We start from the raw sequence: 144,179 nt of genomic DNA, 5'->3' as shown, positions 1-144,179 counted from the left end.
CAATGATATGATATCATTAAATTATTGATTAGTCTACCATGTATGAATTTGATTATTCGGAACGCAGAATCAAGGTAGTAGAGCGTATTCCAACGCAGGATACATCGGATACAATTTATACAGATAATTAAATATGCAAATCCATCGACCACTTCAAACCCTTTAAACAAATGAAATGGGTTGGAGGAGTCAATGCTTCGCTTGTTGCTTCGTTACGGAAAAAAAACAAAAAAGTCAATAAAGTAGTCGAGCTCATGGTGGATTTCCGCATACCAAGTTTTACGTTTTTTCCAGTAAACACGTCCCGAGGCTGCATGAACTCTACAGCCAGAAATACAGCCGGGATTGGGAATATGATGGAGAGAAGGATAAAACATAAGGATATTTGAAGAGAAAAAATACCTAAAATATCATCGAAATCATTTCGCTCGAAAGCCATATCACTTTCTTTTGTTTTTCCAGGAAGAGAAGTTGATGAGAGAGCGAGGAGGAACGCGGAGTGGCATAGGGAAGGAGTGACGGGAGGAGAGGAGGAGAAAAAGATCGAGAGAAAGAGAGAGAGGTCGAGGGAGGATTGGATGGTTGTCCATGGAGAAGGTCGTTTGAGATTTTAATGGACAGCAAAGACGATGTCAACAGCAACTGTAAAAATATGAGAAGCTTTAAAAAGAGAGGAAAGCATTGAAGAAGAGATCGAGGGAGAGGGTGCAGGGTGGGAAGAGAGTCACATCCTTATATGGTTCTCACCGAAATTGAAGTTCGGACCAAATATTCATGTGTTATTTTATACTTGGAGGTATACATGCACAAATATACGTAGGCATCGGAATTACAGATATTCTCTCTATACAGTTACATGAATGGAATGCAAAACAAACCGATGCCGCTGATAAAATAAGATCTTTCTCCTTTTAACATGAAATAAATAATAATTTAGTAGTTGTCAGCAAACTGGATAAAAAGATTTTTTTGCAAAGAAAGGTCATCAAAGAATTAAAATTATAAGGTGTATTAAATTATAATATGTATTTAAGAGGTTCTTGAGTAAATAATTTAGAGGTTTGGTCGGCATGCATGGTTAAAACAGCGCAATTAACAATCAAGAGTCCTTTTCACAAAACTGCTCGTATTTATTTCCATTGAATGATTGGGCTGAAAACTTATAATGCTCACTTTCACTCATACATGTGGTCAAAATATTCCATGCCACAACTTTGATAGTTTACAGACAACCTGTCGCTTGTAAAAATAGTTCCAGATAGTACCGACTTATGATAGAGTACTATTAAACATACTGTAGAATAAGCTTTCAGTGAAGTTAATTTCAGTAAAAACAGAGAATAAGTGAAGACATGGAGATGGACGACGGAATGTAGAGAGAGTAAAGAAAGATGCAAAGAAAGTAATAAAATCGCAGAGCCTTAAAACACATGCGCTCATATTTACTCAAACTACGAAATCGTGCCTAACACCACCGCCTCGATCACTTTATATTCATTGCCATAAAAATGGGAGTTATATCGCAGCTGAAGAAAATTTGTGGCCTCCCCAAAAAGGAAGTGAAAATGTATTTTCTCGAAATTAGCCAAGAGAATATCGTCGGTTCAAAGTATTTAATTATAACAAGTAAAGGTCATCATAGATGTTGGATAATTAAACTATATTTAACACGCATTAACTGAACATTGTTTCAGTAACTCATGTCATTGTTCATTTTAATGTGGTATATATGGCATAACGAAGAGAGCTACTAAAAAGTAATGCGGATCACACTGACTGATGATATATTAGGAGAAGATAAAACGGAAAAGAAAGACTGACCGAGAAATATTATGCATAGCATTAATAACTAACTTGTAATTACCAACCATTGATGTATAAAGATCGAAAAAAGGATGCGGATACTACAGGTTATTTTAATTCTGCGAATATTATACTGGACTAGGTCAATTTTAATAAAACAAAATGAAAACGCCTGGCGTAATAGAACTGATTCAATGGCATTTGAATAACTCTCTATTTACATTAAAATTATCAAAAAATATTATAAATAGCAAGAAAACCACATTCAGCCAATGAGGTATTATTACACTATAAATGGTGGCTATGTTTAAATGCATGCTTGAAATTAATAACCTGATAAGTTTTCCTTGCTAAGCAAAATAATGCTTACAATATCCGCAAATATACTTGCAAAAAACCATTCAGCGTAAACTCAATTTTTCTGCTTTTGCCACGGAAGGATTTCAGGCCCCAAAGGCCTCCAGTATTGCGCCGAAGACTATTTCGAGAGGAAAGGGCTGGAGATGAGAGGGAAGAGGAAGAGAGGGACGGGACTGCGACAGTAAGGGTGCCAGAGAGGGAAGGAAAGGAGGAAGGGAGAGCGAAACACGAACAGTAGGCCGAGGAGGGATTTGGGGGCGGCAAAGGTGGTGCTCATGGGCGAGAGGGCCCCGCGCCCATCAACCGATGGCAGCGGGGATAATGGGCATTGAAATGATCACCACGGGAAAATCGCAGGCTTGAGCCGAGCGACGCATTTCATTGGAAAGATGGAAAACTTGATGGATAAGCGATGAAAATGCTTGAAGGAGGAAAGACGACCCATTTCTCACTCCCTTCCATTCTCTCTCTCCCACCCTGCTTTTGTCTCCAACTTCCTCCACACCTTTCGCACTGATTTATTTCTTTCACTCTGCGAAATGAAGAGATTCAACGGGGAGGGAGGATGGGGTGTGAGTATCGAGAGAAGGTAGTGAGAGAGATGAAGATGTTCCAAGAATGCGTGGGAAGGAAAAGAGGGGGTGGTGAGGCCGTGTAGGCGTTGGCGGCACTGCCTCGGTAAGAGATTCATCAGGTTGGAAGACACGGCCACCGCAGCCGCCCGCGGAAATGAGATTATTTTGGAATATTGGGGACGTCGGTGAGGGGTCTAACCGCCAAGCATTCGTCTCTCTTCCGATAATGACCCCATGGCAATCCCGAAATGGGCACTTTTCTTCGGCTGCTGTGTGGGCGGAGAGAGGGAAAAAGGTACGAACCAATGTGTTCCTTCGGCGAGTTAAACTTATATGAGATGTATTCTCCGATTAGATTTGAGTTGAGTCAGATTCAAGCGATTTGACGACGCAATAGAGCGTCCTTTTGGCATGGAATTGATGAAGAGCGGTGAACATCGTTTTGTGTGGGAGGATTAAGTCTCACACCTCTTATATTATAAGTATCTATTTTGGGGATTAATGGAGAAATTTCATAACTCCCAACAGTCGTTGCTGGGATATTTCCAAGTATAAAAAACCGCGTGCGAGGCTTGCTATTTGGACAGAGGAAATTTAAGTTACACGAGATTTACGTTAAAAAATCGAAATAATAGAACTCATTATGAATATTTTTTTCTTTTAATTATTGGATTTAAAACGCTCTGAGTTTCACGAAAATCATTCAAAAGCTCTTAAAGCAAAGACGCGTTTTGCTGACATTTCCGCTTGAAACAGACATTTTTTTTTCTAGCCATAAAAGAAAAATCAGAATAGTTCTCACCCTAAGAAAAATTGGCGTTATTTTTTAAGCAAAAATTTTCATTTACATTTGACAGTCATCAGTTTTCTATGCATGCGGAATGAACAAATACATTTTGACAAACTGAAGTAAAAATGACAAAGTATCTTTCCACTCAACTTTATTCGGTACAAGTAATTTCGACGCATCGGCGTCATCCTCGGTTATTGAGGTACTTAAGTACCTGAGGATGAAGCCGATGCGTTGAAACTACTTGTACCGAATAAAATTGAGTGGAAAGATACATCGTTATTTTTACCTCAATGATAATGCATTTCCACAAATTTAAGACTGAAAACATCGAATACATTTTGACAATTCAATTTTCAGTGCTACAAATTTTACGCAGCCTCTTGTGGGCTTCTCTCAGCATAATACCCTCCATTCGGCCTGGGTCACGCACTTGGATCCCGTGGGAACATTAGCCCTATCTTCATGACCTCGCCAAGACCTGTGCCGGAGATGGGTGGGCGTAATAAGTAGTAATAAGTTCATACGGAGTTTCGAGCGTTAGGCGTGATCTGGGAAGGGTGGAAGGGAGATGAGATAGAGCAGGAAAGGAAGCAATGACGGTGGAGGAGGTAAATTGGTCGGGGGGATTGTGATGAGTCCACGAGAGGAGAGGTCGGGGGGAAGAGGGTCGCCGCGGAAGACAAATGACGACAGGTGAGCGGTATAGGGTGCTAAGAGTCTCAGCGTGGGCATTAAGAGGGTTCGAAACCTTGAAGGGTTCTCCCTCGTCCCCGGATGACGATGGCACAGAGTGACAAGGAATGGCGGGGCCGAGAAATACAAGGATGGAGTTGGAAAAAAATTTAATTCGGTGGAGAAAGGATAGGGTCGACACTGGAAGGAGTGATCGAAGAAAAAGGGAATGCCTTGGGTCAGACGGGTCAGACGTGGAGGAAAGGGTCGAATCGCGAAGGGAGGTTGACCCAAAAGAAACTCCCATGCGGAAAGATGGATCCTGAATGCACAAGACCTTTGACCAAGATAGAGAGATCGCTAAACTCAGAAAAAATGAAGATGCTCCATGATGACTTGAGCATAAACATTCTTATTTAAAATACACTGTTGCAATTGCATGCGTTGGGATTCCATCTTAGTATTAACACTTATTAGAACTATCCGTAAGAAGAAAAACATAGGACAGCATCATGAAAGTTTTGGCGTGCTTAGCATACTATTGCGATAAGTGGCGAAGGTTTGAGAGCATGAATTTCTGTTCAAGTAATTATCGTAGAAATTATCTTCCACGTGAATATATATATATCAGGAATTGGCACGATTACAACTTATCTTAGGAGGATAAAAGGGCTACGGAAGCATAGTGGAAGGAGCAATGAAAGGAAATGGATTAAAACAAATAATAGCATATAAAGAAAAAAGTAGACACGCTATATTAAAAAATTGCTTACTATACTGTTATGCGAAGTTCTGAGACGGAGGAAAAATTGGATAGAGCAGGTATTGAAAGTTAGGGTGATGTTTAAGATAATAGGAAGATAGAAGGGGGAATGAAAGACTCTCCATTCTCGGAATGTCACCGCGTAGGTTGTTTTTCTGACAACAGTTTCGCCCGTGTTTCAACGAGCGTCTTCAGGTCGAAAGCTGAAGACGCTCGTTGAAACACGGGCGAAACTGTTGTCAGAAAAACAACCTACGCCGTGACATCCCGAGAATGGAGAGTCTTTCATCTGAACGCCGCGAAAATCTACGATCCCATATAGAAGGGGGAATATTAGGCAAGCGTGGGAGAGGAAGGAAGAGAATATACTTACGGACGCCATAGATGTAGGTAGAAGGTAGGAGAAACTTTAAAATGAACAATGAATATATATGAAGTTCCGACGATTTATAGCGAGTATTAGTAATCAGGGAACGTTCAAAGTCTACCTGAAATAGGTATACTACGAGGGTCATCCGGAAAGTAGTACCCGTTAGTGCCGCATGAAGTGCTGACGACGCGAGTAGCCGCTGGACGAGGTCAGATAGCTTCAGTGGCTTGTCTGCCTTCTCTGAGCCAAGTTGCGTGACGCTAGCATTGCCTGTGTTGTTTCTGTGATTGTTTACAATGTTTAAAAAAATTGAGAACGCCGCCAGTTGTGAAGTGAGGGCAGTGATTAAATTCCTCAATGCAAGAAACGTTCGCCCATGTGATATTCATCGCCAATTAAAGGAGGTGTATGGAGACAATGTAATGGACGAGTCGTCTGTTCGGCGGTGGTGTCGCAACTTCAACACGGGGAGGGGGAACACACACGACGATGAGCGTTCGGAGAGACCGTCTGTCATTACAGACCAACTGGTGAGCTCAGTTGACGAATTCGTGAGGAACGATCGGCGCGTCACAATTGATGACATCTGTGAGCATTTTCCCAATGTTTCTCGAACAATTGTTCATGAAATTGTTAAACACCATCTGCATTATGCAAAAATTTGTGCAAGATGGGTCCCTCGCGTATCTCAATGAGCTGGCGGCGAAGGACTATGCAGCAGGAATACAGAAACTTGTCACACGTTATGACAAATGCCTTAATTTGCTTGGAGATTATGTTGAGAAGTCGTTTAAAGTATCCTCTTTCAAATAAAATTTTTTATGTTTGTTAATATTTACTTTTGTGTCTTTATTTCACGAACGGGTACTACTTTCCGGATGACCCTCGTATATCAAATTTCATTTGAAATAATTAAAACATCTACTGTTGCATTTTAATACGCATTAGCGAATGACTCGAAAGTTACTGAAGCGGCATTTCATACAGCTTCTTTAACATCTATAGCTATAAAGTGAAATTCATCGAATATTTCAATAACATATGCCTTGGTAAAACCCTATAAACATTTATGGATAAAAAAATATCAGACAATTGTAAGATAAAATTATAATTATTTGCTTTGTATTCACTGATTAAAATCAATATAGACAAATTACTTAAAGTTTGTAATTGAATAACTCTCAAAATTTGAACGGAATTTGAAGTATTTTGTCCTTGCTCATAATTTTTTTAAGAAGCAAAATATTTCTGAGAATTTAATTGTCGATATTTTAAATGATTACTAAATTGTAAATATTATTAATAATCAGTTACATTTTTCATTCAATTTATTTGGGTTTCCGATAAATACATTCATTTTTGATGCAGTATTCATAATAAGGTGGCCAACGCTATTTTAGCGTAAATTCCATTTTCCCACTGATATATTAGAATTAAAAAATTAATTATCCACTCTTTTCAAGAGATAGCCAATGAATAGGCTGCGGTAATTTAAAGGGCCAGGAAAATTATCGTTTCTAAAAAAATACATATAAATATGCTCGGTATATTTTAAATCGGCTGAAGAAACATTGATAGAAAAATTGATTTCATAATAAAAAAAATTAAAAAAACTAATTAAATATTATTTAAAAATAATTATATACTTTCCTTAGTTTGTTCATTCCCTAGTAAAATTGGGAAGGACATAAAAATACTGGCTACATTATTTTTATTTGATGAATGCCAACTATAGATCAAATACGATAAAGTTCAACAACTACACGCACATTGTCATTTGATGAATTATAAATTATCATCTTCTAGTACTCTATAAGCATTACACGGTTTTAAAGCACCAATTTGTACACCTTTAACTAAGATTAATGTGAGTATTGAAATTGCAAAGGGTTAAAAAGGGATCAATAAATATTAAGGAGAACTAGAAATGACTAATTATGACAACATTTGCCATTTGGAATTATTAAAGATACAATACGTCAAAGTGGCAGGCGCTCGGTTTACAGACCGACGCAAACTAATCTCTGATAAACCCCAGTATGTATGATATTTCGCAGAAGCGATCTTCACTATTACTAAATTATAAAGCAATGAAGTGCTGAAGGGGGGGTATCAACTTATATAGGTAGCTGGCAAATTATTAAAATAGTAAATAATTTCACGAGTACATTAGGAACAGAATTTACAGGCAATTTAGCCTGAACAAGAGACGTGTCACAATTTAGCTCCCGGTAAAAGTGCATTTTAATTTAATTGGCTCTCTTATAATGTTAATGCTTGAAAATTAAAATTGGAATTATTTTTTAGATTAATATCATTAATTGGAGAAAATACTCGGGAACTCGTAAATAGCGACGAAAAGCCATTCGAAAATTTGAAACTGAAACTTAAGGTGGGAAAATATTATTTTGAAGTACATGGTGCTGTTTGAAGGAGCCATCAGAGTCATGCAGCGTTTATGCATAAATGAGTATCCATGATTTTGAACCTTCTATTCGCGTATTTTTCGCTCGATTTACTCGTAATATCTAAGCTAGATTTTTGTTAGAAGAGATATAATTATTTCTGCAAATGAAGAACGAAGGTCTGACGTTGCCAAAGGTACAATTATGGATCTTGTATTAGGGACCCAAATATGAGTGACTATCGTGTTCCTGAGATCTACATTATCCGCACCCATAAGTAATCCGAGACGTTTTTCTCATTTAAAACTTACCTTCAATTTTATTATAAATGAATAAAATACATCATTTGTCACGGATTGTAATCACTAAACACTTTCCCTGTCGAATTGTAACCATCCTGAATAAAAATCGGCATTAACATATTTATCGTGACCTTACAAAAAATATTCTAAATCTCTTAGCAATTGAAAGATTTGGGCAATAATTGAGGTTTGACGACTTAGGTATCCTCAATTTGTTGCAGACTAGTGAATAAAAACAGAAATGAAAATATACTTGCCATTGTAAAAAGAAGGGAGATCATCTTAAGCGAATTTGCGTTTTCGGTACATTTGCGAATTTGGCGAATTTGCGAATTTCGGTACAATTCTTAGTATATATTTATTACTTTATAAATTATGTGAAAGTATTGAGTGGAGTGATTAATATTTGACTGTGTTTATTAGATTATACTTCTTTACCTTGAATTTACACGCAATCATTTATGGGTATTTCCGCAGAGAAAACTTATTGATTAAGGCAGTTCTCAGGGACACAAGAGACCGTGGGCAAACAGAGTTCGCCTACGCAAATGCCGCGCACATGCACGACACGCCTCGTGTCCTCGGCTCTCCGCGACGATTTAATGAAAGGGCAAAGTATTTTGAATTTCACGATGCGGTCGAAGAGCACTCCTCCTCTTCCTCGGAAATTTACTCCGAACGGAATCTAGAGCGCTTCCATCCCCTTGCCGAATGTAGAGATTTCAGGATATTATACTCGTAACATGCATGCGAAGTCAGCGCCCGATTACATTGAAACATTGATGTGATGTTGAGAAATGAGGTCTATTGTGGCGTAGACCGAGCGAGTAATTTTTAAGTTTCTCCGTTAATAATCGACGGTCGCCATTAAAGGATCCCAGCTTCTGTCTTCGCCTCGCGAGGGAGGAAGTCTTTAATATTAAGCAAATACAGCGGGACATCCCACCTCCTCCCTCGAATTCAATTGACTCCCTTCTCGGCCAACAGTTGGGCGGGTAGGGGTGAATGACGGGCGTGTTGAGCTTTCGCCCTTGTCGAGGAATGTCGAGGCTTTTCTTCGCCCTCGTACTCAGTTATTAATCCACCTCACCGTCGCTTTCTCCAGTCACCGCAAAGGATGCTTAGACCGTTGTGAATTACAGCACGAAGGATGGAAGGGGATAAATTAATTGGAATACATAAGAATAGACTGAAAGAACGAAAATTTTATAATTAATATTTCCACCCCCAAAATATTTACGAAGCCATTTAGGGACATTTTCTCAACGGAAGGACTTCAAATACTTATTTTACCTACAACCGCACTCTTGTAATTTCCTCTTTCATTCATCTAAACAATAAACAATTGCATACCGTTTCCTCAGATGTAGTTTTAATGACTGATCTATATTTGGACTATCATTTGAAATTATCTTGGTGTGATTAATAAATGGAGATTAGTCTATTGAATAAGCCCTTATTTATTTACTTTGACTTGCTTATTAATTCATCAATCCTGTGAGATCACTCACAATTGATGTACTTTGGAAATGCTTAAACGTGGCAAAACGAAGCGAATCGTATGGAAAATAAATGCAAATAAAATAAGAGATGGACAACAGAAACAGGAACCGCATGTGTTGAAAGTACATTCGTACCTTACACGCTATGTGATAAATCATCGTTTGTCAGTTCACACCAGTCACGCGTCGCGTCGCTGCTGGAATTAAAACCTTAACCAAATGCCTATCTTTGTAGTCTTTAATGAATTACCCATCACATAAAGTCGTCTGAAGAAAAAGGTGGATTCTGGGTTTCAAGAAAACAGTGATTATTAAAGCTAAGAACCGAAACAACTCGGCCACTAATTAATATCTGTTAGCGTTTGCTGAAGTGGTTTTGGTTTCTGAAATGAAATATCAAACTTCTTTCGGTATAGATTCAAAAGCATTCTAGGAACACTGAGTTTTCGAACGTTTCCAAGCAACGTATTGATACCAATGTAATCACCAAAATATTTTTCAACTCTATGCTTATATTACATAACAAATGTGAAGCAATTTGCGAAAGTCATTAATAAAGGAATATACTCTTTTAAAAGTAGAACTCTTTAGATATTTATCAAAATTACTGGTTCAGCACATTAAAGCACCGCAATTTCATTAGTATTTAACGCTCTCACTGAATCAAATGTTAAAAGCTGCCAAGTTTCTATCAAGAATGACACATCACACTCAAGATTTCGAAATGTGGAGAAATTAATGTAGCGACGATAAAAAAACCTCTTTGATACGCCGAATCAAAATGTACGAGAAGTTTTTTGAACTTTGTGTTAACTAAGCAAGCAAAGTAATTTTATTGTCAATTTTTTTGCTATATAAGGTGGGTAGTCTGGAAAGTTTCAGTCCTAAAAAATTAATGAGACATTTTTGTTGAAATTCATTTTTATTTTTCAACATAGTCTCCTTTCGAGTCGCTAAATTTTTTCCAGCGATGCACTAACTTTTTTAACCCTTCCGAATAGTAGTTGACGTCTTTCACCGTAAAATAGGTTTAAAAGTATGCGATAAACTCCTAGAAAGATGAAAATCTCTGTCCTCCAAGCAAAATGTTTAGGTTAGGAAACAGGAAAAAGTCGCTGTGGGTGAAAGGTTAATAAGGTCAGCCAATTCGAAGTGCAATTCATGAATTTTAGCCGTGGCGACTGCCGAAGTATGAGCAGGTTCGTTGTCCTGATGGAAAAAATATTTTCTTCCTTTTCAAATGCGGTCGCTTATTTGAAAATGTGGCCTTCAGCAAGTAACCATAAACACAGTAATCAACCCGAAGGTCGGTCGGCCTTCAGCAAGTAATGATGCAAAATACTCTACCGTAATTTTTGAAACTTTTTGAAGATAATCGATTAACACAATTCCGTAACAATCCAAAACAACAGCCGCCATCACTAGGAAAGGCCGAGGGAACCGTCTTCGCCTTTCACTATTTTGAATGTTCATTCGTCTTAGTAGTATAGTGTGGATTCAAGTTCAATCATCAGTTCATCTACAGTCATTAAACGACGCAAAAAATCCGACTCGTTTGGTTTACACCGCTGTAACGCGCGGGATGTTTATGCATGTCCGATACTTCAGTCAATATGTGAATAACGCGTTCTTTCGATATGACAATAACATCATCCATCTATACTACCTTGATCAAAAATTTCCCGGAATTTATTCAGAAAATTAAAAATACAAGTTTATTCATCTAAATCTATATTGTCCCCTTCAAAGTAATCCCCATCGACTGCAACACACTTATGCCAGCGCTTGATCCAATCCTCGAAACATTTTTTATATTCGGTTTTCGGTATGTCCATCAGTGCTTCCTGCGATTTTTCCATTACTTCCTCTCGGCTGCTAAAACGCGTTCCCCGTAATGGTTTTTTAACTCGATTGAACAGAAAGAAGTCACAGGGAGCCAAATCAGGTGAATTCGGTGGCTGTTGGATGGTATTTGTTGCATTTTTCGTCAGAAAATTACGAATAATGATAGCACTGTGCGACGGTGCGTTATCATGGTGCAAAATCCACGAGTTTTCTGCCCACATTTCTGGTCTCTTTCGGCGAATTGCTTCACGCAAACGTCTCATAACGCCCAAATAATATTACTCTTTGTTTACTGTCTGGCCTTCTGGCAAAAATTCATGATGCACTACACCGTTGTAATCCATGAAAACCGTCAGCATTGCCTTCTTTTTTGACTGAAAACGACGTGGTTTTTTTGGTCTCGGCTCATTTGGTGAACGCCATTCACTTGCCTGATGTCTGGATTGCGTGTCGTACTCATAAACCCACGTCTCGTCTCCAGTAATGATCCTTTTGATGAATGTGGGATCGGATTCAGCCTCGCAAATCATGTCTTTTGCGACGTCAACACGGTCTCTTTTTTGCATGAAATTGAGGTCTTGAGTTGGCACCAACTTTGCTGCTACACGACGGAAACCCAAATCATTAACCACAATGTCTTGGGCGGATCCATAGGCAATGTTCAAGTCCTCCGCTATTTCTCTGATGGTTAATTTGCGGTTATTGACCAACATTTCTTTTACTTTATCAATTTTTTCACCGACTTTCGATGTCGATGGTCTGCCACTGCGTTCATCATCTTCGATTGACTCACGACCACTTCTGAACCGCTCGTGCCACTGGTAAACGACCGTTTTTTTTAGAGAATCGTTGCCGAAACACTTTTCCAACATTTCCAACGTCCGTGCGCCACTAAATCCGTTTTTTACGCAAAATTTAATACAAGTTCGTTGTTGCAAATTTAAATCCATTTCTGCAATTGTAAAAAATCGCCAACACACACAGAGATAGATGTACTCTTGGCTACGTAACTTTTGCAAATGTCAAGTTATGACACTAAGATTTAAAGGGAATATCAACAACAGATGTACCAATTTAACAAAAAAAAACAGAACTCAAATCGGAACGATGGGAGCGCCACACGGTGGTTATTCCGGGAACTTTTTGATCAAGGTAGTATAATTTCAATTCGAAGGTCGTCCAATACAATTTGGCGAAATTTTTCGATTATTCAATTGTTTCCGGCTCGACTTTGAGGAAGTTCATGTTCATTAAATGAAGAACACAATGTTTATTTCCCCTGTTCTTTATTTTCGCACTACTATGTAGTTTCAACGCTTAGGCGTCATCACCAGGTACTGATGATGACGCCTAAGCGTTGAAATCAGTTGTACGTAAATAAAGAACAATGGAAATATACATTGTGTTCTTCATTTAATGAACTTTTTCGATATTATCGGTGGTTGTCGCCGTTCGGCCGTTCCGAACGCTCATCATCAGCCATGCTAGTACGGCCGCATTTAAATTGAGCTGCCCAAAACCTCGGTTGAGTCCCTGTCCCGTCCAACTCGTCTTTGATTTGCGTAGGCATATTTGTCTTTCAAATATAAATAGTTGATGACAGCTGGCTACTTAATATTTTCCATTTTATAAAAAACCCCACAAAGACTCAATCAAACGATCGTCAAACAACAACTGAAGGTTCAAAATGGCTAAATATTTTATGAATATTTTCCAACGCATGCGCAAAAACATTCCCCAACTTTTGTCGATGAGTGCTGACATCTTCATGTTTAAGTCGGAAAGTTTCCAGATCACCAAAGTAAGTATCGTTGTGCCAAGCTTCTATAAATGTAAGGAAAATATTGCTGGCGAGATATTTAATCAGGAATGAGTCTTATTTGAAAAATGTCTCTCTCCATGCAACTATAATTAAAAGTGATATTTTTTAATTGATAGGTTTTGTTGTGAAAACTTTATAAAAATCTAGAACACGATTTGTCTAGCTCAAGAACTCTTCTCGCTACGAAGAAATTATCCACACAGCGACGTCACACGAAGATGAAAAGTGAAAAAAATATCACTTGGGATTCAAGTATACATATGACAAAATATAACCCAAGTTTTCCAGAGCAGAATTCCAAATGAAACTCATACGGGTTCTTGGGGAATTAATCTCCGAGAAGAACTTGCAAATATGAAGACAATTTAATCAAAATTCAAGAGAAAAACAAAGAAATTCATCTCCTCTCACACGCATGTATGCTAACTTCCACAGGGAAGTTATACCTCGCGATTTATGGCTTTAACATCTCCGGCGTTAAAAACACTCCCTTCGGGCGACATAGTTAAGTTGAAAAAGTAAAGAGCTTGAAAAGACAGAAATAATTCGCCGAATTCGAAAAATGGAATCTTGGTTCCAATAATCTAAGCACGTGCTCTGAAAATCGACGCGAAGAATCCACGCTGTCGCAGAGACGTCTTCACTCCCTCCTCCAGGAGGCGCTTTCTCTGACAGCACCTAAAATCAAATTTTGTAGCCTTTCCTCTTTGCCTCTGCTTTAACCGCCCTTTTCTTTCTCCCTTCCCTCACTCCAGTTGATTATATCTGCTTCAGCTAGTTCATCTCTCCCTCACACATTTATAGCAACTTGTTAGACTTTGGTTGCCCTGCTATCCGTTTCACTAAATAAATCTTTAATGTATTGAATGGTATTTATCTTAAATGTTACCTCATTATCCTCACCAGAGTATCTTTATATCCTTCTTTTTCATCCTATCAGTATATCCTTCATTTTTTATTTCATTAAAATTTGGAACCCACCACGTGTAGCAACAACCCCATTTTTAAATCTCGTATCAGCACCATTCATGGGAAATTCTAAAGATGGAGGAAGCAACGAACTTTCTGAATTACATTAGTACCGTGATCATTTATTTTTAATGATTGGTAAGAAAAAAACCTGGCAGTATTGCAAATGACGTAAATGAGTTTGTAAAAGGTTCTTTACCCCACTACAGAAGGAATTCGCTCCAGGCCACTGAATGTGATATTTTTATTCTACATCCAAAGTCATGCTTAAGCGTACATTTACTTCCGCAGTGAGGGATAATGAAAGTATAATAAGAACAAGATTAATGGGTTCCACGAAAATAAACTCAAATCAACTTTAAAAAGTAATCTGAAAAATGAAAAAAGGTAATATCATCAAATCAACTATAAGCTTAAAAAAGAAAAAAAATGAAAGGATTTTTCAGGGTAATTTCTTAGCTTCAGTGGCTTTACGATCACGTGCGACCATTTTCTGGTATAATGTTCGAATTCCTTGAGGCATTTTTTAGCTGTCTGATTGAGGTATGAATTAAAGGTCAGTTTGGGTGGTCCGCGAATATATAAAATATCGTCAGTAACTTAAAAAGAACATATGTATATTATTAAAGAGGACCTATTACCCTAAAATATTCCCTTATTTAGTTTCCCAAAGTAAAATACTTACCCAACTTCATACCATTAATGTCCTCATCTTCGAATCTCTAGCATTCTCTTTTATCCCCTACTTTCAGCTTTCCAATACCCTCTGTGTCCTTTTTCTTTCCTTCCAGGAATTTCTCCCAACTTCCTCTTGTTCCTTACAGTATCTAAAGCAACTTAGTTTGTCTTCCCTCTCTATCCAGATTATTTATCTTAACTTTTGCCTTGCCATACTTCTGCCAATGAAGATCTAAAGTCTCTCTCCCCGGTTGTCTTCTTTCCCTGAACCATTGAACGCTGCGCTCCGCATGTCTCGTTTCATAAAGAATTTATTAAGATTCTTCATGTACAAAGTTCCAATCATTTGTTTCGTCACCCCATTGCAAATTCTGATATTGCTAATGCACTTATCCCTCTATCAACCTAAATACCACACCAAATTTCTATCAAAATGCTAATCAAATATATAAACTTTTTCACCTTCAGTAATTTACGCCCTCCAACTTTAACTCAGTCGTCTACCTTCTTGTGGATTGAATTCATTTTATTTTGTTTGGATTAACATTAGCTCATACCGCTAAAAACTATTCGGAAATTCACTCAATACTGACAGAAACATAATTGCTCACCAATATGACTTAATCACCTCCCCGAAGTGATTTTATTTTAGAGATTTTTTAAGTATACACATTTATAGAATGAATAACTGATCGTAGCACTTTTCCACTTGATAAAAATAAAACTTACTTTGGTCAGGCTAAATGCAGATAATTGAAAAGAGTTGCAGAATTTTTTAAAAGTAGAAAATATAAACGTTTAGGATTAGAAAAACGGACTTCTCGTTCCTCGATTTCATAAGACAATCTTCATTACCCACTGAAGTAGTTTTTGAATCCTCTTCAAACTCCCTTATTAATTCATTGCACGTCCATTAATTATGAATTTCGCCGACTGAAAATTATAAAAAATATTTCAACACAAATACATGTAAGTATGATAATAGTTATAAGCACAACTTCTATAATTTTTCTATTTAATTATTTTTTAGAGATAATTGAAGATATTTTTCTGATACAACAAGTAGAGGACCAACAAAAACCGTAACAATCGAACTGGCAATTTCTTTGTTCTATTCTAAAGTGGTTCCTCGAGCATCTTCAATTTTTACTCATTCAAGGGCGGTATACATTTATTTTTCATCCTAGAAAATATAAAATATTCATAAAATACCCGTGAATATTTTGTAACAAATATAGTCAAGTCATTATTTGCGCGGTACTCTCGTTCCTTGCCTACTTGTGGTAGGCAGGTTAAGCAGGGGTAGGCACCATGGACCAAGAGGTTTAAGTGCTCGGTGGCCCGTCCAAATAAGTTCCGCGGCCGAACAAATAGCTACAGTTGGGTATTTGATCATTATTTGACAGTTCATCTCCGAGCAAATTTAAATATTTAAAAACTTTTTCAGTTGTGAGTACAGTGATTCGTATGGCTTTCGAGACTAAAGCACCTACATTTTAATACTACCGTGAATGTTGATAATGTTCTTCTGAAAGTAACTGACACTCTGTCAGCTACATCCGTGGGCAGTTGTGTTCTGACGACAGAGAATTCACATCTGGCGTTTGCAGCCCACGTGCCGTAACCCGATTCATTGAGTAAAAGGAGTGGAGCTGTTTTAATATGTACACTATTACACTCTTTTGCGAGTAAATATAACTGTCCGATGTTTCGAACGATAAAGAGAGGTGCGTTGTTTGGGAAAAATTCTGAGCTTACAACGATCGTGACTTTGCATTTCCATCCCTGAAAAAAGAGCTGCCATTTGAATATTCTAAGCTGTGAGGACACATTTCGCCGAGTTGCGAAACATTTTCCGCACCAATAGCCCTCAAACGACCACTGTTCATGATGCTCCCACTTTAAAATAAAAATATACAGTAAGTACAATATGTACGATCTTCCCACGCAAAAATTGCTAAAAAAATTGTCAATAGAATACGAATCGCCCTTCCAATTAAGCAAGATTAAATTACGCCTGACATAAAATCGTCCGTGACACCTGTGGTGTCCTAGGTGAGATGGAGGACTAATAACATCTATGGCAAGATGTTGCGCGTCTCTCGCCGCTGAATGGAGTTTAAGAAATGGTCAAAACACTTTCAAGTTAGATTTTTTTAATGAATTCCATTTACAAAGAGTACTCAAGCTTTTAATCAATTGGAGGCTGTCGAATGCTTGAATTCCGTAAAGATTTGCCATGACACCAAACATTTATGTTTATAAATTTTTATAAAATGGGTATAAAAAACATTTTTTTATACCCATTTCTTGGCTCGGTAAACATTTTTAGGAGAATATTGAACGAGTAAGTAGAAAGCAGAGAGAAAGTACGTAGATTGAAATCTATCGCAGATATTCTGCGGCCATACACTTTTTAGAGCAAACCCGTATGCAGCACAAGTCTACTATTTAGACACAGTATTAATAAAAGGTAAGAAATGAAGAAAAATTATAAAAAAATATTGCTGTCTTGAAATCTCTGTTTAGTTATCAAGGTACCCTTTAAAAATGACCACAAATTATCTCATTCAATTAAAAGGTTCCGTAACCCACCACTTTGAAACGGCCGATTACGTTCGCAACGACAATGGATCTCCACGACACCCATCCAAGCGAAAAACATGACTTATGTGGAACATATTTTCTGCAAAATATCGAGTGATACGTTAAAAAACACTGAAGAAGCTATAATTTTCCAATTGTGAGCTGTATTTTAGTCCTACTGCAAAATCGGCGAAGCCAGGCTCTCATATTTTAACGAGAGAAGTAATTTTTTACGTTTCCAGTGGAATAAATAGGAGATGTCACATACGTCATACCTTGACCGTATGTGTCAACTCCCAATTTTTTTAGACAAAAAATTCTCATGTACCATCTCTGAAAATTTTGAATATATATCCTAAGTCGTTTGCTCCACAGGATTAACGAAATCGTGCATATTGCTAATCAATTGGCTAAGGCGTTTTTGGAATTCCAAGCATCAATTTCAAGGATTCAGGTGTGGCGTTGTGGAAGGCGGACATGATCGATTCGTGGCAAATACAAATACACTTTTCCACTGTTCGAAAATATTTGCGACCTAGGTTTCGACGTTACTTTTTCATCTTCCGGTCAAACTATATGTCATTAATAGTAGAAAAGTGCATTATAATTTAATGCGAATCGTTCCAAGCATCAAACCTGGCAAGAAGCTTTGGAAATCTGGTGAGAAGTTTTTATTACTTCTGATACTTTATCCGAGACACGCATTCTGGAATATTCAATCTCGTAGTCCTTTTGTCAGTACGTTAGATTATGTGCCATTCAGTCGGTCAGTGAGGCACGTATTGCTTATGTTGTAACGGATTAGGTTGTGTGACTAAATGTGCATGGAAAGGTGAGGCATTTGTAGCTCTAATGCAATTAGAGTTATCTTTTTTCTTTTGTTAGCTCTCATGCTGTTATTGTGAGGGGGCCATTGAAGTTAACTTACATTCATCAAATCAGCAACAAATGATCTTGAGATGTCGTCTAAATCATCTATTCCCCATTTATTTCTCAAACCGATCAAATATTTCGCCAATTAAGCAAATGTTAAGCTATTGGTAAATGCTGCATTGAAAGAAGAATTATGATTCAAGTCCGCATCGAATCTTACGTGACGTAGAAATTGATGATCATTAAATCAGTATCCGAATCAGCTGGTGTTCACTCATGAAGATTGGTTCGAAAACGATTAATTCTTGTCTCGTGATCATCAGGAGGAATCATTCCATGCGATACTAATACATCACTGCGCTTGACTGCATGGAGGACTTGTTCCGCAAAACGTTGACCATGTGTGAATGGAGAATACATTTTTTTCTTGGAATTCACGGTGCCTTTGGGTTATCCCCCCCTCTTTCCTGTCATTACTAATGGTGGACAACATTTATTTAAAAAAATAAATAGACATCACGGGAAACACTCAACACAGCTTTAAATCAATTCCATCCCATTCATTTCCTTCCTCAGTTTCTAAATATTTGTCAACATAACGACAGCGCTATTAATTTTTTCTACGATAACCGTTATGAATTATGGGACAGTAGGGTGGATGCACCTGGTCAGCAGGAATTTGGTGTCATTTATTATCCCAATTCGATAAAAACGGTAGCCACTCTTCTTAATATTTAGCCTTTAGCTCACGCGTCTTACTGACATAAGTCATAAGTTACTCGTATTTAGGAATAATTAAAGTGAACTACATATTTTACTGCGTTTGGCCTTAATCTACAGGATAATATGCAAAACAAACTCTTCTGTGCACTTCATCTAACGTTGACTTTGTAGGTCTATAACCTCATAAAGCTTGAATTTCAAGTAATCTATAAATAAATGTGCGGAAAGATTTGAGAAAAATTAGCACTTATTATGCGTTCAATCTACATAGCGATGAAAAAGTGTATTCATACACTACCGGATTTGTAGGTAATAGATATAACGTGCCACTGCGGGTGTCATTGAGACTGAAATTCTCATAATATTAATTAACACATTCAATAATAATTTCTTTCAAAAGTGACTTTTAGCAATGCAAATAATGCAATATCAATTTCCTTAATACGACACTACGAGAATAGCCGAAGCAGAGGAAGTCAGAAGGGAGTCTTTTTCGAAAAAAATAGCCCACCCGGGCATGGGAAATTTAAATTCATTGCTGAATTTAACTGTTGATGATTAAGTGTCGTAAATAAAAATGGGATACGCAGATAATCGTGGACAAAATTTAAGAGTGGAAACTGCTGGAATAATAACGATCACAAGAACTTACCACTAATTCAGACAGCCATATTCAGAATCATTGTCATTCTAAGCTGTCCCAGGTTATACCGAGGAGGGTAGTTATTTTTTCAAATGCATTGACATATACTAGGGTGACAAAATATATCAAAACTGATGGTGACAATATCGCATTAATAAGACGTTTTTATTGCAATGATTTTATAAATCATAATCATTATTGAAAAACGCCAACTTGGAAAATTATTAAAGGGAATATTAAAAATACATACCTAATTATTCCCAGATACTAGAACTTTTCCTCTGGTAACTAATTAATTAATACCCACTCCCTTTCCTTCCTGAAAAAATTGAGATATGGGACAGAAATTGCATTAATTAGGCAACTGAAGATGATGTGGCAGCTACTAATAATGGGTAATGTTTCGTTACAACTATAGTACGTGTTATTAATGAGTGGTATGGTAGATTTGACGACTAACCGTAGGTGCCGGGTTCAATTCTTTGCCATGCGTCTGTACATACCCAGTTAAACCACCAATTTAATTATTGAAAATACCTTTATCGAAAGTCATAGGTGAAATGGAGGAAGCGGACACCCTTCAGCCAGAGTTTGAATTTTACACGCTGAATGTTATAATATCTTGTAATAAGTGGGCTCCAAACTTACTGTCAAGCAGACCCTTAAATCCAGCGATTTATACAGTTTAAATAGTTTCCTTACAAACAGAAGTTGTTACAGAGCGCTATACCATTGTTTTTATGTTCATTAACCAATATCATAACATTACACATACATTTGTATAATATACACACATTATATACAGAAAAAATACATGTATATACACACATTGTTTATACATATTTATCAACCCAACCCAAGTGAAGAGATATCCTGTTTCCCTTAAATCCGTTCTCTCTCAAAAGCATAAATTAATTTGTGACTCCTTTGCTCATAAAAACCGATGTGTGACAGTTCTTATTCATACCTTTCACAGCATATGAGATTTGAACTGTTCAATGACACATTTACAATTTCTTAGAGCGCTTTTAAATTGAAAAATAGCTTTATGAAACTGTTTTCTAATAAGTTGAAAGTGAAACTACTATTCATTATTCTTTTCCCACGGAAATTGTTCGTGGAAATCATCCTTCGTGGATATTCTATGTGGGCATGTTTTGTCACTTTAGTCATTTAAAATATCAGAATTTATCAATAATATCTAATTAATTTGTACTTCTGATTTTATTGTAAACTCTTTGCAATTGGTCATTTAGTTTTCTGCAAGGAACCACATAGTTTAAACAGCCTTTCTTTTAAAACTAACAATTGGCGACCATTCTAAAGACGTCTGACAATTTTTTCCACGAATTAACAACTGAATTAACCAAATTAGGATTTTTAACTATGACCCTTATGTTGTTTTTACCAAAATTAGACTGTTTCCTACCATCATGTCATCGGTTTCCCGAGAAAATATCTGGATCACCAGAGTACGTTCTAGGAATACCAAATCCCGCCGGAAAAGACGATGAGGAGCGCCGTTAATTTTTTCGAGCCAGGCAAAGCATTCAATAGGATAACAATACGTACTCACGCAACCATGACTCTTCCTCCACCTCACCATGCATTTTTATTCAAATCAGCTAATGAACTAAGTCCACCCGTTTACCCTTTAAAAATGTCTCCATTCCTGTATCCGTTACGTATGCACCCCTCTCTCCCACCACGTCCTTCCCACGCCCCCTTATCTCCCACCATCTCTCCGTCCACCCGGGAAGAGGGCACGAGTTCCGTCCGCCTCACGCACGCCAGCACGCCACAACACCGAACGCTCTCCATCAAACAACCCGATTGTGTGCAGGCGATAGGCCGGAAGGATAGACCGGAGTGGACACTGGGCACAAACACAGCACAACCTCACATCTCCCTCCACATCCATATCCTCCAGGGACGTTGTATCCGCGACAATCTTCCAGATACCGTAAAATTTCCCGTCGTCCCACAATGTAGTACTGATACGACTCTGTCCATCGCGCTTAATGACTCGGCAGAAACAGGAAGCAGAAAGTTGATGTGGGCTTCACCGTTTACCGGAGTGAGGATGCGATTTTATGTTGACCGGACATGTGAAAAAAATCTATATCAGTGAACTTACGATGAACACCTACTATTGAAAGTGGCGAGAGTAATTAAGCGGGATTGAGAAATATGACGGCAGAGTTGGATAAAAAGACAGAAATATTACGATTAGAATGACTTAACAGGAAGCCTGAGGTAAGGTATGAAGGCGAAATAGGACAAAAGAAAGCTATATGGGGCTGGGGGAAGAATCGTGAAATGGCAGTAAAGGGCAATCTTCAGATGGCAATTTTAAATAAGGAGCGAAATTCGCCACTCAAATTAATCCAGTTAGTTTAGCAACTGATGGTAATAGAAACAGAATTACCTTTGCGGTAGCTGATTATATTAAACAAAATTTATTAATTTAGCAAATGAATTACTAAATGATGAATAACTAATTAAGACCTGTCGTGATACTGACCCAATAGGACGGAAAAAATTTATTTTCTATCCTCCAATTACCGATTCTCGTTGAAGTACCGAATATAAACATTTCTGTGCCTGGGCGGAGTCTGGATGGGTGTACATCAACCGTGGTGCTCTATTCCTCTGTTTACATGCGACAGGAAGGCAAAACCTGTGTTGGCACAATGAACCTTGACGTGTTACTCCCTGGGGCTACCGTTCCATACTCCTCTGCTCACAAAAAATAAATCAAGCATCATTTAAACTCACACCTAAGTGATATTTTATTTGAAAATACTGATCCATCAAATTATATTATAAAGGGACATAAAAAAATATAGATACACAGATGATCCTTACAGGGGTGAATTCTTTGACTTCTCCGAATTCAAAGGCAAAATTCAAAAAATGAATCCTAATTTTATTTGCTTGATCGCTTCTTTGAATCCAATTACTTCAAAAGTCGTATTAAAAGAAGAACCATCCTTTTATTTTCTCTAGCTATTATCATTTGCAAATAAAATAGCCAAGTGAAGAGAAAAAGAGCGCTCTTCGGCCCGTTCGAGGAAATCAAGTATGAAAATAATTAATGGCTCTTGAACTTTTTATTCTAATATATTTTGCCATGATATACACATATGCATCGAACTACCAACTTCACGGTGAGAAAACGAAAGCAACCACGAACAACCTTAGCTTTGTATGCAGAGGGTAAAAAAACAGTTTACACTTCCAAAATAAAGCTTTATTGAGGAAGTGTAAAGTTTCTTTTTACCCTCACAATGAACGAATTCCACAAAGTTAAACCTGAAACTGTTATGTATGTAGAAGCTCAATTGGGGTTTAATTATGCATACTTAAGGCTTATGACTCGAATTGGCTCTCTCTCTCAACTTCATTATACCTAATATTAAACTACACATGAAGTGAACATTTATAATTTATAAATATATTGAGATGCCCCCAAAAACTGTTGAATATCGTTGTACCATGGGTAACGTAATTAATGATTTTTATTTAGGAATGAATTTGTAAAATGTAAGTTTCATAAGCTTACTATACACCGCATTAATATCCTACGTAATGCTACTCGACGCAATTAATACCTGTACAAACCAAAAAAACGCCCTCGAAAGAGTTTTAGTACGTTTTTCGCGCTTTATATCAGCTTTCTAAGAAATCCTCTTGATCAATTATAATCGTGAACTGAAGTGATTGCTCTCACAGAAATACGTGTGATATCTAAACGTTTCTCTTGAAATTTGAAATGCCATCCTGGGAGGGGTGAAATGAATATGTAGGAGAGAGAACTCCCGGTTTATGGCTACTTGTATACAACCGTAACAATGTACGCATTCATAAAATCGGGGGAGAAGTAAAAGAGTGTTGTGCTTCATTCTACCCGAAGGCTAGCTGTAACCTTTACTGCAAACATTTTCATCTTATATAAACAATTTAAGTGCCCACATGTTATAAAGAGCAAAGGCTCTGGTGATAGCAAGAGTCCAATACTGATATAAGTCCTGAGCCACGTTCGAGGGGAATTAGACTCAAGGAAAAAATAGGTAGGCAATCATTTTATTATATTACCACAATTTATCTGCTTGGAGTTTTACTGTCACCTTTCACAGGTTAAATGCATAAATCTATTGAAGAGGCCGTTCATATTAAATGACATTATTTTTTTAACCCTGTGTTTAAAAAGTACATTAACTTCAATTTGCAATATGAGAAACATTAAAGAATAACATATGCATTCAATGCGTTTTCACTGACCAGAATTCGTTCGAAATTAACCATAAACTGCATACTAATTTATAGCCATACACATATAAAGATAAAGTTTTTAGTTACACCATGCAATCTACAAAAGAGTTGTAGTGGTCATTCATTACCTAAGACTTAGACATTCAGTCAACGTTTAGTTTTATTTACGTTGAAAGCTCATAGCTCATATATCGATTGCGGCAGTCTTGCTTCATAGGCGAGACGAAAACTTTCAGCTTAATGAGGATTTTAAATAATTTCCTCGGAGCAAGATAAACTCACAAGAGTTGTGCCGTTCTGAACTTTTTAACTTTAGCATTGGTATTACGAGGACTTACCAATTTATATTTTGAACAAGAAAAGTTTACCCCTTTTTCCAATTAGGATTGCAAAAATCTTATTTCACCTCTCTATGTTTACCCAATTCTTCAAAGTCCTCCTTTGGTAGAGACCAAATTCTAGTATTATATCCCGTGAAAGTTTTTCTGGTGGTGCATTTTTTTCAAAGCCATTTTCTTTCAATGATAAATTATTATTTCTTTAGTAAGCGACCTGAAATAGGCTACAACGAGGAAATCTATTTGTCTACCCTATGGCAGTCATTATTCCAATCAACCTGCATCTCCATCGTTCACCTTAGGGACGCAAGAATATCTCATCAACCGATGCTAAACCTTCCTTACGTCTATTCACACCAGTGAACCCGGTAACATCGCGCCATTTTTTTAACTGAATTATTCGTCTTGAATTTCTTTTAATACGAACCAAAATTTTCCCACTATTACTAGAACTAGACATTTAAACTTTATACTTTACCGAAATTCACTAAACTGGAAAATGTCATCTCTGTACAATAAAACAGGAGTCCATGCAGGCCATTTGAATAATTACCGATTTTAATGACAGTGGCTGATCGTTGGAGCGGTAAATATCCGGTTATCCCTTCGGCGAACCTATAAGTTTGGGCTGTGTTTCTGAGACAACGGTGGAAAATTTGAGAGTTTCATTCAAACCACCATACATTTCGGCCAGACAAGAGAAGTTAATCCCGTTTATAACCTAAAGAAACGACATAGGCAAGTGCACGCACAGGAGTGACCACGCGCATCGTCTTCGAAACATTAAAATATTAACTCTCAAATCGTTACCTCTAGAATTATCGTATATGATGAGAAAGAAGCGGCTTTTATGCTCGATCTCTCATTCGTGAGGCCATGCTTTTTAATTCAGAAAGAATGCGAAAAAAACCTTCATGCGATGAAAGGGGTGAGGTAGTCCAGGGGGTAGAGCGCTGAACTAATGAACGGAGGGCCCCAACCCACAAGTGTGCATTACACACGCCGTTGATTTTAGCACCAGGTGATTTCTATCCTCACCTATCGAGCCAACCACTGGGTTATAACTCTGGTGGTCTACGCCTTGAAGGTGCAAGAATGAAAGCGAAGAGGACCGGACAAGTCTTCTTTATAGGCAGCCTTTAACTGAGCGAAATCAAACGAAAGCGTGGCCGTCCTAAAGCTCATTCTTCTAAAACGGCCTGGGAAATTGCTCGGCCTTCGGCATTCGTCCTTTTGACGCGGCCGACCATATTACGTGCACCTTAGATTTTAAACGGCCTTTAATGTCGGTGTTCACGGAAACATCTATTCTAGATGCGAATATTAGAGTGGCCCACGCTCTACCCTCCTGTATCCACACCTCTCCTTAAATAACAACTTATCTTCTATCACAGTATTTGCATGCCTCTGACGATAGCTAATGCTCCTATCCATGGCACATACTGTAATTATTTATTCATTTAACACGTATTCAACTACCAAACATGTTTTCATCACCTTCTACGGGAAATACTGACGGGGATTTAGAAGTACAGTAAACATATTTTGTCCACTTTTCTCGAGTAATATTTTTCATGAAGGTTTCGTTTAAAGACACGCATTATTGCTTAATTTCTTCTATTGTCGAGAAATAGTGGAATTCTGGGTAAATGCTACAAAATAACACATGTATTACTAGCCCCATCGCACTTCGATAGGAGAGATCATAAAAATAAGATTGATAAACATAACTGTAGCAAACACAGATATTAATTTTCAATTCTCCCACAAAAATAAGGGGTAAGAATAACTGAAAACAATTAAATAAAACAGTTTCTGGCGTCACCTGGTGGAAATTCTTCATATTGAACTTAAAATTACACCATTTGGATTTTCCACATAGAAAAGCCAAGTGGTTTAATTTTAAGTTCATAATGCAAACAATTAAATGGCGACAGGAAAAATTGTTCTGAGACGCCAAGAACTTTTGTTGTTATTGTATCTGCCACTTTTTTTATTGTTAACTGAGCGTGCGTGGGGAAATATTTTAAACTTAAAAACCGCAAAGCATGAAGCTGTTTTAAAAATTATTTCCATAAATGAAATCACTGATCATATTTATTGGAATAACATAAAAAAATTCAGACGTGCAAAAAATAAAGCAAAAGAAGTATGGTGGAATACTCAGTGTAAGGATGTGGAAAGTTTGCAGAGGAAGGGTGAAATTAGTGCGCTATACAGCAAGGGAAATCACAATCGAGAAGTAAGAAGGGAAGATCTGTGCTAACAGTAAGAGATAAGTCGGGAAAGATATACGTTGACATAGAAAAGCTCCAAGAGAGATGGAAGGAATATATAAAAGAACTGTACGGTAAAGAACTTAGGCCAACAAGGTTAGACGTTGAAAAGGAACATGACGTAGAGGAAGATAGCTTAGGTCCAGGCATACTCAGCGATGAGATAGAAAGGGCATTAAGGGAGATGAACCTAAATAAGGCCGTGGGGGTAGACAACATTCCTGCGGAACTACTAAAACGTTTAGGAAAATGTGGGAGGAAGAGGCTACATGGACTGATTCGTAGAATCAGTCCATATATCCTCTTCCTCCCATATGGCCTCCGGAATCTGGCCGGTAGACTTTGTGAGGTCAGTGTTGGTTCCTATTCCGAAAAAGGTAAAGACTACATCGTATGAGGACTACAGGACAATAAGTTTGATATCCCACGCAGCTAAAGTTGTTCTCAGGATCATAAACTAAAGGATTGAGAACGAGGCAAATGATTACTTAAGGGATGATCAGTTTAGGTTTAAGAAAGAGAGAGGTACGCGTGATGCCATTGCAGTAATGAGATCACTCACTAATAGAGAGGAATATAGAATGCAATTAGGACGTATTTGCCTGTTTCGTAGATTTCGAAAAGGCTTTTGATTGAGAGAGTTGGGAAAAACCAATGAGTATATTGCAGAAAATAGGAATAGAATGGAGAAACAGGAGGATAATCCGCAACCTGTACATGTCTCAAACTGCTCAGGTGCGAGTGGGGAACGGGGAGTCCGGATGGGGAGTCCGGATGGGGAGTGTTAGGAAGAGGTGTAAGGCAGTGTTGCCCATTGTCACCGTTGCTGTTCAACCTGTATGTAGAGGAAATGATTAAGGAGGCATGGGAAGACCCAAAGGTAGGAATGAAAGTGGGCGAGGAATTCGCAAAATCAGTTAGGTTTGCTGATGACCAAGCTTTAGTTTGTCAGTCAGCCAAGGGGTTGCAAGCATTGCTGAGAGAATTGCAAATTCAGTGTGACAGCTATGAGATGAGAATCGATATTAATAAAACTAATGTTATGCGGTTTTCTAGAAAGATAAAGGCTAAGCTAAACATTAAAATAGGAGGGCAAAAACTAGAGCAGGTAGAACAGTTTACGTATCTTGGAAGTGTTTTGGACCAACATGGTCAAAGTAGTAGGGACGTAAGGAGAAGAATCGCGCTAGGCAAAGAGGCTTTCACAAGGAGGAAGTTGCTGACAGGGACATTGAGTAATGATGTTAAGAAAAGACGCGTAAAAACTTTGATATGGAGCGTAGCTATGTACGGCGCGGAAACGTGGTCACTGAAGCGGGAGGATAGACGTAGATTGGAGGCATTTGAAATCTGAGGGTTGAGAATGACGGAGAAGGTGAAATGGATCGAAAGGAAAACAAATGAGGAAATACTTGGTATGGTGGGCGAAGAGAGGGGTTTGTTGGGAGAAATCCTATGGAGGCAGGAAAAATGGATGAAGGGCGTATTGATCAGCAGTGGGATGCTGAAGACTGTAATTGAGGGGAGAATGTCAGGCAAACGAGGAAAGGGCAGGAACAGGGTAGGGATGTTGGACGGGATGAAGGGAGGACAGAAGTACTCAGAGATGAAGGGGGATTTGATGTACAGTAGGTTGCTGGATTGTGTTTAGTTAGGACTAACAAAATATTTATTTGGTAGTTGTATCCGCCAAAAACCTAACTTATTAGGTAGATTACTCAATAATAATTTATTGGAAGCAATTTTTTGAACGACTTTTAATTTCGCATTTTGATATTGCATACCTGCTGTGGAATCACCTCTTGTCGCACACCCCAGCGGTGGCTTGAAGGGTAACATGTAGATGAAATAATTATTTTAAATTGTGAAAAAATAGCTATTCAGAAAATGAGAGCGGATGAGTATTATAATTTCAAATTAACGATATTTATTCTCACCTTCTAATTTCTAAAATCATGAGCTTAGAACAACCGCTTTTATGATCCAATTTTGAGCCATTAAGACATGAATATCAAGAATATAACAGATAGAATGTCTACCAAGCTTCTAGTTTAAATGCTTCTGGGAAAGAAAAAGATAAATAAATACGTAGATATGATAAGGTTAAATTTCAATTTAATATACTTAAGCTAAAGTAAGTCTAATTTTATATTTCCAGTCCGGCAGATTATGCATTTTTACTGATATTGTTACCCGAAGAAAAATAATGCAATAACCAGAATCATTGTCAGCGGAAATATTCCTTACGGTGAATATCAATAATTGTTTTCCTCGAATGTTTGGGTTTTACTACTCTTTAGCTGGGCCGTTGATTTTCAGTGGACGACAATACTAATTGCACAATTCAACACATCCGATTGAACTTTTAATTGCTCACATTTTGGCACTTTACACTGGTGAATTGGATGATGCAGTCGATTGGTTTGTGAAAAAAATGATCCCATTCTCTATTTGTCGCATTTAATAAATATAGGAATCAATGTCCATACTGTCAGACCTAAATCCCCACCTATCTTAAATGCTTCCATACAGATCAGTGGGCGTATTCTTCTCACAAGTGCTGGTAACGCAACGGAAAATACAGAAATGTCACCCTCAACCTTTATCGCTTTCGACTCTGGCCGATATCCTAAATCCACCTTACCAGGCTTCACCCGACAGACATTCGTATCTCCCAGAGACTATCCCAACCCCTCAGCATCCCAACTGCTAATTTTCCCAACCCCCACCCCCATCATCGCTCTGGCGCCGTACTCCCTTCACCCCCTCGCCAATCCCACTCACCCCCTCCCCCTCCTCACACTCGCGCACTCTCCCCCAGCAACTCCTCCCCTCCCGCACCCCCACTCCTCTCCCCATCCCTCCCCATTCCGACCTGCATCCGATCCCTCCAAACCCTCCGCATAACACGCCGCGCTCCCACCTTATAAAGGAGAGCACGGGGCCGCGGCGAGTCCAGAAGACACTGCGCAGACCACACGACGGAAATTCCGACCAACCAACCCCCCCGAAACTAAAAGAGAGATTGAGAGAGGACTAGGACGCAGGGAGAGAAGGAGAGAGAGAGAGTGATTGAGAGGGTGTCTCTCTTCAATCAAAACTCCTTGGGCAACCCGGGCAGGAAGTCAACAGGAGCGACTTTGAATTGCGACGAGGCGAGATCCATTGCGAACTTGGTCCATTTCCGGAACGGTGAGGGAAGTTCGCGAAAAGTTGACATCGCTTGGATTCGGAAGGGGGAAAGGTGAGCGCGCGCGCCGTCGACAAAGAGAGGGAGAGAGGAGGCCTTTCGCACGCCGATCCCCGCCGCCGCCGCCGCGTGAGACTGCCGGGAGAAGATCCGGAGGCGAGAGAGAGAGAGGTGGAGACAGATTCGGCCGGCGGGAGAGGGCACCGCTGGGATTTTCATCGCCTCGATTAGGGGTCCGCGTGCAGCACTTTTGCAGCTAAGAATGAGGCCAAGAGCAGGCAGCAGCTCGCCGTCCACCGTCTTGACCATCGCAGTCTTGACGGTGTTCATCTGCGGGACGAATCAACTGGCGGAGGCTAAAAGTGAGTTGTCAGAAGTCATTGTCATCGGTTTCGTCGAAAACGAAACCCTCGAGTGATCCCACGGCACTTTCCGTGGCTGGTAGTTCCATCTGTGGTGGAGAAGGCGATTCGCAGTTAACGAGGAAAAGAGAGATGTTCGGGGTGTGGAATCATTTAGGGAGTCTGCGGGTGTCATGGAAAACGGTAAATAGTTTGCGGCTTTCGTAAATCTTCCGGTTGAAAAAAATGTTCATGTCTAATTCGATGGAGTTTTAAGGCGCCATTGCAATAGGCTATAATTACTAGGATATTTGAGGCATCCCTTTAGATTATCGTCCGTCATTTCAAGGTTACTTCTTTATATTTCCTCGCGTTGACGTCTCCCGTTACATCATGCAATTCCGCGGACTTCCGCATTCCGCGGTTGTTTTCCCTTCCCTAGTAAATTGTTGTGTTTTAAGATGCGGCAAATCTGATACCATCTTTTTTTCGGATATCCTTTAGAACGTATGGCAAGGTGCGTCAGGGAACTGACCTTAAATTGGCAACTGTGAACATCTCTTTTTACTCCTTGTCCTAGGGATATCCAGAGATTTTAATCATTTATTTTCAATTGTTTTTCAAGTCATTTTAATTTTTTCACAAATTATCTCCCTGGACTTGAAGATAATCCTTCGTTCATATCAATTAATTTTGATACTTTTTATGTCAGACACCATATAGCATAGTATTCTTGGAATATGATGAAAGCGTCGATTGTACTTCTTGACTTACGACCTTAACCCCTTTCATGACTGTGATATTCATATGCATAAACTGCTATTCAAACCATAAAAATGTTTCCATTTACAGATAATACTTATGTACAGTTTATAATTTTATTATTATTGTTTAGAAGATGTCTTAAAGGAAATACGAAAGGATATTGCTTTTCAACACTCTCTCATACCCCAAAACTTTTGAAAGGAAATCACTTTAAATGTGTGCCCTGTAACGATGTCATTCCAGCAAGATAACTCTTTTTACGTCGTCGGAAAAATAATTTTTTTTCAAAATAAAAATCATGGACCTCCCGTCGGTTACTCTCTTAACGATCAATTCAATTCGCCTTGCGCGAGGACATGAAACTCGATTCGGGGGCTAAGCCATGACTGACGCGACGCGCTGATTTAGAAATCATTTCCTTTGGGTGCGGACACTCAAGGTAAAAAATACCGGTGTGAGAAAATGCTGTTACGTTTTACACCCTTCATGTCAAATTCATGATTCACCTCACGGCATGGGTCAAGGTGAAAAATAGCGAAATATGGACAGCGGCAATTACCGTTTATGAACGCCCTGCCAAAACCCATGATACTGTACAAGGCTTTTGCTTTATTTCTAGATGTGGTAAGATGATATTTGACAGGGCAGGATTCCATGCATGGATGCTGCGATGAGAGATTTAAACAACCTCATATTTCACTCGAGTAGTTATTCCCATGTTCACTGAAAATTCAGCCTTTTTTTGCAGTAACTTTACATAAATCGAGTCGTCGAGTACTTTCTCCAAAAATGTATCAATATTTATAAAACATTTTAGTATAACCTTAAGTTGGTAGATCACCTTTCATAATTGTCCACCTCTTCAATATTTTGTCCGTGAAAACCGGATGAATTGATCAAACTGATGAAGATAATATAATATCGATGTAGCCATTGTTTAACAATATTGCGGAAAATATCTTACGCTTTGCCACGGGAATTGGATTCTAATTACTCAATTTTCTTTACATAGTTACACGATTTCCGAATTGAACACTTCATTCTGCGCAAAATGGATTGAAAAATAAATATTTAACTTGTTGACCATCAATTCTGAAATGTATGTACTTCTTTCTAAGTCTATCCAGCACCAAATAACCCTCAGGTAATATAAAAATACCGTGTTAACTAAATACTGAAAATAAAATCAACATTCTCGGCACTTAAAACGGCCATCAATTCACGAAAGTCCTTTCAGAAAAAACATTAATGTATAGAGCTTTAGTGAAAAGTAATAGATTAAGAGTGAAATTTCCACCTGTTCTAAAACCTTTATGGGCTGAGGCATTACGAACCTAGGAAGAGGATGATGCTTGGGTTAGACTGCATGCCGGATAATTTTAAGCTGATAACATTAGTAAACCTACGGTAGCATTTTTAGTAAAATATTTTCCCATTTGAATGTCAAAATTACGAGGCAATAAACAGGTGTGTAACTCAATGACGTAGACGAAGAAAACTATGAAGGAAGATCCTGTGACACTTCTTGATATTTCAAATAATTTATAGCATTGTTCTAATGATGCAAATTGAAACTTTTAATTTATTATTATCAAGTTGAATTCAGACATGCTACCAGAAAATAAGTACATATAAACTCGGATGAAATAAAATATCAGTATACCAAGAACATATATCATCATTAGTGCTCCAGAAGTGCCTTACGGCTTTACCAATTTAGTAGCTTAGTAGTTGCGCACAAAAATAAAAATAGTGACTTGTTTCTAAATGCAAATTTCTGAATGATATAATTCTTGCAAGAAAAGAGAGGCCTCATGGATTATACCTAATTCAGCAATCAAAGAGTCCCGCTAAAACTTGGAACTTTTACTTGGATGAAAATGAAAATTAATTATCTACACAAGGACTGTACCGTGAAACTTAGCCTTACAACGCTAAACGTTAGCAATTCTTTATATGATTTCGTGCATTTCCAATCCTTTGCTGAAGAGAAAGAAAATGATAGTGCCACATTCAAATATAATAACACGAAAACATAAACGGATCTGGATCGTAATCGTATATAATACGTATAATAAATATAACCGTATGTAGATTATTTTACAAGAAAGTTACATGCTTGAACTGCAGGTATAAAATTATTGATAACTGTTTTACAATAAGGTTCAATATCTCGAAACAATAATATTAGCCTACCATTATAAATAACACTAAAAAATAAAGGGCGCACCACTACCAACAACGTTAAAACTTTTGACGGCACACTGAAATTTGAATATACAGGTAAAATAATACATGTGTAATTCATGGAAATTGAACCATTAATATACATATATATTGTTTGTATCCTGACGCAGGGAATAACCAGATGTAAATTTCACCCCCGAAAAAAATGTTTCCATCTCATGTCTCAATGCGAGTTTGATTGAAAAAGAATTTTTTCTAGCAAAATTAGTAATACATGACATTTTCTTCCATCCATTGGAAAAACAGTCTGCGATTTATATTTTCATTTCCTATTATGCAACTAGAAATCAGTTTGGAAAATTATGTCCACCGTAGCAAAACATACAAAAAATATGAGGAGACCACGCTTGGGAATGTTCAAGTTCTAAATTTTCAGAAAAACGCTTAACCAAAAATACCTGGGTTTTATTTTAAATTTGAATTTTTTGCTAATATTAATGACCAAATTTATTACTTTATGCTCTTTTGAACAAATAAAGCATCATAAATGATCGGTGTGCTCGATGAATGATGTTTAAAATAGTGTACCAATCACACAGGTATTAACGTTTAAGCTGCATCGTAAAAAAGGGAACATTTAACGGATGGCCAAATTATGATGAAAGGAAATTTATCGGTTTTTGATAACCATTACTAAACTAAGTTCCGAATCGAACGAAACACCACCGCTAAAATGGTTTTTTACTGTCATGTACCAATCACAATGCTCTACAATGCATCGTTAGTGGGACAATCAATACGTGCTGCTATCGATAATATCATTTTAATCAGATATTAATATGATTTTTCTTCCTATTGGTTTGATAACAGTAGCTTCGGAATGAAAAACCCCTTTAATCAACGTTAGTCAAGGGGGCTAGTCCTCACCAACTTCCAAAGTCCAAACCCATGTTTATCGCCCAGAGCAAGTCTTTCGACATTAATTCAGAGGGAAGGGTGTAATGTCTTGGCGTAGTCAGGATTACAAGGATTTACATATTGACTTCAACTTTTCTGATTTATACAGAAGACCAAGACAAAAATGAAGGTATGATTTTGCTATGTAAATTCACAATTTAACAAATACTACCCCTAACCTCCAACTTCACCGCAGGGTTTGGCGTGAACCTCATAAATCCACTGGAAATAATACTGTACAATTGAGTTAGTATTAAAAAGAGAATACAATATTTACAAGTGAAGACTGAGTTCGTATAAAATAGAATTTATTTTCCTTTTACTCGGAGATGGGCTTGCTCGAGCAGGAGTACACAGTAGTTCGAGACACACAGGCCAAATATAAATTTCATGTTAGTAGAACCTTTAGAAATGTTGCGTTCAACAGCCTTTAAGGTTAAGTAAATTCGATAAGCAGGGAAGCAGAGGTAATCGGATATTAAAGAACAATAAATGAAAAAGTCTCGTAAAAATGTTTTGATGAATATAATATGGAAAATCTTTTTCTCCAATGTATTCAGAAAAAACTGTGAAAGAATATCATCTTAATAGAGAAAATGAAAGCATGGTTAATATCTTGAATTTCATTGATTTTAAGCGGCATTTGATTTCATATAGTATTTCATTCTGCAACGCATTACGACAGTATAATTTTTAAATAATTACGATACCCATCTAAAACTAAGGTCTTTCTAGTATTTCAATTCTATACAATCACTAATGGAGAGGTTTATTCAATAAATAAATATCGTTAACATATGAGAAAGGAATTTTTACAGGTCATAATATCAGCACACGGTTAATGACTGTATTCATCTTTTTCTTGGTTGCATAACATCAGTTTAACTTTTTCCCTCTCATCCACACCCTACCACGCCAAGGTTTGATAAGCAACGTCCCGGCGTCCTTAACTGAAAATAACGGTTTTCGGCCGGGCCATCGATCATGCACATGCTGCGTCACTGAGGTGGTGGGTAGATAATCTATATATATATATATATATATATTACCAAAAATCTTCATACATGTCGTCATCCCAGTACGTTTCTAAAAGCGAAAACCATGTGTCTTGTAGTCAGCTCAGCTTTCCAAAGAATTATTTAACATCCATTTCGAGACTACAAAAGTTCCACAAAAATAAAACCAATAATCCTGATGCTTTACGTTAAATTAAGATTGTCTTTCGGGCCTACACTACACCACGATGGTAACTTCAAGACTGTGAAGCTTTTATAAAAAAAAATCATTTAATCCAAAATATTGCGGGATAACCTTGCAAAGCCATTTGATCTTAACTCTTCCTACATTTCAGTAAATATGTTAACTTGATTATTTCTATTTCGTGCTTTTTTAGGTTGATAACTCCTAGCTCGGCCTGTTTGGTGAATTATTAGCATTAGGTAATCTACCATTTAAGGTAGGTTTTTGGATGGGCACAGCATCGAATAAATATTTTGTGACTCCTAACAAAACACAAAATCCAGCATCCTACTCTATATCAGGTCCTTCTTCATCTCTGAGTAATTTCTTCCCCCCTTCATCCCATCAACATCCCTGTCCTATTCCTTCCCTTTCCACATTTGCCTAACATTCTCCCCTCTATTATAGTCTTCAACATCCTACTGCCAGTCAATACCCCCTTCATCCACTTTTCCTGCCTCCATCGGATTTCTCCCAACAAACCCCTCTCTTCGCCCACGATACCAAGTACTTCCTCATTTGTTTTCTTCTCTGTCCATTTCACCTTCTCCATTCTTCTCCACACCCACATTTCAAAAGCCTCCAGCCTATGTCTATCCTCCTGCTTCAATGACCACGTTTCCGCGCCGTACATAGCTACGCTCCATATCAAAGTTTTTACGAGTCTTTTCTTAACATCCTTACTCAACGTCCCCGTCATCAACTCCCTCCTCCTTGTGAAGCCTCTTTGCCTAGCGCGATTCTTCTCCTCACGTCCCTACTACTTTGACCGTGTTGGTCCAAAACACTTCCAAGATACGTAAACTGTTCTACCTGCTCTAGTTTTTACCTTCCTACTTTAAGGTTTATCTTAGCCTTTTTCTTTCTAGAAAATCGCATAACCTTTGTTTTATCAATATTGATTTTCATCCCATACCTGTCGCACTGAATTTCCAATTCACTCAGCAATGCTTGCAACCCCTTGGCTGACTGACAAACCAAAGCTTGGTCATCAGCGAACCTAACTAATTTTACGAATTCTCCGCTCACTTTCATTCCTACCTCCAGTTCTTCCCATCCCTCTTCAATCATTTCCTCTACATACAGGTTGGAAAGCAACGGTGATAATGGGCAACCCTGCCTTACACCTCTTTCTAACACTGCCCATCCGGGCTCCCCGTTCCCAACTTGCACCTGAGCAGTTTGAGACATGTACAGGTTGCGGATTAGCCTCCTATCCCTCCAATCTATTGCCATTTTCTTCAATATACTCATTAGTTTTTCCCAATTCACTCTATCAAACGCTTTTTCGAAATCTACGAAACAGGCAATTACCTCTTGGTTGTGTTCTATATTCCTCTCGATTAATAATCTCATTACTGCAATTGTTGGTGAATTGTGGAAGAATATTATCACATTTTCCAAAATAAAATTTTAAGTAAACGTTTCCTTCTAATACGTTGATTTGATTTTTTGCGGAGGGTTTATCGGAAATTTTTTATTATTTTAGAAAATAATTTCATATTTTTTTATATATTTTATTACGAACTTAAGGTTTTCATGATATTTTAAAAGAGAAAATGATTAAATTGCCTAAAAACAATATTAACAGATTTTTCCCCGCGAAAGTTTATATTCTGTCTTTTGAAGAAAGTGGTCAATCAATATAAATTTTAAAATTAATTCCACATTTCATTAAAATACTTCTGCTGTTTATAGTTTTCGCCAAAACTGTGGTCAAATCACATTGCACCTCGTATATTCGTGCCGGTTTGGCTTCCAGCACTGGAATATTAATCTTTCAGCCCATTTCAGGAAAAAACGATACATTTGGCTTCTACAAATAAATACAACAGGAGGAATTTAGAAATAAAGAAGTTCTTAATTCATGAAAGGACACTGAAAATGATGTGGAAAGAATTTAACAGTTAAACATTGACATTAATTCTCGTCACATAATTAATTATTAGTGTAACTATATATTCAAGAAATGGCGTGAATGGAATTAAAACATTTGTATTGCGTGTCATTGGAATGAGAAAGACCGTGATAGTGGGAAGAATTTTTAATAAAAGTGGTAGGGGCGGGAATTATGTTGAATTGAGGAATGGTATATTGTAATGCGGAATACCTTCCTTTGTATAATAATTTATACAGAAGCTCTGGAGGGTTTATTACGCAATTTAGGGTGAGGGCGCAGATCAATTGTAGCAGTGGCTACGTGTCCATCAAAAACCTAACTTGACTGGTCGATTACTCTTAGCAATAAAAATGGGCAATGTGTACTTGCAAGCAAAATAAAACAACTTTGACAGAATCCTGTTGTGGAAAAAAATTAATTACGACTCATTTCCACAATCCTTGAAGGAACGGTGATGAGCTCATTCCATATGAAACAGCTATCGACATCGACAGGATTGGTGGCATGACTTTTAAAAATAATTTACCGGTTATTACACACAACTAAAAGGTTTTAATTTTTACGCTCAAAGAAGTGAGCCCCAATAAGCCGTATGCAAAAGGTTTACCCTAAATTGTTACCGTTGCATCAAATAAGGGTGTCCGCAAAATTTGCTCCAAACATAGAGAGAGGGCCTGAACCTAGAAACTTGGTCACCTCGGTGAAAGTAATTTCGACGCAGTGATGTATGTTCCCTTTTAACGGCATCGGTCATATGATTTTATGAACAGCGGACATTAACAGGAGTGATAATATCTTGAATTGCGGCAGATATTACCAAGTGTACAAGAACCACCGAAATATTGTCTATCATAATGAGTCTTCCGTGGCCCCAGTCCTAACAGAAAATGGCGTCATATGTGGCTAATGATGCTATTACAGCGTTGCATCTGATTGCCGATTAGTTAGGGACCACCACTGTCTGGCTATAGAATAAACATTAATTTACCAACGGGATCAATATAACCGGGCGGATAGCCGCCCGTGAAGTTCTCAGCTACCCACGAACAGAGCGATAATTTAATAATTTGTACCATGAATCCTAAGACTATATGTTATTCAATATAAAATTAATATGAGAGACTAACCCTCCGCATTCTAAATTAAGAAGGATCATTAAAACATCAATCAAAGCTAAAATCTCGAAATAATTCACAATTAATCCATTACTAACAATTATTTCTTTATATCAACACCTCCTATTAACAGTATCATTTTTATAAAATAATCCGAGGAGAAATACGGTAAGGAGCATATCGGAAACGAAAAACCTTATTATTTTGAAAAAATAAAGAAAATTTTATTATTCTCATAATATGCACGCATTTACGAATAGGTACAATAGTCTGACTGAAAAGAGGTGAAAAGTATTCATAGGATCTCCAAGCGTGCATGATTTTCACTATGTTATCTTGAAGATAAGGTCTAATATGATTAAGGCGTAAAACATTCCATCTTGAATCAACATTTTTATTTTATGAATTTTTTCGATGCACGCAATCAATTATTTTTAATTGAAAAATAATATAAAAAATCATTATGGCCAATATCTGCTCACCTAAGCAAGTAACTCTTGCTCTAGCACTTATTTTTTAATCGATTTTTTCAGTCACAATGCTGAAACTTTTAACAGTATTAACTTAAAAACTTATTAAATAAGTTTGTTTACATTTGTATTTTAAAATTCATCACTAAAAATAACTGTCCACGAAATATTCAAATGGTTATGACGACCTTTTAACTGAATTTAATCAATAATTTATGAATAGGAATCTTGTATTAACAATTTCATCTAATTTTTTTCCAAAAATATTCACTACATTTTTCAATGTGCATTTTAATGAAAAATAAATTATATGCTCTTGCAACTTCGAAGGAAAATGGTTTTTGCATTTAGCAAGCAGAGAGTTTAAAAGTGAGTCAAAGGAAACAGATATTATCTAATTGTACGAGGCGTGCAATCAGGGATGTTCTATCATTTTCCTGCGTATCACTCTAAAAAGAGAATGGAAGAATAACTTAAGCAATTAACCAGCGGAATGATATCAATGACTTTCCGGTCACTCATAAATACCTGATAACTGCGGTTAACAGATTGGTCGGTTCATTACTCTTGTAAAAATTAGGATGATTGAATTAATTTGATTTAGTCAAGGTACACGAGTATATTGATTAGTTAAATAGATTTTGATTCTGAAGTAAGTGGAATACGAATAATAGATAACCTTTATTCTTCCAGAATTTCCCGTAGATAATATTAAAAATTACTTTAGGTTAAATATAATGGAACGCTGATTCTTTCTTCCTTCTGACTCTGACCTTTTTCCAGACATCAAATTTTGAGTTATAGCAGTCTTGCGCAAGAGAAGTGATTGATATAAAATAGTTTTATGCCTAAACACAAGTTATTGGTAGTTGTTGTTAAATGGGAATTTTTAAAACACAATTAGAAAAAATAAATAATTACACGTCTATTGTCCGTAAAACATTTTTTGTCGCTTGTCCCATCATAAAGATATCATAAACCTTCCATTGATAACAGATCAGAATTGATTAGATTTGAGATCGCATTTCACACACACCCTTTCAGAACTTATTTAAGATCTCATACATGAAGATTTAAGATCCCATCCCTCATAGAACATGAAAAGAAACAAAAAATATACTAGCAACCTTTTCTTTTTCCTATTTTTGTTACATGTAAAACAAACACAAATCATATAGCGCGAGAGCTTTTGATGTTTACCGCAATGTTATTCAAGGAAGCTAGTGATATACAATGAATTGAATCAATGATACATATCAATTTACAGTTTATAATTCAGAATTGTTTTATTAAAGTCCGGCACAAACGATTTTTCTAAAACCGATGACAACGAATCCATGTACGAGTATATCCACATCCATAGGAATCTAATTCGATTAGATTTGAGATTTCTATCATCAAAGTTACCCGTTCCAATACACATGTCACTCTACCGCTCTCTTACCCGCAAAAACGATAAATTAACATATGAAACTGCATCTAATTCTCCGCCGTAGCTCGTGCACGATCACATCCGTGCCCTCCGACCCTCCTCCCCGAGCGCGACCTGCATGGCCCTCTCTCCCACCCTACCTCCTCCACTCGCACTGCGCGTGGGCTTTCATCTCTTTTGACGGGGCGAACCCTACCCGCTTAAAATCTCTGACGCCACCGCCGCGGTGGACCACCGCCGACTCCTCCCCTGCACCCCTCCATTCGCTCTCTGCATTTGTCTGCACCCTCTCCCTCGCAAACCTCTCGCCCTCCTTTCTGACGCCCTGCTTGTGATTACCTCCGATACGAAATCTGTGTCCGGTGAGGAAGGATGATTTGTCGGCTGGACGATAGAGTATTGAATATCCATTGCTGTTCCCACTGACCAAAGAATGATCGAGAATTTTTATTCGTGATCTCCGCTCGCGAGAGTTCAAAGGGCTTTTGTTATGAGGCTGGGACATGAATGCTTTCGAGATGCTTATCCCTTAGGGGTATCATAGCTCCACCTCCTCAAAGTTCGGAAAAATAACTACAGTTGATTGCGAGAGGGTAAATTCAGTTCCAAAGTGTCTCGAATCTTCTTTCAAACATTTTGAACTCCAACTTTTAACTTTTCCTCTCTCTCTAGAGTGATTGGCAAATTACGGAAAACGGTCGCAAGGTGGTCAATATTCTGATTTCCGAAGTTGGTGGACGTTTTTTATAAATTATTGCATATGGTATTTGCCGTATCGTGTATATCATGGTGCCCGCTTTCCTTGCCTTAAGAAATGCCTCGAGTTCGCTAGGTTATCCAGGTAATATTTTCAGTTTTTCATGGCGTACCTCATCCCAAAAGAAGCTAAATTTGAGCAAATATTAATAATATGCCAATAATAATGGAGTAATAATTTATGAAATCACAAGGAAATGTTGTTACTACCACTGCCATATGGTAATGTAATTTAAATGTAATATAATGTATACGTTGCATCAAATCCTACTCTATGCCCAATGAATACGTTAATAAGCAAAGAATATCGACTGAGCACATCATCCGTCGAGTGTCGAGGACTAGTAGAAAAAAGTCAATCATTTCATGAAATCAAAAGGAAGCCAGATAATCACTCACCACCACAATAAAATATTCCTCGATAACAAGACAGTTAACAATAAACATTGAAATATTTTCTCTAAGTAACAAAAATAACAAATATACAGTAGAAATTAACATTAAAAACTCTTAGATATTAATATATTCAGGTGATAAATTTTTGAGCCTGTTAGTTTCACGTATGGCATGAAACACTGCCTCAACTTGTGCAATCTCAACCAGGGCCTCTCAATGGGCGTGAAATGGCATTTTTTATCGAGCGAATGTCAGCACGAGCATAAATTACGCCGATGTCACCACCACGTGTCTGAAGATCAAATATTTCAAATGAGAAAGCACAGTGGTATTTTCAAGTTTTAAAGATTTGATGAACGAGTGTATTTTAATGTTTTCGTTTCGCACTAGTATGATCAGAATTTGCAACTGCTCTCCGTCAATAATTAGATGAACACCGCGATGAATAATTCCAATGAAGGCCTCTTCATAAGGCAAACCAAGCTTTTGTCCTCCATACTGGTTTTCAATTTTCGTCCCCATTCCTGACGGTGTCCACTTAAAGGTTGAATGTTGGGTACACAGCACACACAAATTAAGTGCATAACTTCTTCACAGTTTTGGCAAATTTTTATTTTCATTTGCTGAGCAAAGAAGTCCAAAGGTAACACTTTTTGGTGCCGGTGAAGCCGAAAACGGTCGCGGGTAAGGAATATGTGACGAAAGAGGTCATTATTCCGAAAGGCTGTGTCTTTTTGAAGATCTGATTAAGTAGCCGAAATGTGTTACTTTACCTATGCATGATAAGTTTTCCAAAGAATGAATTCTAAGAGATTAGGTCGCACAATCTAATGAAAACATTACAATTCCAAACAACCAAGAAAGGTGAAATGTTCCCATATTGTGCACTAGGAAAAATTAACGATAAAATTAAGTGATTAAATTAGAGATTAGTTCCTTGATAAAAATAATTCTTTCCTGTTTTAAGATACTAAAACGTGTTGCACGATAATATTTCCAGCAAAAATATATAGATGTCATTTGGAAACGCGCGAAACAAATGTCTAAGGTAATTTTATTGACTGACTAACATGATATTTAATTGTTTGTATAACTTATTTCACTGAAATATCTACAAATTTTTGATTAAATCATCGGAACAAGAACACTAATTGTATAAGTACCCTTGAACACGAATGCGGTGGATCACCACGATATTTGGAAGCGATAATATTTGGTGTTAAAAATTTGAGTGGGTAGCTAATTTACGTTAATACTAGTATGCTCATTATAAAACTACCCTCACAACGCCCTAATTCCTTCTGCCATTTTCTGAGCTTGGGAAAAGGTTCATGACTCTAAAATACTAGCCTTTTAATCATTCTGTGAGACTTCGTGACAATAGTTCTCACGAAATAGTTCGCGACATTGGCCGTGCGGAGAGAAAACCGAGAGGGTCCCTCTGTGAAAGTACCCGCAGCATGTCAGACAAAGATTGCCAACGACCGTCCAACGAGAGACCAGAGTCGAACGGACGTCCAGGCTCCAGCGGATGACTATTTTGCTGCAAACCCTCACATATTTGCTCTGTATTTTATTACCTCACGGTCGCGTGGGCCTAAAAAGGTCAACCACCAATGCCCGTTGTGTTTATTTTCCCAGATTCTCCCGTCGACCGCAGCCGCCATTCTCCGCCTCCTCACTCCTATCTTGAAAGGGAATCCTGCTGCTTCTCCCTTGCCTCCTCCACCAACTCCCACGCCTTCCTCTATAGTCGAGGACTCCTCTAAGCGGCTTCCTCCCCTCTCCATATGCGTCCCCTTTCTCCGAACCCTCTCCTATTCCCCTAAATCCTGGAGTAATAGGACGTCCGATGCGTCTACCCTCATCTCAGTTCTTCCCTCCAAAACTCGACCGTCCTGTCTCCTCCTCCCCATCGCGCCCTCCCTCCCAATCGCCTATCGCGAATCTCGGCGATAACAAACCATCCGAGCCATTCATTCCATTTCGGCGTTAGTTTGAATAATCGAAGCAGATGCGGGAGCTATCTCCTTCACGCTTGTATCTTATATTAGCGGGACGTGGGGTGTGACACCCACCACTCTTCGAGTCGGACAACCGAAATTCGGAGAGGCATTGGGACGGATGGAATGACTGGGGGTAGGCGGAAGGAGTTGGACGTAAACTGGAAAAGAGAGCGCTGATATGGGTGGGGGGGAGGTCGTTATGGGAGAGCGTTATTTGGTGAGGGATGGGAGAGTGAGAGAGGATTGATATGGAGGAGGGTGAATTCCCTTAATGGAGGCTCACACGTATCTGTAGCTTCAGGGGAAATTTCAAAGGGCATTGTACGCTAGGATCTTTCAGCTTTGAGATGCGGGTTTTAGTGGCTCTGTAGACGACTCGTTGAGCTATTCTTGAGCCGCATATTATGTATGATAATTATAAAATAAATTAGATTCACACTGTGGTTCGAGTGATCACACCGTCTTGGTCGAAAGAGCACCCGAGAGCACTCTTTTAAACCGATCGCATCAGTTAAATTTTTACTTGAGGCGATATATTTGCTGTCTATGTATTTTCTCCTGCTCACCAAAAGATCAATTAAACCTTTTAATCAAATTAGATTCAATGTATTTGTAGCATACATGAATTAACAAATTGGCAGAACTACATCGTGCATGTTACTCTACACTATAATGAGTAAAGTACTATAAAAAAATTCTGTAACATCATAGCATATTTTTCCCATGTGTTGATTGCAGGAAATACGATCGCCTTAAAAGAAAAAACCGCTCTCTGCGTAGGCTATAAGCCATACGTGGCAAAGAGAAATTAGCTTTTAAATTGCATACCCATTCCCCACGTCAATGCAAATATCTTCCCACAACTTGGCTAACACATGCGACCTTTAAAAAATAATAATAGAATAAAAAATGTTAATTTGTGAAACCATCAGGTCGCCATGTCTAATTTCTGTCTTGGAAGAAATGTCCAGGTTTTATTCAGATCTTATGTGTCTTGTAGTAATTCCAATTTCCTCGAAGTTTTGCACACAGCCTCAAACTAAAATGTTTTCTAATCCCCTAAAAATATGCTCAGGATATTTTTCGTGGAAAACAATTCAGTTACACACAATTTAGTCTTGTTATGCAAGTATATTTACAAATTTATATCGGAATGAAAGGACAGATTATATATTTCTTTTTAGTAAAAGCATGAGGCAGAACTTTTCTTAATTTAGCGTTTAAAATTGGGTTAATCATCTAATTTTCATATGCAGATTGGGTAATTACAAGATTGAATAAATACATGTACACCAACGCTATGGACTTAAACCAAAAAGCAGGGGTAAACAGTCCGTCTGCACATGACAGGAATTCGCGAAGCCTCACTTTTAAAAATTGACTTCCCACTCTAGATTCTTTAAATGTTGTCTTCATATTTTTACTACTACTATGCAAAGCTTATTGCAAGAAATACCCACCAATATGCCAATGTCCACAAATTTGCATTTACCACAAAGACAAAGCGTTACACGCTGATTGGCCAAATGCATTATTCTTCATTTCGCCAGAATTATATCAATATTTTAGATTGAAAAACCGACTTGAAACAATTAATTACTTTTAGGCACTCAGTGCTAAAAGTGCATCCGATGATACTCATGAATTTCTTCGGTGTCCCATACTTTATGATCGGAGGAAAGCACTTACTCTGATTTTCAACTATAGCCACGCAGTTATGATTTGCTCTTCCACTCGAATGAATTACGCAGAATCCCGCAGAGTACGCAGATACGAGTATAATGATATTTCCGTATCTTAGGAACAAAATATTCTATCGCAGTTGAGCAGTTGTAATGTCATTCACATCCGCGATCCATGCCCGGAGAAACTCATGGAATTTTTTTATGAGCTAATGATTATTTTTATTTGACTCACGGATAAAATATTTTTAAATGGTACATTTTTAAATCAATGGCTCGTTTGTAAATTTACTCGCAATGACAATTACAAAAATCTCGTATCACTAGCATCGAATCTTTTCATTCATAAGTTTTATCTGTATTTTAAAACAATTAATTTTCACACATTTTATTGCAAATGCATTATGGCGTATTAGCTAGTACTAGAATAAAAGAGTCTCGAACTTCAAAAGAAATCACAAGTGAACTTATAAAATTTAGAATTTTTCAGCCATTCCTGTAGCTGAGATATTCATCTGTAACATTTAAGGTGCATTTAGAAGTAAAATTAAAAATAACCATAATTTTATAACATTTTACTATAGGTCCAAATACACACGCATATTTATGTACACAAAATTGTGAATTCTTATGCCCCACTAGAATTTCTCGGAAGAAAATGTCCTTCAAATGTATCTTTAAAATAACAGCAATGTAGAAGGAAGAGGACACAAATGGCCATACATATGTATACCATATTTGCGCATACTAGCAAAGGAGAATCGAATGCTCAGCGTTCCCGAATATTAAGAGAACGGAAAGAAAAAAAGGAGAGAATAATGTTGCCTCGCCAAAAGTTAGTTTGAAAGGTGGGAATAGCTTTGGTGAAAAAAAGATCAGAGAAAAATTCCAAGCAACCAATTAATCTATTACAGCACTCATTACTGAGCAGGGATCACTAATGTAAGGATAACGTAATTAAAAATGCGGTTGAATGCGATTAAAAATGAAACACCACTTTTTATATGTCATTTATTAAAGTAAGCATGGAAGAACAAAGCATAAACATTATTCATTTCTCCCAAAAGTGATTGATATTAATATACCTCAACCCAATTATTTAATGATATTATATTAAGTTATTAAAGGAATTTTTAGTTCAGTAATTCGATAATACAAAGATTATTACTTAATAAGTATACATTGATTGGATTGAATGGATTGAATCCAAGCAATCATATAATTAGTACCAAAAGTAAACAATACCAAGAGATTGAATGTCCGTTCATGTTTTATCAATTTAACTTTTAATTTAATTAAAAAAATAAGAGTAACGACAAGGTGCAAGCTACACGGATAAATCCTAAAATCAAGTACAAGACCGTAGAGAATGCTTGTCAAATAAATATTGAAACACGACTGGCGATATTAAGTAACACGCGATGTTCAAGTGGTGATTATAAAGTTGCAAATTTATTTTTTTCTACAAATATAACAATGGAGAGAGGCCCATCATTAAAACTGTCTTCAAAATTATCGCGGGCAATAAACGAGGAATAACAAAACCTACATGATTATCCGCATTTTTTATTGATTAAGTCTTGTTGCGAACGCGTTGTTAATTGGCACACCCTCAACAAAAAATAACAAGAGCGATGATTCAACGATGTACGGGCAACTGTTTCATGACACAGAATCGAGTCGGAGGCGAACTTTATATTTCGCCGTAGAAAGGCACAAGACATCACGAGATCGGGGAGAAGGCGAAACGAGCAAGAAAAGGGGCTTAAATCGGAGGGAACGGAGGGGAGAGAAAGGGATGACGATGTGTTTGGGAGAAAGAGATCGGGCGAGTTATGCCCCGAGTCGACCGTTATTCAGGCGCGAGGGGGAACGAGAATTACTCTGGTGTTTCGCCTGGGAAGTGGAGACGGCTCGACAGACGCGCAGTTGGGAGGGGCGAGTGCTGAGTGAAGCATGCCTCCGACCCGGGGGCGTGCTTCGGGGGAGCGGGGCGGGCGGTCCGGTGAGCCCCAGGGCGGAGTAAGGAGAGGGGGTACAGCGGGTGAGGAAGGGTCGTAGAGGGTTGGGGGGATACGGGGAAGATTAAAATAAAAAAGAGGAGAAGACCAAAGGAGAGAAGAGGCACGGGCGTTTTCGGGAGAAATGGAAATCAGGGACAGTCCGGAGCGCAAAAAAAATCGTCAGCGGCCTCGGGATTGGAATCGGGTGGCGTTCCTAGTGGAGTGGGGGGCGGGCTGAGGAGGAAAGGGGGGATGGGGGTGTGTGGAGGGAGACGAGGATGGGTGTGGAGAGGTGTACGGGAAATGGCGGAATTCGGTCGCAATATTTTTTATTCCGCCTGGTGAAACAAAAATGAGGAAGCGGTTTCCTCCGAGAGGCGGGAACGAAACAGGACGACTGTCCCAGACTTTCTGAACGGATAACGCGCCGGTACACGGAATGCTGCACACTCGCACATGGAGATACATATTAGGTATATTGCCCGAGTTTTTTTTGTCGCTGTCACGAGGGAGCGTCCATGTAAAGTGACAAAATGCTTCTCCATTCCAAGTTAGCGCTGATTTACTACTAAAATGCATAAAAGCCGCCAAAAAAGAGGGAATAATATTTTTTTGTAAAGAGATATCAATTGCATGTAGCATGCATGATCATTAATGGTAATAGATAGATATGCAGGTAATTCGGAAAAAAATTATCTTCCTTAACAAATTGACCAAGGTCTTAAGCTACATTACATGTGTACAATTTTTTAAGGCATCTTGAAAGTAGAATGGATTGCCACCGGAAAGGAAATCGGTTGAAGTTAGCATGTAAAATTTGCCCGAAGTATTTATTTCGATTTTCTTGAAATACATATGTAGAAGAATAAGGGCACCTACTGTTTCTCCCCGAATGTAAAAAATGCTTGCACAAGTCGAGATCAATTCGCTTGAAGATTATCCTACAGATGAGCGGACATTGGCATTCGTCCAGAGAGTTTTTTCGAGCGTCAGGGTATACGAGTTTTCTACATAATGAAGGAAGAAAATGTTGGTTTTATTTCTTAGATTGCCATCACAAATAAGGATGGTCTGCAAAAATTCAATGGAGAGGTATATAGGTTTTGAAATTGTACTGACAGCCGAGAAACAAACAAACCATTGAATGACGAAAAGGACAATCTAATGGATGCCAATATCAATAACCGACAAAGGTTTCCAAAAATCGTCACCGGGTATTCAGTTGTCAGATCATATGTAATTTGGAGTATTATACCTTTACATAGGATAGGTTTTTACCTTTACATAGGACATGTTGAGATAAGTTTTGAAATTGTGAATTTAGAAATTAAAAAATTTCTGAAGCTTATAAAATTTGAAAATTTTATAAAATATTTTAGGTTCAAACTGGGATAACTAATCCTGCTGAATGTTGTTACATGAAAAGCTGCTTGTTTGCAATTGGCCGAAGTTTAATGCGTGATTTCTTGGAGTTGGAGCAAAATAATGGCCAAATAATAGCACATGCTCACTTATTAATAAACTAATAACGCACGTTATATATATTTATTACTAATTAAAAAATGTTAAGTAAATAATTCCATCAAAAAGTCCCACAGGCACACAAATTTAATATAACTTAAGTTGCAAGCTTAAATTCAACGAGGTGGAATTGACTTCGTGGAATTCCACTCAAAAAGTCCCAAGTACTTCTTTCTAGAAGAAACTTTTTTAAGTAAAATTTTTTCACAGAACTCTATCGGATCATACAAATATCGTCATAATTTTGAGAATTGAAATGAAAAACAATTTTAGAAGAATATTCCTCGAAACTGGTCATTTTTGTGAAAACATATTAATAGAGACAATACGGTCATTTTACGGAAAAAGGTAATAACCTCTGGAGGAAATGCGGTGTGGCATAAAAAAACCTCACTTAATTACGGGAGTTGTGAAGGTGACTTCAACTGTTTAAACAGAAGTGTGAGAAAATTTTTCCGCGATGGGAAGACAGTACACAATACCACCATTGTTATACTGGAAAGCCCTAGGTAGCTCACTAACCCCTATTTCTTTTCTTACTTAATCTCGGCGATCCTAAATGAATCTTTTCAAGTAATTTCCCACAGAATAAACTGTGTACCGCTGGATCGTATTTTGTACTTGAAAGGCTAATCAAGTACATATGGTAAGCAATTTAAGATGTTACCCGGGATCATACTTAGGCACCGCGGTTGTGCGAGGAAATCAGAAAAATGTATTTTGATATTAAATACCGAAAATAGGAATGGAGTAAAAATTAAACTGATGATTTGTTGAACAGGATACCGCAAACTAAATATATAATACTGAAGGATGGGAATTAAGTGAATAGCCAGATTAGGTTTGGGCGCCAGCGATGGGTTAAGTAAGGAAACAGTCAGTACGAAAGATGAAGCAAACAAATCTTTCAACAAGAAGTATTACCTACAAGCAAATAAGAATACGGCTCAAAATCAGAAAATACATTAAGGTATATGAGTTCATCTTAATACTAACTTGTGCTAGACCTTTTTTTATGGAAGAGAGAAATGAACAGTGGCAGTATTAGAGAGAGAAAATTGCGAAAAATGGGAGATACGGCACTCTAGAATTCTCAAAAACTCTCAGAAACTCTCAAAAGATTATAACTTACGCTTGTTGCTTACTTGTTACGCCCCCTACGATTACTTCGAATAGTAGGCGACGAAAAAAGCCTCTGAGTGGGATAGGAAAAAGATAGTACTAAAAAGTAAAAGATAGTTCCATAAGCATGATCCAGGACGAAGTATTAGAACAAAAGGCCAAAATCAATAAGTACGTACAACGTCCGGATGAAATGCATAACAGGTAAATGTGAAGATGAAGAAAGACATATGCACAGATTACTAGCAAGAAAGAGGTTGGAAAGAAATAATTAACCTATACTATAATGGTGATTTTCCAACATTAAAGTCCAACCATTTTAATTAATTAAAAATTGCTATTTTTAATTAATCATGATATTCCACCATATCACGCCTGAAACGTCTCTTTTTATTTCAACCATTTTAAATTGACGGACGGTTGCTCATATATTCCATTACATTTTCTTGAAAGGCATTTCCATACATTTAATTTAGGACGAGGATCATACTACTTAGCGAGGCTTGATCTATAGTTCCACAACTGATGGTACACGCATGGCTTCAAAAGATAATTAAATGGCACAACTACTCATACAACCCGAAGAGAATTGAAATGAGCAATCGTGCTTAATATAAAATAAAATGGAAGTACTTTCTTATCGTTTTTCTAAATAAAGTCTTCTAGAAATGCGAAAAAAAACAATTTAACTATATACAGTCTCTCCTTGAATGTCATCCGTACACAAGATATGAAAATTCAACAGTATGGAGAAGTGACTTACGGCAAACTAAATGTATCCAATATATTTTGAAGCTTGAAAAAAGTTGGGAAAATAAAATACTATTTATTTTCTTGAAATAAAGGCCGAATTTCATGAGACGAAAAATATAATGTTTTGTTTAAATGGAAATCTGATTAATTCTCAAGAAAAAATACCCTCCATTTCAATATATATCATTTCAAAAATATCAGCTGTGGGCGTCATTCCATCGTCGCTGCTGTTTTTGGCGTCATTCCATTGAGGGAACCACGATTTTATTCAGGAGAATCATAACAATTATTGCAAACTTAGCATATTTGTTTTAATTTATTTTGGAGAATAAAAGAATGAAAAAATAAGTTTAACAACATGCGTTGTTGGATTATTTAAAATGTCTGGTCTTGACGCCCTTAATTTCAATGAAAATACGAATGCTGTTAACAATTTTTCCCTTGCCTTGGAAGCCCTCTTTATACAATGATAGGAGGATTATTAGCTTAACAGGCGAAATGGTTATTGAAACAAATTATCAAATACATTCATGAGAAGTGGGAAAAGTTCAATTGAATCGATCTTCATTACAAATGGAAAAGTGAAATTATGGAATCGACGTATGTATCTGCCTTCATTGCGAGCCCCCAGCAGCTATCTTACTTCATTGCCATAAAAAAACTAATTCTCAACCCGAAGTTCGTTTTGATTGGCGGCGGTAGAGCTCACCTAGTATTTAGCCCAAGGACGTATGATATACACACATCAGGCATAGGGCGGCTAGTTCCTTTATCTGTGCTGCCTACGGTTTCACAGGAAGATGGTGGAAGCTGAGGGTACGCAGAGGCGTCCTTGGGAATCAAACCCTGGTCCGCTGGTCAGAAGTCCTACGCTCCACGCACAGAACTACCAGGTCTCAATCAATTGCTATTCTATTCCATTATTTATATTATTACCTAAATCCGCATTTTTTTGGGGCGTAAATGAATTAATGCAAAAGAGAGAGCAAGTCATCATGTGCACTAAAAATACCTCCAATTCAATGTGGTTCTATATTCAGTTTCACCCCTTTCGACCCTTGAAATTTCATCACCTATCACACCACACTGAATACCCACCCGCTTGTAACGCTGGATCATCTCTTGGGATGGACACCATTTCGGAGGAACGCGGGGGAACCGAATGGCGCGTCGGAGAACGCGGTGGCGTTGGCCGATGTGGACGAGGGGAGAAAAGATATTTGTGGGTAAGGGAACGTCTTAACTCGATTTGTAGGAAAGCGGGAACGGGGTCGCTCGCCGCTGGGGATCGTTAGGAGAGGGGTTGGAAGAGGGGTCTGAATTTCTCTAGGGACGTTGAGGCAGTGCCATCGAGAAAGTGACTGTTGATTTCTTCCCCCATCCCCGTTCCTCCCCGAGGAAGACTGAACGGGGAGAGGTTTGAGGAAGGGTGCGGATGTTAAGTGCCTTTCCGCGGCGAGGGGTGGGGTCGGTCGGTCGAGAAAAGGGAGGAATTGTCGAACCTCCGGAAACATCCCGCGGAGAAAAATGAACTTTCATTCCGCTCGCCTTACCCGACCCCTCCTTCCCTCACCCATGGGAACCAACACCCTCACTAGCCTCAACCTTGATATCCCGCCCGCTCTTTATTGTACGAGTCGACTTATAAAGGGGACTGAACCACACTGAAGACTTCGCACCATTCTCGGGCTTTTTCTTACTTGTCCCCCTTCTCAACTCGCTTTGATTAACGCCCCTTGGGTACCATGGGGTGAGGTTTGCAAAATAGGGAAAAGTGTCTCTCTCTTCCTTGTCTTTAAAGGGGGATGTTTTTTTCTCACCCTCCGACGGATGCAAAACTTCGTAGAGAGAGAGAGAAAGAGAAAGAGGCGTTCAGGAGGGAGGTGGAGGCAATCCGGAAAGGGAGAGGCGAACGAGAGAAGGAGGGAAATAAACAGTATTTTTTGTAATTTTGTTCCGCGAGAAAAGATTAGCGCGGAAGTGAGGGAGCGACCCCGTAGAATATAATCCAATCAAATCTCTCCCTCGTCGCGCCTTCAAGACCCCCTCGGGGATTTTGACTGCTCACGCACCAATCTTTCACTTAGGGAGGTTAAAAGGTCACCGAGGGACAACTGGATGAAAAAAATGAGCCTCTTTGTACAGAAGCATAACCTTATGAGTGGCATTTGGAAACGGTTTAAATATGAAGCGTTGAAGAAATTTGGCAACAGAAAAATCTACTTTCACTTCCCCGAATTCGTTTTTAATTACACCGAGTAATTTTTGCAGGTAACATGAAAAGGCTCAGCTACCCTTGGTGCCCCAATAAAAATTTAAAGCTAAATACTATTATAACCACGAAATTAACTGGTGTACATACTGCCATCCAATTGATAATTTCTGACTTTTAAGATGTTACTTTGTAGCTGGCATATCCATCGGTTCGATTTCCATTTATAATATTTTTTTATTTTTATTTTTTATCCGTTCGGCCAATAATTATTTTTTTATGCATTTATTTTTTCCGGTCATTATTGACAAAACAGGGTACGGCCGCATATGACGCTATCAAATTATCTTATAAATTATCCAAAGGATTTAAGCCGAGGGGTTTCTGGACTGCTCAACATTTATAGCAAGGGCCAACTTCAGTGAGAGGTGGATTTACACTGTCATAACTAAGTATTTTTTTAACCGGGTTCCGCGATATATAGCGTTGGATATCGTCATAGTGCTGCTAACGTATATTATAAAAAATATGAAAAATGCAATAAAGCTCTAATTACAAAATATTAACAACTTATTGAAAGCATATAATTAATATTAATTAATAAGAATCATGAATACTATGCAATCTGACTATAAGACTATACAATGATCTGCTTCTCGACCGTTTCACCGCAGTCCCGCACAATCCATACCCTAACAATTCCCTCCCCTTTATCCATTCTTCCCCGGCCGCCGCCCAACCCGTCACTCTCGACCTTCTCAGGGCATCCACTCCCAAATCCCATAGTCCCTCATAACACCAGTCATTCCCCGCCTCCATTTCCTTCCTTTCAGGCCCTCGGCTTCCTTAAAACCGAATTACCATACATTATTCGCATCGCTCCATTTCTTCGGGGTTTATACAAGTGCGCGTATCCCGAGATTATGAATTTTAATATCATTGTGAAACTTTTAATAAAGCGTGTCAAATAGCATTATTAGCACTAATCTAAGCGAGGAATCAACCGAGAACACGGACAGCTCAATCTTTTCTGAAGCGAGTGAGAAAGTAAATCCCTGCATTACGTCAAAAAATGAAAAGAGAAGAAAGTTTTGAGTGTATTTCAGCAGCATTATCGTGAAAATATCTCGTGTGATCATTTTCGTTTCTCTTTTTTGGAGTTGTCCATTAATCTTATTTTGTTCCCACCAGCTCATAAAGTTACGAAATAGATTTTTATTTCGCTTATGCTCAAATAAAAAAAATGTGTTAATCAAAAAACCAAGGTTTAAAAATCATGATTTTGCATTGCCATGACATTTCACCTTAAGTTCATATGTGATGGGTAACAATACAAACTCAAAGAATCTATAACCCATTAAAAATATCTATGAAAACATTATTAGCGATGAAAAATTTTGAATAACTACGTACACATATAATAGCTTTCCTCATTTTTGTATGAAAATATTACTCATTATATTTCCTCCTCTTTTACACTAAGTAATGTAACCCAAAAACTTAATGGTATTTTTAGGAGAGTGAACAGTATAATTTCTTTCATATTAATTCAACTGTATATTGTAGCAAATTGATTCTGAAATTATCATATCATCTTTTACTCTTTCAGATGTTGAGAACGCTCCTTTTCATCATCAATAACCAATTTGAGCCCCTAAATTTGAAAACCAGTAAGTGAGGAATTTAAGCAATCGGAAAATTTTGTAACATGACATAAAGTTATTCCTCCTTTGATATTTTCTTACCTCAAAATAGAAAATTAGCCTTTGACGAAACTTCCTCCTTCAAAACACTAATGAGATAAGCTAATGACAGCCTTTTGCAGGATTATTACACACTCATTGATAAGAATACAGTCTGATGGTCTCCGGTTTCCCAAATTTCAGATTCAGAATTGACCAATCAACCAGATTGATTAAGGAATACTTAATAACTGCTCTCATTTTCGTAAGGCACTCGTACTCGCCATAATTTCTCCTCATCTTACACTAAGTAATGTTAACCTAAACTTTAAGGTCACTAGAGTGCTATCGGAAATACCAGCACATTACAAATTCGATTTACTTTCATTCACTTGACATTTAGGGGATAAAATTTCAATTTTTTCTGCAATAGAAGGAGTAGAAAAAGAGAATTTAAAGAACTACAAAAATAATGGCAATATAAAACCGTCAATCACCCGTATAGCACTAAAAAATAACGCAGATAAAAATTATAGGAAACATTTAGGCGGAATTAAGCATAAAAAACCAACTTTTCTTTGCATTTTTTTGCAGAACTTCTTCAGAAATGGATAAAACTCTTGAGATAGCTCGATAGGAGAGTCTCACATCCACAATACAATTAAATGAGAAAACTCAGATGCTTGACGAGCTGAAGAAGATCACAGGAAAACAATCTCATAAGTATTGACTGTATAGTTAAAGTTGGGTAAGAAGGAAAAACACTCTGCTTTTCTACGCAAATACAAATTTATTGCAGCAAGTTTCGATAAAGCGTATCATCATCTGGCATATAGACATAATTATGATCCGCAGTATCGATCGAGTTGATCACAATCTGGCATACAGGCATCATTTTGTGACGCTGTATCGAAACCGGACGCAGTGAATTTATTATTGCGTAGTTTCCTTTCCTACGCATAATTGAGTTCCATAAAATGAAGCAACCCACCATTGCATTCGGGTAGTCAATGTTAATACACAGATAGGTATGCAAGTACATTCATTGGTTTTAGCAATGACTTAATAATATAAGGAATAAATATTAAGAAAAACATTTGGCAAACTGTGATTAAATTTGAATATTTTCTATGCACGAACAAACTACAGCAACTATATAATGCCTGATTTTTTCTGGCATATAAAATATATCAAGTTTATCAAAAAAATAAGTTAAAAGATTAAATAAAAAATAGGACCAAAAAAGTTGACGAATTAGTCTTCTTTCTGATTTGAACCTTTAAACAGCCTTCTACCAACAATTAGTTTCCATAGATTATAATCGCTATATTTTATTTTATGAATTTTTACCCATGCCATGCTTCTCTTTTTGCGAAATACTATAGAGCAACTCCCTCCCGCACGCCAAGTGCATCGGGAACACCGAAATTGAATGTATAGACTCAATTATCATGAATACTTGGGCGTTAATCCTACTCACGACCTCTCCTGAGTGAAAGAAACAGGGGAAATATGTTGATAAGCTAACAAAAAATTAGGGTTTATCAGAAAATTACTGGGTAAAAGGTGAAAGAGAAATGTTATATTTCACTGATTTGGCCTCATTTAGAATATGCTGCTGGTTCCTCATGGGTTCCTCTTGAAGTTGGATTGATTACCGCATTGGATTGTGTGCAGCGTAGTGAAGCCAGATTTATAAAAAGTTGTCATGATAAACTTAGGAGCGTATCCAAAACATTAGAGCATCTAGGCTGGGAATCACTCACGGAGCGAAGGTTAAATTACAGATTGAAGCTCTTGATAAATTGGAAGGGAGTCTCTTCAGCAATGATTTTGAAAACGCATTTTTACCCCCTTCGTACTAGGGTAGACGAGATCATAAAATAAGAGAGACTAAGTAGAACAGATAAATCTAAGACGTCATTTCTTCCACGGACGATAAGAAATCAGAATAACGTTGTCCGACCACAGTAGGGGTAAAAATATTCGGGTCAAAATTAGTCTGGTGTGTATTCACCCCCTGCCACACACCCTAGCAGTGGCTTTCAGGGTACTAAACGAGTACTGATTAAGTTTCTCTTAACGTTTCTCAATACCATTACTGAAAAGAGAATATCATATTTCACAGTTAATTCTCAACGTATGCAGGCAATAACGTGAATAGGAAAAAGATCTAGAGAAGATCGACTCTTCTAATACTAAGGCCGTCTAAGACTGATAAAGGTTGCTAAGGTTTGTCAACTTGCAAAATTCATTTTAGGGTGGAGATAATCTGGATAAAAATATCCTATGATAACGCGAATAAGTTTGAACGCACTTTTTCGCTTCTAATGAAGAATCGGATTCTATGCACCAAAAAATCAATACATTTACTCAACATACAGATGACACAATTACCAAATTGTTAGTATGCTTAAAAATGGTCAAATTCATTCGAGATGCTGTAGATTGCTTAAAATACTTAAAGTTAAGAGGATTGCCTCTTAACTTTCTATCGCTTTAATTTACATCCAGCAAACAACGTCAACTGAAGAACATTTAATTTTTGTCCAACCGTAATTCAACGATCATGTCTTACCCAAACGAACACAAACACTATTGCGCATAGTATTTAATTTATCCCGGGCAATACTTCAGCATTATACCTTCTGGATAACAAGTGAAATTATGCAATATGCCAGACCTGTTTAGGGAACACATTTTAAGTGTACTTAGGTTTAGTGAACATATTTTAAGTGTACTTAGGCATAAAACACATTCGGTTTAAACTGTTCCCTTCCAGGAAAACGGCTTGTCTAGAACGCCATCACCTCTGGCGACGGCCCTGGATGTGGGTCCTGGCGCAAGCGGATTATTATAATTACAACATTTAAGCTACCACCAAGAAAGCCCATAAAATTTCATTCATTTCCTGGCTCTCAATGTCACTTTCATCCAGACATTTCCATTGAGGTGAAATTACTAAATAAAAGACAAAAATATCTAGATGTTACATTATTAGCAAAAGACAGTTTAAATTTCTTCTATGAGTTGCTCTCATTTGTTCAGTTTTAAGAAGCAAGTATATTAAACGGCCGTTTACAAATTCATCGGCATTAAGGACAAAAGTAGGAGTCCAGTACATGATCAAAACTCAAGGTTTAACTTTGATATAATATAAGTATGTAATTATTTCATCAGTAGCTTAACATGCCACTGGAATAAATGCCAAAACCACAAAGCTCTGCCACTGTGAGTAGGGATTCCCTTCCTTAAATTATTCAAGTCTCATCCAATCATAAAGGAAATTCAAGAGAAAAAAAGTATATTTCCCTTTATATACGTCACACCACTTGTTCTGCTAGGGAAATGCATCGACAGTGTAGTTTCTTAAATATTATTTTTCGAGGGATTTTCATGGCTAATGATAAGGAGTAAGGGGCCTTGGTAAACCTTCCAAAAATAATATTCCCATTTGTCGAAAATTAGAGGCCCATTTTAAAATATCTTGAAGGTAAACTGTCTTCCCATTCGCCCTAGCCACGTTCACTATGAACGCTATTGTCTGCCTATTCGGTCAAAATACTCTAGTATCAAAGCTGTGGCCTTATTTAAAAGAGAGAAAAACGAAAAATTGGTCTCTTGAATAAAAGAAAATCATATATGAAATGCGATGAAGATAATTGGGGAAATCGGAAAACACCTACAATCTTTTTGTGTGAATAGTATTAAAAATATTAATAGAATATGATAACCATGGGTATACTTGTATTTTCCCAACAGGTAACATAAAATATTCATACTTTTCAAATATAACCAAACAGACACTATGACTATAGGCTGGTTTGACGAGCATAGTTCACCGCGTATCGAAGCTAACGACGCATTAAATTCACCTATTCAGCTTATAGAGAACTTTATATAAGATTTGGCGATTGAAAAAATATGCTGAGAAACACGAGGGTTATCAGAATCTCCCTAATTTTAATTCGGGCCCTACGTCCAGCAGCCGAACGCTCTGCCCGTTATGCTACCATACACATTTTTTGAAGATACGAGTATGCGCAGTCACAACTCAAAAGTATACGATAGCTCTTGTAAAAAATGTCTGCTAAAAATTTTCAAAATTATTTTACAAATCATCAGTATGAATAACTTACAAGCATAGTTTGACGTGAAACCTCACTGCATGCATATTTCTGTCTTTTGTTTATATTAATTATTTCCTGTAAGCACACCAGCAAATATCACTGTACTTAGCTCAACTAAGGTTGTAATGTCTATTTTGTTCCTGTAAAATACGTAGTGATACGAAAGGAAATTAATTAGCAGAGTACAGTTACAGAGTTAGCAATGTATTTTTACACCAGAAACAGCCTTAATTACATGTGTCATATTCGGTAATCAACACCCAATTGAAAGCGAAAGATGCAAAAGTTTTCATCAAGCACCATTTTATGTGAAATATTAAGGATTAATTGACATCCATTGTAGCATGACCTGGATAATGAATATTCTTGAAATGAGAATCCACCCCATCAAAATTAAAGAGGTACCCACTTTGCATGTTGCATCCCCATTATGTTTGTTTCTTTCAACAAGGTAATTCCATAGAGGTAGTTTTGAATTTCGCAATTATTCACTCATTCAACTTGACCAGCGATTAATTTAGGATACACTTTTACATTCAGAGACTTGCCTCAGTATAGCCACCGATACATGCATCGAATGAACATTTAATTTCACTTTAATTGAATTAGAACACGGTCGAACAACACTTAAATTGTCCGACCTTCTTACGCGGATGATATCTGGAGGCATGCGAAAAGGGCACAATGTGAAAGGATATTTTTCGGCTAAGAGGAAACACTTTTATTAATATTTATTGCACACAAAACTAGAAAAACTGGTTGATTGTGAAAACACCGAGGTACCAAAGTGCAATGTAACTCGCAGAAATAAATAAGGTCTTTAAATAACGACAAACGCACATACAAATTGCAAATGCAGAAGTGCATATGTGAGGTTTCCTACAAGGGGGTTGGAAGTTTGCAGTATATCAATCAAAACTCCATTACCTAATTGATTCTCCATCATTTCATCGTTCATTACCTTAGCCAACCGATTCCCATGCATGCTAACTTATACTCATAAGGCTTCCAACTAAACTGTTATGAATTGTTTGAGAATGCGAATGTGAGTATCAAGTCTTACTCGGAGTTAGGGAAGTGGCCAAGCACACGTTAAGAGTGCGCTTGCGTGATTGAACTCAAGGTGGAATGAATGGGTTGATGAAACTGAACAGCAATTCTGAATCATAAGCAAAGAGACCCATCATAATGAAGAATTTACAGGACCTCTATTTGCATGCTAGCGACAGCGGTGTTAAGTGGAAGAGTAATTGGTTTACTTTATCTTACAAAATGCGGAAAGGCAATTGGAGCAAATAGTTCAGCTCTTGGGTTCAGAAAAAATCGAGAATAACCGTTCAATAAATGAAGGAATATCTGCTATCTTTTTTCGAAGGTGAAGTGTTCATTCCCTCGAGTGGGAGATGCCCACAAACGGTGGAAGAATTGAAAGAGAGACTAAAGGAGAAATGATATAGTCTTTAAATTTTGATTTTACCATTTCAACGGTCGAGTAATGTAAAACAAAATTTATTCTAGCAAATCAGTTTCATTTACGGGATATTATGCACATTAAGTTAATAAACACCTTTTACTCGAGTTTACATCATAAGGTCTTGAACAAAATCCTTTGATAAAGAATTTAAAAAAGACGAATGATATCAATCATTTGCTTAACTTACGACATTCTTGAAACTAGCGACGAAGTCAGCGTGCTAATTAACGATTCATCGTTAAAAATAATGCAGGGTCAACACGCGTTAATGAACAGCTCCTAATGGTAAGGTAAATTTCCTCACTCTTTCGAAATATAAAGTTTTAATTTAAATTAAAAGAAGAAAACGCTAATTAGCTTTTACGATGGTGCAAAGAGTAAAAACATTTTCTTTTAATTCTCAAACTTTTTCATTGAAAGCAGCAACCTTAAGAAAATCAAACATGAATACACTAGGGGAATTAAGGTTTTAGACGTCATGATCAAATGATTTTATAACTTGCCCAAAACACAAATTCAAGAAACAAGACCCATGCACTTGATGTACAATTATTTTACATCAATATTAAATGAAACAAACTGTGCATATATGTTTAAAATTTCCATCATCTACTGGGGATAATTCAGTAGTGATATTTTTTCAAAATATTTTATTTAGGAATATGCGAATAATATTACATTTTACCAGCAATAAACATAGATAATTTATACTCAATTGAAAATGATAACTATAAAAATGAAAAATTGACTTTTAGTCTAATTTTTATACATTATTCACCAACAAGTTTAAAATACTAGGCTCAATCTAAGGATCAGCTGATATTACGCATTGAATATTTTGATCAGCCATTTTTATTCTCATCTTATGAGATAAGAGTTATAAAGGCCGAAAACATTCAATAATTTGTCATAAACCTAAAAAAACTCATATGCCCTGTTTACAGGGAGTAGATTACACCGTACTGAAGTATAAAAATATAAAATAAAATGAATTTGAGTGTTGGAAGTGTGAACTTTTTATTTGTTACTAATAAATCTAACTTGCTCTTCTTTACTCTAAGCGCAACTTGAAACCTTCAATTTTTCTGCTTTCCAACATAAATGTGTCCATGAAGCAATCAAAAACAAAATCAACCCCAATTTTTGATTTTCCAGACTAAGTTGCAGTTGATGAGATTCTCGAGTACAGAAGGGTTCAAAAGAACTTTATTAGTAAAAGGATTAGTCTAAAACTACATGAGGGTAAAGGATTTTCAGCCAATACAAAGATTTTGGTTTCAATCCCGGCAAATAAATGGATGCTACGTTGCAGTACCTTTTAATTTTCCTAATTGGTTAGGATATTGAAATTAGGAACACAAACGTGGAATAAACTTTTCGACTCTTAAATGGGAAGTAATCTCATTCAGTAGATCATGAATTGTGGCAGGATTTCCGAGCGTACTCACGCATATGGAAACAGAAAAATTATTTAATAAAGAATGGAATTTATTATACTAACTTGTGGCTTGTTCCTCGTGCAGACAGGATCCATCATTGAATATTTCTCGGTAGAATAACGAAAATAGGCCGTCCTTTGATAAACGACCCGTTTGAATACAGTTATTTTGCTAATTCACGAAGTATTAATAGTATCCTGTGAACAGTACGCTACAATAGATCTCTTAGTCCATTTCTAAAAGCATGGAAAACAATCGTCATTGACATTACTCCATCTGCTATTGATTAGGGTTCATTCATGATCGTCGACCTTTTACTGCGGGTAATTCTTAGCCTCCAGGAAGAAAATCGAGTCAAAAATGGCTAGAGTGCCTCCCGCAATGATCGTAACAAGCGACGGATGGAGGGATTTTTTTTGGGGGGGGTAGCAACCAGGTGATTCAGACACGCTCAGAACCAGTTCCCTGCCCAATTATCCCAATCCACAAAGTATCAATTTCTGTTAAACTTTCACGCGCCGCAAGCAATCTTTTAACTCTCCCCTTCACTCGCATCCCAGCCACCTGCGACCAGCGCTAATTCCAGAAGGATAAAATGTTGGGAGACGGAAGGGGTAAAAGAGAGTGAGTGTAGGAGGCCAGGCCAGAAGGGGAGGACGATTCCACAGAGCGGGGATGGCACACCTTTCGAAATCGAGACACCGAGACTTCTCCCACCCCCAAATTCCCTCACTCTCCCTCTCTCTCCCAACCCCCTCCCCGCTACGCGTTCATCCCTTTTCAACCCCCCTGGTTCATCGGTGGGGATCGGCTCCCGCGGGATTTTTCCCATGCTGAAGACGCAAGGTCGCGATCGGAAGAAGCCGATAGGGACGGGTCTGTAGGGAGAAAGGGAAAGAGATGCGGGCCGGGAGAGGAGAGGAAGGGGTAAAGGTGTGTGTGTGTGTGTGTGTGTGTGAGGGGGAGGAGTCCACGTTGAGTAGCGGGCGAGGGAAATTAAGGGGTGAGGACGAGAGAGGACGAGCGAATGCGGGCGACCTCGAAAAGAAGGGTTTTTCGCCACGTAAAGTGTGTGGGTCAGGGTAGGGCGGAGAGGAAAGATGTGGATTCGCGCTCGGCCTCTCCTCCGAGGAGGGAGGAAGAAGTAAATGGGAAGGGGGGAGGAGATGCTGTGCTTCAAGGGGGAGCCTACGTGGGGATAAGGCGAATTGGACGTCGTATAGAGACCTCGAACTCGACCCATCTTTATTTCACGGCGAGTCTACGCTTAGGAAGACATTTTTAATTGAGACAGGCTTCGTTATCTCCATCCCCGCGGTCACCTCTGCGTGCTTGAGGAAATTGAGAAAAGAGAATATTTCAATCCGTGGATTACTCCAATGATTAGCGTTCGAAATAACCCGTTCGAAATTAAATGAAAGAGTAAAGAGTAATAATTGACGGCACACTTGTCGGAGAAAAAATTTTCAATTGAAATATACAGCTTTAGTGAGGATTTTTAAGTATTACATGCCAATTTTTAGTTATACTCTTCAATCATCGATACACATTTTCCGGGTTAAGGACACATGATAAATATGTTATTAAAGCTAAAATATAATACCTTAAATCGTTAAAATACTTGTTGTTCCATAAAGACAGGTCATAGATTATACAAAAATTAATAACTCTGAGTGTTCAAAATGTTAGTCATTTCTTATTTCCAAATTCTGCAGACAAAATCGATATGGAGAGTGCCCATGAGAGATTTGCAAAAAGTATGGCCCTGACAGTAGAGCCCGGGTTCTATTCCATGCGACGCCTTAGGGTATCTTTTTTCTGGTAGATTATCCAATTATTATCCAGTGTTTTCTTTTGGAAATCGAATATTTAATTTTTCCAGTGACATTAGAAACTTGAAGTGTCGCTGTCTGTTCACCGTTGTCTGTAAATTTACGCAAGGATTTAGTAAGTAAACGTAAGACCATCAATGAGCAGAGAATTCTTTAATATCCACTGTTTGAATTTTATTAGAATGTTACTCATTGTTGAAAATCGAAATTAAATTTTTAAATATAAAAATTATGTTACTAAGCTTATTTAAAAGTAAGGTGGTCTCTCAATTACGGCACAAATTAGTTATTTGAGTGAACAATAATAATTGTGGACATATTGTCTTTCACTTTCGGCAAAATTACTTGGAAGATTTATCAATATGTTTATAAATACAATTAGTCTCTTATAAATGTAAAAAAATAATAACCATGTAGTACTATGATGTGATTACAGTGGTACGATAACAGGAAACAAAATAGGAGGATTGATCCCTTTGCCTTTGGACGCGTCTATCACTCAAGAGAAGAGCATCACGTCCCGTTGAAGGTTAAGGTACCAAGAGGAGAAATAAAAATAATCAATGTTGATAGGTTGAAAGAGCGTGCGAAAGCAATGGTGAGAAATAAAGGAGGCGAAAGAAGGAAGGAACTCATCAGGAGAGAAGATATTTGGAGTGCTCACGCAGCTGGAGGGGATGCACGCTGTCTTAAGTGTTGTTTTCACGGGAAAGGAAAAAATAATAAGGGTGGAAACGAGAGATAATCCTCTAGTGAAATGAAACATGTCTTATGTAGTAAGGCGGGGAGGGGATAGTGATCTCTCTTTCCGTCTACGAAACGTATGCCGAGCTACACGGAAAAACTGGGAAAGAGGGAGAATGGAGCGGGATAAATGAAAAGAGAAATGTGATTTCGAATGGCGGAACCGAAATAAGGAGGAGGTAGGGTTAAGAACGGGAGAATTCAGCGGCAAGGGAGAGTAGAGGTCAGGGAACGAAAGAGCAGCGGCTTTATTCGGTCAAAGAAACACCATCAGGTCACCTTTTAGGGTAAGGTGAAGGTTTCATGAAATATTTCATCAAATTTTCATGGATCTACTGAGAATAGTGCCTGCATGATTTTGAAAAATTCCCGCAGTATTTTATCACTCGAGAAGAGAGCTTCAATTTTTCATCATATTCTTTCGACCCTATGAGATACCTGGGTAAATGAGAAATTCTACGAAAGGCTTCGCTTTAAGACTTTAGCTCATAGATGCAAGCGAATTACGTTTTTGGAAGTGACGGAAAAATAGGAAAATACCGTGCGCACACACCTATTTCTTAACGTTTAGGCTATAAGACGCCATGAAAAACGAACGCTAGAAAAAACATGACATAACTGACGAGAAGACGGGATGAAGGGGGAGGAGAAATAGCATTAAACAATATGTATTGACAAGTTTTAAAATCAAAATCAACACCTATATTAGTTTTTGATATTGGAATGCAGTGGTAGTAAAATACTGAATAATAGGATTACGAGGGATATAATAAGCTAGTGGTGGTTGGCAAACATCACCAGCTATACCCGCTAATTTCTGAGTAAAATAATACGTGAATATTGCCTTGCAAATTATTATTATTGATTGCCCCATAACTATTGTTTAAAAACTATTATTTTTAATAGACTAAGGGTATATAAAAAAGGATTGGACGTTGGCGTTAGTACGGGCGCGTAGAAAAATTGAAGGGACGAGCTTGAAATGATAAATCATGAATGAGCATGAAATAAGATTAGCGAAGTGCAACGAGCCGCTTATGTAAAATGATGACAAGAAGGAACGCTATTCATTCCCTGCCTTAAAGGTTCATTTCGATCGATGATATAATCCGGCCGCTTTGATAGAAAAGCCGTTAATGGATTGAATATTTATCATATTTGGAATAAAATATGCAACCACTTAATGATAATGGTAATGTGAAAATTAGTTTAGCTAAGACATAAGAAAAAAATGTAATTTAATGGTAACGGCTAAATATGCGACCATCCTCATGATGCTATGAGAAATTCAACAGATCTGCAGACAAGCGCTATAGAAAACCGACAAGATGTAGCTGGACGTCTTTTTAAAGTAGTTTTCAGTAGGAGAGAGTCGTAAAGTTAATCCGGCCTTGTGATACCAGAAATAGGATAATACACGAGACTGGAATTTCAGGAGAATGACACCAAATAAAACCAAAAATGCTTATCCTTATATTTTTCGCTTCATCCACTGTTATATCTACTTTTTGAGGACACAGACGAAGATTTACTTATACAAAATGTTTCCTGGAGAAAATTTAAACATATATGTAGGATAAAGTCATTAAATTAGCTATATTTACGATCAGATGCGTAAAAATCCATGCATGGACTAAATAAACCTACAAATCATCTTCGACATTTGAATGTAAAGACTGCATAATGATCAAATTATTTTAACAATTTTGGAAAAAGGAATAAAGCGATGAAAGCATGCGATCGAAAAAGAGGATGAAAATGGAATTTTAATGGACTGACTGTACTTGGATCTATGACACAAGATTTTTTTTAAATATGGCAAAGAAATTTCATTCTAAGTACGTGCATTCACCTACAGGCTCTATGTTCAATGCGATTCTCCGCATCATAGTACATAATCTGAAATAGCTGAAAGTTTACTTTTTTATTGCAACATGAAAGATAAAATTTACTGCATTAAATATGAAGATTAAATAGTGATATATACCATACATAAATTTATAACTTCTTTTAGTGGTGCTATTACAAATACAGCGCAAATTTTACATTACTGACTCGATTATAAATCCTTACAACAACTACATCGTGAAATAATGAAGTCTACGTTACATGAGCAACACGTATAATATCCTTTTAAATTATCCTGTGAGTGCTAAAATGTCAAGCATAAATATAAAACTTTTTGCTTCAATCAGTTTATTACTTTTATTAAGGGTTAAAATTAGCACATCCTTTTGGCGCAGTTGATCTTTCCTATTTCAAGCGAAAGGAAAAAGGGGGGTTGTTTTCGTCCATTTTTAATTTAAATACCTAAGGACATCCAGCGGCATGCCCTTGTCACTGGCGCAGCCACCGACGGCGGTGGGGGAGTATGAACCGGATAAATGGGACTAATGAATTCATATTTGTGGGAGGGCGGAGGTGAAAACTGGGTGGGCATGCGAGCCAAGATTCCTGTTTTCTGCAGGATTCCTGCAAATTAAAAGCCATTCCATTAAAAGAAGGTATTTTGTTCCTTTGGATTGAGGATAGAGAGGGGCAAAATACACGTTTACCCCTGAAATCCACCCAAGGATGCACTGAAGGCTTGCGAATATGGTAGGAGAATAACAAATGGTAAGGAAATGTGGAGCAATGAGCGCTGAGCATTCTCAGCGCTCATTGCTCCAAATGTATTTAATTAATGTATTTAGGGAAGTATTTCACGATAGGTGAGAACTAAAATATGAAGAGATCATAGGATAAATAATCCGTTGTTGCAACCAGGAGTCTATGTTACTATAAACATTAACTAATTATTCTATTGATGACTCCACGAACCACTAGATTTTCAGGTACCTTCCCAAATGCTTGTCTAGGGAAAACGACACTCACGGTAAAAAGTGAAGAATTAAGAAAGAGTAAATTATTAAAATGTAGAGCTACTTGGAAGTAGCTGGGCATGCACAGTGGCAGGCAGAAAGAAATTTTCATCAATCAGGGCAGGAGTTTTTAGGAAAAGGGTGGAGTGGAGGGGACCATAGGAAATGAATTGTGCTATCCTAAGAGGCATTCGTAAGAAGTGAATTTATGAAGGGCAAATTGAATAAAGATGTTAGGATAAGATTAGTAAAACCTGAATATGGAGCGTAGGGCTTTATAAATGTGAAGTCTGATTTTGAGGCAAGAAGATAGTCGCAGATTGGTGGCTGTTGTCATGTGTATGTGGCGAAGAATGGTTTAAAGAAGTTGGACAGAGAGGAAGATAAACGCCGAAGTTTTAAACAGGGTAGACGAAGAGAGGAAGTTGCGGGAGTAAACCCAAAATTCGCTGGGAAAGTGGATGAAGGAAATAGTGGAAGATGGTGGGACGTTGAAGGCCGTGATAGAAAGAAGAATGTTGGGTGAGCGGAGTAGAGGGAAGCAGAGATTAGGCTTTATAGACAGCTTGAAGGCAGGGAGAGGTTACGAAGTGATGAGCAAATAAATAACGTAGAACAAAGAGAGGAAGTTCTTGGACTATTAGAAGAAAGAGATCATTAGGCACCGTCCAGAAAACACTTTTATATGGGTTAAATACTTTGAATAAATGAATGTACTATGAAAATATCCTAGCGAGATAAAAGTAGTAGGTTTAATAATGAAGACTAATGTCACAAAAATTTAATTTAGTGGGTGAAAGAATTAGTTAAAGCAGCCATTTACTATCAATAGATTTTCTAAAAAGGAGAAGGTACATTAATTTTATGATAAAAAAGTAAAATTTCTTCGTTTCTAACTCATAGAATTCCTTCATTATTTGTGATACTACAATTTTCTCAACGGTAAAACGAACCAAAGTTTTGCAACCACTGTCTCATTGGGTGAAAGAAAATGTTTAAATAAATCGTGGATATGAAACATGTATCTTTTATATGAATACAAGAGAAAATTTTCATTTATTTATGAGTTAATTTGGACTTCATTCACAATGCTAACTTGAACCATCGAAGTGTCGCCAAATGGTATATCCTTGACAAATTACGTATCTTCAAGCACGGAACTCGCGCGAACGAGTGTTGAGAAAATTGAGGTGTTCCGTTTTCTCCCTCTGTCTGGCGAGGAGAGAAGGGAGATATACATACAACAATCAACTCAGGGACGGTCACGAGTCTGTAAGAGTTGGCCGCTGACGCATGGGCTACATGCCTTACACTCTTTTCTATCCACGAGTAGAGAGAGTCTGCCTCGTACAATGTTTTCGGTACTCTTAGTAAACTTGAGTGGTTAATGTGTTGAAGCAAGCACGTAGGAAAAACCAATTCGAAAGATATAGGTGATAATTTATTGGCAAATAAAGCATTTATCGCCTCATGTTAGCAAAGCCTCCACTTGATTCGATCTCAAGTAACTAACTTCGGCCAGAAGAAGTTATTTCGAACCGTTCTTTCTCAAAATCGTGCGTGACTACAGGCATATACTAGAATAATTGTCGGTTCTAAAATAATTAAAATGCCTCTTGCTTCGTTGCCTCTGATATTTGACACTAACTCTACCGGAAAAAATATTTCATTCCCATTAATTTTTATTTAAACTAAGCATTCACACAAAGGGATAGCATTAAAACACAGAAATGTACTTATGCATCTCCAAGACACACGCTGTGTGAAACGGCGGATGCAAGCAAAAAAAATACCTTTTAATAAGTATCCAAAAAAGAAAAGGTTACCACTTTTCCACAAAATAAAAATTATAATGATAATTTTTGCTTATTTAAAGTTTTCATCTTGTGGAAATGTGCTAAAAATATTACTTCTTTTAATATAAATTCCTCCCCACAAACCAAGCCGGAAATTATGAATATTACCTTAAATGACGTTGGTACGCTGCCTCAAAGAGAAAACCACCTGAGATAAATGAGAAGAGGTGAGTACGAATAATGGTAGAAAAATGTAGAAAATGTTTTCATGGAATGATGAAAAAGACAGAGAACAGATGAGTTTATTGATGGGGAGACGCAAAATATTTCAGAATAAACCTCCTCAAATAAATCATTTATAGAGGAACCAAAATTAACGAAAACAAACGCTCGCTAACCTCCAAAGCATAAAATAGCGCAAAAACAAGATTAGAGGTAAAATTAAGGGGTTTAAAATAAATGTAATAGTATATAAATCCTCAAAAATACGGATAACGAAAAACGAGGGTGACCGAAACGAACTTTAAGGGGACAAGAGAGAAAGGGGCGTGAGCAGGGGTCCGTCCCCTGTCTCTTTGGTTGTGAGGGAGCTGGGGAAAGTTGGGAGGGCGACCTGGTGAGAGGGAGAGAAACAAAGAGCTGGCGTGATAAGGCAAGAGGATAAGCGATTTCATGAGAGAAGGGAGGAGTCGGAGGAAGGATGGAAGTCCATCATCTCCCGTATCCCCCTTCCCACGCCGCGGACGACATCCTTTTTCGGGGATCCTTTCCTTTTTGACGCACGAGGGGTGAGTGGAGGGGGATGTCTGAGTGTGGCCGTCTCCATGAAGTCCACGAAGAGTGCAGGTAGGGCAGAGTATAGAGGAGTAAGTGGGGACCAATGTGAAGGGCAGCGAGGGAAAGGATGGGCCCAGGAGGAAGAGGAGTGAGGTTGACGGACGACGCGAAGTACACGCCTTGGAATCGAAATCTCATAGAGAGCGGGAGGGAGGCTGGAAAGGATGTGGTGGGGAGCGACGGGGCCCGGGGTAAATGGAACCGCGAGGATTGTAAGGAAGAACGGAGGCTGGAGAGGATGCGCATGGAAGTAAGAGGAGCAGTGGGAAGAGGAGCAAGGGGAAAAGAGGGAGAGAAGAAGAGAGAAACACGGGAGGGAACACGTGCTGAGGGACGCGGGAGTACCCGACACTTTCCCCTCTACGGTAGATCAGAGAGTGTCATCCGGTTGTATGAGGAAACCCACGAAAGTGGCGAGAAGAGGGAAGGATTTTCCGGGATTTTGTCACCCTTCATTAGCTTTTTAAGGCTGCGGTACAATTACGAAAACCTGGAGGAAGAGAGGTTTTACACGCCATCGGCAATTTTGGGCAATTGTGTCGGTAGGGAAATAAAGTCGATTAAAGCTGATGTTTTGCAAGCTTAAATTGCTGCGGCTAGGAACTCATGCCCCTAAATTTTTAAATGCAATTATTTTGATCCGTTAAATATTTATCACTGAACTATTGAAATATATTTACAGAAAATTTTTACAGGATAACTACTAAGCCGAGGAGTGAACGAATTGATTCCCTGTGTATGTAAAATTTATCTTTTCGAGATTTACGGTTATTTTCAATTTTAGCTGTTTTAAAACCATAGCGATTCTAAATTGATGAAGATTTCCAGAGCCATTGGTTATATTACGTTTACAATTGATCCATGTATGCAGTAATTACTCCCTTTGCAATAAATTTCCAGACAACTGACAAAGAAAGCATTGATCACAGAATTCAGGCGGAGGAATCTAACCTTCGGTTTTCCTCAATAATTTACAAATTGAGAAAACATACTACTTGAGTTGAATTCTATTTACATTCTAATAAGATTTTCATAGAAGGAAGTACATGTATAACTCAATTAAAATATTCTCAAGTACAGAGAAATTTGTGGGTTTAACTCAATTAACTTACTTGCAGTATCAAAGTTGTTAATGGCCCTTAAAACTTTTACAAAAGAAAGTTTTATTTACCGTTTTATGTAGTCATGGCAAAATCATTTAAACCCTCTAATTTTTTATGCCCATTACTTGTAAGATAAAGGGGACTTTTTTGTACCTTGCTGAAATATGTAAAATTTAAAAAAATATACATGAATTGCAGGAAATTGCAACAAGCGGCGATATTTTCTGAAATAAAACGGTATCAACGATTCGCCATTTTCTTTGGAACACGTAAGTGAATACTCACAACGGAACACTGGTGAAGTGGATTGAGCTTTAGGCTAAAATAAATATTTGCTTAGTAGGTTAAATTCTATCCATCTCAAAAGAAAGAATGAACAAAGAAAATTCATTCCAACTTATAAAAAGAGATAAGAAATAAGAAAAATCATATGAACCGTACAAATTATTTTCAATGTCATGTGCCCCACTAACAGAAATAATCTATAAACATTTCGTTAGTCAGATAACTACAATTTAATTAAACTTCAGAAGCAAAAAGTTTCTGCTTCTTTGTAATCTCATTCTTAACCTGATTAAAACAAAGTACTTCAAAATTACAGTAAAACGACGTTCCTGTCAGCTTTCTGGACACCTCACGGACACGGTGACCTTCTCTGCCACAAAATAACGACCAAAAATAGTTACACTTTGAGACACAAAGGATATGTCTTTGTTTAAAAATAATATACGCGTATATTGGGAGAGTAGGTAGTAAATTGATTTATTTTTTCCTGTGACCTTATGAAAAGAAGGAAGATACTACAATAAACATGGATATCGATTTTTGATGAGCCATAGTTATAAACCTTATAATTTCAGGCTTAACTTTGTGGAAACTTTTTAATTTGGAGATAATTGATAATTAAAAATTGTGATTTCCACTTAACCAAATTTTATTATACAAGCTGCGTGAACGGTTACCTGGTCTTGTGGCTCCATGGACTGAGGTGGGATGTGGGCACGGAAAAGGGGGGAGGGGTGCTTTGAAACTTCACCTATATACTATACACAGGAATGGGAAGGTGGCAGGCCGTTACGAGCTCATATGTGCCCTTGTGATGCACTTCAAGGGGAATGGAATACAACGGGGAGTGGGAGTGATATTCTTGTTAATTTATTATAGTTGCGTTTTTATATTATGAAACACTATTTCTTGAGCTTCAAGAGTGTCCAGTCGCTTTGTGGTGGTATAATAAAGGATGAATAATATGGTTTTGCATAATATACGAGGGTCATCCGGAAAGTAGTACCCGTTCGTGCCGCATGAAGTGCTGACGACGCGAGTAGCCGCTGGACGAGGTCAGATAGCTTCAGTGGCTTGTCTGCCCTCTCTGAGCCAAGTTGCGTGACGCTAGCATTGCCTGTGTTGTTTCTGTGATTGTTTACAATGTTTAAAAAAATTGAGAACGCCGCCAGTTGTGAAGTGAGGGCAGTGATTAAATTCCTCAATGCAAGAAACGTTCGCCCATGTGATATTCATCGCCAATTAAAGGAGGTGTATGGAGACAATGTAATGGACGAGTCGTCTGTTCGGCGGTGGTGTCGCAACTTCAACATGGGGAGGGGGAACACACACGACGATGAGCGTTCGGGGAGACCGTCTGTCATTACAGACCAACTGGTGAGCTCAGTTGACGAATTCGTGAGGAACGATCGGCGCGTCACAATTGATGACATCTGTGAGCATTTTCCCAATGTTTCTCGAACAATTGTTCATGAAATTGTTAAACACCATCTGCATTATGCAAAAATTTGTGCAAGATGGGTCCCTCGCGTATCTCAATGAGCTGGCGGCGAAGGACTATGCAGCAGGAATACAGAAACTTGTCACACGTTATGACAAATGCCTTAATTTGCTTGGAGATTATGTTGAGAAGTAGTTTAAAGTATCCTCTTTCAAATAAAATTTTTTATGTTTGTTAATATTTACTTTTGTGTCTTTATTTCACGAACGGGTACTACTTTCCGGATGACCCTCGTAGAAGCAATATCAAGAGCCATGCCATAATTCATTATATTGTAAACTAACTTTCGTAACTTTAACTTTAATAAAAATAATTAATTAAGCTTTATTAAAGTCCTATTCCAGCAGCCAACAGCAACGTAAAACTCCTCACCATGCTTAAAAATTTTGGTAAATTAAAGCTGATTAATATTCAAAAGATAAAGATTTATGTCATAATAGGCATGATTTTTTAAAGGTCAACAGCCACGGCATTGGAAAAGTGTACACTGAAAAATTATTTAGGGAATCGACATCCTTCATTGTCTTTATGGAATGGAACGGGCTAAGAAACAAGATTTTACTCAAAAATCGAGCCTAACTGTAAAAGGCGGTCATATACTCTGATACAATACACTCCAGGGTTATTACAGTTTGAAATTGAAATTTTCACGCCCTCTTACACAATGGTGAAGTGGTCAAATGGGAAATACCGCCATGGAAACGAGGAAATGGGCGAATTTCGTGTACTTATTGAAAACCGGGGAACTTACGGGAAGTTGCATGAAGTTCACGTTACAAAAAATAAAATTAATATAATTGTTAATAATGCTACCCAGAAGAGACATAACTGTAACATCTGAGGTTAAGATTCATGTTCTCACCACACTAGTCAAATGATTACTTGATAGCAAATGAGAATAGAATGGCATAAAGAATTTTGGAATTTTTGCCATCATATGACCTTTAAGCTGGCCAGAGTCAGCGACCACATCGCCGGTGCGTATGAAAGGTTGAATTTTTCATTATACTGGAGATTTGTGAGGACTCTAATACGCTTGAAATTACTTTCCTTTGGCTCAGTTGTGTGTATTAACATTTCATTTGGATACGTGCTATGAAGGCCGGTATTGTGACAACGAACTGACTTTATGGCGGGAAACCGACAGGATAACTTGAACTTTAATTAATCATATTAATATTTTGAGGAAAAAATGTAGAGTAATCGAAATATCTTTGGAAAGTTTGAAAGGATATGGGCGCAATATTTAGCTTATTCCGTCGCATTGGGGATGAAAGTTTGGCAATATAATGTTTTTAACGGCCCGAATATACATATATCACATTATTGTCGCTCCTTAAGTACATAGTACTCCATAAGTCGAAAATAAAACCTACTGATTATGCTACTTTGGTGCCGATGATTTTTATTAATAATAATAAATAATGCAATGGAACCAGCTACTGAAATAATTTGGGAAGCAATCAAGAAAAATAAAGAGGGAATATATATATATATATATATATATATATATATATATATATATATATATATATATATTTTAGGGATATAAAATAATAGCAATCGTAATTTTAGGTAATGGTGCAAAGAAAATCGTTAGCACTAAAAGAATTTACAAAATATTTAAGAAAAAGCAGTCTTAACCATATATTCTCCATAATTGGCATTTAATAGAGTACAGTCCAAATGAGAGAAAATAAGCAAGTCATGATAAGTGGTTGATATCTGCAGAAGGTTCGAGGAAAAATGAGCGGAATCAGTCTCTCACATTGCAAGGAAACCTACGTTGGTCGCAAGAGCATACGTTTGCTGTCGATTTAATACGCAACATAATGAATAAGGAATCTTTTTGCTCTTTAGCCTCACAAGGGCGAAGTTAACACTCAAAGTTGGGTAAATATGATGGGCGAGCAAAGGGGTAATCAAAGGCGAGGCGTCATGAATTCATATCTTTATACATAGGTTTTCGCTCACAAATCCTGGCACCTTCTCTCTTCCACAAGCACTGCGAGCGATCTCTGACCACCATCACCACAAACCCTTGCCTTTCATTTTAAAACTTTAAGAGGACAGGAATCGCCTTCCTCCGCTCTTTCCCTTCTCCCGTCCCCCCTTTTTTTCATGTAATATGTGGAATACTGCACACCCTCTGGATAATTCAGTAAATCTAGAATAGAGAAGACCAAAAGGCAACGAAGGACAGACGCAATGGATTCATTGCCAGTACGACATAACCCGAAAATCGAAAAAAGAAAAATAATTCCTTGAATACTGAAAGGAGAAGCTGAATGCACATATTTGAATAATGAGAAAAAATAGACAACCGCAGGTGGAATTTTTTTAACTTTAATTTTCTGTTATACTCGTGTATAGCAAGAGCATAAAATTGCATGAGAGAAGTTTGAAGGACCTTTAAAGTAAAATAGCTCAAGACAAGAAATTAATTATGAAGAGGTGACCGTAAGCTCAATGAAAATACTGTTATAAAGGAAAGAAGTACGGAAAGCCTTAATCGTGGAAAGTGGCATACGTTGACATGAAATGTTTTTTTAAAGTAGCAGTTATTAGATACTTAAATGGGGAAGAAAATAAGCCACATTAAGTTTTTTACAAGAGCTAAAAATGAGTTCGCACCCGCAGATGTGTCTTAGATGGCAAGGTAAGATTGCTCTATCTTTTTATACTCATAACTAGTAAATACTTCAAAATATTGTTGGTTTCTTGCGTTTAATAAAATTGATTATTATTATTTCATTTTGTCTCTTGGAAAATCAGAAAATGGATGCAAAATTTCCATCCAATTTAAGAATGAGATAACTTTCATTCTAAGGTTAATTACTTTGCCTACTGAGATTTATAGTATTTTAATCTATTTACCGATTCAACTGCATTCCAATGTACTCTGGTTCCAAAAACTCAAAATACGACCCTTTAATGAGAAATACCAGGCGTTCAAGGAAGAATCTGCGCACAGATTTTCACCATATCATGACGATGAGCAAACTGAAAAGCAGGCATAACGTCTCAATTTAACCCAAGCCAAGATCTCAGCTATCTCTCCACTGTTTCCCTGTTGCGCCCGGCCCTTCCTGCTCCATCATGCCCAGCTGCACCACCCTTCCCGTCAACATATCTCCCCGAAGACTTCACGAACCTCTCTGTTCCTCTGCCGTAGAAATCACCTCCCCGGCGATCTCTCTGTTACCCCTCCTCCCAAAACCCTGATCCCCGACACAACCTTCCTATTGCTCATTTCCCCTTCTCCACCCCTCTCCTACCTGCCACCGGTCACCGACCCGGCCGCGGCAAACACCCTTCCGCCTCTTTCAGTTTCCCCCTCGAGACGAATCTCAATCTTTCCCCACACAACGCTCGCCTCACTCCCGAAATCTCACCTCCCGCTCACATCCTTTTGCACCCATCCCCCACGATATTCACCCTCCACCCATCTCCGACCCCTTCGTACTTCCCCTCCGTGTTCCCCCAAGTGCATCACCAGAGCTCTCTCATAGGATTCCATCCCGAAAACGCCAATTTCCCGAAGATAAAATTAAGGGCAGCTATGGTGGGAGCAATGCCATTCAAGTTAGCCTCTGAGGGAGAATTCAAATGGAGGCTCTGCGGTAAATATCTGCAGACCACCAAGAATATTTGCGGAGAACATCGAGTAATATTGGGTGCTTTAGTAAAACACACGTAAATTACCATAAACGTAAAACTCTGGTTGGTGAATGGTGGGTGAATTTAAATAATATCAGCAGTTTTGCTGAATACGGTGAGGTTATAAATACAATTTTTCATGGGTAATCATCAAAACCAGCCACAACTTGTATAAACTAAATAGGTTCTTATTCTGATTACTCAGGGGTAAAAGCCAGAAATCTAAAAATATCGAATGTGTATTGCATTCAAATTAGTAACCATAAATATAAAATATATTCCTTCAAAGCAACACAAAATTCTTCACACTTTCTCCAAAATAGTTACGGAACTCGAGAGATTTACACAAAGGTCCCCTTCAAAAGGCAACCACTCTGAAAAGGGTCCTTACATAGAGATAACCAAACCAACATTTTGCACAGGTGGGAACAAGTCGTCGAGAGGAGGTGAAAATAAAATGTGGTGATGGAAAAAAACATGAAATGAGGAAGGTGTGTGGGATTAAAAAAAGGAGGATATTAACAGAACTAAGTGGTTGGGGTCGAGTGACCACGGGATGAGAAAGGGGAGAGGGACGGGCTGGAGAGGGAGCGTCTGAGGAGGAGTGAATGGACTGAATGGGCCGGACAACATCTCATCTTTTTTCCGAGCGAATGAAATCTGGCCTCCAAGTGGGAGGACGAATCCACAGACGCATATCCTACCCATGAAGAACGGAAATAAACTCAGAGGATGCCACTTTCTGCTCTTCTCTCGGTGGCAATTTTAGGAAGACGAGATTTTTTTGGACTGATGAATCTTCAAATTCAACGGATCGATCCGATGAACGTCATTATGCGCCCGAGTTGGCGAAATATTTTCTTGAGAGTTGCGTGGTTTTTCCACGGGCCTCGGAGGGTTTTTAAAATCTGTTCAAACTTCAGTTCACTGGAAAATCTACCTCGTAAAGAGATTTCAGTTACAGAACATAACGTTACTCTTTACCCTCGAATGAACAATTCCAGGCCATTATAAAAAACTTTCTTTTTTATACATTATGTGGAACATCTTTTTAGCAAGAAAAAATAGGTATCCTCCAAACGAATACATGACAAACGGAAGGGAAAGCAAAATTAAATTATAAAAAATACATTTTAATATTTTATTAACGAAAAACCTTTTAATCTATACATTATAAATTCAAAATTCGGCCATAATCACACATACTTGTTCAAGTAACTTTTATGAGGCTAACTCTACCAGGCAAAACTTTGCGCAATTGTCTCATAATCAAATGTAAAGCTTGACTTAGTATTTCTACACAGCATTCATTCTCAAGACCGAGGTTTTGTTGAAGGTCAACATCAGGATGATACGAGTATTATTTCAACGAGACCTAGGCCTAGGTTCTAGGAAACAGAGGTAAAAAATAAATTTTATGCGAAAAATAAATCTCTCTATTCACTTAATCATTTAACAGTTTTCATAAATCCCGTCACAATTCTAAAATTTGCATCTTATAGGTGAATTAGGGTAAGAAATAATTAAAATATTTGACATGCATTAGCGATAGAAATTCAGCAGCATTGATCTAGGAAATCCATCTCTTTACTCCACCATTTTCTTAATTCAATTTTATCTTAATAATCAACGAAGATTCATTTATAATCCTCATTTGCACCTAGGAAATCAAAATTTAATCATAAGCACGCAGACTGAAATGGTAGTGCTTCGTAGATGGAGGGGAGGTGGTGGTGTAAATGTTTCAATTGAGTACGTACGCATTGTTTCAACGCCGCAAGCCGTGTCTCTCTGATGGCTCACGACTCCAATTTCAAACGCTTCAACAAAGGTTCTTATCCTCCAGGTTCAGTTCTAACGAGGGAATAGGATTCCCTCAGGAGTCGAAACCAAATCATAATTCCACCGCGTAATTCATCCACTCCTCAGGCGAACGAGAGCCAGTGGGACGAACGACGCCGTTACCCCTACGGCGCTACACCGTTCTAGAAACTCCTGTGGTAGTGCACAGACAACAACACCCCTTGGAACGATTTGAATATCCTCTCTGAACGAGCAGGGTAGCTCGAGGCGGCGAACATGAGTTATGATGTTCAAAATGAAAGAACTGACAACGGAAGAGAGGAAAAAGATCAACCGCAACGCTATCGTGGAGTTGCCTCGAATGTGATAACAGAACACGCACTAAGAAGAGGTGACGAGGAACTGGAGAGGAGAATTTACATGACCAGGCTGAATGACATTTAAACTTCGAGGATTCACGCCATGGAGAATGCTTACATGGTCGTAACAGGAAATGCAGATGAGTAAACGGGAAAAAAAGTGAAATAGCACGGGAGATAAGAAGACTGAATGACTATCAGGGGTACCAAATAGCCAGATATTTTAATAGAACGCTGAAGAAAGAGACGAATTAAAATTCTTGATATTTATCAAAAGAATGTTTTCCCTAAGGCATAACTTGGTTAAAAATATAAAGATTAAGGCAAATCTCGTCGACGCATAAGAAAATGGAAAAATGTGAGCAGAAGCATGAATATTGGAGGGCTGAAATACAAGGTTAGAGGGTTCAAATACAATACTTGTATTGGGGATTGATCGAAAGGTAAACGAAGTTTTCCAATTAATTTTTATATTTCCCATTCCCTATCCACTTCTTCTCCTTTTCCAGGGATGTCCCTTTTTCCAGCACATATCCTTAGCAGATTTTATTAGCTGGATCGGCAGATAAATTAAAGTATAGCTGACATTTATAAGACCACCGAAAATATAGGCGAACACTGAAATTTTAGCATATGATGTTCCCTTTACCTAGAATAATAAACTCTGAGTCGAATTTAAGTAAGGGTTATGTCTAATAAAATATTCGTCCATATGGTTTAGATACTGTAGAAATTGGTGAGTTATCCGAGAACTCATCTTGGAGATCACCCTATGTGTATTTTTTAAAGGTACTTTATTTTTCTGCTTTATATCATTCATGCTTAAACTATATCTCACATACCTCACCTAAGCTGTGGGCACTAATCTTCTAACCCAGGATTCAGCTTCACTTGGGTCAACGTTGACTTTAAGCCATTCCATTAAAATGAATTTTCACTGTCATATTTTAATGTATTGTACAAGTAACTCGTAAAATATTCTACATCTACTTAATGAGCCCATAATTTAGTATAAGACGGAAAATGTCTTTTTATGGGATGACCATAAAAGGACACGTTATATTAACATGCGAGGTTTTTCGGTCAAAAATATTTAGAAGCTCAACCTTAGTGTTTTATTGACTCGTAGCTTTAAATTATCGTAAAACAGGATAGCAGGAAATGAGTTCGAAAGTTTTAATTTTACATGGATTATATAAAGGGTGTTATTAATAGTAGAAGAGTCATAAGTATCATAAATGAACTCGAGTGCTTGGCTATATCGTTAGCTTTGTTGTTCTCTTCATGACTGCATTCTGTTATTTATACGAGAACTCGTAGAACTAAAATATAATCAGGTATTTGATGAAGTTATACACATTAAAAAAAGGGAAAAGAGACGTGAAAGGAAAGAAATTATTCTTTTGGATGCAAAATAGTGATGTATTTGCTAATGACTGGAGGTGGAATGGAATTAAGACGAAACCTCTCGAAGGATGACTCATGGAAGGTAAAGTTTTTTTTCTATGGTGGAAGCTATATAGCTAAATGCAGACAGGTCGATTATGAGTTGAGTGGGCCGCAAAAGGCATATGGGAAAGAAATATGCGTGTACTTCGTTTTGATTAAGAAGTCTGTATGACGAGTAGTTACATTCCGGCGGGATAACGACCTGAAAGGGATTTCGGGCGAAGGCGATCCCGTGCGAGAGGCATCGCCAAGTTAGTTGCTGAGAGGAGATGAGAAAGGGGACCCGGGAAAGAGCTTGAGACTGAGATCAGAGCAGTGTACCTTAAAAGAGCACCTTAAAAGGTTTTCGGATTAAACTTGTGCTATAAACCATCACTTTTAAGCAACAGAAAACTGGTTTAAATGAAAGCATTTATTCTAAACTGCGAATAGTTCGAGTGTTAAATACTTATTACAAACAAAAGATCATAAAATAGATTCAGAAATTTCTTTACTAGGGTGAGTAAAGGGTATTGGACGGCTTGAGTCCCATTTTTCCACAAGTAATTTCTAGTAAAAAGTAATAAAAAGTAGGTTTATAGGTAATTGAATAAATATTGGCGTTCCTCAGGAAAATTGATTATGATGCATTCATCTCTTTAATGCATTCATAGGAGCGTAGCTGACCATGCCGAATACTCCGTCGTCATCGCCTCAACGGGCCGGAATTAGAAGAGCACTTCCGTATTTAATACAGCACCGATTTTAAGAAGCATTTGTGCAATTGGAAGCGGCACATGGATGAATATAGCGAAGGAAGCATGGTATTTCTAGTTAGTCATGCACACATGTCGAACATGAGGTGAGGACTTAAGACTTATTCCAGGAAACAATGATTTGAGAATTGAACTTAATATAACGGAAAATTTTCTATGAAATGGGACAGAACGTCGCACAAATACGACCTATCCTGAGAGCGGAACCCTTGAGCATTGGTAGCCTGGATTAAAACAACTACACACGCGTCCATCGTGTGCCTTTTATTCGAGACATAGGGAAGATTGTATCCTGCAAAATGTACGACCATGATTCAAAGGTAATGACAGAGTAATAAATGTCAATAAAATGTTTAATTCGCAAACTTCCCATTATTTTATATCTACTGACCTATGCCATGCACAATTAGTTCTTGCGATGGCATCATATACACATAAATAAACAATCAGCCCGCAGGTACGTATTTGAGAATAGGCATAGAGGCAAGCTAAATTCTACATTATGTCAATTGTTTACTTTTATCCGCTGAAGTGCAATGCTGCCTTAAAGCATTTTCTTTGATTATTCGTATAATCCGTCAGCCACCACTTGGGACTATGACTACCACTCTGACTAGCTGAATCCTAGCTGGTCAATGGCTGTTTGGATTTTCCTAAAAATTTAAAAGTTAGTCTTCAGGAGGCAAGCTTAAGAATTTTCCAAAAAATCTCTTATCCAGCAAAAATTAAAAAAATACGAATGGAACAGACTACTTGAATAAGTAACTTGAATGCATACTCCGAGGTCTTTCCGGTAAATAACCATTTTCTGGATAAATCTACTACCCATTTCGATCATAACCCACTGCCAATACTTGTGTAATTTAAGCATTGTGTAATATTCCCACGCATTGCCACTCCCAAGCCTTGTCAGGTCAGCTATGTCCAGTCTCGTCTGCTGAAATAATTCTCGAAAACCACGAAACAGTCAAATCACATTTAATTAAAATTATATTCTTTTATATGAACATTTTCACGAACTCAATAATGCCTTGCGTTTCTCTTCCTTTCCTTAACCCAACTTACGCTTCGGATAATAACTAGTTTCCCTAATCTACAGCAATATATTAGTAATTTTTAGAACTATATTTCCCGCATACAATTTTAAACTTACGATTCTATCTTTCCATACCCTGCCGCTCTTCTATTTTCAGGATGGGATTAATATAGTAGTTGACCGCTTCTATTCTTAATATACATTAATGATTTGAGCTCACACGTTAACAGCAATCTCTGATTATTTGCTGATGACACGGTGGTATACAGGGAAATAAGGGGCCCATCAGATTTCGGGCTACTCTCTAGAGACTTAGACACAATATCAGATTGATGCAAGGAATGGGGATTAGTACTTGACATAGGCAAGTGCGCAGTTTTGAAATTTTGGAACACTGTTCCAAGACTGACAGCTTTAACATAAACTTCTTCAACGCATTTTATCCTCTTCTTTGAATCACCAAACGGTTTTATTTATGCAGTTTCCCCTTCATCTTCTATATTTAGAAAGAGTTTTCCTCACTGTTATTATGGAGTAGTTCCACTACATCACACCTGAATCTGCAATTTACATAAGATTTTTCCTATTTTCCTTCCCGTAAAATTTTTCATCCTTTTGTACAGAGCCCGGATTTCTTCACTTCTTTTTTTATCCATCCATGTAATCACAGTCCTCTTTCTAATGCATTTCATTCGCTTTAGCATTTTCCGTTAATCTTTATTTACTACGTAGCACAGCACGTATGAGAGAATGAAAAAAAAATTGGGCACATCCCAAAATTTTTCTGGACATTGTCTTACATACCTGGTATCAACGTATTTCACCCAAAGACTTTCGTTCTCGTAATTTAATTTTTTAATCCGCTTCAGTATTCTTTTATGGTAAAAGCGGATATGCTCCTGCCAATGAATCCACTCAAAGAATTAGCTTAAAAATAAGAACTGGTGACGTGTAAGTCTTTCAAGGATAGGGCATAAAGAGAGATAGGTGCTCAGTCCCAGTATTTAAAGTTTCAGGTGCGAAATAACGAAGATATTATCTGAATAGATACTTAACCAATTTTATTTAAAATGATAACGGCAAGAAAGCGAAATCTCACAATTTCTGAGATAATTGTGTTCTAAGCTTGGACAACTTGAAAGAGCGTCTTTGAAGGCGAAGCGTCGGTAATAGAACATAAAACGCCCCACGAGACAGGAAGCGTTTTCAAAAAGTTAACATTTATTACTTATTAACGATTTATTTCTTCCGAATACTAATTAAGTTGGGTGATGAATAAGATAAGATGCTCCTATTTCGAGTTCTTGTGTTAACCTTAGTGAAACCCGCAGCAATATTTGCCGAGTTAAGAAATTGTTAATAGCCGGTACACTTAACTAAAACTCTGCTTAGACTCACTGCTGAACATGGCAAAGAATACTTGGCAATTTACTAATTTATGGATTCTTCCATAGAAGACGCAAGTCTTAAATTTCTTTTTAAAATTGAAAGGACTGCGGAGTAAAAAGGAGATGAAAATAAATAAGATGCACATGCCTTTTGGTGAAAAACAGGCCATTTCCAAATATTTGTAGAGGTTTAAAGTCCAATTAGGGCAGAATATGAGTTCATTAGAATTTTTTCTCGTTAAAATAATCAACTTACAATTTCCTCATTCGCGAGATATGGAGAGATTAATTAGTGAGAAGTGATGGAAGGAAAATATTAATTAAAATGTAGAATGACCCTTTCTTCATCCTTTAATTAATCCAGAATCCTGTTTCCTTGTTCTTGCATTCAATTAGAGTTAACAATATACATGCATGTCGCAATAATAAATATTGTCGTGAAAATAATGAATACTGTCGATTTAGAATTCTAGTCTTTTAAGATTCTTATAGCAATCAACTGTTTTAAGTGTAAAGAAGATGCCATTTAAATGTACAAAAACATAATTCCGTTTGCTACACGAAAAATTCTGACAGTTATTCCGTTGGCAGCGCCTCGTAGCGACAAGGTGGAGAATACAAAAATAATACTATATATCGATGTATCTTCATCTTTTCTAAGGTATCAATACAGAAAATAAGTCATACATTTAACTCCGGTGTTTCACCTATTAATATTAATGTTATTTTTAAATATAGGAAAAAGATTGTCTTTTTCCCCTTTCCTTCGTGAGGTTTATCTGAAAGGTGTCATAAATTCGTTGCCTCGAAATGCATTGATTATATAAAGTACTATGTACTTTAATTTGATCATATTTGCTACCTAAAAATGTGTATGCTTTAGTAAAGCAAATATTTTTTTTGCATTATCCAGAGGCCTTTGCACATCATAACCTCTTTGAGTCCCTGCAAAGAAGTATTATATTAGTCGACCATCCTGTGCGATTACCACGGCATTTGGTAGGTATTACCACAGGTCACACACGAATTTGGCATAATATGCCATCGCTATTAGCTGGGGTACCGGCTAAGGTAGGATTGAGATTGACTTACGATCTAAGCACCGTTACAATTCTAAGCCTCCCCTAATACGACACAGCGTTATATCCCACACTAGAATAAACGATCAATTTGCTTCAAAGCCACCTGATAATCGTTTTACTTTAAAAATAATGTAGATTGCAAGGGCATTTTCTCCTATATTTTGCTCTGCTAGAATTATTTTTTGTATTTCCATGAATATGTTCTGCCTTTCATAAATGATAAGATGCAAGGTGAAAATAAAATTATGTTATTCATGCACACTATTTTTATCTAGTACAATTAATTTTGGCAAAAACCGGCCGGGCCTGTTAACTTTTTGATGAGGAAAGAAAAAATCTAGTTTAAGTTGAGTATGATAGACGCTGTAATGATTAAAAAAAAGAAATACAATGCTTATTAGAGGCTAAGTGGCTCATGGTCTCTGAAAAATATTAAATATCGTCATGAACGGAATTAACTGCCATACAGTACTACTCCCTAGTCTCCACCCTCATTCACACGTTCCAAAACTCGCATTATTTTTTCACACTCCCTGCTTACTCAACACTCTTCTCATCTATAACAGTCAAAAATATCCCACTATAGGAACACTAATCAACATTTTCCCCGCCCATTTTTCATTGAATTACACGTTACGATTGCCTCTTTGTACCGACTACTCTTACGTTGACGTGGCTATCCTCGAAAACTCTGCATTAACTATGTGCACTAATTCATTTTGTAATATTATATATTTATCTAAAACCATGGTTATGTAAATTGTTTAGAAGGTATTTACTCTTCGTCTATGGCGAAAGACTAGATTTTTCTAGAATTGATATTTATGAAGAATGAGAAAATCTCCCAAATGTGATGCGCACGATATCGATTTCAGGCGCAATGACAGACTATTCAGGTGTAGTAAACAGTTTATGGATTCTTCCGCTGATTAATTTAGGAACAACTCATATTGCTGACTCTCATCAAATCAAAATAATATCACAGGTTTGACCAGCACCAGCTCATTTTATATAAAGAAGAACCTACTTTTCTTCACAGTAGCTACGCCATGAACGACCGCTGACATTAATCACAACAAATGTTAATGAAATGTCAATTTGGTACATCTTTTGAGGCATTGTGGAGGAAATTTCTTATCGGCATAGCTAGAACTAAAAATTAGTCCTTTTGCATGCAAGAAAAAATGTATCTTATAGAAAAATTGTCTACTTAACCTTGCAGGGGGATGCTCGGCGTTCGGTCACTCATGTTTCGGCGGTCACGGAAAGAGGGCGGACCTGCCTAGCGATGTTGGTAGCAGTGATTTCCCGTCCATTCAGCAGCCTTCTCCAGAGGTTTTCGTATCCAGCGCTGACGATGCTAGCCCTCCATTCCAAGATCCAGCTGGGCGAACCTTAGAGTTATCTCCGCAGCGCTACCTCACATGGACGAAAATGCAACCTTTCCTGAGGCAATGGGTAAGCACTGTAAAGGGATACATTAACAGTCTTTAGTTTCCGTGCGGTTATTTTGGCCGAAAATGCTAACTTTCCCGTGAAGAATAAATAACTCTTTTTCGGCATGTTTACATCGGGTTAAAAACTAATTTCATTGAATTCACCCATAAAGTATACTACCAAGTGTTATGATTGTGACATTGTCAGAGTTGAACTAACACTAACTGTTAAAACTACGTATACAGCACGAAGCGTACGTTCATAAATTCTCTGTATTCTAGGTTCAATTAAAATACATGGGACTACAGGTAATCAATCGTAAATCAACGGGAGAATAATGTGTCTTAATTATCTACTTATTTACAACGAGAGAACACTAATCGGAATATAGTTACCAATATTTGATAGCAGTATATCAATAAAGACGGAACTCTATGAACACAATTTTAATAGAGGTAGACCAAAGAAACTGTGGGTAAAAAAATTTTCACATACCCCATCCAAGTCATGTGGGAACTGCTGTAATATCGAATCCATCTAGTTTTGATTGTCAGAATGTGATATGATTACGGAGTTGCGTTCATCCAAAGCACCACTAGAATTATAAATGAATAGAAATTAAAGGATTCGTTTCCTTCACTGCCATCCGTTCCGTACGGTATTCGATATTGCGAAGAATGAACTTGCATAGATGACAGAAACACAGCAATTCCATAATTAATATTTATTGACGACCATGGTATCACCACTGCGCGGCAACATCCACACACAGAGAAACCTTGGTCATCAATAAATATTAATTTTGGAATTACTGTGTTTCTGTAACCCATATAAAGGAGAAATTCCGCTGAGTAATGGCTAAAATAGTGTCAAGAATGAACTTGATACAAAATTTCCGCCATTAACCTATTTTTCGCTGAAGGTAAGTTCGACTCATTTCGACTAATGCTAGCAAGAACGATAGTCATAGGAACAGTTGTGTACGCGAAAATAGTTAACAAATATTTAACTGAAATTTCTTACCCAATTAAATTTTTACTTGGACATATTGTTTTTCATTTTATGTCAATTTCCATCATTATGATAATTCTTCACTTTATACACGACCATCGATACTAATTGATATATGCGCGCCATTAATCGTTTCTGTTAAAATCTCCGACTAGGTGTAGCAGAAAACGTAAGTGTCGTTAAGTTTTGATGTCTTTCTTTGTGCGACGTCGTAAAGTATTCCAGATTAAGTGCTACTATTCTTGTGAAATCGCAATGAGAAGGGCCGTTCCTTGAGTTTAATCGTTTGATGCATTTCAAGGGAATCGTCCACCGCGTAACACCATTGCACATTGTTTTCTGGTGCGTTACATTTTATGAAATAATTGATATAATATTAATTAATTATGTTAATGGAGATGCCTCGTTGTCTCAGAGCTGTTTTTTTTAATTTTATTGTCAACATAAGCAATTTGGTGTGTTTTCATCCTTCAGGGCTTACCTGTCAAAACGGAAAGTTAAAACTTTAAATTATCCTATCAGCTTTTATTTATTGTTACTTTGCGTGGATGTGTCTTAGTTGGTACCCTAGTAAAAGGGTGAAATCCTTCGTTTATCAATTGATATAATGTCATGTTCCATTGACAAAAATAATTATACTTTGCCTCTAGCAATAATTTTTTAAAAACGTAACTTGAATATGCTCCACTAGAGAATTTTTTACAAATTATTTTTTAAGTGTTGAATTTTTGCTCTTATATTCTAAGATTATGAAGTTGATGAACAGTGATAAAGGACATAATAATAAACTCATGCACTTAATCAAGCTTTTTGCTAAGTCAGTCATCAACTTATGTTCCTAATGTTTGGAATTTCGAGGCAGAAACTAATGTGGTTCAATGATTGGACTGCATTGACGCAGCTTTTATTCACATCCTTCTATTTCTACTCATATGTATCTGACAATTTATAGTCCACTTAAATCTAATTAACGTGGATTACAGGACATGTTGTCATTCAAATAAATTGTTTGAAATTTTGTTTTATTAATATTTGCATTTCTTTATATTTTCAGCTTGAATCGTACAGAAGATCAACAGAAGGAATGGAAACGAATTAATGGATTAAAGGTTTTCTTGCTCATGTATGTTTCATCTCTATACAATTTAGTCAAAAGACCTAACATTCGCATTTGAGTATCTGTAGATAGGATCTTGGAGTTTTGCTGGAAGATCTCATTAGAAACTAACTCTTTTAATTTCTGTAAAATATTTTTATAATTTAATGTGATGTGTAGAACACTATTTCACCAGAAAAATATTTATTGGTAAAAATAAAATATGCTATTTAATATTTAATTAAATTCTATACTGAAGCATGTTTGCCAGTTATTAGTTCTGGGGTAGCATTTTATGTTTATGCTATAGAAATACACTGGTACAACACAATGCATCAAGGTCATACATATCAAATAACTATAACCTAAATATGAAATTATTTTTCATTGGAAACACTTCATTTTCTTCATGAGTTTGAGACCATTCTCCTATCATAAATGTTTTATTTTTTTAAGATAACAGTAATGTAATATTTAAATTGGTTGGCTGGATAAATTATAATTAAGTAATGTTCTTGGAATATCAGACAATTTTTTTTAAATACATTTATTTTGGCTCTCAAAACATATGATTTGTGTAAGGTTGACTTCATAATGTATGACATCCAGTGGCTCTGAGCAGATCTCATGATGTTAAGGCTGTAGTATTTTTCTTGCAGCATATACTGTCCACCTGAGTATTATTTCCTCTGGTCAGAGGTAGTCCTATTGAAAAAATACCTACGTACCTAATTATTTTTATTTAAGGTCTTATAGGAATAGAAGATAATATGAATAAATATTGAACTCTTGAATGAAACTGAAATGTGTGTTTTTATTTGTAATGGTTGATTATGTTACTTTGGCAAATAATGGTGAGTTTAATTTGTATTTATTTCTAATATAATAAAGTTCTTGGTCTGCATTTGCAACATTGGGATATTTACCTACCTTTAAAACAGAGTAATATTTGAATTTATTTTAGGTGGTATGATTCTGAAACCTTCAAATATGGTTAACTGTAATTGTTGCTTTGTCAATTGGTGTTACAATTTCTTTGTGGTTTTTGCTGTTTTGTGGACTATAAAGTTATTTGGCACACATTATTTTTTAAATGGCTTTTATTAAAGTAAAGTCTTAATGCAAATACCCGATACGATATCTATGTGCAGCCCTTTTTAAATTATAAATCTATCCATTTACTTAGATAGATTTGTTACTGTGCTTTATATTTATCTCAGAGTCAATCATTCTGCTTGGTTGACAAATAGGGTAGCCCTGTTTTTGCTTACCTCAGCATTCACATATCAACTACCAACTTCTTTTGTTATATTGGTACCACCTCCTTAATTGTTACCAGAATGAAAATAGTTGAGCTCTTCTTCTACCTATTCCATGATGCTCTCTCCATCCAAAATATTCTCAGTATAATATAGAAACATCATTATTAGTGAAGATGGACCAAGAGTTGTCAGATATAAATTTAATTTCTGCAAGTGTAGAACTCATGTATATTTTTTCAAATATTTTGTTCGGTAAATCGCAAGTAGTCTTAAAAAGAAGTCTGCAGTGGGGTTTTTGTTAGCGATTCCACTACATTAAGAGTTATTCCAAATTCTGTCAATTGGTACTTACCATCATTGAAGCTTCAGAATTAAGCCAAACAAATAGCAGGGTTACTTTTTATGTTAACACATTTACATTCAAAAAGTTTTTCTTATTTGGATGGAACTAATGTGTTAGGTTAATTGTGCATGGCCGATGCTGTAGAAAATAATCATAAAGGGTAAACTTACTGATTTCTACAAGGAGTGTGCTGCCCAGCACGTTTACTCCTTACAAATTATTGTTTATTCCCTTTTGAAAGATCAAATTCACAATGTTTAGCTCTACAATCTTCGTTTTTCCGCATTTGATTAATTTTGCTGCTCAATTCTCCCTATCATCTCTATTTCAACATAAATTTCAGGCTAGGGAAGTTCTCTTTGCAAGTTAAAAGCTAAATACTTGAGTATCTAAGAAGGATGACTTGTAAAAGTAAAAATACGGAGAGTTGAACCTTTGTCGTTTGAGTGTTTATGCTGCAAAGTGTTTACACATGAAAACACTTATTTCATGAAAAAATATCATTCTCAAAAATTCAGTTTGAAGTGTATTAAACATGGGCTTCAGAATCCCTCTCTCCCCTTTATATTCGAAAAATTGTTCCTTGCAATTAAATGGTGAATGAAAAATATAAATAAATGTTGCTATTATGAGAAAGTTGACATTTAAAAAGTTTTTGTAACCATGTTCCATAATAACTTTTGGCCTGAAATAAAGAACTGGGTACTGAATTTGCATTTCTGCTTAGAGATTGTCTATGCATGTAACCTGTTATAGTATATCTGTAGGAATTAAAAGTCTGGTTGAGTATGATGCTGGTGGTGGGAAGAGTTAGAGGAATTATGGTGACTTGCCAAGGAATCCCAATTCATCAGTACCACATATGCTAAGAAATTAAGCTACTTTAATGCGTAAGTCTACTAGATAAGCCAGAATCAACTTCCATTTGGCAGCTAAACATGTTTGAAATATTAAGGACCCAAGGAGCAGTGGTGATAATATTGACAGGGTTGTTGTCTGTTTGTGTTTGTGATAGTGACATGAGGAAGATAACAAAAGCATCAAAAATATTTATGATGATGAAAATAATAATTATTTATTTTTATTATGCCATTAGTAACATAAGAAAGTTCTTCATAAATAGGATTTATAATAGAACACATAATAAAGATGGAGCAACATTCAATTATCTTTCTTTTATCTAGTACCATTGTGATTAATCATTTCAGTTCAACAAATGAAGTTGGGAATGAAAAATGTTTTGTTATTAGGTTTAATGCTATTTGATGCCTTCATTTTCAAAATTATTTTAATGAGATTTTTTAATGGGTCACCATATAGGTATGTATGTAATAGGGGTTCTATAGTATGGCATTCCAAATTAAATGTTTAAACTGTTGTAATTCTTCATCCTATAGTTAAGTCTTAACTTTTAACTACAGTTTAAACAATTTTTTTGAAATACCTAGCTAATAGTAAGACGTCAATATTGCATTTTTTAATGGTTGAAATTGCATTGGTTAACTTAAGCATTCCATTTATACTTGAACCAACTCGATGTTAGCTTGTGTGCCAATGGTTGTAATTATTATGTGTCAATTTTTAGTTATTTCATTTCTTACTACAGCTTATCTTAAGCCTTATGTATGAATTTTCTCATGATGGAGGAGAATGCGAGTGGAGGAATGGGAGCTTTATAAGTAGCTTGTAAATAAGGGATAAGTAGCTTGTAACTTGGGGATAAGTAGCGTTAAAATAGATTTTTACTGTTAGATAATTTATATCAGGAAGTAAGATAAGCATTGAACTAAAAATAGTATGATTTAATAGGTTGAAAAAATATCATTTCATTCTTGAGATACATTCAGTGCATAATTAATCTTGCAGTATAAAAATTATGTGTAATCAAAGAGTGGGCCGAAAATGAGAGATTTAAATGCTTCCTTCTTATTCCCAATAAAGTTGATGCATTAAGTATCAAGTCATCAAGTTTAGTTTAGGGTATCTATATGTACAACATGGGCATTAAGCTTGTAACTGACTGAGCTATAAATGCCTAGATGTGATTAACTTCAGAAAAGTTGAGTGTTAACTTGAAATGGTAAATTTTAAAAAAAGGGTATGGGCTTATTATGTCACCATTTTGCTTATTTTGCACTTTACTCTTCATTGAAGGAATACTGCTGTGGACTGAAATACAATGAGAAACCAATGGTCATCTTTTTCTTGAGCCAATAATGAAGGCATAGTAAACAGAGATCAGGAGAAACGCTTTTAGTGGGTACATGAAATTAAAAGGAATTTATGCAACAAAGAAGGGATTTAGTAGTGCAGTAGGTAGAGTGTTGGGCTACTGACTGGAAGGCCTGGGTTCAATTCCTGGGGATATCTTAGGGATTCACCTAAGTTGAGTGACTTTTCGGGTACCAGATCTTCCTGTGAAAACACAGGAGAAGGAACTAGACTCCATTCCCTGATGTGTGAATTGCATACATTGTTGGACTTAGTCCTTGGTGAGCTTTATTCTCCCCCATCAAACCAACTCTTGGGTTAATAACTGTGGTTTCTTGGAATCTAACGGACAGGAATTGTTGCAAATATCGTTAAACAAGAGAATCAGGTTATGGAGTATGATTGACTCTCTACCTATTGTTTTGTGTGGGTAGTAGTTTTTATTTGACCAATGGCGAACTTACCTTTGAGAAGTAATTTTTAGGTATCATAATTGTATCCATTTGTTCAAAAGATATAATTTTAAAATTTTGATCTTAAAGTTGGCAAATTCAAATCATCAAATACTTGGAAAACCTTGTAACAGTAGTTATTGCTGAGCCAAAACTATTGTTGAAGAAATTAAATTTGGATAAGTAGCCAAGTAACTAACAACTTAAGATGCATGAATTTCACTGGGTACAAATCATATGCCTTCACCAGGATTTGAACCTCGATGCCTTGAAATTAGGTCAAATACTTCAACCAACAAAGCATCAAAGCCTTTCTCTCACACTGGGAAATGCTGGATTTTTAAAGATCTAGGATCATATCCCTATCAAGTTGAACAATTTTTACTCAATGAAATCGTTGAATTTGTAGATGGTGACTAAAAGTAATTCTTGTGGCATTTCCAATAGTCGTTTGAAATGAATCATGAAGTTTTATTCAATATGCCAGTCGTCAATTGAGTTCTTATGCTAATAATAATAATCTCTTTGATGAGGAGCTTGTTAGTTATTGTTAAATGATAAGAGATGAAGAATTCTTTTGAAAATGTCGTAAACAATTCTGGTATATGTAATTTACAGGTATCATAATAGGATGACCTGTATTCTCTCACTAATTTGGACAAATATTATGAATTTTAACTCATAACTTTTTATTAAAATTCCAAAATGATGCATGAGCTATTGAGTAAGACTTGCAGTTTCTGGCTTGATGGGATGGTAAGAATTCAAACCTAGAAAGGGATTTTGGCACTTTTATACAAAATAAAAAGTTTTAATAAAATATGTGCATTTCTACTTAGAGAGTCATCTTCAGGTACAAGGTAGATACCACATATTTTCAAAATCACAGATTAATATGAGACTTATCTAGGGCCTGAAACTAGTCCTGGGAGTTGAAATGTTTGATATTAATTAAAACATGTAATTTTATAAATAAGTGCTAATATCTTTTTTACTATGAGTCATTTAGTGCTTTTTGGAGGCGGTCCACTTCAAAGCATCGGAAATTATAATATATTGTGGTGATATAGATCTGGATTTTTATTTGACCTGCATGAATTATTTCATATCCTCTGAAGTGATAACAATATGCCATCATTAACCGCTCTTTCATGACTATTACTGGGACTAACTGGTAAATTTTTCTCAAACTCCATCTGTGTTCTGTAGCTATGGGACAGTCTTTGGAAAATAAACAAAATTTAGCATTTTAATTAGGGAGATGGTACTAACATTTTTTCATAGTATATGTTGCCTTGAGTCAGCTGGATATGTCATTCTAGGTCAGATTGTAAGAACATAATTATGTCTGTTGAAAGTGCTATGACCATCCTAATTCCAGGCTGTGAAACCTCGTAATAGGCACTCTTGGGGAGGTAAAAATTATCCCCTATTGGCAGGAAGGCTTATTATGTGTATGCTCCAAAATATTTCCTAGGAGTGAAAATATAAAGATTATTTCTTTGATATTATTTTGTGCCATGCTGTCTTTGTTAATCCAATGGTCATAAATTTGAATAATATCTTAAGGCTATTAATAAATGAATAACTATGTGAACAAAAGGTCCTGTAGAAGGGGTGTCATATGTTAAGAAAGTGTTAAGAAATCTTATTCACCCTACTGTCTAATTTGAGTTCCCATTATGTCCTTTCTATCTCATCACTACGTATTCTGGGGTCCCAGCTATCCATATCTATGTAATATTCTCTTTCTGTCTAATCTTGCTAACCTAATGCCTTTACCATGTAGTTCCTCTACATAGTCTTTCCATCTCTCTTGAATCGTCCCTGGTTTGATTCAAAATTTTTCTGATTTATCTTTTAATGTTTGCATGGATTTTCCCTTTCTACTTCCTAACATTGCTTTTAACTTTCTGTGCAGTGCACCAATTTTGCCTTTCTTATCTAAACTTTCCATATCCTGTCATAGTGTCTTCGAACATGATTCGTTTGCCCATTTATGTGATTCCCATTATAAGCTTTTCATAACTCTTTGAACACTCTTCTACCTAACTCTGTGTTTACATTCATCCATTTTGTACTCTTTATCTCTGTATTCATCTCGTCCATAATCAATGTTTTCCCTGATCTTTTCTAATTTGCTGTTTCTATAAGTACATTTGTGACTTTTCAATATTCCATTTTTCATATGTTCTGATATTTCTTCTGTTGTATCCATCTCCCTTTTTTTGCTAATTATTTTCTCCGCAGTCTATTGATACTCACTCCTGATCATTATGGTTAACACTTATACATTACTAAAATTTTGTGTCTCAGGCGTAACTTTATGTAATTTGCATAACATATTGCAATGAAATGAAATAATTTACTTTTTAATTCGACTCACTTTATTTAAAAAACACGACCCAGGTTTCGACGTTGAACATCATCATCACCTGATGATGACGTTCAACGTCGAAACCTGGGTCGTGTGTTTTAAATAAAGTAAGTGGAATTACAAAGTAAATTATTTCATTTCATTTCTATATCTTATACATTACATTTCATTGACCACCTTCCTTGTTTTATCCGCTTGAATCTGATGCTACACTTTGTTAATATTAATTTATGAACTGAATTCATATCTATTAATAGGAAATGGTGTGAATTAATCCGAGCATGTATTGTGGTGCTTAAACCAAGTTTTCATCATGGAGAAATCCTTTCACTTGCAGAACTATTGCTTTCTCCCAATGGTTATTCCTTGTTCCTATACCATAACCCCCTACCTTATTCCATCTCCTCCTTTGCCTACCATCCTGTTCTAATCTTGCTCCACTACTTTGAAGAAGACCCACACTTATTTCCTCTAATTGATCATATATCCTGTAACCTTCTTCCTCCCTATGATTTATTGGTATGTAGACCTGAACAATGACCAAGTATAGATTGGTTCACTTTTTACTTATACTAATAATATTCTGTTACTCATGTGCTCTATGTTTACTACAAATATTCCTACCTTCTTGTTCAACCAATCAATATTATTGCCTCTCCTCACTGGCCCTTTTCTCCTCCACTATTGCTTAAAACTATCACTCCTGTAATCTCTGCTTTCTTCCATCTCACCTCATACAGCTCTACATTACCTATATTTCCTCTCTCCATCTCCCACAGTGTTGCTATTTTCCCTGTTCTCAACACTGTCCAAATATTCCAAGTTCCTATACTAACTGAGTTGGTCCTCTTCATTGCTGATGCTGTTGATTTCATTTTGGAAGGATTTTGTGAGACAACTGCAGAAGCCTTATCTGTCCCTCTGCTGGACAGAGCAATTGGCTCAGCTGGCCAAGTCCCATAGTTGTCAGGAGTCATACTGAGATCCATGTTCAGTATTGTTGAATGAGATAATTAAATGAGGTGATTTCCCATTGCCCATCTCAATAGTATAATAAACATGACACCATCACACAAATGGCTTCCCTACTGGAGTCAGTCACCTTTAAAGCTGCCTCCCTGAACAACAGATGTTGTGCAGATGTTCTTTTGTTTGCCTCTAACAATTTGACCTACCTGGCATAGTGATTATACCAGGAGCAATTATCATATGCTCAAGTCTGTACAGCTCTAGAGGTCATCTGATCACATGAGTCCTACTACCATGTATAGGTTGTAGTCCATGGGATGGGTATTAGTATTCACCTAGATCTGACATGCAAAAGGTTTGTTAATCCCTTTCTTGAATAAATTAAATATTTTATGCATTCAAGTTTTCATTTAAAGTGATTATTGTCTTTACCGAGGGGCACCTAGGTATTCTTACATTATCAAAGAAATGTGTGGAATGACAGACTTCATTGTACTGAAAGAAATAGTGAATATGTAAGGATTAGCGATTAAATGTTTTTAGCATCTTCATGCTGTTTCATTCGTTTGATTTTGACAATTATTCCTCTGAAGTATTTTAATTTTCGCCTCTTTTGCAATAGATTGTGGAAGAGATAAATACATTGATTAATCAGCAAGATGCACTTGATTCAAAGCAAAGGTAAGGATGAGGAATAGGCTAACTGAAAAAAGTCAAGAGAATCAATTTTTCACTGGTGTACAGATTTATATTAGACCTGTTTACTTTCACCTAGCGTTCATATTACATTCAGGTTTTCTGGATTTTATTCCTAAGAACCTATGTTGATGATGAGAGTCTTTGAATATATTTCAATTAGTGCTGCGATCAGTTATTCATTACGTTTCGATTGTTGACCTTACAGGTTCTACCCTCATATAATTTAAAATCTCTGAGGAAGCATGGGCTTGATTGTTTCCACATGGTTGGTCAGGGTAATGATGCAGTGGCTGGTTTGTATGGCCATTTGCATTATGTTTAGGCATACATTCATTGAGAATTCCTCCTTACTGTCTATGCACACTCTGGTGTACTTTCTCTCGACCTTGCTATTGCTGACTTATGTTCGCAAGCATAGATCCTACATTACATAGTGATCATGGAGTCTCTTGGTAAGTACCTTCTTTAGATATTGCTCAATTCACTGCCCCTGGAAAATAAGATCCAAGAATTTTTACCTGTGTTCGTAGCATAAATCTGCTTACAATCTGCAAAACATAATGGGTCCACAAGCATTAAGCAGGTACATGTTTTAAGGAAAGTTACTCAGCCATTGTGACTGACCTCAAATCTCAGCGTAGTCTTTTCAAGGAAACATGGCAAAATGCTAGGCATGCTGTTTGTTTAAACATTTTGATGTGATTAATAACTCCTCGTACATCATGTGTCATGCTATTTTTTCATCAATATTCATGTTTGTTTCATGCATACATGTTTTTCAGCCGTCACTTGAATGTTTTGAATTTGCTCTGTGATCATTTATGTGTAGCTCAGTATTGTTATTAAAATGAATAGCTTCAAAAGGTTTTAGGATTTTATGGCTAGTGAAAAATTAAAGCAACAAAAAACACTGAAGAAAGAAAATCTGGTTATTTGAAATTGATAAGTGTCAGAATCTTGTGTGAAAGAATTTTACTATGAAACATGGTTAGCATGGCAAGGAAACTATTATTGAAGCAATGTAATAAATGTAGACTGGAGGTTTTTGAGATGTGGGGGTGGAGAAGGATGGAAAGGGTAAAATAGATCGAAAGGAAAACTAACGAAGTACTAGGCATTGCAGGGACAGGGAGAGGATTATTAGTCAAAGTCCAAAGGAGGTAGCAAATGTGAATGCTTGGCACTTGGGGATGGAATTTTAAAGATTGTGATAGAGGGGAGAGCATTTGGCTGGTGAGATAGGGAATGACAAAGGTTTGATGTTGAAAAAGATAGAAATGTTGAAAGATGGGGTAGGTAAAAGGTACAAGGAATTGAAGAACAGTTTTATGTAATTTGGGGTGTCGGGGCACACCTACCTTATCCTTGCATCTAGCTCTCACATTTACCCAGGTAAACATTTATCAAGCATGATGAGATTTTGCACTCTTGTTTCATGCCATTTTTCATTTTTAATCAGTCACTTAAGGCCTCACTCACTTTGTGAATTTTGTAAACTATAATTTACAAAATACATAGATAAAATTAATTTAATGATATAAATTGATTTAGGACTAATTAATTTATTAATCAGTGTCAATTCTTATATTTGATGATTATGATATAAAAAACTGTAGTCTTCAAACCAAAGGTTGGTTTGATAGATGTGGGAAGGGCACACAGTACTAAACCCGACGGTGTGTGAATTCCACACATCAGGCAATGGAGACCAGTCCCTTTCCCTGTGGTTTCCTAGGAAGTGATGGTACCCAAGAAATCACATAGCTTGATTGAAGCTGGTAAAATACCTGATTTTGTTGTGTCTATTTTAAAGGCACAAGTTTGAATGTGTTCTTGGTTACAGCAAGGTAACCCAAAGCTTATTCTGTAGATTGGTATCCTTCAATTGTGATCTTAATAGAATTTGCAATTGAGCAATGGCTGTATACTACATATTTCATGTTCACAAAAATAAGTTTTTTAAAAGCCGGAAAACATTTCATGTTTTATTATGTGGTCATTATATATAATAGCTTCTCCACCCAACTGGGTAGCATGACTTTTGGTCAACTCTATTTTCTAAAAATTTACATTAAGATCATTTATTTTTATTTATTATGAATGGTCAATCAATTGCTGCCTAATCAATTGTGTGAATAAATAAAATGCAATAGTATGGAATTTTTTAATGGTATACACTCAAAATTGAATTTCTCAGAAAAGGTGAACATTTATTTTTAGTTAGCTCCTTTTACCAAAACGTTTTTTTTAGTGCATTGGATTAGACATAACATAAAATATTAGAATAATGCCAATGGTGAAGAGCAATACCAACTCTATTATTGCCTAAAATCTCAGGTTTTTCGCCAGAAAATATTAACCATACCTTTCTTTGGCCACCTTTTTACAACAACTTTAATTTCCATTAGCCAACATTTGTGCACCATGATTAAAATTATATTTAGGAAAACCCTGCCCTAGTGGAATCTCTAAATATTAAAATTGGGTTATTTTATTCCTGCTTGAGGCCCATGTTCATAGTTGTCTTTGCCATTTTCCCATTGTCACCAAACCTTAACTTGTTATGTTCTAATTTTTCTAATTCTTAAAGATAATGAAACCAAAATAAATATTGGGAATTCGTTCTTGTTCATCCTCTAGTGATCTGTTTTATTTGAACTGAAACCTGTAGATTATGGGCCTTAATTTGGCACTCTAATCAAACATGCTTAATAAAACACTTCACAAATGTCAACTGTTGCTTATGAATAAGGAGGCAATATGTGCATTATATGGTAACTCTTTGGAATTGCTGCATTTTATTGCACGTTAGTAGATGACTCTGTCAAACTCAGTGTTGGGTAATCTCCTGAAGTTTCTTTGAAGTAGGTAATAAGTGGCTGTTTCTTTTTGTTAGAAGAATCTTCTCCTATTAGATCCTTTTGAAGTCTTTTCATTATACTTTTTTGCTGCCTTTGATATTGTCATATTTCATATTTTGAATTTGATAGTGAAATGTTTCAACTAATCTAATCATACATTGAATATGAATGCTGAGCAAGCATGCTTTGTAAATTTTGGTGATTACCAAAGTCATTCTGAATTATTACAATTTTTTCAATTTGAAATAAGTGGAATTTTCATATCAGTCATTCTCATCTTAATTCAGTCATCGGCCACATCTCCAGCTTTTATATATTGATAATGAAAATAATTAGTAAATGCATTTTTATTGGTTCTTGGTGGAAAGGTAAAAGTTTTGAAGACCGACTCCAGAATACATAAATGTTTTTCGGTATTTATAAATGAGAATAGTGTTCGAAAGGTTAGCTGATAAAGATTGGAATTCCTAGTGACTGCCTAAATATATTATGAATCCATTGTAACAGATACTGAAGCATTTTATGCTAGTTGATGAGCGAAAATTTCCATTTAGGGATGCGAAGGTCAGTAGCTGGAGTCAATTTTCATGGCTGGTCATGCAGTACCAAAATAATTATCCATCTTCCAGTTAACAATTTTTCTCCTCTGGGTGGTGATATTATATGAACCATACATTTATCAAGTCAAACTATTTGATCTTTTTCTACAAAGTTATTGATTAATTAGGGAATACATTATATTAAACAGAGCCATGCTGTAATCCAAATGTATTAAAAATAAGGCTACTGTGTTCATGTAGGTCCCTAAGTTTAACTTTACTCTTGATCAGATCTTATTTGATGAACATTCTCTCACTATGTACTCATTTTTTAAAGCAAGTAATTTTATTCAATTTTGAAGTAGAGTCTTCATTTTCCACAAGAATTGCAATGGAGTCAAATGGCTATTTTGTTTTTGAAATCATGGCAAATTTGGAAAATTTACTTTGACCTACAAAGAGAGTGGTGGTAACAAAAAGTATAAAATTGAAAGAGGTACAGTCATAAAAAATATGAAAAATATAAATGCAGGTGAATTGCTGATACAATAATATTTGCTCAGAAAATATTGTACTTGTTCAAAAATTATAAAACAGTTATTGCCAATACCATCACTAAATTCATGGAAATTTTCAGTGACAGCATAGTTGAACAAATAGTAAAACTTGCATAATTAAATAAATTTTTAAAAATTGATTGAAATATTGTGCATGCCACTTAAGTGGTTTCTGGATATGTATTTAGTCGTCAACCATTCAGCTTGGTCTTTCATCATATTTTAATGGTTAACAGTGTTTTTAGCCATAACCCTCTTGCAGAATAAGTTACTTGGCTCTTTTGAATCCTTATCCTATATTTTATAAGGACTATTAGTTGCCTCATTGTCAAAAATTGTAAATTAAAAATGCCTTATAGTTCAGCCTGCTGCACTACTTTCCTTTGCTCAAAACCCATACCATGAATTCAAGGTTGGTATTCCTGGATGACTGCAGTAGTCTATCTGATTTTTCTGTCATCCCTAATGGCAGGTATTAAGAAATTGACATCATTGTTTTCACACAGTGCATGTGCCCTTTTTTGTTACCAAGAAAAATGTAATTAAAAAAGGAATTAAAATGACCATTGGATCAAGTGTCATAGTTGCAGTAAATGCAACAAAGCCTTGTAGGTTGTTGTGTCTTCTTTCGATATTTATGGAGTATTCATATTTCAATTGTGACTAATATCACCATTTAAATGAGATCATTCTAGATAAACAAGTGACATCATAATATGGAATCCAATTACTTTTACAGGAAACGGAAATAGGACATCTATTGTCAATATGTTTTCTTCATGAATTGAATTACACAACATCTTAAATAGGAAGCATTTGCTCAGTTTTATTTCTGTGGAGTCTTTTTTCTGGTATGCAGCTGTGTATTTTCAGATGACTTTCATGAGCATTATATGTACTATAACATTTCAGTGATATTACTGTTTCATCATATAAACAATTCCCCCATGAGCACATATTTCCATATGCTTGGTTGAGTGTAACATGTGCACATCATATGGACCCTCAGAATTAATAGGATAGCAGAAATTTCACATTTCAATCATCTTCCCAGTAGTATGCCATTATTTTTTCAACTTATTTAAGGGTATTAATGATTTTTATTTAAGTCAATGATAGCCTCACAATTTGTGCTCCTTTACAAAAATAGCAATGCACAGTAGGCATATGTAAAACACATTTATTCACTTAACAGTCAGTATTTTAAGAATCTAGTGTACATGATGGATTTGGAATACATTAGTGCTACTGCTAGTAAGAAATAATACATTTAACAAATTTCAGCAAAATCAAGAAAATATATTTTGCTGAAATAAAATGTTACCTGTTTAAGCACTGTGTTCCATTGAAATCATTATGTGTGAAGGAGATATGACTAGATATTCTTTAAACAAATTTTCAATAGAGCTTTAAATTGGGATATCATTGGCAAGGAGATTTTAGCTTTGGTTATTACAAATTTGAGATTGGAAAATTCAAAAAGGTCAACAAGAGGAAAATCTCCAAATTTTATCAGAATCTTTTTTAATGCTTCTCAAATAGTTTTAAAGATTTAATGTCAGTAGACACTTCCATTGTAACCATTACTTATAAATTCATAACCAGTATTTACTTTGAACTGTCCATGATAGATTTAAGTTTAACAAATAGGCTTTTAAAATATCATAGCATCTCTTGAGTATCCAGGAAATTTACCATGTCCGAGAGTTATTAGTTACTCTTCTTGTCCATATTATCCTGTAATAAATAAAGTTTATATTAGAGATATAGAGCCCATTTCTATGATAATACATTTTAAATACATATGTAACAAATACAATACTATAGCTTAGAGGTTCCCTGGGCTGTAAGATTTTAGGCCAGGTTTATTTATAATATTTAGTCCCAAAGCAAAATGCTTTCCCTCTGCCCTTATTTCAGTACCCTGAGGGGCATAAAGCTGGTCACTTGACCAGGGTGATCTATCATTCAGAAATCCAGGGTAAACAGCAATTAGCAATATTATTTGGATATAGCAGTACTTAATGAGAAGGTATGTCTTTGGTAAGGATCTTCGCTCAATTTTAAAAATATTCCTCTGATATCTCCCAAATTTTCTGTACATTTAATTAATTACTGAATGCAAGTATATCGGTTAATTAATGCTGGTGAATGGATGAAACACAGGTTAGTAGGTTCACTCTAGTTACATACTGTATTCTCAAGACCTTGAAATTGGAATATGAACCATGCACTTGATATGCATGAAGTGCGTGTATATCTTTGACATTAAAGTAAAATAATACTTACTAAACAGGAAAGTTATAGTTCTAGCAGTAAACAAGTGCATGAAAGAAGCACATACATATGTTTTAAATATGCTGCATTTGCTTGTGCAGTGCATTTAATATTCACAAGTTATTTTATTTTCTGTATATTTGTAAACAGTTTAACTTCATGCTAATTTATGTTTGTGAATTTGGATGGTATCAGTGGTACTATTACTTAGATATTTGGTAGCATACCTAATATAATGATACTATAGATTTTTTATCAAAATATACCATCATAAAATATATTTTTATTATTTTTTTGATTGTCAATCATTTTAGGTTGATTTTGAATGGACACAGACAACATACATACACTTCTTACCCTTGTCTAACAAAACACAACCTGACAATCCACTGTACAATAATTGTATTGTAGGTATTCTACAGGTTTAGTTATGTTTTGGATGGAGACTGCATAACTAGTTGTATAAAAATACCTTTCTTCCCTCTCCTAACCAAAAACACAACCTCAAATCAGGCACTACAGCAGGTCTCTCTACAATTACGAATACTTATTTACTCCCTTCCTTTATGATGGACAGTACAATAAACTGCTCTTCAATTTCACAATCATTCTATCCCCCTTACTCCATCTAACCTTTGATTTCTGCATTTTTTTCCTACTTCTACCTTGTTTGCCTAACATCCTCACCACTATCACAGTCTTCAACATTCCATTTGCCAATCTTAATATAAATCAAAATATTTTGTATCCATATTTCCAACTTCTTTCGATTTCTCTTTATGGTCATTGTTCCTTTCTCACTATGCCTAATATTTCTTCATTTATTTTCCTCTCCATCCAATTTACTTTTCCATCCATATCCATTGCAAAAAATCATAATTAAAACAAAATTGCGGAATGCCAATAAAAACAACATAACAGGGTCAAGCTATATATTCAAAACAGATTTCTGTGAACAATTTATTTAGTGAGTCTCCTTCACAGACATGTTAAAAATTTAGCTTATTTTGCAGCAAAAAGCAGGAGAATTCTAGAGTATATCTAGAATGGGTGTATCTGTGGGTGTTCTAGTACAATCGGTACCTATAGAACCTGACCCTTTCCAGCATGTTCTTTGGCAATAACTGACAATATGCTAGCCAGTTAACCTGGTTGGCATGTTTTCATGTCTCAATATAAGGGTTAATTGGTAGCTGGCATCATGGTAACCATAAACACAGCAATCAACCTGGAGGTTAGTTTGGTAGGTAATGGTGGAGTTTACCCAGTATTAAGCCCGACAACATGTGAAATTCACACATTAGGGTAGGGGGCAAGTTCCTTTCCCTGTGCTGGCTATAATTTCCCAAGATAATCTGGTACCCAAAAAATCGCACAGCTTGGGTGGAGCTGAGAGTGCCCAGAGAGTGCCTGCTAATCAAAGAATTTGTAGCCAGACCCCGATATCCCCTGGCAAAATGATATATGTCGGTGTCAGTTTCTTAGTAATCAGAGGATATTTATTCACCTTGTGAATATTTAACGAAGTATTTAGTGTTTTTAGTAACATTTATATTTTATTTTGGAAAATCAGGTATTTTCAATTTTCAATCTGGTTTTACACATTATATTAATCATAAAATAATAAGAAATTCTAAAATTATGAATTTCTGCATAAACGACCACTGAAATGAAGCACTAGGCTAGATACTGAAAAGGCACCTTATGCAATCAACTACGTTTTGATTCAACAATTATTGCTAATACTTCTGGAATCGTATTCAAGCTATGGAATAATTCCTGACAGAGGACAAAACTATAATTGTTTAGATAATGATTATGGTAGGTGATACCTGTTATAGTTTTCCTATTGCTGTTTAAATGGAATATTGTTTGATGTGATTTTCCATGTTTTAATGACTGTGGCAGCTTCAAATACTAAACTAGTGAACTAAATACAGTAGTAAAATAAATTGTTTCATATCATTCAAAAGAGTAATTTTGTCCTGAGCACTTGAAATCAAGGGGATGTGTTTGCTTGATCAGCCTTTTACTTCCTTTAGATTTATTTTTCTTTATATATTCTTATGCTTTTACTCCTCTACCTTCAACAGGTTTCCAGTGGTACTTTATCATAATTAAAATGGATATATCAGCCCAGGAAATTATTCTGTTAAAATAATTGAAATTATTCCTTTTGAGTTTACGATTGATTAAAAAAATAATTGTGTTGTAAGTTGGCTAATGACTCAAACTATTTTTCTATATTTTATCACCCTGATATTCATGGTAATGAAATAGAATTCATAAATGCTAGGAAATGAAAACTGTGGAACCTACAAAATTTTATATTTTTTAACTGGCAATTTTTTAAATTTTTTCTATTATTTTTTTAAGCTAGCTAGTGAACTATTTCTCAAAAAGTATAAAATTAGCATTAGTCATATTCAGCAATAGTTGTATTTGGCATTAATTACTGAGATTAGTGTATACTACATTATCCATAACTTTTTGGAAATTAGAAAACCTGCAGAAAATGTTTTTGTGTGAAAATACAGGCAATTAATGAAGTTTACCTTTGTTAAATTTTATTTCAGTTCCTATTCAGTGTTATCTCTGGAGTGCATGAAGTCATGAGGCAATGCACAATATCTCTCCTCTAGCTGATAATCAAATACTATGAAAATACATAATTTATCCTAATATTTTAAATATTAATAACATTTTATTAATAAAATTTTTAAATAAATGATTATAAGTTGAAAGTTCGCAGGACTATTTCTTATAAAATTCTTGAGTGTTTTAAGTTCAACAAACCTAAATTTAAAAAAATCATAATTAAATCAGGAAAGTATGTATACTAAAAAGTTAGATGTTTATGTTGGAAAAAATATATACTGTTAACATTTTCTATATTAAGAACAAACCTAAGCATTCATAGAAAACCATTTTACATATTTAATTTTCAATACTTGCATTTACTTATTAATTCATATACACAACAGAAATTAAGATGTCAATCAATGGAAATATATCCTGCTTCCATGTATTTATTCATGCTTTCCGTTGAATGGGTTCCAAATCCCTATGCAAAGGATCAAATCCAGTGTACAATGAGTACTTGCTCAAAAAACCTTCAAAAAAAGGCCTTAATGCCTTTTTAAAAGGTTGATGGTTTTAGAGTTTTAATGGCTTTATATCTTCGATTTCACATCTTTATTAACTCCTCCAATATCTTAAAAAATCTTTCTTTTTACAGATGCTTCGTGGATGACCTGGTAGCTTGAAATCACAGGCATGTGTACCACAAGGCAACTAGGGGCTGTGACCATAATCCATAAGATCTGCCATGATTTTGAGTGACTTTTTCTCCTATATAACAGCTGTAAGTAGAATGAACAATTTTTTACTATGCTTTTCCATTAATTGTCTGATGCCCATTCATCATAGGATGAAGATAAGGAAGAGTAACAAATGGTAGCATAGATATGAATTGAATACATTAACATACTGGAGAATGGCTTAGAGTTGCATTCAAAGAATTTATTTACCTGCAAGAATGTTTACCATCTCTTCAGACCCATGAGCCTGATTCTAGCCGGGTTGGAAAATTTCTAAAGAATAATTTTTTCTTTCCGATATTTTATCGGTATAGAGCTATGAAGTCATAATTTCTCCACAAATTTTGGTGTGCTAGTATGTACCTTATTTCTGATTTTTGAAAATGTAAGCAAATAATCCATACATTTTGTGTATTCTGGCTTATGCACTCAAGTAGGTAGTTTATATGGGATCCGCTGTGTTTATGAGATTGTTGATGTTATGAAAGTTCTTCTGAAAAGCCTTCCTAACCTTGCTGCTTAAGTCATGCAGATCATCTTTTCAATGCATGTACTATATTTGCCATTTCAATGATTTTCATGGCTTTAGTTAACGTAGGAAAAGTGTAATTAATCTACTGGGAAGTAGTAATTTTATTAGCCAAGTGGCATAATAGATATGTGTGGTAGGTAAAATTTATTAAAATAAACTAAGTTTCAAAAGGTGCTCTTTGGTCTTTTTTACACACCCATAAATTCAATATTCGGAGTCGTCTCAATGCCTTTCTGCTCATTCTTCTCCCTTCACCTTGAGCTTCCATTACATCTTCAGTGAAGACATCTCTGCCCTTTGATTCATTTGCCTGGTCTTCTCCTTCGCCCTCCTGATCCTCTTCTGGGTCGGCTAATACCACCAGTCCCCTGCTTAGTTCGCCATCAGGTGCAGAGGCAAAACCAAAAATGCCCACACCACCACCAAAGTCATTTCCTGATGATACTGGTATGCCGTCCATTTGAAGCTTGCTGCTTCTTAAGAGCTTTCTGGCCCTGTTGACATAGATTGGAAAGGATTAGCTAGTATATTTTATTTGATTTGCAGATATTTTCATTATTTAGAATGTACATAGTTTGTATAAAAAGTATCGGGAAAAGTTTTGAAAAAATTAATTTATTTCAGATATTGTTACAATGCCTCAAAATTCTTCAAAGTACATCCCTTGAGTATCGGCACACTCTTAAGGGTGGATTTTCTACGACTCGAAGGCCTTCTGGTTGGGGGATTCCGGGAGTTCGTTAGGGTTACGCGTGGAAGCTTCTTTGACGTCACTTTGAGTCCCATGGCGGTGTCCTTTGAGCGAGAATTACACTTTTGGAATTATGAAATAGTCTGCTAGTGCCAAGTCGGTACTTTAAGGGGGTTGGGGAATCGTTTCCATGTCGTCGCAGAAGGTCTTCGCTGGCAGACAGTTGACTCTGTTCTTGATCGTCCATCAAGAACTTCGGGTCGAGTTTAGCGCAGATCTAGCGTATCGCCAAATTTTCAGTGATAATGATTTGCACTGTCATTTTATCAATGCCAATACGATATGAAAATATGCGCACACTTAACTGAACGTCTGAATCCAGCACTTTACGCACGCGTCAGGAAAAAATCGTTACCGATTTTAATGCAAAACTTGTATAAAAAAATTAAGTATCAATGCTGCAATTTACTATCTCAAATCGTGGATATGTTATTGAACATTAATTTGTGCAGGTGCACTTTATCTTTTTAAGTACTTTTTCTCAAAATATTTAGCTGACCCATGTTCCAAAATGTTATTGGTTGGAGCAACGATCCTTTGAATATTCTATATTATATTAATTGTTTCCTCTGAAATAATATCTTCCTCACTTTCGCAAACTTGTAACAGTCACAGAAATTTTGAAAATTAAGTAAGCCTTTAATGAGACTTGATCATAGACTGAAATATTGGCTGTCCCATATGACAAAGGCAGGTGAAGATAATTATTAAATATGTATGAGGGACATAAGCTAGAATAGCTGCAACAGATACCTATTTAAGAAGTGTATTGGAGGAGGGCGGGCGGAGTAGTAAGGCTACTAAAAGAAGAATTTTATTAGGTTAAGTATTATTCACCAAGATGCCGGAGTTGATGACATGCACCTTAAATAAAGATTTACAGAAAAGACTGGTGACATTTTGTGATAAGGCAAGAGGATAAGTGGTGCTGATTGGAGGCTTTTGTGATGGAGTAGATAAGAATAGAGAAAATAAAATGAATGGAAAGGAAAACAAACAATGAAGTTCTAGGCATTGTGGGTGAAAAGAGACTTTTTGAGAGAAATTCGAAGTAGGCAGGACAAGTTTACGGTGGAGACACTGAAAGGCAATAGGATGTTGAATATGGTAATAGAGGGGAGAATGCGGGGAAAGTGAGGCGAAGGGAGGGAAATAACAGGCATTTAGGATAAAATTAACGTTTGAGGCTATTTTGGGCCCTATAAGTGAGGAAATATACGTCCTTTGTAGTTATAATTCATAAAAAATGCAGTTTTTATGAACACAATATGTCTCGCAAATAGTTTTAAAGGTGAAAATAGGGCTTAATTTCTTTCGTGTTTTCGAGGAAAGCGAGTTAAGTTCTGGAGTTAACAGTTAACGTCACGTCTCAGTCTACCGCTTCAAAACCATTTCACTTCTTCAACAGAGGCGGTTATTCTTTCGATTCACGCCTCAGAAGTTCTCAATGTGTTTCAAAATCATTTAATCACTATAGAACAGAGCTATTGACATGACGGTTATAGTCTTTTGGTAGAAGATAATTTGACGTCATGACTCTTATTTCAAAATAAGTAGCAGTAATCCTACCGATGGCTTGGCGCTCCTTGGTTCACGTCCAGAAGCCTGCGCCATATTTTGGCTCCCGCCGTCGAGTCCTCCTCGGATGAGCCTTCGTCGTCTCCTCCTTCGCCCTCGGGGTCCAACCGATTGGCCGCCATCAGCTTGGAGATGAACCAGAGCGTGTCCTGGGGGTCAGAGCTCGAAGGGGGCGAGGTTGCCTCTTGAGAGAGCGCTCCTCTAGAAATCCTACCCGATTCACCCAAGAGATCTTCGTTCACATAGCCTCTCGCGCCTGCTCCACCGCTCCTCTTGCCATGAGCTGAAAGGTCAAATTAAAAATTATATTTTTTATGAAGCAAGTTGATTGCAAAGCAAGCAAGGTGGTGCAAATTATTCGAATCGCCTTCAATTTGACGCTAGAGATACAAGAGAAGGAATCTCAAGAGGAGAAGAATATTTTGAGGTGTGACCTATTTGGTGTATTTGGTCTCGTAACTCAGTACTTTTGTTTTTAAATGGATTTTTGATGGCTGGTGGAACATATCCTCGCGGCATCGAATGCTGTGTCCTCTAATAAACTGTGTCCTCGCTTTCTTAGCTGTTAAAATCTGTGTCCTCACTTTAAATGACCATGGTAGATACATATATGCATTTTGAGGATTAAGTATCGTGCTTATTTGATTATTACCTTACAAATATTTTATGTGCGTAAAAACTGAATTTATTACTATTTAAAATAACGTGCGACATAAAGAGTGCACATTGAGAGTTTGGAATGCTCTATAAGACCTAGAAATAAGTGCTGGAAGTTTGAATTGCCTTTCAAGTTGTCATTTTTACCTAAGAATTATGAAATTTCTTCATCCTTTTCGACCGTGTTATGTGACAGATTTTAAGCATTAATATATTTATTTCCATACTTCTTCCAGGAGTTCAATAAAATTTAGAGACCAGGAATGGAATGTGAATTTGTAAAATATCGAGTTGGTCTTGGGTTTCGTTCTCGACTTAAGGGATGTTGCTGGAAGGGCTATGTGTCGCTCATCGACCCGTGATTGTAATAATTTTTATGGGGTTTAATTTCTCTCCTACGCCATCCAGAGAAAATTTTACTTCAACAGCCAAATACTTTGGTATAGTAAGCCAATATGCTTTATTAATTCTGGGGGATGAACGTATCTGATACCTAAGATACTGGTTTACGATTTATTTATTTAAAATCAAATATTTACTTATTTGTTGGAACGTGACGGACGTCAACCAACATTAAACTCTTTTTTCATATAGCCCTATTGTTACCTCAGACCTTTCCGTGGTGTAGTATGTATATGAACGCTACGTTCATGTACGTACTAAACCACGGAATCCATCCAATAGGTCAAGGCAGCCGCGAGATCTGTTTGTTTGCTTTAGGAAGGCAGGATAAGAATGACACACAATTTCCCTCTCGAAGTCCTCTTTCGTAATAATCGTCTATTGTCAGTAGCAGGAGATGATTTCCTTAATCATCTCGATGCTGACAGGGAGAGTGGGTGGGATGCACTAATCTTGCAAATGTTTGCAATCACTTTTCCCATCCTTTTCTCGAATGCCATTATGAAGGACCTCCGCGTCTTAAATGCCTTCTGAACCACGAGAAAACCAGATTTGAGGAAATTTTTTCGATTACCTGTCTTATTGCAGCTAAGAAGCCAGATCGGAATGAGACTTGAAGTGCGTTTCTTGCTAAGATGTCCGACTCTCAATTTTAAAAAATAACAAATTCAACTGTGGGTATGAGAAGAAACAGGAGGCGGTATTCGAAATTATTCAAATTGTGATAAGGCCCAAGGTCACGTAATAGTACTTAATTTTCTTTCAAAAGACATACTTTGTTGTAATCTCCTTTGATTTCAAAATATATCGAAACACAATTAATGTTTTTTGTTCAATTCATAAATTAAAAGGGATGTTTTATATGCAATAGTGGATTAACCGGGTTGGCACCGCAGTGGTTGGATAAGAGGGAAAATGACTATACGTAAATTTGAGCCTTTTTTTACAGTGAAGTATCTTCATCGGAGATACATGACTTACCAAACGGATGTTTTCATAAAATTTCGGTTTATCATTCCCGTCAAATTATAATGAATGATACTGGAGATAAAATTCGAAGGACCTAAAACTTCAATTTTTAGCCTTAACAACCGAGATTAAACATGGATTTACATTAACTAATCACATGAACAGCTCTACTCGTATCAATAATTCTAACATAATATGAAGGTTTTATCACAGGTAATCCAGATTACTTGTTTTATGATTAATTATTTTACGTTTATTGCTTCAGTGCATTGATTCAGAATCTCTTAGTGGAGATTGAACCACAAGTCCACACCTTTGTGGCAGAGGATCGCAAGATCCTCTGTTGCAATGGTGTGTACGGTTCCGACTGAAAGACCGGTCTCCTCACTGATAAGGGCGATGGTTAAACGCCTGTCAGAGTCCAAAACGTTTTTCACTTTGGCTACCTGAGCATCGGTTCGAGCGGTCGCCGGGCGTCCGACGCGGTGCTCGTCTTCGACGAGCTCCCGGCCTTCCTTTAACATTTAGTGCCACTCAAAAACTACTGTGCGGCTTAAGGTATCATCCCCATAAGCCTGTATAATGAGTTCAAGGGTCTCCGACGCGGATTTACCGAGTTTAACGCAAAACTTCACAACGTAGCGTTGCTCGACGGTGCGCTCCATGCTGGTGTGACGACACCTCAAACAATCACTCGTCACAAAAGTCCACCTCCTGTTTCAACGCCTGGCGGTGACTGAACTAAAGTGCGCCTGATTGGTGGGGGACCCCTCTACCGAGCCGACCGGTCGGACCCCCATCCACCGCTCCGTTGAGGCTACAGCGAACCAGTCACGATGCTTATTGTACGGACCCTGTAGTTAGTTGTGTTGCCATAATTGTGAAAGTGTTTACAGTTGAATATTTCCAAAGTATTTACGTAAGGTGATAAAGTTTGATGCCTACCCTGAGTGTTTTTAGGTACGCAACTGGATAATCGCGTGCGTGTTTGATACAATACCAAGTGTCTGAAGTTACCTTGACTCTTGCGCCTACGTTGCTAAGCTGTTGAAATGTAATATGTAGCTCAGTAACTGCAGAGCATGCAGAGATTTGTGGGCTAGGCTAGCATAGTTGGTTGCATGATGTGGTCTGCGTGGTACTGAAGTAAATTGCCCAATGCAGTTACTGATAGATTCCCCACCAACAGGAGTCGTGTTTCAAGTTAAAACTCAGATGCCATACTTACGTCGTTCGAAAATATACTGAAACTGACTTTGATGGATGATCATCATTTGAGTTATTTATTTATAATACTAAAAAAACGCCAATTACAGGCTAAACTCCGTTAGAAATATTCTATGTAGTTGACTTTCATTTGACGCTGGATAAAGGCAATTTCAGAACAGTTTTATGATTTTCAATTGTATCAAATAACATTAACACTTTTTTACTTCCATATGTGTAATTGAAATCATGAAAATAGGGATTATTTTAAATTATGTTGTTAATAATTATTAAGAATAGTTTACTCATCAAGTTTGGCTTTTGTTGAATGTACTAGTACTTAAGCGCTGCAAAATTTCTAAGCCCCACCTAGTATAGCACTAACTAAATACGGTAGAACTTGGATTGAAATCTTATTTCACTCCACGTACTTTCTGTCTCCCTTCATTCCGTCCAGCATGAATCCTCTCTGCCATTCTCTGCCACATCTACCAAACTATCAGCTTTCTGTCTTCAAATTTCCATTGCTACCCAATATTCCCGTCATCCACTTGTCCTACCTTCTTTGAATTTCTTCAACAATCATCTGTTCTCCCCAACCATGCCTAGAACTTCATTTGTTTTCATTTCCGTTGGTTTCACTTTTTCCATCCTCTTCCTCGTCCATATCTTAAAATGCTTTAACCTATCCATATCACATTGCCTCAGCAACCACATTTCCGAGACATACGATTCTACGCTCCGGTTAAACGCTCCAGAGCTACGATTCATATGAACATTTTCAATATTCTTTTCTTTACATATTTTTTCTTGGTTTCAGTCATCAAATCTCTTTGTAACGCAGTCCACCCTCTATAAAACTCTAAAAAGGTGAAGTAATTGACTTGCTCCTGTTTATACCACCGAAATTCAATGTTTATCTTAACCTTCCTATTTCTGGAGAACCTGATTATCTTTGTTTTCTTTTCATATAATATTTATTATCAAATCGATTCGGTAATAATATCAGGCATAATTTCAATTCTTTATTTTATCAGTTTTGTGTTACATTATAAATCTACCATAATAATGATGATTGATTTGGTTGCTCACCGTTGAACTTAGAGAAAAACTGCGATTAATGTGGGAGGATAGTTTAGGAAGTATTCCTTGACATTTATTTTGTGGGCATTAGTTTAATTCTTCGCATGCTCAATTCACGACTTACAATCCATGGTCTTTTTGGACCGAAGCTGCATTTATTGACACGTGTAGTGCATATATTTTTTTAGATTAAGTTGTCTCCCCCCCTCTCCGTGTCGTCACCCCATCTCGTCGCTCTCGCTACTCGCGACGGAACAGAGCTCGTCGGGGGATCGACGCCAAAGGGGCCGGGGGCTTTAAGTGTTCCTCGATCGATGGCGGAGAGACCAGTTTGGGCTAAGTGTTTCCGAACACGGGAGAAGAGTGAGATGTTCGCAGCAGGCAGCGGCGCGATTCGCCGGAAAGCACCCTTCTTTAGCTTTTTACCGGGAGGAGTTGGGCGGCCGAGATACAAGGAAGATATTTTGGGGGATCACAGGGTGGTGAGACGTAGGGGTGGGACGGAGTGTTTTGGGGGAGCTTCAAGGGAAGGGTGCGGGGAGGGCAAAGTTGGATGGGACGGGGGACGGTTGGAGGCGAAGGGAGGGGTGGTGGATGGCGGGTGAGATTATTGCACGAGAGATGGAGCAGGACGGATAGGTCAGTGGGCGGGAGGATGGAGAGAGGGAAAGGATGGGGGGGGGGCGTGGGAAGGAAAGCGGGCAGGGGTGGGTGTCTGAACGGGAAGAGGGAGAAAGCACCGCGCTGCGTCGCGCAGTGTATGATGATGTTAAATTGTCGTTTTTATCCGAGGGAATTCGATTACGCGGGTCCTTACTGACGCACGTGCTGCCGGCAGATGCACCTTGTCGGCACTTCTTCGCCACTTTCGAGATGAATGAGAGATAAAGAGACTAGCTCCGCCTGTGGCTTCTCGTGTAAGTTGGAGGAAATGAAGATCGTTTACGAGCCCCACAGATATAAAATATTTTGACCACCTACGTAATAAATCCCTTGATGCCCCAATGAAATTTTGCAATGCGTTAACGACTTTCCCGAGATACCTTTCATGGCGAACAAGAGTGGAGCTACATATAATTGCTGAGCAGTAAATGGTTTTTTGAGGACACGGCTTTATTTTCAGATACGATTTTATTTTCGGTTTGACATGTTTTTTCTCATCCTTCATTACTCTGTTTTACTCGTTTGATTTTAAAATTGGAGTAATCCCCAAAATGGTTTAGCAAATATTAAAGCGAATGCGATTCTGTTATTGGAATCTTCTGTAGGCTTACGTCGAAATGGAGGCTTGTGGAACCAGAGAATGGAAGTTTTTTATAGAGGATAATATTTTTCACCTCATTCTGTGAATAATTCTTCTTAATATGGTTTCATAAATGAAAATGTTTTGTTTCTAATAATTAATATTATTCTCTTTTTTTCTTAGTATTTTTTGTAAAATATCAGTTGATTTCGGTTGTGATAATTGCATTGTAATTTTTCATTTGTGATTTATTTTCGCCCCGTATGGCTGTGCAAATTTTGCTTAGTTAATGAATGAAATTTGAATTTCATTGAGTCATTTGACATATTTTAATTACAGAATTATATGGAAAAGGAGAGAATATCATTATATAAATTTGAAATTTGATTGATAATTATTCCAAATTTAATCTTCACTGCAATAAGAATATGGTTTTATTTCGTTGGTTTATTACTATTTTTATTTCAAGTGAGAATTCGAATTCCTTGGGGTGCTTCGTGAAACTTTGGTATTTTAATCGTATCAGCGATTACCAGTGAAAACCTTTTTCTCTATTCAATTTATTAAAATGCCTTCCTAATCATAGTGAATCATTTGCAGTAAGTATTTTGGAAATTCCTTGAAAGAAAGTGCAAATGCCAAATGAGAGTGAAAACGGACAAAATGAATAATTGCCATTAACGTCCCTTTAATTTCAGGTCAAAAAGGTTATAGTATCAGGTTTCATCCCGAGAGAGTTAATGACCGAAAGAAAAATGAGTAATCCAAGTTACATAGTGAAAACAGTACGCATTCGATACCCCTTCCTCTTTGCGTCGAAACGTAATGCATAAGTTTGGCACCTTTTTCCATAATATTTCATATGGAAAATTGGTAATTTACTTCGTCAACCAATGTCTACTTCAATCTTTTACTTTAATGTTTCAAACAGGAGAGATAAAGTTCCTCGCAAAAGCAGCAATCCAATTACAAGCGTTAAAAGCACGAAAAAATCACCTCGACACATTTTCTTCGGACTTTTACGATCGATAAAAATTTACAAACTGAGGTGGAATAGCTCTTTTTCCATGAAGAGATGCGCAAATCTCGCATTCGCGTCTTCTTTTTTTTCTTCATTATTTGCTCAATTTCATAGTGTATAACGCCATCGAAAACGACGAGATAAAATAATCATGGGGACAATGGAATACGAAACACCAATGGCAGGGACGTGTTAAAGGGAGAAGGGTGAGAGAAGTTGTCGCGCTTATCTGCTTTCACCCAAGATTTTTGTGAACCGTTGAAGAGACGCGAAGGGAGGGAGTGGTAAGAAGAAGAAGAAAAAAGACCGAAAGAGTGAGTCGATTCAATCGCGAGATTGAGGAAAGACACCACCACCCAAGCACTCATCCGACGGGATGGCAAATCTCATCGGGATTTTTCTTCAGTTCAACTAATTTTCAGCGCCTCGCGGAGTTCCCTCCGGTAGATTGAATAGAGCATCGTTCACCGGGGAAATAAGGTGGACTAGGGAAGAGGGGACATCCGCAGGCATAGGACGTCGGCGGCGGGAAACGAAACCAAATTCGAGTGGGCTGAATGCGGGGTAGGGAAATTTATAAGAGCACCGAGACGGTAAGGACTGGTGGTGCTTGATTGGGAAAGAAGGGAGCGGGGCACGGTGGTCTTGCATATTGTTGGGGACTCAGTTCGACGAGGGAGAGAGGGTGCGGAGGCATGGAGGTGCGAAGGACTAGAAGGGAGGATGCTGGGCCGAATGAGGGTGCGGGAAAAGGAGACGAAAGGGGGTGGGTCTTCAGAGGGCTGTTGGAAAAAAGGGGTTTTGGGATGGCCGGAATGGAGGAGAAGACGTGGGCGATCCGGGGAGTTTTGGAGAGTGGGGGGTGGAGGGGGGGAGCGGTTGTATAATTTGTTAGAATGGAAATGAATCGAGCAGATTTCGGCGAGGTGTGAGATTGAAAGGGTGGATTTTGACGAAGGGAGACGTAGGGAGGAGAAAGTGGATAACTCCTCCTGCTGCGAGGAGGCAAGGTTTCGGGGGTGAGTGGGTGGGCGAGGGGAAGCAGGGAGAGAGAGAGAGAGAGAAAAGGAGGAGGAGAGGAGGAGGCAACGTGCCGGAGGTACCTACTTGCTGGAATTGGCGTCGACAGCCATCTCTGGAGTTACCTCGTTAATCCGGGCTGAAGGAGCTGTGTTTTCTAATCGCGTAGGCGAGAACCATGGGATGGGACCTGTCATTGTTCCCATGCATGTTACTGGGAACCGACGAGCCATGAATAAGATCTGATGGTCTCTTTTCGCAAAACTAGTGATAAAGGTTTCCTTATTCTCAGATGTATTTTCTTGTTTTCACATCCAGAGACCTGCGCATTGGAGCTACGAAAAACAAACATTCTGAATCAGGAAAGATTTTTAGCCGGTGCCATTAGGCAAACTTTGGAGCAATCCCTAGTCATTAAAAAAAAGACGCAACCTTAGCGTATGTACTTATTGCAGTGCTCATTATATCATAGGGGTTACCAAAAATGCCGCTGCTGGTTTTTGCGAAAATTCTAGGGCAAGGTCGATATTTTGAAAATCTTTTCGAATCTCTTTAAAACGCTGTCTCTGGCAAAATAGCATAGGTAAGCGCATGATAGTTTTTGTCTTTAGATCAATATCGCGCGCCTTAATTTGATATTTCATTCAATTTTGCTAATTTTCTTTAAATAAGGGGATGCAAATCTAAAATGGCAGTTTCTTGTGGACACGTACCGTGAATAGTTTTTTTAAAAAAGGCTTTCAACGTTCCATTGAAAATTTGCTACATTGACTTTTGCACCGAATAAACAAATGTATACATTATAATAAACACTAACCCTAGTCACATTCTAAAAACATTTGGGAGGAGAGCATTGTGTGTGTGGTTCAAGAAGCGGGTTTGATTCCATTCCAATTAGTTTTGTGTCGCGTCTGAAGAACAAGTGGAAAACTTTAATGTGTAAAGGGATATCGATCCTTCCCCGAAGAAGAAAATTTTAAAACTCCGGTTTTGATATTCCGTAAAACTTCGTAGACCAATGTGGAGGTTTCGGTAAGAATTGAAAAGCTTAACTCTTTACTTAACGTTACCAAAACAAAATTCTTTAGCTTTTTTTGTTTTGAGGTGACTCGACTAAAAAGGCAACAGGATCGGCTGAAACTTTGTAAAAATGAAATTTGCACATTTTATTATCACTCAGCTTACTGAAAACGGGTGGTTGAAAGTTACTTCGTGGAAATAAGTTACGGTAGTTTCAATTAACTTTGTACAATTCCTTCCCAAAAATATTAGAATGGAATGAGTGGAAATGAAAAGTGCAAAGTTTGTCAATTCCTCTCGGGTTTTCCAACCGAGGAATAGAGACATTTCTACACTCAATACGCCGGGAAAGCACCAGGGCAAAGTTTATTTTACCTTGTGTCTTTGACTCACTTGAGCTTATTTTAACCAAAACTTGACTAATCGATTTGATGTTCTGCATTTTTTCAGCATAATTCCAAAGCGAATATTATATTCTATTCTACTTAAATACATTACGTGATAAATATTTTGTGTTAGGGGTTTAAAGGTTTTAGTTTTGAGGCAAAAGAATTAATTTAAAGTGAAGGCTTTATGGATGACGAAGAATAGAGGAGGAAAGTAAGTTGGGCAGAGGAGATGACAAACACTGAAGTTTTAAATATGATGGGCGAAAAGATGAAGTTACTCGAGGAAATCCGGAAAAGGCAGTAAAAGCGGGTGGTGGATGTTGAAGGGCGTGGTAAAAAGGAGAATGTTTGTGGAGTGATTGGAGGAAGGAAGAGAATAGGGTTTTTGGAATCGTGAAGGACAGCATGTAGAAGAGAATAATATAGCGTGAGTGAAAGGAAGGTCAGGTGATAGATTCACAACTATTCGTTAGGGACCGTCCAAAACTTATCTTTAATAGGCAGAATACCAAAAATAAATAAAGCTATACACTTTCGCAAAGTAAATCGTGAATTTTTTGTAACTTCGTTGTAATGGCATATTATCAAAACCTATTAGTTATTAAAATCACGATTAAAATTTATTTCACTTAAATACTGGCTTCATAAACTATGTATGGTTATACATTCCAATGTATACCAATGGAAATTCAAACACTATTTCTGCGATTAATTATCTCGACTTCGTGTTTATCGCCTCTATTCGCCGTTAGAACCAATTTTAATTTTTTGCTTCCTTTAGATAAAATTTCAGTTTCTCAAATGGATATATTATATTTAAATGATTTATAAACACTGGTGGAACGAATTGGAATATTTTGATGCTTTTCTAAAACTGATTTTGGAAGTAATGATAGAGAACTATTTAATGATAATTCACCTTTTTACGTGATGTTACCTCCATAATTTTCCATCGCCGTTCGGTTCTAGCTTAAATAGTTTGATTTTTTGAGTTTGAGGTATTGGCTATTAGAGTTTACTTTTACATGAAAATAATAACATTAAATATGTACTCATGACTGTTAGCATCAGCTCTATCGAATACATAACAGCGATCGTCATTGCCTGCCGGTAGTTTCTAATGTGTTATAATTAAAAATAGCATTGAGTATGGGCAATTATCTTTTTTTCTCGTATCTGACTGCCCATTGAGCTGTATTTTCGTGGTTTCCCTACTGTGTTTTCTCTTACTCTATCGTTAAAACAGGTCTGCTTACAAGATTAACTGCTTCTTGAAGCTTTTGTCGTACGAGGTTGATCTAACGCCCCACTCTATCATTCCTGGAGCCGTCTTTGCTCGGCGTCATTGGCATCGCGAGGATATCGCAGTGCAAACACATTGATGGACCTCAGCCTCTTTGCCGTGCTTTTGTTTGGAAAGCTTTATATTCGACTAGGGTAGCCTACCATGAGCCGGAAATCTAAGATTTCTAGACGCCGTCATGGATCCTACCTTGTACTGCAATCTCAAAAATATAAATTCTCCCCCGTTTCATTGGGGCTGGTTTATGACGAGCGTACTTCTGCAACAAAATCAGATATTTGATCTGGTGTGCTCAAGGTTGTATCCTGTGTAGGCAAATTACCCAGACTACGTACGTAGACCAGCACTCCACCGATTAGAGGTAGGTATTCGACATTGAGAAGTCTGACTGCGACGCTCCGAAAAAATTGAAAACTCTACGAGTTTTACTCGTAAAAAGTCTCACTGTCTCATTATTGTTGTTCACCTCAAATTCTAATTTTCAAGATTTATTCAAAATATATCTATGATTCGAAGACTTCGGAAAATTGAGAAGGGGCTCAATACACCCTTTGAAGGACATAGATTTGGTCTATAATCGCCTAAGATCTAGGAATGACTGTTACGTACATATTTGTGCAGTAATTTGTACACATATGGCCGTACGGTAGATATGACCCGTTCTTAAATATTTTCTGTGTTTTGCTAATCAGCGCTCGCAACTCGATCTCGTCAAAAGCAATGAGCTAGTCTACTGGTGAATATAGTTAGGGGAATTCTTTCTACCCAAAAGTAAAATTGTTTAAAATGATTTGTTGTGTAGGACGAATGTGACTTCTAGCAGCCCAGAAAAGAGAAGCTTTATCGATTATAACTTAACATATGAAATCTGGTTGAAACAAAAGATAATTATTATTTTGGATCATGCCCTTTGTAATATTTGCTGAGTCCATCATCTGTAAATGGGGCAATTATTAATTTATGGGCGTCTAAATATGCCAGTGTTGAACTAAAAGTTTAATGAGTCCAAAGAGCAGTAATCCGTTAAATGTGCATCTAATATTTTCCTATCTTTAGTTTTATGGACCGATAGAGTTTTTGCGTGAGTAAACTTAATTGGTATCGGGATAGAAAACTCTTCAGGAACTTTTCTTCAGGAAGTTGTTGTCTAATTCCTAACGGTTCAGCTATCGAACATTGAAGAGTGTATAAGAGGCTCACAAAAGTAAAAACCGTGAATGCGGGAACCATTTGAGCATGTTTCTGAAATTCACCGAGCAAGGAGAGCGTTTTGCCATTGCGCCGTATTTGACTTCGGTCTGGGTTTAATTTGCTCAGACCGCTCGGAGGGGGCAGAGGATACAAGCGGGCTTAAATGTCTTTGGGGCCCAGGCTCTGAGCCTTTCATACACTAAGTTTGAAATTTCGGATCATGGTGTCATGATAGGGCCAATATTCATTATCAGCGGGTTAAATTCACCACGTCTCTCATGTTAGAATTGATATCCCGCCGAGTGTTGAACTCAGTGTCTTCCAAATTATTAGATTGAAAATTGTTTTTTATGTATTTGGGTACTTAAGTTCGAGAAACTTGTAGAGGAGGACTGATGCCGCCCAAGTTAGAGAGGTACATGTGTCTGTAAGATGGAAGTAGTAGCCATTTCAGCTAATTTGGAATTTATCTATACTTAGGTTTATATTCAATTAATTTTGGACTCAATTAGAAGAAGTAAACAATGAAACTCAACGATTCCATAGTGTAAAAACCATTCGCCTTGACCGGTCAAGGTGTATGAATTTTGCACCTTAAAATTGTAGCATTTCAATGCACACTGGTCGATGACTCGTTAATATTAGTCAGGGCATTCCCCGCAGTTTCTTTGCATTTGGCAAACAATGATTGAAACTATAAGATCTGAGCGTATAAAAAAACTTGAGTTTTGAATATGGAAGAAATGGGTAGCAAATACAAGTTTGCGCCCAACGCAAACTATTGAAATGCAGTTATATGGTCTATGATAGTCAGTAATTAGTATTATTTCAATTACAGAAGTAAATTTCAAAACTTAGTGGCTTTTAAGTTGATTTAAAAGACGCATTAATGTAATATTTTGGTGTGTATATATCAGTATGTGCATTTTATTTGTTCTGTAGAGTTCGAAATTGTTTTTTCCTACGTTGCAGCATTATTTATTATTAAGTATTACAATAACGATGAAAATACTTTGGTTTTTTCACATTTATATTTATCAAGACACGGAATTGGACTTAGTGTAAATCTCATCATGTAAGCACCACAGAAGACACTAATATGTTATGTTCTAATGAGGTGAAAAGTCATTGGCCTTCTCCCAACGCCAATAACTTTGTCACCCCATTGGTGCATTAACACAGTGTATTCTGCAGTGCTAAATGGTGATGACGTTAAACATCTAAACTAGGGTCGTTTATATAAAATTATATGTGGAATAAAATGTCTTTTTGCGACAATCATGACACATTTCCACCCATAAACGCCTTATTTCCCGGAACCGTTAAATGATTTGTTGTGCTTCCGTCTTTTCAAAGATTGCTGCTATTTGTGAAGTGACTTGAATAGAGTTACGATTAATTTAGGGCACTTCAAATTAATAGAATATTATAAAGTGCATATTCAATGTAAATTAATTATATAAATAGATCAAGTAACATTTCTAACGTTGATAGTATGAATTTATTTAGCGAGACTAAAATTGTTCTTCGAGCCTCAGTAACCAAAACAAAAAGAATATATGTGACCTGGAAGTTGTTTTAGTGTTGTGAGAGGGGTCGTATCTGAATCCAGGGTAAAGACCATCCCTTACGTTGTGGGAAGCATTCGGGGCGGTGAGGTCATATTCGTCGAGTGTGGGCATTTTATTTTCACTAGTACGAGCAGATGAAGTTGCGAGAACGAGGGTTTCAATATGTTTAAGGATGAATTAAGTCGTAAAAAGTCATGCAAAACTACAGGGATTTAAAACAGTGATCAAGTGGTAAATATAGTGGCAGGACTTATATATGACCACTGATCAAGGCTTTGTAAAAATTACTTTATCTGAACTTTTTTTGAACGCTTCCATTTTCCTTAGAATCACTCTTTGAATTTTACGTTACTGTTAAAAGATATTAGAAGTAGTTCACTAAATTATGTGAAATAGAAGTATAAATTAGCACTGACGCTACTTACCTCCCCAGCATGAGTGGCCATAGCTAAGACAGGAGCCTGTAAAAAAAATAAAGGATGGATTACTTTAAGTTATCAAGTTAAGAATATATTACTATTTTTTATAATGGACACCATTATAATATTATATTTAATGGTAGGGAAATGACCCTATATAAATATTGCATTCTCCCGAAAAAACACACACATATGGAACTGGACTTCCTTCTCTCTCTTCCTTGAGAAAGGTGGCTTGTATCACCGAAATTTGAAAAGGTGTGAGTTTATTTTCTTTATTTTGTTTTTCTGTGTTTTTGTCTTTGTTCGCTTGTAATAACTTCATATACATTGTGTGTGTGTGTATATATATATATGTATGTATGTATATATATATATATATATATATATATATATATATATATATATATATATATATATATTCATTCACATGGATACCGACGTAGGCTGAGCATCGGTTCAAGTCGAAATATCCGTGGTTCAAGTCCCGCTTAAAGAAATAGTTTTGCACTGCTCGATTCCGCCTTCCCCAACTCTCCTGGTACGTCTTTCATATGGGTTCCTATCCCTTTTCCTTATATCTATTTCCATGTGAATCAATATTTGTTCGCCATATGGCGGGTTTTTCGTGTTTGAATGTATGTAAATTTACACACACACATACATATATACATGCATAACATTGATAGATTTGATCATTATGCGATCATTGAAATCTTAAACAACGTATTTTTTGAAGATGCTCCATCGTGCCCGTCGTATTATGGATTCACACCAAAATAATGTTTGAATGATGCAGCAAGACTTGCACATTTCATTTTATATAGTGGTAACGTCTTTGAATTTTGAGAAAATTGTCCATTTCATTAATATCAATAGCTAAAGAAAATGGAAACTTAAGTACTGAAAATTTCAATCGATTACTTTTGATATTCTAAGATGATTTGAAATAGCTTTAAGGGAATTGGATATTTTTCCAGAATGTATTGTGATGTATAAGATGTGAAATTACCTTTTTAAGTCATTTGTGGTATATTTGGCGAAATTCAGATTTTGTACTACCGGATTTTTTTGGTTATAAACTTGGGGCGATTAGTTTGCTTCGTTAACATGTTCCTGACTTTAATTGTAACGTTTCTGTCTCGTGCAGTGGTGGACAATGTCAATGGCGAAGAATGGAGGGGTGAATCGGCGCATGGCACGAAAGGGCGAACGCCTGTCTTATCCACTTCCTTACCATGACTGCCCTATTTGTTAATCTCGGAAATATTCACGGAGAAACTTACCCCACTGGTCCCGTGCCTCGCAAGATAAATGTTGCCGTTAAGTAAACGCCAAAGCGCTATTGTCATCATAGGATTGGGTTGTTTGGAGGATAATCTTTGTTCAAAATACTTTGTCGAAGTAGGGATTGCAGAAAGAATTGGAAGTAGATCTAGTGATTGCTCTCCATCTACATAGTACTCTAGGGTGTGTTAAAGGAGGCAATTAAACGCCAGATTTGGAGACTCACAAATTCAATTTTTCTTACTTTTTAATGCAATAAATATGTAAAACAATTAAATAATGAAGATGACGGTAACTGCAGGAGAATTAAAATAAGGTATCTAAGAGAGATATACATGCACTTTTACTTAAGACATATATGCATCTTGCACTCCTCGGTAGATGTAAGGCAAATAACTTGTAAGAAGGAGAACAATAAACAAGGGTTAGATGAAATAATGGCAACATACTGGGATACTTAGAATGAAAAAGGAAAATACCTTGCTTCCCCTAACGCAGTCGCTTACAGTAATTATGATCCCTTTTCGTTCGTGGCAAAAGTTGCATTTTGGTAATTAATTTACTTTTAATTAAATTCCGGGCCAAATTGGAAAATGGTTAAGAGAGTTGGATGGATTATCACCATGCACCTGCAGAGGGGAATATAATAATAGCGCTGGAGGAGGAAGAGTGTATGTGCGCGAGAGGGAGATGTTTATGGAGCAAAAATACAAGCATGTCACCTACGGGGGTATATGTCGCCGTGGGCGTAGTTCCATAGGCACGCCGTCGCGCTATGAGCAAGGACGTGGGGTGGGTGAACTTCACCTGTCCTGTGGCCGGCGGATAACGGCCAGGGAAAAGAATAAGAGGGGGCACAAAGGGCAGCGGGGGAAGGAAAACTTTGGAAATGGGGGCGCGGTCCGGAGAAGGGGTGTGGGTAGCGCTTGGGGGTGACGGGGCTGGAAACAACCGGGGTCGAGGGGGAGAGAGAGGGGATGGAAAAAGGACCCTTGTTTGCCATTTTAGGGGGATCACAGAAGATGCGTGGGGGGGAGGGGGGTCGGTGGGGACGGAGCGTGGCGGTGAGTGAGAGTGGCGCGGACGGAGGAGTACGGGGAATGGGGGGACGGGTTGAGGGTCGGGGTGGGAGGAGGGTGGCGGAGGGAAAGGCCGACCGGGTGGGGAGTTGGCAGATACCGTCCTTCCGACTGTCCACAGCTCGTTTCGGTGGCCACCCTCCCATTCTTCAATCCAACCTCGCCACCACCAATGCCAGTCGATTGTGTAAACAAAAGGAAGGAACTCGCCCTCTTTCCCTTCTTTCTGTCCCTATCTCCCTCTTTCTCTCTCTCTCTCTCCCTCTCTCTATCCCTCTCTCCCCTTTTTCCACTCCACCTACGTTCCTCGCCTAACCCCTTCCGCCTCCGCTCTTTTTTTAAAACTGATCAGCCCCTTCCATTGATTGATTCCTTCAGTCCCCCTCGTCGCCAACCCCTCCTAACCACTTCCCTCCCCCGGGCGCCCACTTCACTTCCTCCCCATCCCCCACCCACCTGCTGGAGTCGGGTGGGATGTGTTATGCTGCAGGATTAAAATTGGGATGGAGGAGGATGTGGGAGTTTTTATTTTTCCATTGCTCTATATGCTTGTTTTTTTCTTCTGAAGAGGATAGTGGCGGATGCCGGAAAATGGAGAGAATTTGATCTGATATAACGTTGGAGCGCAGGAAGTGTTGCATCATGCATATATTTGTATTTGGACTGTGCTTTTTTTCCCGTACCTCGCGAGATATATGTTCGTTTAGGTACCTGCCCAATATTTCTCTTCTCGATATTCGAAGTTTGCCTCTGATGATTGCTACGATTGTTTTCTTCCCCATCTACCTCCCGCGTCACTTGCCCAAACAATTACTGCGTTTTCGTTTTAGAACGCCGTTGCCCCATCTCCATGCCCAATTTTTACCGGCCGTTTCATCGCGATGAGGGTTTGTACGTAATTTCTCTTTCCCTGGCCTACTCCTCGGATTGTCGCAATATTTTATGCGATTCCTTTGTTTCAAAATTTTTCTGCATCTAATCCTTCTTATTATTTTCTCTGTCTCTTCTGGCTATAATAATCGTGTTTTTTTGGAATTTTTGATAATCTCAGATTAATGCATAGCATAACTGTATGCTACGGGAATACTTTTTGTGATCAGGTGTTTTAGCTGAGCTTATGAATGGTGTGTTAATTCAAAATCCAGATTTTTCATTTTTGCTATCGATGTCTTTCGGGGAGAACATCTCTCCGACAGAGGGAATTTTAAGTTTTTTCAGAGAAAATGAGTCACATTGGCGAATTATCAAAAACAAGGTATATATTTCCTAAAGCTCAATTTTGATTAGTTTTATTAGATGGAAATCCGTATTTTTCCTTAACCAAAAAGTAATCGTTTGCGTATTACTTGCAATGTACCCGTTACATGAAAGAATTTCAGACAGCGATGATATTTTAGTGACAAGGGTGCTTTGGATATTCGATTGCACGAAATAGAAAATGAGGGCTTGGAAATTTTCGGAGCTGTAGGATAATTGGAAATTTGATGAATCCTTACGTGCCTCCGAAGAATACGAGAGTAAACTAAATTATGATGCGTTCACGAATGGTTTAATTTATACTATGAATCACAGAATTTTTTACGATGGAGTTTCATAATTATAATATTTAAAACTTAATACTTTTCCCGGCATAATCCTCGAATTAGTCATTAGTCTTCGTGGACTTACATTCAAGTGAGAATAATGTAAATAAAAATAACATCCTCTAAAAAATGACAGTTTTCGTTTGCATGAATATCTTTAAATGACGTTGAAGCAATTAATTAAGCCTTTTGTGTACATTTTCCTCTACGAAGTATTTACGAGTAGTATTCTTTGATTCCGCATTTAAGTCCTCATGGTATTGCAAAAGGAGGAGAATGGGCCTGATTAGATCCTTTAGTAATTGTATTACTGGGTATGACTTGTGCTCAGTGACGTGGAATCAAATGATAACTTAAAGAGTTCTTTGATTATAAATTAGGTTTGACATTAATTTTTGAGCGCCTTAGCTCCTTTGAATTGAATTTTTCGTCGCTATTGATGTAAATTAGCAGGCTGTTCACGTATTAGAGCATACACTCTGAAACTGTTGCATTGAAATGCATGGTAGCGGATGACTCCGTTAACAGTCACTGTTGCGGTATCTACCGCAGTTTCTTTGGGATCATTCATTAGACTCCTCCGTTCCATTAGGCTTGAAAACAATATCTGTCAACCAGGGAACGGTAAAAATTACCTTAATCTGGCACGTTGTTTTGGTAGCTAACAAAATCCCATCAGTCCTCTTTACTTATTCGCTCGTTCAGGAAACATCTTTTGTTTTGAGTCAAAGTGTCCCACGGAGAAATCAATATCACGGTATAAAATCGGCTCCCGGCTTAAGGAAAGTGGGTCAAAAACCATTATTTCCGTGTGTCATCTATATTTCTGGCCACTTTAGTCTGTCGAGCTGATTGACGTTTTAAATAAAAATGTTGTCTAGTGCTTTAGAGTCTGCATAAAAAATTGTTTATACCATGCATTTTTCAGTCATGCATGATATATTGAAGCTCAATATGAATCTAAAGACAGTCATTGTACTAATCCTACCTTTGTTTCCTTTTTTAAGGTGAATATTTGGTGCAAGTAATGCATACTAAAAATATTGATAATTTTTATCTTTTGTTTCCGAATCAAATGTATCCTATTTTAGTGAAAAGAAGAAAACAAAGCGATAACAAGAAATCGGAAACCTGAAATGTGATTTTTTCAATCGCAACGTTCACTCCATTGTGATGTCCATTTTTTAATGGAATTCTATACATTTTTATGTGGTGTCTTTGGTGGTGGTGAATGCGTAATGCTGTTTTGCGTCACAACCAGAAGGTGGCTCCCTTTAACCTCCTCCCTCCAGCACCACGTACCCGCCCTCTTCCGCACCCAGCGTCTTTTCATCGTTGTTTACTCGTCACCCAGTCCTCGTTTCTTCTCCCTCTCTCTCTCTCTTTCTCCACTCTCTCTTCCATTAGATCATCTGTCTACATCCTTCGCCGTCGCTCTATTTCCTCCCATTCCATTTTTATCCTTTCCCTTTGCCATCCATGTAATCGTGTGCCCCAGACGTCATCAACCCGTTTAATTCGATTCCCTTTGGGGTTCTTTAATCACTTTGAGAATCCTCGTCTTTGTCGGGTCACAGTTGTGGGGGTGGTCGGCGAGCGGCCATTGAAGAGCGACCGCAAGCGATTAGGGGTTCAGAAGAGAAGCGTTAAGGCGTGATCGGGAGATGTTCCCGGGCACCCCGGATCGACTGGCCAAATTCGAAGGATAAACTTAAGTCCGTTGATTTCCAGGTAATTTTGTCAGTATCTCTTTGTGTTGCTTGCAAAAGGTGAAAAATCCTTCCAAGAGCGTGGTTTTTAGAACGTTCCGGTAGATGGAGCGACGGAAAAATCTTTTATGCTTCGCAGTTTAAATTACGGATAATGAAAAGGAGCTACTCAACTGACTCAACTTTGGAATGAACGATGGTCAAATTATCCAGTTTTCCCTGATTTATTGCTCTTAATTTATTTGCATAAAAGTTAACAAGGAAACAGTTCTTGCTTTGAATCCTCTTGTTAAGAGGCAGCAATTCTGTTTTGTAATGAAATAAGGACAATTTGCACTTTTCCACAGTTTATTTAACGTACGACGCGTTTCAACTCACAGAGTCATCATCGGGTACAAGACAAACTGTTTGTCTTGTACCTGATGATGACTCTGTGAGTTGAAACGCGTCGTACGTTAAATAAACTGTGGAAAAGTGCAAATTGTCCTTATTTCATTATGATGAACTTCCACGACCTCAAGCCTGAATCTGTTGAACTTAATTCTGTTTTGTCCCAATCTCCGAAACTAGAGTTGCACATGAAGTGAGGTAAACAATTTTTGTACTGCGAATTTATTTAATAGCTCAACCGTTTTTTGTACTTGATAATATTTAATAGAATATATGATTCCAAATAGAACCGATGGTTATTTATTCAAAAGATCTATAGTAATCAATGCTGTGGATAGTTTAGCAGGAAAAGTAGGAGCATACAAGAATGCATATATTTTTTCATTTCTGCGTCGTGTGAAATCGATGTATTAGCGAAGGGGGACTTTACTTGCCCTGTGTCACCTGCGCTTTTCCAGGGGATCTGATAACTTAAGTAAAGGTGGGAGTGTCAAGTCGTGTCACCCGTAGTTTAACCCGCACTCTTTAGTTCTCAGACAAACCCTCTTTATCTTTTGAGCTACTGTGATCTTACGAACTGGACTGGACTATTTAAACTTCGACCAAGGAGAAAACCTTCCCATTGCTTTCTTTCAAAGGAACGGAATGCACGAATGTAAAATGTCAAGTTGATGACTAAGTAGGTGAGAATGTTATTCTTGTAATTTTTAGGTAGTATTTCATTAGCTCTCATAATACTTCGGATACTGTGGCAGAAGTAGATCAAGAGGATGTATTTATTACTCTCAGTCTGAGGCTTCGTGCTCTCGAATATTGAAAGCATATCTAACATTTATTTTTAGTCGCTGAAATCCATCATCTTCCGTCCATTTCAGATTTTTCGTGGGAGAAATTGTTTATTGCGGTTGCGTGCTAGTTTTTACCGAAAGAATGAATGACATGCACATGGCGCGGTGTGGGAGGCTCCACCACATGGGACGATGCACGTTTCAGAAAGGGAAGTGTCAGAGTGAAAATTCCAAGAAATCGGAGGAACACAGGGAGATTGAATACAGAATAAACCATTGCGATGTGTGGCAGTTTTCCCTCTAGGCAAAAACGGACGAAGGATGAAACGCTGCCTTTGTTACAAAATTCGAATAGCTTAGCATATTGCCTCTGTGATGGCCTCCAGGAATCGGGTTTCGGATGATGGATGGATCTCTAGATGTAGTGGTAAGCTACGAAATCATTAATGTATAAAAATAAGAGATTAAAAACCTAATATTGCACTCCTCGGCCATCTTGCGTATCCCATGATCGAGTTTTAGCCTCCGATTCATACGAACACGGATGTGAACGAGATTGAAAGATGGACGAAATATCAAAATCTACAGTACGAATTGATACAGTACTCCAGAGCTCTACAGTGAAATTAGTTGTTTTTCGCAGTCTTGCTCTAGGATTGAAAGGTGCACTGATAGACGACATCAAGTGCATCCCAGCCTGCAGGGCGAGTGCGGCAGCAGACGACCGTTCTCCGAGGGTGCCTTTGGTTCGCATGGCCCGACGGCGCCATAGGCGTAGTGCTGTGGCGAGTGTGCTCGTTCCTGTCACGAAATCCCGCCCGGTAAACGTTAACAAAACCTGATGTTTGCTAGAGACTCAGGGTGAATTTTCACCGATGTAAATATAATAATTATAATGATAAAAATTTAATTAGGACTAATCAAAAAAGGAAAATGAAACCATTACTCGAGAACAGTACGGAAAAATCGGTATGAAAGTGTAAGAAATGTGAATTGGTGGAAGGTAAAAGAAAAACAGGAGTATGGTTAAAGAATTTGCTCAATTATTTGAAAAAAATCTCGTGCATGAGAAACAGCCTTTAGGTTAAATAGAAAGGTGGAATTGACGACAAGTTATAATCATATTCGGAACAAAATTGGTGAAAATCGAATATTAGGTTGAAAGCAAAGTAGAGAGGTGGAAGGAGCTTATGGAAAAACTCGACGGTAGAATAGGATAAAGCAGAAAAATGGCTGAAAACTGGACAAAAAAAGCTGCTCGGAGGGGATGATGGTGACCAGTAAGATGAAAATACGGAAATCAGAATTTTATGCTCTAGTTCAAAACCAACGCGTATTCAGGGCTTTAGGGATCAATTCTGTCACGCCACAGCTTTAAATATGGAATATTAAATAAAAGTAAGCTTGAAACATCATCTAGGACACATGAAAACCGAAAAAATGCTGCTTTTCTTCAAGAATAACGTAATAGTACTTATTTTCTAAAAAAAACGGCGGACAAATGTGAACATTTTCGAACTAAAAGTATGACGTCACGTGCCCCCGCAGATCTAGCTATGAATAATTTACAGAAGAATCAAATGTAGAGAAAGGAAAATGCAGCAATTTCAAAGTGTAAATATTATTCGCCGTGAGCGAAATACTTCCGTCCGGGATCCCGGTCAAGACGAACGATTTTTACACTTTGAAATGGTTGCATTTTGCACACATTAGTGGGTGACTCCGTTTGAGTTTATGTCCCTTCATCTCCCGTGGTTCTTTGAATAGAGAAAGGGGTTACCAGACATTGCAGGTGTGTGCGTGTGTGAATCATTTAAGAAAAATCAACTAATTACGTTTCGCTAGAGTTTTAATTGTTGTGACAGAGCAAGTGGAAAAGCTGAATAGGAAGCTGATTTACTTGAGGAATAATGTTGGCTTGGTTAAAGTGAATATAATTAAAACCGTTGAAGTACCTTGTGAAATAAGAACAGAAAGCATCATAATTATAGAGCTGTGCCTTCGTTAACCAGAAGAAGTTTTATTCTTGTTGTTTGTGGAGAAGGATCACCAATGCTTCAATAAAAAGAAGGGCAAAGTTTACAGAATACCTGAAGCCAAGCAGGCTTTCTTTGGAAATAAATCTCTACCCACGCATGTGTATGGGCGTAAAAATTGAAATTCATATCATCAAGACATGCATCTGGAGTCCAGAGAACGTCAGCAGTAGCGGAAAAAAGGAAGCTGATTGCTTTATTTGAAATGCTGTCCATAGATATTGTTGCTGAAATATGTCCAAAATTAAATGGGCTGAAAAACTAACGAAGAGTTATTTCCATGACAGTCAGAGTCAAAGAGCTCGGAAAAATTAATAAGGAATACCTTTTCTAATGTTCTGGCTTGTCGAAGACAGTTGTTGAAAGAAGACTGAAGGGAATTCCTTCAGAGGAGCTATCCGACTGGTATACTTCCGACAAGTTATGGCAGATGTGAAAACGGAAAAAATACGAATGTATAGAGTGATTAGCTCATAGGTGAATTGGATGGAATGATTCAACGTTTGACGTGTGCTAGAATTGATGGCATTGACGATGAGTGGTACATTTACTCGACTTCCCTTCACTAACCTTTCGCATAACCTTTAATTCACCGCAAACTCTCCGCCATTTCCACCCATTGGTCAATTCTGATTTTATTCATGGGGCTTGTGTAAAATATTTCCCCTTAATCACATAGTGAGTTGGACGATAGATAATAATGATCTTTTGGGTCTATGTGCGATCTCTGGTAGTGTATTAGTTTACTTGTTCGTAATGTTATCATTTCAAACAAAATCTACCAAATGATTTCCTCCAATATGATTTTGTAACATAGAGTGTTAGAACTTTTACTGGATTATGACTGAACATTTTAATACAAATGAGAGCACTCTTTCAGATATGTTCAAGAAAACAGATCAGTATTTGTTGCATTTGTATTAAGAAGTTTTAAGGAAATATTCTTATAATATTTGTGATTATGAAATAACCGGACATTATTCATACTAGGGTATTCCTATACCGGGTATTACACATGCGTTGAATATCTCGCCTAGTTAGGTATTCCATACCCGCATAGTTCAAAAACAGGCCAAGTACTTATTGTTCCAAAAAAGAGTTTCCCTGTTAAAAGAAAGGGTAAACAGGATTGTTTTTAATGAAAAATAAATGAGATATATCATGTCTGTAATTATAAACAATTGTGTTGCGTGTGATTTGCTCTTTTATTTTAATTGGATACTGTCACATTATATTGCAAATTGTTATGAGTCCTAGAAGAACTTTTATTGTTTTTGTTCATCCATGTAAAAAATACTAACAATCGAAAATGAGTGACTCCGATTATCCTAACCATTTTCCGATCATGAGTGTATAATCATTGCACTTAACATAGTACTTTTGTGAGGCTATTATTAGTTACTCGAAAAACAGAACGTTTGCTAATGAGCAGTATATTTTCCTTGATGAAAATATACCAAAACTGACTTCATCTTAGGATCTGAAGGACCATACTGGAATGTTGTGTAGCCTCCTGTTGCCTGTCAATAATCTCAATGCACGATGTTTCAATCCCACAGGTTTACAGAATAATTAATCGGGTAAATATTTAGTGGCAATAATGTTGAAATGGGTAAACAGCGATGATTAATAACGAAAGAAAATTATGTCAAGTGTATGCCAATTTTTATGGCACGGGTTGATGTATAATGAAGTAATATACTCTCTGGGGGCGTAAATTTGGTATACACACGGCAGATTGTTCCAACGTGGTATGGTGACGGCAGAGAAGTGATCACAAGATTAGCTAGGCCTTAAAAACCTTGAATGGAAGTAAAAGCAGCCACATCAAGGTGAAGATAACATGGCCTGCTATCAAATGGTTTCTGGAGGAATACCCTAATGGACATCCAAGGTTATCTTTACGCGCAGAAATGGTTAGAAGAAACTTCACGGCACGACACTTAATGGCATCCTATCCCACTAATATGAGATCGTTGTCTGTTTTGACTCTCCAGGTTATTCATGTGGATGAAAATCTATTCCTACGAAAATTGGTTGAAGATTGGGACGGGTGTTCGTGATCCATTCCAATTTCAACAAGAAAGAGCTTAGATGCCATTTGATCAATTAAGTGTTTTCTAATTGGGGAAAGACAAGGCGTGGTTATGAGCGTAGTGGGTGAATTTCCCTCCTACCAACAGCAACCCTGTTAAAGGACACACGCAAATTTTTCGTGGTAGTTCTTTTCTCCATTACTTTTAGCCAAAGCTTTGCGAGAAAATTATTTCATTAGTCAGTAGTAGTTCTTGAATATTGTGATAGAGAAGTCAGAGGTAACTTTGTCTTTGCCCGTAACTATTGTAGACATATCACTATCAGAGGTTGGATTCTATAAATATGTGTATGCATGATCCAGTGCGTTCTTTTAGATTTGATAATCAGCGGATATTTCCACAGACATATAATTTTTACTCTTTAGAAGTGGAAAATGTAGTTTAGGTAAATATTTTAACTCGCATTGATGCACCCAATTTGGTCTTCAAGCGTAAAAATACATGTTTAGTGGATTATGGTGTACATATAATCAGTTGGTAGTTTATGTACATATTTATGTAAAGTAATAAGGCAGCATTTTATTTTTATCCGATTGAGCTATGTTTATTTTTAAGAAAAATTAAGAAAAAACCTCTTCTATGCGGACAAAATTTGATTATTTTATAACCGTTTAGTTTCATATGCGCTTGAAATGATAATTATGTGTCTACCGTGTCAGTCAAAATTCCATAAGTGCGTTTTAGAAACCTTTGATGGATTTTTTCGCCAGTTTATGAAGGAAGGATTGTGAATGCCTTTGAATTCCAATTTAAGCGCCTTTATTTAGGTAATAATGATAATTGAGCTTGAGCAGGTTAAAATATAAGAACGAGTTGCTACATAGCATGAAATAGTTAAAGTAATCATAGAAATATGTCCTTCTCTTGTCATGAAGTGAATTATCAGAGGTATGGATTATACGATTATGAGCTTAAATATTATGTAATATTTTGGTTAACAAAAAAACATCATTTGGTAAAATACCTGGATGAAGGAATTATGCAAGAAATTTGTAGAGGAAAAGATTAATTTGATAAACTTAATAAATATAAATTGCATCGAAGCGATGATTTTGACCAACAATAGGCTCTTCTTTTGGCTATTATAAGGTCGTAATTCCTGGTTATTGCGCATTTCTGTTACAATCGTGTGTACTTATGATTCAGTCTCTGTTGATATTTATGCAGTTAAGTGTGCAGATTAACTATTTTGTTATAGAAAATTTATTTTTTGGGAAATTGTATTTACTTGATCGATATATATAACAATGAATCAGACAATTTTAATGAAGTGATACTGGATTATCTCAGTGAAAAGTAAATACGCGTTTTACGATTTAACGGAAGAATTTAATGAAAAGTTCACGATGACATCGAGTGTTTGAATACCTCTTTTAAGATCTCAAAGTCATATTTTCTTTGCTTTCATAAACTGTGGACTCAGGTCAATAGTATTTCGGTTGACAAAGCGCGGCTGAAACTTTCGCTGCAGTCACTTTTGCTGAAAGGAGGATATGAAGGTTTATTCAGTTACCAGAGTGTAGTAACTATCAACCATATTTAGTAATATTGTGTATCTTTTTATGAAAAAATAATTAAATGCCAGCGTATTGGTAAAACGTCGCAAGAAAATCTCTATTGTTTTCGAGTAATACTGAAATTAAGACAGTCATTTTTTTTAACATTTTGAGCATATTTACATGAATATGTAAATTAAATTAAATTACATCTAGAATTAAAATTTAATTCAAAAGTTTCATAACTTAATAATCTCCTAGCTGAAAGGTTTTATGTCCAAAGTACTGTATGCCGTTACATGTTTCCAGATTTTAAAATCCTATTTTCAGCGGTCAAATTTGATAACCAAGTGTATGGATCTGATTGTTTTCGTAACCAAATAATACCTCATTCCATCATATTTCTTGAGTGGTCTAAACTTTTTAAAATGAATATAAACATAATATGAAGTTTTGTTTGAAAGTAGGATTTTCAAGTGTCAAAAAGGTTTGTTGATGTACCTTGATTGATTAATGACCAAAAGACAAATTCGAATTTCCTCACTTGGTCAGACACAAAAACCTGTTAATATTCCAGGTAGAGTGCGTTTATCTAAAAGAAGGTAAATGAGGGAGTTCCACAAGATTTAACCCAGGGCAATTAATTCATTAGGACGATCCCCGGATTCCTGTTATCTTTGGATATGAAGATTGAGGGTGACCCATCCAGGCTCTCTCATGTTATTATTTTGAGTTCGACGGGCCAACAGGTGGCATTGGCGTGAAGAAGAGAGAGATGGAACCAACCCATTACCCCCGCGCGATTATCCGCGTTTCTCTCCCACCTCTTAATGATGTACGCCCTCAAGAGCACTGACTCCACCGAAACGGCCCCAATAGGTTGTTGCGAGGGCCAAATTAGGACGTTCCGTGTTTTAGAGATCTTTCCTCGTCGGTTTCCTCTTTTCCCATCTCTCTCTCTCTCTTTTTCCAAAACCCTCCATTTCTCGTACATATCCCTTTTCCCTCGTTCAATTTGCGGACTCTGAAAATGATCCACCCGCGGCGCGGCCCTCCCCGTTTCGTCCCCCATCATCCGCCCCCTCTCGCGCCGGTGGTGATGAAGGGCGAAGGCTTGAGGGACGACAAATGGCCTATACACTCGGGGCACGCAATGCTCAAGGGAATTATTTGTCAGTCGTCAAATCCTCGGCAGACCACATAGGAGATGGGTAGGAGGAGGTGGAGAGAAAGGGCTGTGAGAAAGAAAAGTGTGGTTGTACGTTTCCTCGCTATGGAGTCCTTGAAATTGATACGACATCCGAAGTTCTGAAATCTTTAAAGGACACCGATGGGTCACGTCGCTGCTAGAGGCACATATGAGTGTACGTATGGATTGGTTTTCCGTCGTTCTTACCGACGTGAAGCTCATTTAATTTTCTAAATTGATACAGCTGTGCGTAGGATGATGAATAGAGTGAGTAATTGGCTTGGGTTCTCTTTAGATTATTCATTTGCTTTATGACGAAATGTGAGGTAAAAGTACTATGTCAATTTGTTTTATACTGCATTACGCTCACCACACGTGTGTTTATCTTATAATTTCATCGTTGAGTCGTCAAGACTTCAACAAAGGAAAGCAGTTTTAATTAAATTTCGGTATTCTTAGCGGTTAATATGTTATATCAACATTTTATTAATGTTATGTCAGTGTTCGAAGGTAGAAATATGATGTTTCCTACAATGCTCTTTTTCTTAATTTGTTCAGGAATGATTTCAATTTAATGTCAAATAGTTCCGATTTTCTGACTACTCTCCATAGAAAAACTCCCCTGAATAATTAAAATATACAAGTGGCATATAAAAACAAATTAAAAGGAGAATTTTTTAAGAAAAATCAGTAAAATTGGTCTTTAATAAAAGTTAAAATTTGCAAAGGTCGGAAAAATCTTTGAAGAGTTTCTGGTGAAATTGTGAAACGTCTGCTTTAACTCACTTCTCCCGTCATGCTAGCTAACAGGGCAAGTGGAGGCGTTTGTTTGGTTTCCACAAAGTAAGACTCCTCCTTAATTTCCCGCAAGAAAAACAACCATTTTGGGATGTCATTTTAAAGAAAAATAAGGGGAGGAACTTTAGTGGAAGTGGAATGGCTGAATTTTCAGATTTTTATCTTGAATGTGAAGGCAAGCCTGCCTATAGTCATGAGACGTTTAAATGTAGAGACAAGGTGGAAATATGAAATGGTGGGTGTTGGTTCACAAATCATTGAGAGATATTTAGGATTTGATCAAGATAGAGGACTGGATGATATTGAAGCCTATTACACAGATAAAATCCATGACGAGTTAATTTTAATCATTGTGATTTGACGGTAGGTACTGAAACTAACGCTTTTCTAGATTCTAACGATATCCAGTTTGCTCATCCATTTTATTTCATTGACAATATTCAGGTATCAAACTAAAATTTGCTACTTGATGAGGTTTTATGGCAGTTGTTATACATATATATATATATTACATATATCTGAAATATATATTTACATATATCTCAGAATAAATTACGTTTCCTGGATAGCTCAAGTGGTCAGAGCATCCGCCCGGCAAGTGGAAAGATCCGGAGTTCAAGTCCACTTGTGATATGCTTAATTCCGCCTTCCCCACCTCTAATGTTTTCGCCCTTTATATGTGTTCCTATCTCTTTTCCTTATATCTATTTCCATGTGAATGGGTATTTGTTCGCCGTTTGGCGGGATTTCGTGTTTGAATTTATATATATATATATATATTTATAACGATGAAAGTAATTCTTAATCAGCTTAGGGGATTTATAAAAAAGGAATGAAATTAATTTTTTGAATGAATAGTCAATTGAAATAAAAGAACTGAATTGAAATAAGAAAACTGTATTGAATTCTTATTTTAAAATTAAAATATACACAACCTCTTCCATTTTATATCCTGAGTTGTATTTTAGAATTACTGTATGGGACTCAAATCGCGAATAAAATATGACGATGGGCATTTTTTAAGCCATACCTCTATTTTTTAACAAGAGGTTTTTTTTATAGGTATACTTTTTATGAGTTTCTACGTACGGAAAATTATTTTTTTTTTAATTTGAGGAAAACATTTTATGCATATTATTTTTGGTTTTTGGGGTTTTGATTGATAAACCACTGTGAAGACAGTTTTTTGCTTTAATTAATAGCTCCTTGATTATGGCCAAGAGATGAAATAACAACGAATGGTTTTGATAGTATCGGTGTCTTTCAATAAAATCACACCGTCTCTATAGTATACTAGAATACGAGTGCAGACTCATCGTATATAAGGTAGAGTTGTGAAAATGGGATCCTCGAGGTAGACACCCACTCACTCAGCGCATGAGATTCGTGAATAAATGAACGAAATGTAAGAGGTTTCCGATTTTCATTCGGGATATCATTGCAAAGGGGAGACAGTTTCGTGCGACCTTTTGGCGCGTTAATGGTCTGGTCTCGGTGCTCGACCGGTTATCGTCACATTACTCGGTTTGTTTGTCAAGGCAAAGAGAGCTATAAGAGCGTGGTGTTGTGAGTGGCGTCGCATAAAACGCGATCTGGATGGCTTAGAAATCGGTGTGAGGGAGAAGAAAGGGTTGATGGACGGACGCTCTGTTGACATCCTCGAGTAATCAAGCAATGAATTTGCGCTCGTGAGAGTTTCGTGGCGAAGTATACTGGCGATAAGGGGAGAGGTCTCTGGAGTTTTATGTGGTTCCTCTTTCCAAAATTATAAGCGCTTACAAACCAACTCTTTACCCAATACGCTCATGTGTGCCTTTGCGTAATATTTCCTTCATCTAAGTTCTTAACCATTGGAGTTGAGGCCAGAAAAGTGGATCAGGCCATGCGTAATGCCAGAATGAGAAGATAAAGGAAGATGAACTAGATATAGGTAATAGTTACTCACATATAACAGCGCGGTGTACTTGAACTTAGCTGGTGCAGTGGTTTTTGCATAAAAATGAACAATTTTGACTCCCTATGCGTAAATGAAAACACCTTAGTGTTTAATTAACAATTTTCATTTAAATATCCTTATCTAACAAGCGTTACTAGTTGAATGCTGACTTTTTATTTCAATGTATGCCGTCAAGCTTGCGTTATTGTGAGAGGGATGCTATCTTAAGAAGTCAATTTCATGTTAGGCTTATTACTGAGGTGCGTTGGTGTCAAAACTGATGGTATAGAGGCTGATGATTTTTTTATTATTCACCTGGGGTTTTTTCTTCAGGCAAGTCAACCAGCAGATTTTTCTTATTATTTCTGTAAATATCAATTATTTCATATGGGAATCAAATCAGGATATATTGAGTATTTGACAAATGTCTTAAAATAAAAGAATCCTCCTAAAATGTTTCGTTTCCTTAACTTGATGTTTAGTGTTCTGCTCAAATGAAATCAGAAAACTTTCGCCATACTTGACTTGCAGGCGCGATACTTGAATGAGCACTCCCTTGCTTGTGACAGACCAATGGCTACTTGTTTATTAGTCCATTTTCCTAGAAATAGGCCATCTTACTGCAGCAAAAATTAAGGAGAAAACGCAATTGTTTTCATGGCTATTATCGGTTATCTCTGGAATTTAAAAAAAGTACGCCCTCAATATCGATAAGTTCCAGAGTAGATTACACCTGACTCCGAGGCCTCGCCTTTGAATCCCGACAGGTGCGAGAACGTTTATTGGGCTCCTTAGTCTTTATTGAGTGGAGCTGTAGGGAAAATGGCGGCATGCGTCGAAGCGCTTACAATCCAAGCACCACTACCACAAATATAGTACATTTTGCCTTCGGTCATTCACCCATCACCGTACATCTATAGTTCCGAATGAAACGATTCGAGAAGTCCATTTTGATGGAATTAAAGTTGAATTTTGTGCGCAAAAATTCTCCTTTCACAATTATATTTCACAAACACTTAATTTTTAATAGAAGCTGAAAACTTGGTATTACAACATTTTAAATACTCTCGACAGTTATCTCAGGTATTCCATTTGGAATTGATTTTCTGAGACGGTATCTATGTGCTTGAGGATAGGAGTATGCTATAGTGAGGGCAATATGATATGTAAAACTCTAGCAGGGCTGGCAGCAACAAGTATTTTTCCCGCCACATGGTTGTCCGATTCAAACTTATCTAAATAGTTGAAATGTGATTGTAATGTAATATATGGCTACCAATGAAAAATATATATTGTTATATTGCTGCACCATTGTAACATGTGTGTCCATCCAAAAGCTACCTTAAAAGATAGGATACCACTGAGGATGAAAAATATTCGATTCAAATTTAAAAAAATTGAAACGGTTTCATTTGAGAGGTGCCTGAAGATAATTGTTTTCAGCACTTTAGATCACTTCATCGCTCTCCTTTATTCATGCTACTTCTCCGGGTTGAATCTAAACACAATGAACGTAATGTAAATCATGGAAATGTTCTTAATGAAGTAATTTTATGTTAGAAATATTTCTCTTTACGTTGATATTAAATGAAGACTTGAAGTGAAGTGATTCCTTTCCAAATGTTGGTTATCGAATGATAGCTACATTCATAAATGTAGAAGTGAATGAAGGTAAAAGAAGTAAAATGCCATATTGGTCGTAACATGAGGAGCTAGAGACTCGCTCGTAGAAATAATTCAAGGAGTCAATGCTCTGGGCTGCTGAGGTTTTCCATTGAGGAGTCGGACCGCGTTTACGGTGGATTTTAACGACGTTTAATCGCCCTCTCGGCCTTCGTCTATGCTCGGGAACTCGTTATCCGCTTTCTTTTTACGAGAATACAATGGAGAGAAGAACTGAAGTGTTCCTCTTTGCTAGGAAATATGAATATTAATGTTTTTTGGAGAGGGATACATTTTCTTTCTGGCGAAGTGTTGGATTAAGGTACTTATTTTAGAGATTTTTGAAGGAAAAAGCAAGCGCACTTATTGTCTGAAATCTGGTGTATTGTATCATCACATTTTGCGTTCTATAAAGCCTAAAAGTAAACGCATAATCTGCTCTGTGAACGTAGAAGTTAAATTTATGCCTTTTAAATTTAAAGTAATTCTCGCTTAATGGTATGATCGCTTGAGAAAATTTCTCAATCGACCCTAAAACGTCGAATTTAGTTGGACAAATCTTTATTTATAAAATCTTCCGTATGAGATTAGTCATTTATTGAAACTTCTTAGTATTTGCTGTTTCCAAGTGATGTTTCAATCTATTTCACCGTGACAGATGAATAAGGAAATTGAAAATTATTTGAATACCCCTTTCAAGTTAATAACACTAGTAACCTAAATACTCATTGTTCAAAGCTCAGTTGGACCCTTGTTAGTCATGCATTCTCCAACAGTTAAGGCCACCGCCTTTCGCTCACCACACTAGATGATGCAAATTTCAGCAGTTAGAAATTCTGAATGCTGCCATTTTTTCTGTTATCTTTGGAGTTTTTTGCGTTGCTATCGCATTGGTTCTTTAAGCAATATCAGAATGTCACACTTATTTATAAATAACGTTTTCAATGGAATTTCAATGAATGGAAAGAATGCACGGCATCTTACATCTGAATTTTACATCAACCGAATTATTTTATAGGCGAATAAATTTAGTAATTTATGTTTTTCAGAAAAATGTACTAATGCATCTATATTCTATTTGAATAACTTATTATAACTTTATCCAGCAATTTACCTCATTTTTTCTGATTTCCAGGGTAAAGAAATTACATCTTATTTGAAGCCGCCATAAAATGTTACGGTACCTGCTTTAAATTAACGTTTTTATCATAAACATGGTTTTGAAAGTGCGTCATTTAGTCACCCATGGAGTAAAAGAGGCAAATTTAATCGGGAAATGCGTACGGAAATCTCTATTTCACTGCAAGATAAATCTAACGTTCCGTCTACCACGGAATCACTGGTGAAAATATGCGGGCATTTTAGTTGCACACCTACCTAAATATAAAAGTTCAATAACCAACACCCTCGTTTAATATTGTCATTTTCATTGTAATACAACTTCTATTTTGACCATTTAAGGTATATTTTTGGACTGTATGCAACTTTTAAAGCTGTACAAAGTGCTACATAATGTGTATATTCTATGGAATTTTTCCCAGTCAAGCGTGTTTTTTCAGTTTCGATGCGTTAGAATTCTCCATAATCATAAATTTTGTGTAAAATTCATTAAAAGGGTTTCTAACCATCTCTCCCTCACCTGCATCTTTCGCTCCAAGGAGGAATTGTGGTGATACATAATATAGGCCTCGACTTTGATAATAGATTTAACTTAATGACCAATTATTTTGGCCTTTAAGCGCAGTTTTTTCGGTGCCTGACATGGCGATATTAATTTACTGGTATCATCTATGATAAAAAACCGATTTAATGTGGTTCTATCGTATGATATGTGTGATGTAAAAGAAAAAGAGTACACTTTCGTGGAATGAGGTGAAATTAACTTCAAAATTACCCTATCACACTAAAAAAAGATTAAGAACTGTCAAATTAGTGTGGCCTGATTAAGTCGTAACTCACAATGGATATCAAGGATATTGATCAGCATATCGACTGGACGTTGACATCTTCGGCATGTTTCAAAATCCCATTGCCTCAATTCAACACGGAAAAAAATGCTGCGAAGAATTATCACTTTGGATATTTGACTCGAGATTGCGTATAAATATTCCATGTGAATAAGGACATTAATTTGATGTCAATTGATTTGCAATAGTGATTTCAAATAATTAATTTAAAACAAGCATACATTAACTTGTGAATTGGACTTAAAGTTGTTTACATGTGTGCATAAGGTGAGATGCAGTCGTTTTGAAAAGAAGGGTATTTCATTGCATGTGGAACATTTCAGTGTTTAATTGTGAGATGTTCATATTAATTACCATAGTTATCATTCAGCAAGCTACAGAATGACCATTGAGTTCAGGAAAACATCCATTTAAAAAGGCGTTGTTAAATAAACTTGTAAACATTTAAAATCTACGAGAGGACCAGCCAACTGTATAGTATGCGAGTATATAACTCGCATAAATTAGAAAACCTAAAATGAATAAAACTGATATTATTTTCTGGACTAATATAATATGACAATTTATTATTTGATTATATATCGGTTTTTACTCCTCTGATGTCACCATGTTAAAGCAATTATACAATTTACGACCGTCAGCCGAAATTGTCAACTGCCCCTTCAAACCCGGAATCCGAGTGACGTTTTTAGCTATTGAGTGAAATATTATACTTATTTTGCCGGGAGATTTCAAACAGGGATTTTAATAGGGAATCGGAGTTTTGATGTGCTTTGAGATAACCATGGTGTCATGACTTTTTATAAAAGTGTCCCTTGAAACCAAAAACGGCCAACAAAATATCCTTACCCCAGATGTGGTTTAAACCCACGGTATTTGGGTTAGTCGGTGAGTGTGTTATCCATCTGGATAATCCAATCGGCTGTTTCAGAATCACGTGGTGCTTTATTTTCACCACTTCATTTTTTTATCGTACATTCTTTTCTTTACTTCCTGAGTTTACGGATCAATCATCTCTTCAATAGTCTAAAATTACCGAGTTATAATTACAGTGACGTCTCTTCCGTGAAAGTATAACATTTCGTTCTCATTACTACCTGACAATTTATGTACTACTTGCTTCATCAATACCAAACTTGAAGGAGTCACCACGGATTACTTTACTCGCCCTCAGGTTAATTTTCCAATTGAAAGTGTTTCTTTGATTCCTATGTGCTAATGCTCGTCCCTACAATCAATTGGTGAAAGTCAGCTGGGATTGTTAAAAGCATCCTTCCACAATTGAGGAAATTTAGTGGTTCCCCTCTTTTCCTGCCTCAAAACCTATCCTCCTAACTATTCAAGTTTCTCCAGAGATGATGACCTCACGAAAGTTGTGCAATTTATGGACGATGGGGCCCAAAATGTTTTAATGAAGCTGCTGAAATAGGGAAGACTGAAAGCTCAGGCCGAGGAAGCTGATGTTAAAGTGGACTCTGATAAAAACCATAGTGGTTATGAGGTTGAGCGCATTAATAGGGGAGTGAGAAGCTCGGAGACATTCAGTTTCATGCGTGACGAAGGACAAGACATTTCTGGGAAGACATTAATTAGAGCGGAAAATTAATATGTCGTGGAGATGTGGGATTGTGGGGAAAATATATTACAAGGGAGCCACTAACGCTGATGGACACCCGAGATGGATTATAGTCTCTTTTGGGGCGGTCATCGAAAGCATGTTTACGATGACAGGAGAATATTTTTTTGGATCACGTCACTAAATTGATGGCGTCCATGGTGTTTAACTGGGGATGAGGGGGGGGCTTTTTATTACTCACCGTATGCGTGACTAGCAAGACACGCGAGGACAACGACGGCCACGGCAAACGGCGGTTGGATTCTGCATCGCTGCGAAGTACCGACGGCGACTCTTCCCATAATTCCTACACTCCTCCCTCCCGCGTCCCAATCCAATTGTTTCTCGGCTGTCTTCTTCTTCCTTCGCCCAATACCGCTCCCTCTTCCCTCAGCACTCTCTTCCACTGCCACAGATTCCCAAATAGAAGTAGCAAAAAAAACTCTCTTTCTCCTTGAGTTTCTATTCCCTCTTAATTCTCCCTAGGTTAGTTGCCGATACGGTGAAGACGATTTTTCCAACCCTTTATAATTTCCAACCTATTTCACTTCCCACCTATTTTACTTCCCACTCTTTCCCGGCAGACGATCGCGAATCCTTTTTGCTTTGACACGGTGTCCCAGGGATTTCTTTTCACGCTCCGCCAGGGAAGGATGCGAATGGACGGGGCGAGGGGGAAAAGGACGTAAAAGGGACCGGGATGAAAATTAACTAGAACAATAGGAAGGAACTTCCCCCTGAAATATATTCCACGAGAAAGTCAGTGAGATTTGTGTGACAAGATTTTATACCCCCAAAAGAAACTGGGATCAAATATTTCGCGGAAAGTTTCCTCTGATGGAGGGAAACTTCCCCCGGACCCACGTGTGCGAAAATGAGAAGCCTGGCGAGGTTCGGTGGCAAGCGACCGGAGGAGAAATATTCGTAGGATATTGCACCAATGGGA

General features: G+C 37.1%; 2 protein-coding genes across 2 annotated transcripts; one reads left to right on the top strand and one right to left on the bottom strand.

Annotated features, from left to right (window-relative positions):
- The first annotated feature begins 29,520 nt into the window (after positions 1–29,520).
- On the top strand, positions 29,521–88,453 carry LOC139690569 (neuropeptide CCHamide-2-like). The gene is made up of 3 exons (XM_071588043.1): positions 29,521–30,125; positions 85,059–85,294; positions 87,339–88,453. The coding sequence occupies exons 1-3, from the start codon at positions 30,026–30,028 to the stop codon at positions 87,381–87,383; spliced, it is 381 nt and encodes a 126-aa protein (XP_071444144.1). The 5' UTR covers positions 29,521–30,025; the 3' UTR covers positions 87,384–88,453.
- A 12,829-nt stretch (positions 88,454–101,282) lies between these two features.
- LOC139690782 (uncharacterized) lies at positions 101,283–143,693 on the bottom strand. Its single transcript, XM_071588340.1, has 5 exons — positions 143,436–143,693; positions 121,609–121,644; positions 108,100–108,391; positions 105,976–106,273; positions 101,283–101,387 (listed from the first exon to the last, which is right to left on the bottom strand). Exons 1-5 carry the CDS (start codon positions 143,533–143,535, stop codon positions 101,361–101,363), a joined length of 753 nt encoding a protein of 250 aa, XP_071444441.1. The 5' UTR covers positions 143,536–143,693; the 3' UTR covers positions 101,283–101,360.
- Positions 143,694–144,179: the final 486 nt, after the last annotated feature.

Source organism: Hetaerina americana, unplaced genomic scaffold (assembly GCF_022747635.1).
Source record: "Hetaerina americana unplaced genomic scaffold, ioHetAmer1.1.p SCAF_3, whole genome shotgun sequence".
NCBI lineage: Eukaryota > Metazoa > Arthropoda > Insecta > Odonata > Calopterygidae > Hetaerina > Hetaerina americana.
Note: the sequence above shows the minus strand (reverse complement) of the source record. Positions and strands in the feature narration are given on the sequence as shown.

Bases quoted from the DNA above. Each gene is read 5' to 3' on its own strand.
- LOC139690569 (XM_071588043.1), top strand. From the start codon at position 30,026: ATGAGGCCAAGAGCAGGCAGCAGCTCGCCGTCCACCGTCTTGACCATC. The intron at 30,126-85,058 runs GTGAGTTGTCAG...TTAACCTTGCAG, and splicing joins TCAACTGGCGGAGGCTAAAA to GGGGATGCTCGGCGTTCGGT. The intron at 85,295-87,338 runs GTAAGCACTGTA...TTATATTTTCAG, and splicing joins AACCTTTCCTGAGGCAATGG to CTTGAATCGTACAGAAGATC.
- LOC139690782 (XM_071588340.1), bottom strand. From the start codon at position 143,535: ATGGGAAGAGTCGCCGTCGGTACTTCGCAGCGATGCAGAATCCAACCG. The intron at 108,392-121,608 runs GTAAGTAGCGTC...TTGACCTTTCAG, and splicing joins TGGCCACTCATGCTGGGGAG to CTCATGGCAAGAGGAGCGGT. The intron at 101,388-105,975 runs GTGTGTAAAAAA...TATTTATTACAG, and splicing joins TCCGAATATTGAATTTATGG to GATAATATGGACAAGAAGAG.